The sequence below is a fragment of the Chiroxiphia lanceolata genome, chromosome 3 (genome assembly GCF_009829145.1).
Source record: "Chiroxiphia lanceolata isolate bChiLan1 chromosome 3, bChiLan1.pri, whole genome shotgun sequence".
NCBI classification, from domain to species: domain Eukaryota; kingdom Metazoa; phylum Chordata; class Aves; order Passeriformes; family Pipridae; genus Chiroxiphia; species Chiroxiphia lanceolata.
This window is the reverse complement of record NC_045639.1, coordinates 23685654-23797701: the sequence shown is the minus strand read 5'-3', so window position 1 is coordinate 23797701 and position 112048 is coordinate 23685654. Positions and strand designations below refer to the sequence as shown.

Below are 112048 nucleotides of genomic sequence, written 5' to 3'. Positions count from 1 at the left end.
AAATCCTAGCAATAAGGCTAAGGGTTTGCTAACGATGTAGCGAGATATAGAAATGTTCTGCTTTTTTCTCAGAAACCCATTCTGTGTGGAGGTTGTGCAGTTTCCAGGCTCAGACTTGGCTGCCAACTTGAGATGTGTCAGTAACTTGCTGGTTTTTAAAAAATAAAATTTAAAAGTCTAAAAATAATACTGGGGGGGAGCCCCATGAGTGAAAGATTGCAAAATTCACATATGAGATTAAATTTAACTTAAAACCCACTAGATATTTAAATTAAAGGAAAATATTAGTTAAGGTACCCGGACAGAGCTCTGAAAACAGCAGAAACTTGTTTGCTGTTAAATCTCCCACAAAAAATGTGCTCTCTTGGTTTATGAGTGACCTCCAGCTGCAGGTGGTAATTTCCTGCTCCAGGTGAAAGAGAGAGAAGATGTGTTTAAGGAGCAGAGAGCTCTCCCTAGTCCACCCATGTGGGTGGTGGGGCTGTAAGGGGTGGGCAGCTGTTGGTGCTCCTACTGGATGCCTCTCTGCAGCCCAAGGAGCAAAGCCAAAGGTGACTCTCATTTAGTCTCTGGTGACCCTCTTGATGCTCAGCCAGTAGCCAGGGCTTCTTGTGACTTGTGGACTCCATAAACCCCAAGTTTTAGAAAACATATTCTTTGAAATACATTCGTAGGCTTCTGTCCCCAGAATGATCCTCTGGTGTCTATTCCTTCTGTCTTTCTAGAGCAGATCATGAACTCTCACTCGGTAATTTCTGTAGTGAGTGCATAATTTCTCTTGTTACTTTACAGAGATGTCTGCTCCTGACTATACATGGTGGAAGGAGACATGTCCCCTTTTTGTTTATCCATGGAGGGATGTAATATGTAGTGCATGGATGTAGTACGGTGCATAGTGTTTTTGTTGAATACAAGTTACTGTGAGTTGAAAAGTAGAGAGAAGATATGGATATCATAAACTTTGGTGCTCAGATCTGCCATTTCCATGCTTGGAAATCACTTCACGTTCCTTGTTTATCCACATAAAATTTTGAATCTCTAGCACCAATTAACGTTAGGTAGAGTAGCAGAATGGTAGATTGCAGTCTGTCTTGGAGTTTTGGGAAAAGCCTTGAATACCCAGAACTGAGGCCATGAAGCACTTTGAAGACAAATGAATTTTGATTTTAATATTCTGATGGTGCCTAGGGAGCAGCCTGTGCTTCTGAAGAGTTGTGCTCCAAGAGCCATACTAGTTGGAGTTACCCAAATGCAGAGGTCTGTATTTCTGAATGGATAGCACTGCTGCAAAGTGAGGAAGATGTAAATGCCAGAGGAACTGCACAAGATTTTAGTCAGCTGGATAAGACTGAAAGTGGATCTTGGGGAAATCTTATTTAGCAAGCTTGCTGCTGATGAGTTTCTGAGCATACCACACATCAACTGTAATTATGTACACTCAGGCAGAGGAGTTGAATTCCAAACTCCTCAAAACTTTTTCATCTGACCAGAAGCAGCTTTTGTGGTACTAGTTTTGGCTAATGTATTCGTTATCTTCTGAGTAAATTTTGGTAGAGACATTTAGCCACTTTGTTGGTAAGTCACTGATAACCGTTATCCTCTTTGATAAGCCAAATATGCAGACCATTTAAACTCTCCATATAAGATATATTCTCTGAATCTTTTCTGAAGGGAATAGACCAGAAATGCATGTTGCCCTTGTTGTTACTGTTTTTTAGATAATACTCTCCCTCCCTGCCTTACCTTATACGAAATAACATTCTTGTCCATCCAGAGGTTACGTTTCCTTCTTTAGCTGCAGATTTGTGCAGGAAATTTAGTGTCTAGATAGTGCCTGCTCTGACCCCCAGTCATTTACAGGATTGTTGCCTTCCCAAATACAGTTCCCCAAGGGTATCTCTCAGGGTTATTCTTTTTTGTTTTTTATTCCCAGTAGTTTGTAACTTTATATTACTGCTGTAGTAAAACCAGCTGCTGTTCAGAGAAACTATACCTAGCAAAATATACACTTTATTAGAAAGTTACTTGATTGGTTTTTTGCTTACCATTGTTACCAGGTTTCATATTCTGTGCAGATGATGAGAATTGATTCCATATTTTCTTTCTGGTAATGGCAAAGAACAGCATCCCATCAGGCCCCCAAAACACCAGTGAAAAAATATGAGAAGAAGTGGGGTACATGGTGTCATTACAGATAACACTTACAGAATTTTGTATCATTGTACTTCTTGTACTCTACAGTTTAGGTTTGTGTGAACATAATTACAGCTTTGAATTCTTTCTTTTAAATATTGCATGTATGTGGGGGAGTAGTTGTTTTGTTTTTGCTAAGTAGCATTTTTCCAGACAATTGCATTCATACCACTTGTGTTCTTTTTTGAAGGTTAAATTTAATGTTGATAGGGGTTTTTTTGGTCTAGTTTTTATGAGAGTAAATACTAGACAGTTGCACGTTTACCATCAACTGATAGTCAAAAGGTGCAGTCTCATGAAGAGTTGGCTAAAACTAAATGAATAGGTCTTGATTTCCTGTGGGTGTGGGGTTTTGTGTATGTGTGTGCACTGCTTACCAATAAAGAATACAGCAACTTGCTTCTGAGATAGCTATGTTGCCAACTTTTATACTGTTGAAGTAATTTTGTTAAACAGGAGAAAGAAAAAATTTCATAAATCATCAAAAGGAATTTGTCTGCAAAGTGTGCCAACAGGGTTGGGTCTGTTTTTCCTCCTCTCTTTTATCAGGAGGAAAGCTCATTGCTTTTGTACTGTATCGGCCTTTTGCTTTCACATGGTGAGCCTTAACAGTATACTGCTTTCATGATTTATTCTAACAGTTGCCTGTGAGTGTAGTGTTTGAACACACCTCTCGGAGATTAAAAAGGTCAAGACTTTTACTTCCATAGGGATGTCGTACACAGCCTCATTTTAGGCATGTCACTCTGAAGTCACTCAAGTAATTTCCCTAGGGTGGTGTGGGTAGGCTGTGCAGATTTGGGCAACAAAGCCATCTTCTGCTGGTCAGGGAATACTTTCTTTGGTTTGTCTGTTACAGGCTGAGATGAATTTTACCTCTAATATATCCTAGTGGTGTCACTTTGATCCTGTACATTGCTAGTTTGAAAACTTGTTATTTTAACGATGCCATGCTTTTTCTTTTACAAGGAAAAAGTGTACACTCTCTGGCCCTTATCCTAGTCTGTGCTATTAAAAACAGGCAAATGATTAGACCTGACTGTGTCCACTTAAACTTCGTTTGGATTTCTTGAGTAGACAACTTGAAAGAACAAATCATATCTTGTCCTTTTTCTCTCTAGTTTCTTCTGATGTGGAGCTTATAACACCATCTCCTTTTGTAGCCTTAAGAGAGGGAGATAGAATTATAAAACAGAATCATAGAATCAACCAGGTTGGAAAAGAACTCTGAGACCATCAAGTCCAGCCCTTGATCCAACACCACCATGGTTACTAGACCATGGCACTAAGTGCCACATTCAGTCTCATCTTAAAAACCTCCAGGGACAGTGAATCCACCACTTGCCTGGGCAGCCCATTCCAATGTCTGATTACTCTCTCCATAAAAAATTTCTTCCTAATATCCGACCTAAACTTCCCCTGGCAGAGATGATGAAGTCTTTACTAGAAATATTCTCTGAAGCTGGACTAGTTACACCATCAATCCCACTAACAAAACTCAGCTGAAGAAGCACTTTTTTGACACCATGCTGGGAAGATCTCCAACAAACTTTTAAAAAAGCTTATTGGAAAAGGTGGAAAATGTGCTTGGGGTGTACCTGTGCAGCTTGCTCTGTAACTTTTTCCTTTTATGATATTTTGGATGGACCATACTGCCTTAAAAACTTAGCATTTCTACCAAGAGAGGTTGCTGTAGAGCCCTTAAGGGGTGCCTGCATTATCTCTCTTGCAATTGCTAAATGTGTGCTTCCTGTGTCACCAACTCAGAGACCAGCTGTTGTTCCTCAGTTCTTATTTGAGAGTCAGAGCCAGATGAGGGTGTGTTCTTGCTTCTTCAGTTTCTAGACATGGTGCAAGGGAAAGAAAGCAATGTCCTGACATGCTCTGATGAAGAGTGGAGTCTTGAGATGATTTGTGGCTCTGACAAAAAGGTGCAAACTACTGTTTAATCTAGACTTTACCGGGTACTTAAGGGTCATCTGTAGAATGATCTGAAGTTCTGACATTGTTTTCTGGTGGGATGTGTTACTGCATGAGGTTTGAGTGAAAGTAGCAATGGCCAATGTTCAGTAAAACTGTAGCTGACAGTGGTTTAGACAAGATATTCTCTTACAGTATTAAAGTACTTTTATTAAAGCAAGAAAGATGGCTGTGTGTCCAGATGTCACCTTGAAGGATCCCGATACAAGAATCAGAGCAAGTAATGCTGTTTAGACTCTGGTGAGTCACATACACTTAGGAGATCGTGTGCTGTCTATCATGCAAGACAAGTTCATATTTGCTTAGGCTACCTTCTTGTCATACATGGGTTTGGCTTTCACTACTGATTAAATTTTAAATTATTTCCCTGTGTTTTCAGATGTTGATGTAATATTAAAGTGTCCTTTTTTAGTTGCTTGTCCTCTTCCATATATGTGTATATTTATTTCTTATTAAAGAAATACACTTTTATGTAATTGTGTAATACTATCTGAAGAATAGTTGAAGGGGAGGGACTGGTCTTTTATGTTCTTTTTCTCCTGTTTAAAACAGAGACTGATGTGATATTTACTGGCAGTCTCTTGCTAGTCTCTTGGGCATTATTTTTAAAGAACAGGCCCTGAGATTATTCTTTTCATTTGGAAGGAGTTGACATCAGCTTTTCATGTTCAGCCGATGTAGATGGGACATATGAAACACAGCCATACAGGTTGCTGTTGATGAGAATGTGGTTTGTATAAGTAGTTTCCTTAGAAGGTGATGAACTTGTTCCTTAATAATTTAATTACTTAATTTTGGGAAATCAAGCAGGACATGAGGATTTCTGGTGGTTAGCCCAACAGCAAATCACTTTAGCCTGAGTGTGCCTCAGAAGTACTGTGAAGGTACCAAATTAATGCTTTCAGTGGAATCATAGGATGCTTTGAATAAAGCTTTATAGAAGTGCACCATGTTCTTATACACAAACTATTTGGTATTAATAGTATCTCTTAAATGACAAGAAAAATGAAATGTGCCAGATTTGTGAAGCTGGAGAAACGTTTGCTCGTTATTTTGAAAGAGCTGGAAAGTGCAGATGGAGAAGGGAGGATGGAAATCTAGGTTTGGAGGAAAAAATCCCATGGGTTGTCATCATGGATGTGGTTTTAAAATCCTTCATTTTGTTACCTTGTGTCTGTAAATTGTATTTGTAGGTGGCTGGGCGTTTCTGAGCAGGGTGAGAGGGAAGAGAGAGTTCACCAATGCAGAGCAGAGGAAGCTACTGTGCAAACTCTCTATTTGAAGATGTGACAAACCAGGAACTGTTGTAGTCCTTTTATTAAATAGGAAATACATGCAACCACAAAAGACAAGTGCCTGGCTGGAACATGTATTAGAAATCTGAAATTGCAAAGGACAGTCTTTCAACCTACTTTACTGTTTGGATAATACTTCAAAAGCTGAAAAAAAAAGACCAGTGTGCAATGTGTCTGCAGAATAACAATTAGCAGCATTTTAACCTGCTTGTCCACAGTAGGGTTTTTTCATAAAATCATAGAATGGTTTGGGTTGGAAGGAACCTTAAAGATCATCTTGTTCCAACACCCCTGCCATGGATAGGGATATCTCCCACTAGACCAGGTTGATCAAAGTCCCATCCAACCTGGCCTTGAACACTGCCAAGGTTGGGGCATCCACAGATTCTCTGGGCAACCTATTCCAGTGGCTCACCACCCTCACAGTAAAGAATTTCTTCCTAAAGTAAGGAATTTCTTCCTAAAGGATAGTGATGCCTTTATCTGTGCTGCTGTAACTGAGATGCAGGTGCTCTTCATAGTGTCTGGGGATCTTTGCCATCCTGTCCAAGCTTCGGAGCGTCTCTGTCTGTCCTTCCTTCCTAGGCTCCAGTTCTCCTCTGCCACAGTCTCTAATGTGGCCTTATGAAAATGGTTTAGTTTGCTTGAAGCCAGCTCACAGAGAATGAGGAAGAGTCACTCATCTCGGGTGGCTGGAGCTTCTTGCTGTATTTTAGTTATTTTAATTGGTAACAGTGAGGTGTGAACTTTCTGTGAGAGGTGAGAAGTGAAAGTCCTGCCTCTCCATTGCTTGGGATACTAGCATGCTCAAAATGAGGAAATAGCTACCCTTTAACTTTGTGATGGAGGCCAAAACACTAAAAAAAAACCCCAGATTCATTTATTCAGGGAATGAGCTTGATTATTTGGGAACAGCTACATGATGATCAGGGTGTTTTTCCAATGGGCAAGTTGTCCATCCTTTGTTAGGTTGGACCGATTAAACATTTAATTTTTAAATGAGCTGTGGTAGGTATGTTCATAGCTACTCTGTTCAATGTCCTAGGGAAAGCTTTGTGGCTAGTAATTAATTCTGGTAATTAATTCTGCTTTTGAGCTAGGGTTCAGCAATTGGCTGCACAGGTTTTATTTAGGCAATGCTAACCTGAGGAGATGCGTTGAAACTTCTTTGACCTTTGTTAAAAAGTTAAAGCTCTATTAAACTTTAGCCTAGGAAAAGAACACCTTTAGGTCTACATTATGGTGTTCCTGTTCTGCAAATAAATCCATGTGGGCAAAAAGCAGTGAGCCCTTGGGTCTGGTATCTAGACCCTTGCTTTTAAAGGGAATCTTCTCATACAGGCTCTAACATCTTGTGTGACATCTTCACATGTGCTACTTTTCCAGCACGCCCTTGCAATGCTTGTGCCATTTGTCTGAAAGATAAAGTTTCTTACTCTAAAAAAGCAAAAGTACTACAACTAAATTGGTGCTTTTGCCTATAAATATTACTGTTATTTAATAATGATAGGAATTCTCCTTTTTGAGCTGAAAGCAGAAGCAGGACAAGTTGTTCTGACTCAACTTCAACCATAACTTTTTAATAGTCACTAAATGCCTTATTGTATTTAAAAAACAAAACAAATATTTTTGTTTTGTAAGAACCAATATCTGATATGACAGCATAAAGCAAAAGTTTATTATGCATATACAGTTGAAATAAGTTAACTTATTTAAACTGTATTGTAGACACAATGCTTCTGCATTTGAAAAAGTTTCATGACTCCATATAACCATATCAACATATTTCCATAGTTAATTTCCAGCCTACAATTGTATTATCCCTTGTCTAATGGAACATCATAATATTAAGTAAACTAATAACGCTAATGTTAATGTTGCTGATGCTTTATTAGATACTACATGAAGAAAAAAAAAGCAAAGCACTGAAAAAACAACACAACAAATCCTACACTCACTTAGCCAGGATATGTTTTAATTCGTGAAGTTTTTCTGGGGGGGGGGGGAAAGTGAAGGGCAGATCTCAAATTATTGTATCCAGTGCTCAAAATGGACCAGTATGCAACTGCATGCTGAACTGTTGTGTACTGTTGTTTATGAGGGCATCAAATATGCACCGAGTGCTCTTCAGCACTTTTCTGCAGAAATGGTCACATTTTCTGCTGGGACTCCTGTCACGTTTACGTATGTCTACATATATGCAGCAAATAGAGTATTAATGTAGTGAGCATAAATGGGTGATGAGACAATGTGATTATTCAGAAAGGGAAGGGAGAAGTAACTAAAAGCCTTTAGTTGGTAGAACTGAGATAGGTTTTTTTCAGGATCACTGGTGATTATACTGAACAAAGCTACTGCTTACTAAATTTGAAAATGCCACCAAAAATCAGGGTATGGCAAAGACATCCTTTGTCACACAGGGTTAATTTCCTTTTGGTGTGGGCTTATTTGATTAGTATGAATGTTAGCACAGGCCAGTTCAACTCTATGCAGGGGAGGGCTCTCTACATTCTGGAGAGCAGTTTACATTGGAAGGGAAGCTGGGGTGATGGTAAAAAGCTAACAAAATACAGAAGCCTTGCAGCACTAATAAAATAATGGATATGACCTTGGAATGCAAAAGCCAAGCAAAGGAGTGTATAGTGTTTTACCAGTTTATGATGGCACAGGATTATTACTGGAATAGAGTCCAATTCTTATGTGCCTAGAGAAAACTGCGAGATTGATTACAGTTGGAAAACCTGTTTTGCTGTTAGATTTTTAATTTTTTTTTTAATAAAAAGCTTTGCATGCTTACTTCAGGTGAAATGGCTGAGTTGTATTTTGCAAATATCTATAGAGGAAAGAAAGTACAAAGCTTTTCAGTTTAGTAGGAGGAGATATAATGAGACTGAATAGCTGAAAGTTGAGACCAGATGAATCTGGGCTGCTTGTAACACACAAATTATTAAACAGAATAAATTGCTCGCTAAAACAACTCCCTTTGGATGTGATGGATTCTTGATCACTTGCTTATGAATTAGGACTGCATGGTTTTATTGCTGCTGTATATATGTATATAGCAAGAAATGTATCTGCACGTGGGTCTGTGGCATGCTTTGAATGGAAGGTCAGACAGGTGATCTCAATGGTCTGTTCTGCTTTCCAGGTCTGTGGGAGGCAGGTAGAGATCACTCGACCCTGTGAAATGTTGTACCAGCCAAGTCTGGTGTTTGTGCTCATATTTATTCTCAATACCATCTCTAGGAGGCCAGTGAGGTTTTCTGGTTTGTTGTTTCTTTTCTCTCTTTGGCAAATCTGGGTTTTGTTTCATGACTCAGAAGGGAGAAAATAGAATTTAAGTCCTGCCTACCCATCCATGTGGAGAGTGGCTTCTGTAGCTAAAGCAGGGGGGCTTTGGGTTTTTTATTCAATAGTTGGGAGGTGGGGTTTTTCGTTTTGGTTTGGTTTGGGTTTTTTTGAGGAAGATGAAAGGAGTCAGATAAATCAAATTTTGCATCTGTGAGGATATCTTCCTGAAGAAAAGAACGGTACAAGTAGAATAGACAGGAAAATGAACATATGATCATGGGTTTTATTCAGTTTTTGCTTGATCTTTTGGGAAATAGGTGAATTTGCACAGGTCATGGAAAATGAAAAGCTAACTCACTAGGAACCCTCCACTGTTACTTCGGTTTTCCAGATTCATTCCGTATCAGTAATAACTGGACTTATTTTTCTTTTCCTGGTGACTGTTTAACCCATATAAAATGAAGTTTGTCTTAATCCAATTTCAAATAGAGACACGTTTCCATCACCGTGTCAAACTTCTGGCACACTTTTTGCAGTGTGTTACCCTGTGTTCTACAGAGAGATGGAGATCACACTAGTCGAGTTTCTTGCCTGCCTCTGGATTTGCCTTTTCGGGTTGGAGCAGAAGTCACAAGGTAGATCTGTGCAACACTGCTGCACCTGAGCAGTGGACCCAACTTGGCAATTCTATATTATTTACATGGGTCAAAATAAAATTCATATATGCAATTTAGCGTCTTAAAAAAAACCCACCAGAATTGCACTTCTTGTCCCTACAGTAGCAATGCTTGTGTAGAAGTCTTTGTCTGGACACTGCTGGTCAGAAAGCCTTTTGTGGGGAATGAAGTTTTGTGTTTTAATGAAAATCCAGTGTTCTCGTTGCATTTACAATGTTATGGCAGAGCTCTGTTTCACTGAGTATGAGAAACTCCATGAGAATGGCAGAGAAAATGACACTGCCTTCACTTCTGACACGTATTACATGTGAATTATTTATGGTACTTCATTGCAAATGGAGTGTTCTGTAGTATATTTGTAAATAATGAATTCTTTATGACAGGACATCTGTATCTGTGGATCCTGTCTCACAGAACTGATTTTCTAAATACACTTCATGATAAGATGTCTATCCCTTTTCCCAGGCTGCCCTGTAATAAAGTACTTTTGTATTTCTGATGTATCTGTTATCCATTTTGACTCTGACTCATAAATGATCTGTAGAATTTTGTGTTGTTTGTGAGTTGATATGTTAAGTTCATTTCATAATTAGGTATATGTAAGCATTCTGATTTTTGTACTGTGTAAAATCAGTTTAATGGAACACTTACATGCCACTTAAGTTTGCTTCTTCTAACTTTCCTGAAGAGAACATATTTTGTAAGACAGTACTTAACTTTTTTAATTCATGAGAAGTAGTTTCTGGTTATGCCAGTAGTTTGTGGGGTGCAGTGTGCTAAGTGCAGTGCAGTGTGCAGTTCACAGTGGTGATGCAAGAAATGGGGAACGAATACCTTTTTGGCCCAGAATGTGACTTTGGGGCTAACATCTTCCCTTGCTTATCTGTGCAGTTTGATAATACTCACTTGAAGGCTTACTTTGTCTAGGTCACTCCTACAGTTCGTTCCCTAACAGGATTCTAGCAAAACTTCTCCAGCTGTTTAGAATAGTCACTGGCAATGCTAGCTATAAACTATATTCTCTGCAAAATGTTTAAGCATTCAGCCTAGTTACTTCTTGCCACAGGTTTGTGGAAGAGGCTACTTTACCCCCTCCTGCCTGAAATCTTCCACGTGAGCATGGGGGAGAATTTTGGTGGTGCGGGAGAAGCAGACACCTTGGAGGGCTTCAGATTCTTGGCCCACCAGTGGGTGGCTGAAGGGGTTGATGTTGCCTGTGTTGACCTTCTGACTTGTGCAGCTGTCTGATGAACCAAGCCACTAAAAAGATCCAAGGTGGAAAAACAATTTTCCACAAGGAAAGGGCTAGTTTGTCACCAAGCCCATTTTGGTAACTTATTTTTCCATGTGGTCCACAGCGGGATTCACCTATCTCGGTGAGGGGGCAGCTGATTGAGCTCAAGGCTGGGAGCTCTGCAGGCAGATTGGCAGCAGATCCCTGGACCAGGTGGGAGGATGGCTGTGCAAGTTACTGGACAGCAAGATATGGAAGCATGTTTGGAGGGATGTGGATGAAACACTACCATTACCATCTTACCCACATTTGCTGAGGCAATGGGATACGTTAGTTATGGTGCCACATGGCTGAGAAATGTGCCAAGAGGGAAAAATGCTTTAGTTTAGGTATGCTAAAAAACCCCTACTGTATTTTCGATTTTTAAAAAGGATGGGGAGTCATCTGTGAAATTATCTCGTGCATACCCTCCCTCATTAGTCCATGGTGCCCAGGCAGCAGTGAGCCTGGTCCCCTGCCATCCTCTCCTCTTCCCCCCATCACCTGTCTTCCCTTTTTCCTCCCTGTCCCATAATTACTCTTAAGAACCTAGTACCAGTGACCAATTTCAAAGCTAATGTACTAGTAATCCTTTAGAATTCCCTCAGAAAGGAAAAGAAGTTAATGCTGGGTGCCCGCTTGCCCCTGTGTGGCTGCCGCAGTTGCTTAGCAGCCAGCGGAGGCACTGGAGAGGAGCAACTCTCCCCTCCCTGAATCATCTCTGGAGAGAAATGAGAAGACAGTTATTACTGGTCAGCTTCATTAGCATCTTGTTTTCTCTCCATCTCTCCTGCACACATATACACACACACCCTTACCTCCCTCTGCTCAGCACTTTCTCACGAGCTGTGGAATGGCGTCTCCCGCATTCAAGCAACCCTCACTGCTCACAGGCTCAGAGAAATAAGGCAGCAACCATCCCAGGCAACTGTGAGGCCTTAGTCTGCAGGATCCCGAATGCGCTGTGTAGATGTTTTACTGTCTCTTTCAAGAGTGGGGTTGTTAGGCGCTTCACCTGACAAGGTTGTGGTTTTGCACATAGGCCTCTTACTTAAGTTTTCCATTTTTAGTTGTAGGGTGCTCATCACTTTTCACCACTTTTCCTTGCAGGCTCTGACAGAGTAGCTCTCCTCAGTCTTCCTGCAATATCTTGAAGACATCTCCAGCTTCTGGCCAAAAGCTGTGGCCTGTTCTGTTACCACAAGTGGTAGTAAAGGATGCCAGCCCCTGCCTTGATTGCCCTGGTGCAGGGTGGTTGAGATCTTGGATGGAGGGTGGGCTGTGACCAGGGAGGCTGAGGGGTGTTGGATTACTCTGAGGCTGCCCCACGGAGCAAAAACACCCTGAAAACACAGCAGATGGCCTAGAATGATGATGTCTGTTCAACTGCCAGAGCAGCTTTGTTACACATGAGGGCTGAAGACAAAGGTCTTTGAAAAAGGATGGGTACCAAGATGTCATTTATAGAAGTTCAGCTTTGTTTCAGAGGGGTTTCTGTAAACCTGACCTGAGAAGAAGCAATTAAGAGTCCCTCTAACCCCTGGTATATCCAGTTAACCAAATCACTACATATCTAGCTGTGGTTGTACATGACACTGTAATACACTGTTTTGGAGCAGAAACTGTCTCAAAGTGATATAGCTGCAAAGTGTCCAGTCAAGTGGGATCATTCCTTGCTTATTTGTTCTTTAAGAACACTCCTTCTGATAGGCACCTCTGATTTCAGTAGAAGTGAGTGATGTGAACAGAGAATCAGCCAGTTTGATGTGTCATTATACTTTTCATTTTAATGCAGATTCCTAGATAGCCACAAATTTAGAGTTGGAGGAACGAGCACATGATTGATATGAAGAAATATAGCGGGAAGTGCTTGGATTTTCTTTTTATAAGGCTAATTGTGTTAATTTGCTTGAGACACAATTATCTCAATGGGATTGATTTGTTTAATTAACTCGGGTTGCCTGCAGGTGAAATAGTGAATATAAATAGAAGGACAGTGGGGAATGCATCACTAATGTTTGTATTGCAGAAGGATTGACTCATATGTAAATGAAGTGCTGCAAGCCTGCCAGGCTAACCTAGTTCTGTGGTGGTTTCTAGATATATAAAAAAAATATCTCATGCTGTCATGCATAACACAGGACTCGTGCACTCAGGAATAAGTTAGGGAAGAGTGTACACCGTAGTACTAAGGACAAATATACCTTTCTCCTGCTGTAAATACCGTGCATATGAGCACTTCTTTGAGCACTGCAAAAAGATAGTGTCCAAAGGATACAGTTTGTGCGAGACCACTGTGGTAGCACTGCCCTGATGCAACACAGCACGTCAGTCCTCTGGTGAGAAATCACTGCAGTTTCTTGTTCCAAACACTGCAAAGGCCACTTCTAAACAGAGAGCACGAGTAACCTGTGTCTGCATTCCTGGACTGAAGCCCTGTAGCATTACATGTTCTTGTTCCCAACTCCCTCTGCTTTACTGTGTGGACATACCACGCTACAGAGGATTAGGTGTCTTAATAGACCAGTTCTGCAACCTGTGTTTGTGTCCTTCGCCTGCTGTTTGCAAGTGCCGTATCCGATACTATAACGTGTCCTTTGTCCTAAGGTGGATGGTTACGTTCAAGGCCCAGAGAGGAAATTCTGAGCCTCTTCTGTTAGTTTGGTCCTGTGCCATACAAAATCTTATATCCTACATATATGGAGGACAGGTGGATATTTCTGATCTTTCCCCTACCTAAAGTAAATTACTTATTTTTAAGTAAAATGAAACTGTAGTCTTTCTCTGAATCTTTCGGAAATCTTCCTCATAGCTTGTGGCAAAATACTGTGCAAACTGAGCGCTGATTATAAACAAAACCAGATCAGCAGAGCACTGCCACAGAACCAAACCAACTAAACAAACACACATTTCGTTTTAGCAGCTTCAGGTGTATTGCTGTTTCAAAAATGCCCTTGCTTCTGCACGATGAGAGTGTATAGGAACCCTGTCGTCTTTTCCACAATTCTTTTTTTTTTAATATCCTTGATAGTTTATCCCTCCCGCGTTAGTGTGGGTGCTTCAAGCTTCTCCATCTCTTTCTGTACAGAAATCCATCTTTGTCCTGAATTATTCTTGTCCCCATTTTCTGAGGCTTTTACTACATTTGCTATCTCAAGAAGAGATCAGATGATAAGAGCCAAACACAGCAGTCTGATGGAGAACACGCTTCTGATTTATGCCGTGGCTGTTGTAGGTCTTATCCTTTAGATAATCATGTGAATGCTTTCGTCTTGAAAACGGAAAGAAAGAATATTTCTAAGTTCTATCTTTGCATATCTAGCAGTATGTTTCATTTATTTGCTGAACACTTGATTCAAATATTGAGTTACTCCAGAACTGTTAAACCCAGCAATCAGTTTTGAGTGCTTCGCATTTTTCATTTAAATGCACTTTACTTTTTATTGATCTGCAGTGGATTTAATTTGCCCCTTGGCCTGGCCTTGTGTGGTTCATCTGGAATTCTTTCCAGTCTTCTCTGGCTTTGACAAACTGTAAATGGTTTTGTCATCTGTGGGATTTTAGCTGTTCGGGTTTTTAATGGGGAGGGGAGAGGAGGTGTTGCCTTCATATGTTTCAGTTCATTCAAGTATATATGATACACTGCTATCCCAGTGTAGAGATGAGGGCATTCCTCCCTTTCTTTTCCTCATTGAAAGCTGTTTGTTTTGTTCTCATATGTTTTCGATGTCTCTGCTGCTTTCTAATCTGCATGGATGGTCTCCCTAATAAACTTCAATTTTCTTAGTAGCATAAAAGGATTTTGTCAAATATTGTTTGCAAGTGCAATTCCCAGCCTTTTTTAATCCATACTGGTGTTAACAAGCCAAAAGTATTCATTAACAGTAAAGAGAAAAATATGGAAGTGTGTATCTGTTGGAGAAACCAGACTTGGAAAAATGTATCTTGTCAGAAATATTTGGATTATGCTTACCAAATGTATAGGTCTTCCACCTTCAAGAAGGACACTGTTGCTCCAGCCTTTGCTTGCTTTGGTTTTTGTTATATCCTAAACCTTCATGTAGGCTCAGTTTGTTTTGAATGGAGAGGACTCTTTCTGTCCTGCTGTCACTAGAAATAGTTTGAAATTGTCCTGCCTTACTGTTTGTCTGCCTAAAGGAAAACTGTGGTTTGGGTTTATTGGGTAATGGTGGGGGGTGGGTGTGTTTGGTTTTTGTAGCAGGTCCCTCAGCTTTTCCTCCCCTGCTTTGTGCTGAAAAGAATCCCTTTCCATACATGTCACTTGAAGCCAGGGCATTCATGTATGTTTTAGATGTCTTATGAAAATATTGGAACCCTCAAGAAACTGTCACACTTCTTCCATCTTTCCACCAGCCCATTGAGTGATGTTAACTCTGCTGTCAAGGTAAAGACCTTGATCCTTCTGGTGTTTAACACAGATGCTATTTTGCCCTGACTCACAAATGTGTTTTCTGTCCTGCCTGTAAAGTGGGGTTTACCAGGCTTTTGACTAGAACTGAGTTTACCCAGTAATGCCAGTTTATCTTTTTCAAGTAAATACTACAAAGGCAAGTGGTAGGCAGCCTTTGTAACTTGCATCACTGATCTCCCAGTGTCTGTGGTTGTGAGGAGGTGTTTGATTCCCTTTTACTTGTTCTCTTTGGTTTAGGGTAAAATGGCAATATCTGAGGAGGATTTGAGGTCTGTTGAAGGAAACATTATAAAGAAACATACTTAAAGTTTCTTTGAAGCTCAGGAGTTAAGGAATAATAACTCTTCTCCCCAGGACACAATTTCTGACCCAGTTATGTAGATTTCAATTAGAGGGTTTCATTGACATTAACAAGTTTTGGTTCTGCCTTAAAACCACTGCAGGAAAAGGTCTTTATGTAAGTTTTGGTTTACGTTTGTGTTTTTTTTCTTCTGTTACACTATTGAAGTATTAAATAACTTCATACTGCAGGAACTTATTCTTTCCAGTCCATGGCTTTCCCTGAGGAAAAAGTGAATACGCCTTCTCAGAGGCACTTTGAAAATGATGCTACACAGACATGCAGGGATACGCATACACGTGTGTACAGCCTGGGGTGGTAAGGGGGTAAGATTGTGAAGGAGGCATAGTAAGCTGCTCTGATGGGAAACTAAGACTGTGAATTTCATTTCAGAAATCATGAAGTATCATGCTTTTACTATGTACTTAGGTGTTCAAATGCATACTCAGAGATATTAAAAAAATATTTTTCCAGTGTGTGTTATTTCTAAATTGCAAATTACTTGCATGTAAAAGATGCAGTGTGCTTTCTACAAAATTACAAGAAATTTTCTTCCACATTCTGCAGAGTAGTTAACTAAAGCAGCTCTAGGCATTTTGTTCCTGTCTATAACTTGAATTAGGAAAACACATCGCTGTGATTGGTGCATTTAATGGCCTCTCACGTTTCGTAAAGGTAGGTTCAGAAATTTGTACCGTGGATTATGGTAGATCACTGTAGGCCAGGTAAAGAAAATTGATTGCAAAAGACACATCGGCACTTCAGAGGAAGTTAAATTAAAGTGGAAATCATTATTTCTCTCGGAGTGGACCCTTACAGGAATACAAACTGAGTAATGCAGCTGGATGGAGAGGGAAGATTGCATCTACTGCAGGAACTGCTTGGGACAAGGTAGTACTGATATGATAAACAGCAAAGGGGCCTGGACATGGACTAAGGAGTATGTTGATTCATATTCTGGGTTTATTTTTAAAAAATCCTCAAGGATGGTGCTGTGAAACTGTGAAGAACCATCAGGAATGTGAATGAAAAACTAGGAAAGACGTCAGGCAGGAAAAAAAGTCAGAGAACAAGGATGATTTGGAAACGGTTTGAGGTTTTTGATATAACAAAGGCTATATATTGCTGCTCTTGAAGTATGCCGTGCAAAGCCCCAACTCTCCCTTTACTGCAGGAAGGTTTTTTTTCTCTGTGGTATTTTAGAAAGCCACATCTTCAAGTAAAATTGAATTTGACTTGTTTTTTTCTTGATAATTGTTGACACCTGCTGATTGGATATATACTTGTCTTGCAGGCCATCTGAGATGCCACTAAGGGTTGGTATTCCTGAAGGACATTTTCCATGTGGTTTTAAAAATAATACATTCTGAAATGAAAAATGCCTTTCTCTATATTATTTCATAAGATTTAAATATTTTTCCCCTGTTGCCCTCACTGGAGTGGAGAAAATGGGTTGACTGAAAAGCTGACTATCAAATTAAATTTGTGCATGTTTTAAATAACTTTTCACATTGAATCTCTAGACGTTTTTTTCTCTGTATCTGCAGAAATGTCATCTGAAATTTTTCTTAGTCCAAGATTTTACCAGGGCAAAATCTCAAATACGTATGTATTCATTTCCTTTGCCCTCTTTTTTTCCACTTCTACACCAAGTTGTGCCTCTTTTCCCTTCCCTTGTGTGTCCTTTCCTAGTGTTTGCTCACCCAGATGAGTTTAGGCTTGGGATACATAAGCATACCTGCTTCCATGAGGCAGCTGTTATACTCCACTGCATGTGTATGGATTTCTGTTTGCCATAAACCAACTTGTTTATACATACCATGCAAAACATGGCTGGTTTGTCGGGACTGGAGAAGCTTTTTAGCACTACATAATATTCTGTGTGAGGGGAGGTGGTTAGAGTTAGGAATAACTAGTTCATAAAGTAGGACGGAGCTGTTTTTACAGGAAAACTTGCTCTATTTTGCATCTGTTTCTTTTGAGTGGCAAGTTGGGAAAAAATCATGATTTTTGCTTTTAATTCTGTGAATTCCTGTAATGTTTAGAAAAAATGTGAATAGAATTTACAAGATTATTGAAGATTATGCAATGGTCCCATATCTGTGAGCAGTTCAGGGAAAAAAAGTCACTGCTACTTGTACTGTCACTTAAATATGATATGAGAGAGACACTTCCCTCCCCTGCTTCCTGCCTCCTTTTATGTTCTTTGCAATGTGAATATACCAACATCTATTTGAAAGTTATTTTCGTCACCTAGGCCTTCTCTTTCACATCTACCTCAGAAGCAACGCGTGCATCCTGGCGGCATGTTTGTTTAATCTAAGGAAGAGCAAAACTTGTTCAGATGACCGCAAAAGCAGAAACAATTGTTTGCCTGAAGAGGATGGTGTGCATGTGTTTACCTCACCTTTAGTTTTGTAATGACTTTTTCCCGGGTCCAAAAGATAATTTCCTAGGTGGTAATAGCTAAGAGAATGCAAATACTGTGTGAATTATACTTGCACCTACGTGCATCACTCACCTTGTGCCACAACAAAGGAAGAGAAAGAAAACAGATAGTGGTCCTTGTTCTGCAGTGTGTTGAGGGCCCTTGACTTGTCCTGAGGCAAACAAAAAAATGGATAGATACAATAGAGTAGAAATTATTTTTTTCCCTTCTCAGCTCTTCACCACTTCTGGTTCTGTGTAGATGTGATGGAACTGTTGTTCGAGTGTTAAATAATATACATACTTACATAAGAACAAGTTCTATCCCTTTTTTTGTGGGAGTGGTACTGCGTGTTAGGATTTTTTTTTTTTTTCAAATTCACGACAGCAGCGTCAAGGGCTGCTGAGATTCTCATAGTATTTCTTCCTTACAGTGCTGTCCAGTGGGAAAGGCTGGCTGCTTGGTGGCTTGTATGTGGCGCACCTCGGGCATTTGCTACGTGCCATTCAGCTTTTGTGCCGCAGTGGTCTAATGGCACACGCAGCACTTTGGTACGTCTCGTGGTCATTTTGATTTAGGTGGTTCTTGTGGTGGGTTGGTGTGGGTGGGCAGCTGTACGTGTTTGGAGGTGGTTTCAGCTGGGTGGGGGAGGTTTTGGTGTGTTTTAGTGTTAAACACAATTCCAGAGGTGGCTCTCTTGTGGTTCTCTAGCATAACAGTGGGAAAGTATTGGATCTTTGATGTTTGCCTTGCAGAAAGTTTTCCCTCCTCTGTGTTCTGTACCATTTGCACCTGCCTCATCACAGCCTGCTTTCCTGCAACCTTGTCTTCATTAATAACGCACTGTAGCCCATCTACAGACCAAGTGACATCTGGTCCCTAATAAGCTGATACTGGTTAGCTGTAAAAAAGGTTTAACTGAACTTACTGCTGTTGTGGTTTATGTAAAAAGACAGAAGTATCAATAGTATCAGTAACGGGATGTTCTAAGTTGTCCTAAGTTTAAGCTTCTGACTGGATCAGCTAATTTCCTTAGGCGCCTGACTTGTCCTTGCAGTCAGTAGAGATAAAGGGTCTTTTCTTTAGGGCAGCTCAGCAGGAACTGAATTTCAGTGCTCTGATCACATTATCTTCTAGAAACTTTTTATTTTCTCTTTTCCCCCCCCCTCCTTTTTTTATATAACCTATATAGAAAACCTGTAGACATGAGCCAACCACGTTGGTCGTGGTATCAGCTGCACAATTGTGCCCACAGTTACCAGGTTGGACATCTTTGGAGGGTAATGAAGGCATTGGTCAGAAATCCTGTTTAAATAGTTTGCCCAGTGCAGAGTGCTTTTTACAGACTTGGAGTGCTTACATCTTAATGAAATATATATCTGCATTTCTTGCTCTTCTGAATGCAGTAGGCCTTTATGAATGATAGAGATACAAGATAAGCTCCAGAATCTTCTCACTGTTAAGAGCACAATACAAATTGAAACTACCCAGACTCAAATGGGCTGCAGTAAGTAACACACATCACTTAGTCTTTTCAGTGAAGTGCTCACTAGCATATGAGCATCTGTATATAGGCAGGTCCCTCCTGAGCCACTAACAGCTGTTGATAGGCATTTTCTGTGATATTAGGAGCTGCTTCAAAGCATTCTGCTGAATGGAAGCCCAAAATGTAGGTGTTTCTTTCCTAAGTGAACTGACAAGCCAGAGAGGGGAATAGCATTGAGAGAGCACGCAAGTGTTTGACGCAACCTCGTGAATTTGAAAAGATGAAGAATTCTGTACTTAGCACAATCTGGAAAAGTGCTGTTAAACCAGACAAAATTTATTTTGTTTCCATTTTAAAAGTGAAATGAAAAGTAGCTCTAGGAGTTTTTCCCTATGATGTTACATTTTTGAAAAAAAGCATAACAACTTAGACAAGGTTGGTGGCAGCTTGGTCCATGTGAGGCCATCCTCCTAGGGAAACTGTTAGAGAAATAGTGTGGTCTGAGCCTCTGCGAGCCCTTTGACTGAACAAGCAGGTCTGCTGTTCATTACTGGAGTTGGTTGTTTATGGCTGTAAACTGTAAACTGGGCGGAGGAGGATGCAGGTGGTGTAACTCCAGCCTGGGCTTTTGTGAGGAGTGAGTAGTGCCATCTGCAAGGGGCTGTGCCTCAGCCCTGTCACCAAACTGAATATGGTGGCAAAGTTGAGGGCATGAACATGCAAGGTCAGTCCTTGGTGAACCTCCCCTGGTTTCAGGGAGACAGCCATTTTGGGGAGACTTAAATTGCATGTTGCCTGCTTGTGTGCACAAAATGCTTATGTGGGAGAAACCACTTGGTTTCTCCATACCTCCTTTCACCTCCTCTGCTGCTGTATCTGCAAGTAGTGGAAAAGAGCTCCTGGGCAGACCTCAGTGTTGCCTCTTACGGCTTCTCTTCACTCTGATCAAAATGACTAAATGTGGACTTTCTGAGCAGAAAAGTCAGATACCTATGTCTAGTGGTCACTTTTTGGTTTTGAGGGTGGAGAGAATGGATTTAACTTCATATTTTGATGGAACATAGATTTAAATTATTATTAAAATGAGATCTTAGGAAAAGCATTTATGGGAAAAAAGAGCTATTTTAGATAGTTCTTTGAGGTAAATGTACTTGTCAAAGAATTTGTTATTTGAGTCCTGTGGTCTTTCTGAATGCATTTGACATGGTCATTATTCATTTGTACCTTTTGTTTCCTGTCTCATTATATAAGTTAGCAAACCACTCTGGGGTTGCCTTTACTTTTATTTGCATTAGAAACTGCACCATGAAAAACGTTCTCATTGGGTTGCCTGCTGCTGGGCCAAGAGCTGTAAATAAAGTGGTTTCTAATTGAAATCCAGAGGAACCACAGAACCATTATAATTGATGTACCCTTCAGGTTTTTATTTCTTTTTTTATTATTATTACTGTGTATCTTTTTTATAAAGTGAAGCAAGTTTCTCTTCATCCTAGTTACCCTCAGCTTGAAATAGTCACTTCTTCCTGTTAATGTTTCCTTACACTTTTCTGGATAATTGAACAGTGCTGGGAAGAATACCTGAGGCTGGGGTTTTTCTTTTTTTTTTTCCCTTTTTTCTTTTTTTTCCTTTTTTTTTTTTTAGTTACAGAATTTACTTATCGATAAGAATGCTTTTAGACAGGAGTAAGAAAAAGGTATTTTGTGGGAAAGTTCTGTGTGAGCATCTTGTGATCTGCAGGCAGATGTTACTGAGAAGTGGTTTGCTTCTTTTGATTGGGAGGGTGTGCACATGTTGCCACTCATGTTTTAATGGAATACTCCTCCATCTGCTGTTGAGCGGGTCTCTTTCTGAACGTGAAAGTTTTGTGCCAAATGTGACATTAATCCAGATAAAAGTGGTGGGATGTTTTCTTTAGTACTCTATAAATGTTAAAAGCCAACATATCTGAGAGGGTGGGCAAATCCAGATCATCTTGTGAATCTGGTTCTTTGCTTATTTTAAAACGGCACATACTTGTAATTCTAGTTGGTTGTTAGTTTGAAATGCATAGGCAAGTATTCTTTTTGATCTGTAAATGGCTGTGTTTTTGGGTTTTTTTTAGTTAACTAATTTGGTATTATCTGCTTTATTCATAGAGTTCTCATCACAGATTACCTAATGTGTTGGATTCTTGTCTCTTATGATGCATGTTATTTTTACCCTTTTTGCAAAGGCTGGTGCTATGCCACCAAATAGATTTTTTTTTTCCTCCCAATGTTAGGATGGAGCAAGTATGTCATCCATTCTTACGGTTCAGAATTCATAATACTCAAGAACTTTAATCTGCAGTATAATTTTTAATTTTTTTTTATTCTGTGTATTGACATGGTAATTTTTTGTTCAGATATGACAGCTGTGAATCATTTGGCAATTTATTTGATTCACGTGGATAATTCTTCTTTTATTTTTTTAAGCACCTGGTAGGAAGGGCGAGAACTCTTTTCTTACTATTTCTCCAGATTTAGGAGTGGGAGCTATGACAATCTTTCCTTACCTGTGCTTATTAGCAACAAAGCAGAAGCTAACAGCCCTGTGAGGCTAGAACTGGTCATCTGTGATGATTCTTAGGCATCAAAATGGAGTCAAAAGCCTGAATTGTGTCAGGATTTCCCATCTTAGCGAAAGTCTTTCAGTTTAGGACTTTCCAGAAGACATGAACTCACTGGAAACTGTGACATTCTCAAAGTCCAGGGCAACTTCCTTCTGATAATAACCAATACTCAGAAGGCAGTTTGAGGATATGGCTAAAATTAAAATGGAAATGAACCTACTGTCTTGCTGAAGATTTTATTTTTATTGAGCATGATCTTGTTGTTAAGATCCTATAAGAAGTTGAAAAATAGAAGTGAGATCTGGAGGAAATAGGTGATAGTGATTTAAAGTATCTGAAATTGTTCAGGTAATATGAACCAGAAAATCCTTGCTGATTGATTCAGTGTTCTATTATTGTGGGCATATAAAATACACCAGTCTTGCGCTTGTGGGAAATATCCGTATCTGGGACAACAGACCAGTAAAGTAACGTTTAGAGAGTTATGCTACCATTTTCCTCCCAGGTTAAATGGACTTTGTAGCCCCCTAAAGAAGTAAAAATAGTGGTCAACCCCAGATTGTAGAGTGAAACTACATGTCTGTTACCACTGGAGAGGTTGTGCAGACTACACTTGCTGTTTGTGCTTTGAAAAGTATGGAGATCTGTGAGGATTCCCAAATCTCTTCTTGCTCAACAGACTTACCAGAAGCCTCAAATTAGAGAGGTCCAAGTCCGTTCATCTCAGGATTTCATGTCTTAAGTAGTCCTCTGTAACCCAGAGAAATTTTAGAGTCACATATGTTTTACTGTAAGAAATATTTTTCAGTTCAGGACTTCATAGCTCAAGCTAGTGAATAAATCATCAGAATCTCATCTTCAGGTTTTCCTGAAAGGAACAGACGTGTCTGTTGGAAATAAGGACATAATCATTTATCAAATGGATCTCCAGGACTATGCTCTGTAGTTGTACCCTGTTTTACTGGTGAATGTAGACAGGCATCACCAGCTGCCTCAGCACTGCCTGTGCTCAAAGGCTACCAGAGAGATGTTTTTCCTCTTGCACAAACACAGAAAGGCTACCAGAGAGATGTTTTTCCTCTTGCACAAACACAGAAAGGCTACCAGAGAGATGTTTTTCCTCTTGCACAAACACAGAAAGATTGTCTCCATTCATCGTCAGTTCCTGTTGTCTTTGTGGCTTCCAACAAGTCTTGTCTGGAATGAGAGCACTTTTGGGTTGTGGCTTTTGCTGCTGCACCAGGGACAAAAAGAGAAGGCTGGAGCTGTCTGCAAGTAAGGCACACCAGACCAGTACTCCTCTGTTTTCAGCAGTTGTTTATGTTGTGCAAAACCATTGCAGTAGTTTTTGAGAAGAAAACATTTTCGGTGTGTCATAGGGTCTTTGAGAAATGATGGCTTGGACTTGCTGGGCTTCAGAGAGTGTAAAAAAATTTGATAATTCAAGGTCTCCCTGTGAAGGAAGATGACTTTATGCCATCTCTCTTTCTGAAACAAGCAGGAGATCTTGAAGGAACGGGGCATTGCAGTTAGTCCATTCAGAGCACCTCAGCCTCGCAGAACTCAGTGTCTGGAGGTAACGAGATTACAACTGAAACTTTCAGTGTGCAAAGGAATTTCAGTCCACTGTTGAATCTAGACCTGGTGTCATGGCTTAACCCCAGCCAGCAACTAAGTACTATGCAGCTGCTCATTCACTCCCCACCCTCCACTGGGATGGGGAAGAGAATCAGAAAAGAGTAAAACCCATGGGTTGAGATATGAACATTTTAATAATGGGGAAAGATAAAATAGTAACTGTGATGAAAAGGGAGATAACAAAAAGAGAGAAAGACAAGTGTTGTACTCCGCAGTTGCTACCACCCACTCTCCTATGCCCAACAAGTCCCTGAGCAGCAATTCTACACTCCCCCATCCCCTCATACTGGGCATGATGTTCTGTGGTATGGAATATCCCTTTGGCCAGTTCAGGTCAACTGTCCTTGCAGTGCCTCCCCCCCCGGCTTCTTGTGCACCTCTTCACCGGCAAAGCAGGTAAAGCTGAAAAGTCCTTGACTGAGAGTAAGCACTACTTAGCAACAATTAAAACATCACGGTGTTATCAACATTATTCTCAACCTAAATCCAAAACGCAGCACTCAACCAGCCACTAGGAAGAAAATTAAGTCTATCCCAGCTGAAACCAGATCCTTGGGTAAAACTCATGAGAGAGATGCAGGATTTGACATAGCTAGGCGTTGCTGGAAAATATATCAGTTGGGCATGAGACTGCATAGCCTTATCTGAGTCCTGCATTACCAGAGACATTAATGCAGGGGAAGATGATGTAAAGAATGCCTTAAGATTTTTATGTGAAATGGACTTCCTACAAGCCAGTACCCTGTAGGAAAACTAAAATGAAAATGAAATCTATACCAGGGGTCTCAGTATTTAAAAAATAAAAGTAAAAAAATTTAGGCTTTCTGAAACTCTTCACTTTTTAAAGATTTAGACATTCATGCTGTTACCTGCTACAGCATCTGATACACAGACATATTTTGTAGCTTGAATTTGCAGTCCAGAAATGCTAAGAACATAGAAAAAAAGAGTACTCTTGATTATCTTTTGTCTCATGCAGTTACTACTTTTCCAGAAGGCTTGTCTCTGAATCTTCCCTAAGGACAATTTGATTAAAAAAAAATAAAAAATTAGGTAGGACCATTACCTATTAAAAAAAAAAGAAAGCATTGTTTTGTACTAGCAAAAATCACATTACTGTTGTTCTGGCCTGATTCTTGGCATCTGAAGGAAAACAAATCTTTGTGCATTAGGTATTTGGAGGCAACTTTAAATCATATATGCAGTGCCTTCATTATATATTATCCATTCTTCTAATTGTCTTTTAACTGAAGCATAGTAATAAGAATTTACCATTGCAAGATAAGGGAACAAATGTAAGGTTGTAAGGGGAAGATCTTTTCATAATCTTGTAGCCCTCCCCCTGAGGTCTCTGCTGGAAATCTTTATCAGATGAGGCTGCTAATTGAACACCTACCTTATGTTCATGCCGGTTGGTACTTTCCTCTTCGGATGTAGTCTCAGGGGAAGACTGTTTTGGAATGCCCCAGTGCTATGAAAGTTTTGCAGCCTGCACCCAAGTTTAAGACCATGGGGTTTGGCGAAGAGGAATAATGGTGTTTCCTTAACATGAGTGCTGGTGTTGTGCCTCTGGAGCTGAGTGCAGGCAAACAAGAACAAGGCTTAGCATCTCTTCAAACACTTCAGGCCACACAGCGGTCTCACGAGCCTTCCCTCTAGCAGTGTACCACCATGCTTTCAGAGTGGGAATGTGTTCATTGGGGTTCTTGGAGATCTGTGCCCCTGCTAATACCATCCCTTCTGTCTGGCTATGTTGAAGCTTTGGGGAGACGCCAAAGCTGGTTACTTTGGGTGAGAGAGGTTGAAGCACTGCCTGCTGAGGTCTGGCTGGTGTTGCACAAGCTAACTTTTGCTTCTGGCTTGCCTCAGCACACTTGCAATGTCTCTCACCTTTCATTTCTGCTGAAGTTGTTTTTACCTGCTGTTCTAGTTGGTTTTTAAATCAACTCACAGTCCTTCCTCACTCCCATTATACAGCTCCGAGTTATGTTTGCTGATGTTTGCAGTGATGAGGGTTGTTAGAAATGGCATTTTTGATTACATTTTTCAGTCCACAGTCAGAACTAAAAATACCTGAGATTCATGGCATTACTTTGCAATCCTCTGGTCATACTGCTTGTAACCACCTTTCCTTGGGCAGTTCCCAAGGATGGTTCAGTGGGGAGCATCTGTACTGTTCAGAGTTACAAATTACTTTACCAGTCAGATGTCTCGAGTAGATAATCCAAAGGTTTGAATCTTCAGTAAATGAAGAGTGAACAGAAGGAAACCACGAGTGTGTCAGCACCACTTTCTTTCCAGAATCCTATGATAAATCTGATAACAGTGTTCTGAGAATTGCTTGCCTACTAATTATTGGAAAAGCATTACCTGTTCTTTTTGTCTGTAATTAGCATTTCAGCTTGAGTCTAGGGCTTGATGATAAATGAGCCTTGTATGCCATAGGTTCAGTAAATGATGAAAAACTGAAGTCTGTGTTTGCTTACTCTCTTCTTTCATAAAACAAACAAAACTGAGCTATCTCTAAGTAGAAATGGTGTCAGAAATTATGTGGTCTAAAGGAGGCAGCTGTTTTTATTTCTTCATTTCCTCATTGGGTGGCTCACAGTGCATGTAAACAATGCAATAAATAAATACTCTCAATCCAATCTTAGCTAAGATAACCATGAAAAATCTTTTTGTATGTTCCTAAATCAGAGGACAGAAATGCATCTCCAACAAATTGACAGGAGAATTACAGAGTATGTCTTTAAAAGCATGATCTGGAGCAGCCAAGATTTCCAGATAGCACACTCTGAAACTTAATATCCATACAAGACAATTGATTAAAAATGTCGATGTAAAAATATTGTGTGTTCATTTGAGATAAGTCTTTTAGGGACAGAGAATGAGCTGAAAAGCTAAGGCAAGGTCTATGAAGTGCTACTGAGGTTCTGTCTGCTGTGCTGGCTCGTGGAGTTTGAGACTCAGAACTTGATACGTGGGCATCTGAACAACACCGTGTCTGAATGCAAGACTTCTCTGAACAGAATTTGTGCTAAGGATGTTATCTAGTTTGTCTAAAGATACGAGCTTGCTCTGAAGGTGTTGGAGGTCTTTTACAGACTGTTTGGAGAGATAATTCATAGAGGCTTCTCTAGATGACAGCAGATGGGAAATCACAGAATTTATCTGAAATCTGATGTCTCAAGGAATAAAAAAACAGTGAGCAGACTGTGGAAGGTTATTCTGGAGGGAAACCTCAATGGTTCAAGTAAACAGGGTTTTAGAATATGTCCACTGCTACCTCCTAGCAACCAAAACTTTTATGAGGTTCAGTTGGCACAGATCCACTTGCTTGGAGGGTGATTATGCATAATTCATGCTAGATTCAAGTCACTGTGACCTCAGAAAAAATTGAGACTTGAAATGAGAGATGATCCTCTCTCTCCTGTTGTAGAGCCCCCAGTTCCTTCACCTTCATGCCAGGATGCCAGTTAGATCATGGGGAAATGTGGGCAGAGCCGTTTGGCTCTTGAATTATTTGGGGTAATAATTCAAGCTCTGCCTGCAACATGGCTGAAAAGGGTATGAAATGGTCAGGCATATGTTGCTTTCAATTGGATGTGTGATGCTTGGTAACATTCTAGTAATTCTGAAGGATTACTTGATTAATTGGTACATAAGAAAAAGCCATAGATGACCAGCAAGTTTGTCATAATCTTCAAAGTGTTTCCTACTTATAATTCATTCCCAAGAGAAGATGCTATGGTGGTGTACTGTGCCTGCTACAGAGAAGGTTTCTTCCCCTGGTGTTTTTTAGGCCCACTCTGGAAACTCCTTCCTGCTGTTCTGCTAAGGAACAAGATGGTAGTTTTGTCAGAAATAAAGCTTTAAAAGGCTGTTTTCTTATGGTGCTGTTTTGTTCTTCTCCCCGCATGGTCCACAACACCCCCCTCCCCCCCCCCCGAACCAACCAAACAACCAAACTGAAACAAATAACCCCCCTTACTAGCCAAATAATTATCTTTAGCCTACCCAGGAAGGGAGACATTAATCTCTTGGAGTTTTTTTATATTTCTCTCAAATAAGTGCTAAGCAGGATGAGCTTGCTTCTTGCGGAATATGTTTTTACTTTGTCACTTCTGTATCAATAAAGCAACTTTTAAATATGTTCTGTATGCTTTGTTGTAAGTTGGCAAACTGGAGGGAGTGTTGTGCTGCTGGATCTGCATTTGGTGTGGGCAATACCTTAAAAGTGAAGTTTGAGGGGCTGGGAACATGCTTGCTCCAAAACTGTGGTGGTCTTCTAAGAGAAATCGTAGAAGCCAGTACTTGAAGCTTCAGAGGCTGTTTGTCTGTACCTGTAGGGTAAATGGGCAAAACTTTCATAGCTAGCTAGGACACTTTTGAGGAACATTGCTGTTATTTTTGCAAGTATTAAATGCAAACTCTGAATTTGTAACAAAAATGTCTCCATAGGCTGTGCCTAGCCCTTCTTCCATGATTGCAAGATGAAGGCATTGACCTTTCACCTTTTCTAAGCTATTTCTGGTTACATGAAATAGTAGGAAAAGAAACTGAGGGTTGGCAAATACTATCTACCCTATAGGAAAGTCTGTATAAGGGAAAAGATTTCTACTGAGATGGCTAAGAGCTTTTAATGTAATGAACAAAAAAACAGTCAGTGAAGCTAACACTTGTGGGGAATAAATTCTTCACAGAAAGTTGAGAAATGTTCTTCTGAAAATGGTAAAAGTAATTGTAAAAGCTGAATAGCATGGCATTTAATTATGTAAGGAGCCAAAGAGGCTAAAAAAAAATAATAATCTGGTATATCAGAAAGCAATTTAAAATATAAGCTAGGGAAAATTGAATATTTCTGTCAGAATAAGATGAATTCCACCTCTGGCTGCACTGATTTCATGTCTCAAGTTTTGTTCCAAACAGATCTGTAACTATGTAGGGGAGAAAACTATGTACGGGGGGGGGGGGGAAGGCATACTTTTGTTCCCTTGGCCTCCCAAGCCAACCCATTCCCCTTCTGAGTAAGAATGGTGAGAAAAATCTGGATAAATATACAAACAGAACTTAAGAACTTAATTAGTTCTGTTGGTCATCCAATTTCCAGTTATCTGGTGTAATTGTCCCTTTCAAAGGGATCATTTGAAGCAGAGCTTCATCTGCTTTGTGAATGTCAGTAAACTAAGCTTGTTAGTGTACAGTGTGAAGGCCAAAGCTGAATTCTTGTGGGTATTCACAGCCTTTAATAAATAGTGCGGCAGTGCTGAGGAGGAATCATTCCTTACACCCACTCGCCCTTAAGATGTTTCCCTTCAGTTCAGAAATGAATATTCAGTTGAAAAGTTATACATTTTGTGTCTTTCAGAATATTCTTAGCACTGCATAGGAGTCAGTCTGCAGAAGGGTGGGATGGGTTGGTTTTTTTTTCCGCCTACCTTCTGCGGGGAAGATCTGGAGCCAAGAAGTAGCTGTTAGACTTTGAGGTTTGTCTGCTTATTTGTTTTAAGTTGGGGGTTTTTTTTGGTCTGGTAGTGCTGTTTCCTGAGCTGTGGAGCTCCTGCTCCATTTTCTCAGGGCAGGGTTGGCATGTTAGTGTGACATGAGAGGTCCAAACATTAATTCATCAGGCTGTTGACAGAAGGTTTTGCTGTGACGTGGTCCCTACTCTGCCAAACTGGAACAACTAGGGCTAAAGCTCATTATGGGGAGTGCCCACTTAAAGAAGTTTTTTTGAGTGATTGGGGAATTTCTTTTAGGAGAGTGGTTGTTTTGCAGTAATTTTGCAAAGGGAAAGAATAGTTTGAGGGTTTTTCAAGGAAGGAGGGTTGTTTATTGATGTCATTTTTGGCAATGATTTTGTTTGAATGGTTTTAGTCACCTCATAGTTTGAAGTAAGTAACTGAAATTTTGCAAGAGTGTGGGCTTGGGGCATTAAGAATAATGAAAAGAAGGGCTAGCTGAATGTGTTGCAGAACTCCTAGTACTGAATGATTGGATGATAAAATGCTGGAGGAAATTGCTTGTAGATAAACTAAAGCAGTGTGTGCAGGAGGAGGAGGGAGGTCACAATGCGGTGTATGCCCTGATGAGTGCTGCACCAGATATCAGCTGCTCTGGAAGGAGACTTTGTGGTCATCCTGTAAAAATGACAGCATAATGATTGATAAAACTAGTCAGTACTTGTTAGTGAAGGAACAGAAAACAAAACAGAAAGCATGAATGTGCTACTGTGTAGATACATCGTGCTCCCCTGTCTTCAATAACATATGTAGCTTTGGTCCTCCCTGTCTTCCATCTTGCCTCCCCCAGCCCAGAGAATGTTGTAAAGAAGAAGAAAAATCCAAAGAATAGGGTGACAAAAAGCCACCAGGAGTCCTCAGTCTGGAAAGAGGCACACAAAAATGACTGATGTCATGAAGGAGGTGCAGAATGAATGCCCGCTGTTCTTCCCAGGACATGAGTGTGAAACAAGTGCCTGAAAACTGTGAAGAGAAAGATGATGGCTTTTCAGGCAGCTCTAGGACTGTCAAGCTTGTACTGCCAACCAGGTTGCTTTCTGAATTCAATAAGGAGAGGACAAGACATAGCTATATAGTAGGAGGTATGGGAGTATTTTCTCCTGAATGGGATAAGCCAAGCCCTGCCCAAGGGAACTGGATTACATTCTTGCCAGTGCCAGAGAGCAGTCACTTGATGCAGTCACTCAAGGCAGGCATCTCCTGGATTGTGCCTGTGGTGTGATAGGTGGTCTCTGCTAGTGTGAGCACCCATTTGCTTTGTGTGACTGGGATGCATCTGACCAGTAGCTCAAGTCTAAAGCCACTTTAAACATGTCATGTTATACAGTATGTGTTGTCTGAAGCCTTGGACCCTACACATGAAAAACTAATAGATTTTGGAATTCGTAATCTATCTGCACATTAGCATCTGATCTCTAAAATGCATTTGTCTAAGACATTTCCTCTGGAAATAAATGTCGTGCAATATTCCTGAAGCATTCGAAGATGTAGAAATGAACACGTGAAAATAATTATGCATGCATGAAGAATCCTGTCCTTAGAAGAGAATTTGAAGTCCTAGAGTTTTTCTAGGAAAGTGCAAGCAGGAAGCTGAACATGGACCAGGGAAGGGCAAAAAATTCGTGAGGTTGATTATTAAGAGTGGACTTCCACCATGTGAAGAGAGACTGTGCTCTGATATAGTTGTGTTAAGTGAACTAAAGTAATGGTATATGATTGATGATGATAATTCTGGTGTTGTTAACTATTTTGTTGCTGATTTTACCAGTTGGTATTAGTCTTTGTTGGTATTGCTTAACATATGTACTCTGTTGTTCTTAATGTTTCTTATCTTAAGGTGGTTTACTTTCCCCTCTCCTGCTCCAAAAATAATTAAATGCTGTTTAATCATGACCAACCAATTTAGATAACAAGATGCTCTTGGTCACTCTTGTAATAGAAAAAATGACAAATACAGTAAAGAAAACTTGTATTTCAGTGATTTGAAGTGGCTGAGGTTTATTGATTTCATGGCAAGTTTATGAACTGGTGTTTGTGAATAGTTAGACATTAGGACCATTAGGAAGGAGAGGAGAAAATCCCAAATTACTTTTTTTCTTTTTTTTCCGATATTTTCCCAGAATTCCATTTTGGATGCTCTGATGATCTACAGGAAGTCTGAGTTCCCAATTTAACACTTCGGTTAAGTTCTTAATGTCAAATGATACAAAAGTTCATACTGTGAAAGTAAATCATAGAATCACAGAATCATAGAATGGTTTGGGTTGAAAGGGACCTTAAAATCATCTAGTTCCAACCCCTACCATGGGAAGGGACATCTTTCACTAGACCAGGTTGCTCAGAGCTCCATCCACCCTGGCCTTGAACACTTTCAGGGGTAAGGCATCCACAGCTTCTCTGGGCAACCCATTCCGGTGCCTCACTACCCTCACAGTAAAGAATTTCTTCCTAGTATCTAATCTAAACCTTTTCTCTTTCAGTTTGAAACCATTCCCCCTTGCCGTATCACTAAATTTGCTTTGTTAAGGCTCATAGAGGACTAATTCAGCCTTAATCTAGAAATCTTCTTGTGTGTTGCAGTAACATGCAAGTAGGTGGAAATTTCAATTTTTTTGAAGTGTAACATGACTGGAGAAAATCTCTGTCTTTGGTGTGTTGCCTAGTTCTACTGCCATCCTCCATTTTATCCCTGGGAAAATACCTGGTTTAACTTTCAGTGTGAAGCTCTGCTGATCAATATGTTACAAGCGTAGTAAAGTTCAAGAAATTGCCTCCATTACTATCTCAAGATGAGAAATTGATTTAGCTGCATTCTCTCTCTGTTAATTCATCTGTATTTTACCTTCCCATAAAAGGTATGTGCTCCTTATTTTCCAGCAGTGTCATCAATCCTAATGAAGAGAGAGGACTGAAAATTTATATTGTGCGTATGGGATAGCCGATCTCTGACTTAGGTCTTAATTTGTAAATGTTGCTGTAGGCTTCACTTCTCAGCTTTTCCTTACTGTGCTTTGCTTGTATGCAAAATCTAGGGGCTGGGATGGAAGCAAAACTGAAGAATATGGCAAAGGAATATAAAATTAGATTGCTTTTTAATCTAAACTTCAAAAAATGAGATGCTGATTAAAATTTAATGAAAAGAATTAAAACCTCATTTGTGAGTTTTATGTACTTTTGTAGTGTTTGGTCCTGAATTAATTATGTTGGGACTGTTTTCAGTATTTATCAGCCATCAGTTCACTACCTCTGCCTCCAAAATGCCCGAAGTTTTATTTTTTAACTGTGATATTATGTATGAGAGCTTTGCACATATCTGATAATTTATGTACACCTGCATATGGGTGTTTTTGTAGCTCTAATAATGAAGGTAGTATAGTGGGAAAAGCAGCAAAAACAAATAAGAAAGGCTGAAAAGGATTTTCCTGGGTATTCCTGTTGTTTTTCCTGGCATCCATCGGCCTGGCCTCTTGCAGGAAGCTACCAGGGATTGTTTGTCTGCAGAATATTTTGGCATTTTTAGGCTTAATACGAGCGTTTGTTGTTCAGAGCAGATGGATAATTGAAAAAGAAAGCAAACCTATATACTGTGACTTTGGTCATGGCTCATGATCACACAGAATAACACAGAATATTCTGAATTGGAAGGGACCCACAAAGATGATGGAGTCCAGCTCCTGGCCCTGTGCAGGACTATCCCCAAGGATCATACCATATGCCCAAGGGTATCATCCAAATGCTTATTGAACTCTGGCAGGCTCAGTGCTGTGACCACTTCCCTGGGAAGCCTGTTCCAGGGCATATCTAATATCCAGTCTAAATATCCAGTCTAAACCCCCTGACACAACTTCAGGACATTGCCTCGGGTTCTATCACTGGTCACCACAAAGAAGAGATCAGTGTCTGCCCCTCCTCTTCCCCTCACAAGGAAGTTGTAAGTGAGGTCTCCTCTCAGTCTCCTTCAGGCTGAACAGACCAAGTGACCTCAGCTGCTCCTTGTAGGGCTTCCCCTCAAGGCCCTTCACCATCTTCGTTGCCCTCCTTTGGACACTCTCTAACAGCTTTATATCCTTCTTATACTGCAGTGCCCAAACCTGCACACAATATTCAAGGTGGGCTGCCCCAGTGCAGAGCAGAGGGGGACAATCCCCTCCCTCGACTGGCTGCTGATGCTTTGCCTGATGCCCCCCAGGACACAGTTGGCCCTCCTGGCTGCCAGGGCACTGCTGACTCACATTCAACTTGCCATCCACCAGGACCCCCAGGTCCCTTTCGGTGGGACTGCTTTCCAGCATCTCATTCCCCAGTCTGTACGTACATCCTGGGTTGCCCCATCCCAGGATATAGCAGTTACTTTTTTAAGATTAAATTTAAACATATTGGCAAGCTCTAAAGAGTTATGTTAAACTGGGACAAAAAACCCCCAACATTTTGTCGCTTGGCTCCACTGGTGTTAACCTCGGGTTTTCTCTGTGTGTCTGAGTATTTCCTGTTACAAACAGAAATGATACACATTTGTCTGTTGTCTAGAACATTCAGTATGCCTGTTACAGACCTGGAGATGTTAATTACCAGTATAAAAACCAAGTCAGGTATGGCACTGTGTACATGTGGATTTGTTAAAACTTGTTTTATTTTGACAAAGAGGTAAATTCATGGATTTGCTTAGAAAAGTTGTAAGCAGGTGGGATGCAAACAGGTTTGTGTTTGGGGACGTTTGTAGCATTTCAGCTCATGTTTGCAGCAGGATGTGGACATGCACAGATTTTAGTTACTGGGGCTCAATGTGATAATGTTTTAAGCAAAAACTTGCTTAGATCCAAGAAACTCCATATACCCCTGGGCAATGCTACCAGCATTTGCCATCAGCTCAGGTTTTCTGTTGAAGAAGTATGTTTTAGGCAGGTCAGGCTTTGTAAGGGACTTTGCTGTCTCTCATGGTGCATGTTTTGATGGGTTGGTGTCTGGATTGTGTGGTGGACCTGTCTGTTTTCTGTGGGATTGGGCCAAGGTGAAGGGAAAACAGAGGCTGGCATTGGGCAGGACAGGGGAGCTGCTTGGATTTGTGTTGCTGGTTGACTAAGGGAGGGCACTTGTTCTGTGCTGGACTTGGGGGCCAGCTTCTTGCTGTATGTAGTAGTGTCACAGTGCTTGGGACTTACTATCAGAGATTTTAAAAGAATAATTTAAGCAAGTGAATCTAGCATGAAGGTGAGAGGAGGTAAATGCTGAGGGACCTCACTGAGGTTATATGTGGTCATTCCTACATTTTTCTTCTTAAGCCTGGAATGATTTTCCAAAACCATCAGGGCTCAGTGTGAATGAAGAGTTTTCCATTGATATCATGGAGCTGTGAATTGCACCCTAAGCTTCCAGGCTTGTTTTACAGAATTGCAGAATAGCAGGTTGGAAGGAACCTCAAGGATCATCTGGTACAATCCACAAGACGTTGCATGTTTTTGCAGTACTCTGTAAGGTTCTTGTTAGCCCACTCTTCCAGCCTACCCAGGTCTTCCTGCAGGGTGGCTCTCCCTTCCAACGCGTGTGCTTCCCTGCTTAGCTTGATATCATCAGAAAACTTTATCAGGGTACACTTATGCCATCTTCCAGATCACTTATGAAGGTATTAAACAGTGATGGGCTCAGTGTTGGTCCCTGGGGGACCTCACTTGTGCCAGGTTGCCATTTGGAAAAGGAGCTATTTACCACCATTCACTGGGGCCACCTGTGAGCCAGTTTCCAACTGACCACATGGACCACTTGTCCAGACTGTAACATAGCAGTTTCTCTAGAAAGAGGCTATGGGAAACTATATAAAAGTGTTGGAGAAATCCAGGGAGACAGCATCTACTGCTTGCCCCACATCAACAGCTTTGTTGTAGAAGGCGATCAAGTTTGTCAAGCACAATTTGCCCTTGGTGAATCCACGCTGGCTTTTCCCAGTCATGTGTTTCATTTGTTTTGTGATAACCCCCTGCAGGATTCGTTCTGTAACTTTCCCAGGGACTGAAGTATGGCTGATGGGCTTGTAATTTCTTGGATCCTCCTTTAAGCCCTCCTTGTAGATGGGAGTGACATTAGCCACCTTCCAGCCTTCTGGGATGTCCCCCAATCTCCATGACTTCTCTAAGGTTATGTAGAGTGGCCTCACAGTGATGTCAGCCAGCCTTCTTAATGCCCTCAGGTACTGAGGGCCTTTCCTAAAAGCCATCTAGGCAGCAGCATTTAGAAAAACAAATGTGTTGTTTTCATTTAAATAATTTAAGATGCCTTGTCTAGATATCTCTTCTGCGCTGGGTGACAGCCTGATTGTTATCTCCCACATCTTTGACTGTCATTAATCCCTCCCTTCCTGATTTCTATACCTTCTCTTGTTTGTGTGATACTCATCATGTAGGTTGCAAGCCCTGGGCCAGCAAATCTCCCCTCCATGAGAGAAGCCACTGGGTTCTGTCAAAGCAGCCTGGGATGCTGTGAAATCTTTATGGTCTCTGCAGTAGAGGCAAGATGTTTTATTTATTGCATCAACAAAGCCCATTCCTCATTTTGCACTAGGTGCCAAGCTGAGTAAAAAGTAAAGATCTGTTTACTTGTATTTCAGTCTTTAATTTGAAGGACTGTGGATGTATCAATGCCAGAGATTTGACAATGAAGCAGTCTCTCACTGTCAGTATGGGAAAGGGATTCTTGATGGTTCTTTAAAGGAGTTGCATGCTGCTGGATGTCCTCTGCAGTAGTGACTTAGAGAGTAACCTGGAGATACTCTTTTGAATAGAAGTTAGTATTTTGTTGTGCTACAATAGGAAGCTCATGGCCACGGGTCTGCTCCTGCTTTGGGCCAAGCTGGTGATAGAAGATAGTCATCTGTGGAGAAAAACTAATTTGCATTCTTTTGCTTTGTTTAGATACGTCACTCTGAGATCACAGAATGACAGCAGCATGAAATGTTATGGCAAAGAGAGCACAACAAGATACAAGAATCTCACAAATGCTCAACACTCAGGTAATGTCACATCATATGTCCAGTTTCTCTAAGGCTGGCTTGTTTAAAAGACTCAATGCTTTTTGGCTGTTTTCCAGAATTTGGGCTTCTGAGTCTCTGACTTTATTGATGGGCTTCTCAAATAGGATTAGTTGTGCATTGGCTGTGTATCTTGTAAAATATTATTTCACAGTATGTATGACACAGGAGATACACATATATATCTTTCTTAAAGGACTACTTTGGCTGTGTTGTCTCATACAAGCAAAAGGACATTACCTTAATTTGAAAAAAAATAAAAGCAGCAGCCACGGTGGTCAGTTCTGCATAACCATTTGACCTGGTTCCATTGCTAGATACCAGCATGCTATAGTTTAGAGGGATGGACTTTTCAGAGGGTCCTGCAGCTGCATTTCTGAAAACTCTTTTAGGGGATACACCAGGCTCAAAATAGCTGTTCCCTCCCCACTGAGAGCTTAGACATATGCTATTTTCCACATACTACTATTTCTGCTTGGTTTTTTTTTAATTATTTATCTGTCTCAGGATGTTTCCTCCTTGCCTGTTTTTGTAAATCCTAGCATATGTTCTTTGACTGTTTCAAAGCGTTTACAGTTACAGAAAAAAGAAATCACATTACACCCTACAGAGCGTAAACACTGCAGAGGTCAGGAAGAAACTGGTTAAGTGTTTTACAAGGATGCTCACCTTGAACTAAAATTGTATGTGCTTATCCTGGCTGTGGTAACAGCAATAGCTGATGCATTGATGTTTGAGTGAAAAGGCTTAAAAATCGCTCTCCCTCTCACATATCAACAGCAGGGACCAGAGATTGTAATGTAGCACATACCATAAGTGAATAAGATCTAACCTCTCTGTCCTAAGATCTTCATACCCATGGCTTCTCATGTCTGCAGAACTAGGATCTTGCTGGGGAGTAACAAGTCACTCAGTTCAGTAATAGAAGGAAACTAAAATATGAAGTTGACGGCAATTTTGCTAATAGGATATGTCTATTTTCCAAGAAGCGTTTGAGAGTACTGCCCTGAGCAGAAGGGACTATGATTTATGTCATCTAAGCAGTCAGTAAACCCAGGCTGGCTGAAGAAATTTCAGATAAAGTTTCACAGACAGCTTCAGCCTTGATCAAATATGCAGTAATGTATTGGTGAATATTAAAAAAAATAAACTACTGTGTTTATCACTTTAATTAGTGCTGTTTTCGGTACACTTTTAGTCAGTTAGTTATGGAATATGCAATTCAAGTCCCCTTCTGGCCTTAGCCAAGGCTTGTCTTTTATTTTTGTTTTTAATCAGTATTGTGAGGAGATCACATAATTTTACATTTACCGTTTTTTATGAAGTAATGTGATACCTGCTTCAGTTGCAGTTCTCCAAACCCTTCCGAGTACCTTGAAACTGTAACACCAATTCACTGACAGCAAAGATAATCAGATTTGTTGAAACAACCTTCTTCGTTTCTTTGGGACTCATGAAATTGTATCTCCCTTAAACTAAATTCAGTTAATGGCTTTATTTAGAAATCAGCCTCCTCTTCTTGAATAACCAGAATTCTGTTAGTTTGGAGGAAAAAAAGGTTTTCATTAAATTACCACTGCCTCAGAATGCATTTTCTACTTACAACTTAGATCAGAAAGAGAGGAAAATGTTTCTTCTTGTTTGTCTTCCTCTCTCCTCCCCTTTTTCTAGAGACTTTCCTGAGATGATCAACTGTTGGTTTTGCTGTTGTTTTTTGTTGTTGTTGTTGTTGCCTTTTTTTAAACTTCATTAAAGTAGAGAAATTGCTCGGTTCCTCTCCCAATGCCATCGTTGTTCTCCCCTCCCCCAAGTCCAATGTGTTCTTTATTAAACTGAATTAGGACATTCTAGTCACTCTTAAGAGTGGAAATGGGAACAGCTTAAATGAGCAGCCACATGAGACTCAGCAGCCTTTCCAACTGCACTGCAGAAGAAGCTCAGCTGCAAAGGGAATGATAATTTTTGAAGGATTTGTGCAACTGTTGAAGAATTACCAGCATTAATATTAAAAAGCAGCTAATCTGTTTTTCCCTTCCATTTTAAGCATGTATAGCTTTCTTAGTATGCTTCCTATAAAAATCAATCTGCTAAATATTTTGCTTCTTTTCAATCGTGTTCGCTTTTGTAATGCCTTTATTTGCGTACTTTCTTGTATACTGAAGTGAGGTTTTTTTGTTGGTGCTGGTTTTGCCTAAAAGTGCTAACCTTGGGGTTTGTGGACAGATATGGACATGGGTTCGAGATCTCTGCCATCCAAAACCAGCTGAAATTGAAATGCAGTAGAAACCATAGAAGAGTTGTATCCAGGATTTGGATGAAAAGGTTTTCATCCCTGTAAGCATTTGTCCTTGAGACAGCTATAGAAAACTATTGGTCCTTGAAATCCATATTGCTACTAGTTTATTCTAACTAAAATAGCCATGGTCCCGATACCTTTTGACCCTTATTTTCAGTCTCTGCTTCTCTTTATTGCTATATCAGATGTCTTTGGGGTTTCTGTAGATACTTTAAAAAAAAAAAGTAGATCTTTGAGTTATCGTCTCACCTCTCCTTCCTTTTTCCTCTCTGCTGGTTCATGCAACCACCTTCCTTGGCCTTCAAAATCATTCATTCTGTTTGAGCACTGTGCTACTTTTTTTCACATGCTTATTTTCTATGCCAAAAAAAAAAAAAAAAGAAATAGAGCTGGGGCTTGAACTCTGGCTACGTGAAAAGTTATAAGGACAAACCTGGTAACTAAACAGCCTGCAAGAGCATGGAGGTCTTTGAAATATGCCACCCTTCCTCTCCCAGTTCTGTGCTTCTCGGCCTTCCAGCCCTACTCTCGTCTGAAGATACAGGGGTAGTGCCAACCTCAGCTGGGTTTAAACAATGCAGGTGTGTCCGTTCTTGGGTAGTGCTTAGGTGTTCTTAGATGGTGCTCTCTTGGTTTTTAAAGCTGCTCTTCAGCGTGGGTTCATAGTGGTGTAGTGCTCAGCTGAAAACCATGACTGTCTGTGCTGTCCCTTAAAAGGCTGGGTTATGGTCAGCCTGTGTGACAGGGGCTGCTGGTAGCACTGGTGTTTAGCAGAATGGAGAGGAGAAGGAGCTGCTTTTTATTCCTGCGTCTATCCTAAAGGAAATCGGAGAGCAAGATGATGTGAATGATGGCTGTCTTCATTTAGGAGTAGCTTGGCAGGAGATCTGACAGTTCTGAATAACAAAACAGGTCAATAAAGACATTCTCATAAAAAAGGCTAAAAATTGAATAAGGTAAACCCTGGTTTGTTTCTGTTGAAGCTAATGGGAGGGGAACATTGAAGCAAAAGAAGGGAAGGAACAACTTGATTTTGGATTTATCTTATCTGCAGTTAAGAATGAAGCATATATTCTGATAGCAGAGAGACAGCAACTTGAGAAAGCCCTGTATCAGCTTATGTGACTGAGAGGTGGTAAGGCATGATTGAAATATGTCTGCAGTGTTGGGAGAACACACAGCAATGACACATTTCTGGAGCAAGCATGCCTTAAGTGTTACAAAACACAGTTTAGGTGGTTAAGCTTGCTTTAGCTGAAGTGTTACCATCCCAGAGGGCGGGAGGGACGCAAGAGGGGATGGTACCCCAGCACATGAGCATCTGCTTGATGCTTTTCTTGTCGGTATGTGCAGGTGCTCTGTCCTGAAGAAGCTAGTTGAACATGGAGGGGTGTTTTCTTTTGGATTTTTTTTGCATCTGCCAGCTTATCCAGTCTTCTTTTTTTCAGGCTAACTGGTAATTAATCTATAAAAGCATGTAGATGTTTTGCTTAAAGGAACAGCTGAAAAACTTGAAATAAGTTGGACAAACCATAGGATCCAGTTCCTTTTTGAAACACAGCCATGCAGCCTACCGAGATTGGTTAGATCAGTGCAGTGCTATAATAACTTTACAGCCTTTTAATGAGTCTGCTTCCTTCAGCATCTGCTCTTGTACAGTCTTTTGTCATCCCTCGCCATTAACTCAGTTCTGAAACTGGCTCTGGCTGGTTTTGCAGCCCACACCCACCCCAACTTTCATGCAGTGACTTATTTGGAGTGGATGCCTTGTTCTGAAATTCATGTGAATTTAGGCAGTTCGATTGCGTGACTGTGGTTTGATCTGTTATTTACTCAATTTGAAAAATTCTACAGGTTTTGGCTTCTGTGGTGTGTGATGGAGCTTGGGAGTGTTTTCTTTTATAACTACCATCTTATTGATGTTTCGCTGCCTGTTGTCTTCTCTAAGTTCATAGAATGGCCTGGGTTGGAAGGCACTTTAAGATCATCTAGTTCCAACTACTCTGCCGTGGATAGAACACCCTTCACTAGACCAGGTTGCTCAAAGCTCCATCCAACAGGGCCTTAAACGCTTCCAGGAATAGGGCATCCACAGCTTCTCTGGTCAGCCTGTTCCAGTGTCTCACCACCCTCACAGCAAAGAAGTTTTTCTTAATATCTAATGTAAACCTGCTCTCCCTCAGTTTAAAACCATTCCCCCTTGTCCTGTCACTACAAGGTCTTGTAAATAGTCTCTTTCCATAGGCTCTCTTCAAGTACTGGAAGGCCACAATTATGTCACCCCAAAGCCTTCTCTTTTCTAGACTGAACAATCCTAGTTCTCTTAGCCTTTCCTCACAGGAGAGGTGCTCCATCTCTGTCATCACCTTCTCTGGACTCACTCCAATAGTTAGTGTCCATCCTGTGCTGGGAACTCCACAGCTTCTTCTGGCTCTCCAGTGAATAGTTTACAAAGGAGAAAAATAGAATCACCTTTATTGAAGACTGATAATGTTGGAATTTTCTTCCATTTCATGTTTACCAGAATGAAGTTATTACATACTTCCAGGAGTAATTGTATTGCCCTTTAGATGCTTGTGTTTGACGCTGGAGTGTGTAAAGACATTTCAGCCATCTTGGTGTATCTGTGGCTTTTAGTTTGGAGACTGGAGTTGTACAAGTTGCAGGGGACCTTGCTGAAATGATGAGAAAAGAGTTGGAGCAAAACCTCGTCTCTGTTGAAATCAATTGAATTCCCATTAGCTTGAGTCCAGATTTCATCCATAAACTTAAGTAGGGTATTTCTCTTTCTGGGCAGTCTACAGAAATGTTTCTGTCCGTTTGCATTTGTTTTCATGTTTCTTTGTAATGATTGCATAATTGGGATATATCTGTTATGTCAGAAATGTAGTAGGTTAAGTAGCATAAATGACTGTTAGGAAGAGAAGAAACATAGAACTGCAGAACCATTGTTTCTGTAAACTTCCTGCTGCTTTTAGTTGTTTGATTTAACTATTTAGTAGACAGACTTGTGATAAATGGCAATGATGGGTGTTTAGGCACCACTGCCAAACAAAAAGGAGAAAAAGCACCCTTTTCTTCCTGTCAGTGAAAGAAATGGAAGTCAGAGTGCTGCCAATGGCTTCTCAGTTGGCCAGAGACTTTGGTGGCCCTAAAGCCTTGAAGATATTGTATGCAGCACTCATATACTCTCATGGGTATCCAAGAAGAAATGTATATTGTTAGCATTCTGTTAAAACTGATAGCAAATTCTCACTGTATACAGCATCAAGCCTGTTCGAGAACTAAAAAAATATTTGGTATCTAAGGGACTGGTTTATTACTGATTATGCTTCTATTAACATGCCTGTATGGTTTTTTTTCCTGCTTCATGAATGTAGAATAACAATGCTTTTTAAACCTTTGCATTTTCTCCTTCTAGATCAGTGATGCATTTGAAAGGAATGTTTTCATCTTTCTTTTTTCTTCTTTTTTTTTTCTTTTTTTTTTTTTAGGAGGGGGAGAATGGGTGTTTGAAAACAATGCAAATTTTTTCAAATGTGGTTCTCATAGTGACTAAACTTCCCAGTCTTTTTGTGATTTGATTGGTATTTTAATATAATATTCTATATTATTTTTCAAATTTTTACAAATGTTTCTGTATAACTGTGATGTATAACTGTAATCCACCTAACACACAGCACTATGTCCCAACTCCCAAACCAGAGCTGAGTTGCGGATGCTAGAGCTACTGGACAGGAAATTTCTTTGAGCATTTTTTTTTTTTCTTTTTTGATTCTGAGAGAGGGGAAGAGAGGTGGTGTTTGTGCTAATGAATCGGTTATAAAACTTCTTGACTGCTTTCCAGTATCCTAAGAACTGTGACAGGTAGCCCCCAGGTGAAAGGGTGCAGTAAGTGGAATTTGGTGGGTGCCCAAGGGATGGCATTTTCTGTGGTGACTACAACACTGCCTATGGCTGCTGGTACAGTCGGTAGCATCTGCCATCATGGTGCTCCTGCCTGTGGGAAGAGAACGGGCCAGGGGTCTGGTCAGCCACTTGATTAGTTTTTGTAACAAAATCTTGTTGTTTGCTCCCTTAAGAATAAGTCTCTGACTGTCCTTACTCTTGGAATTCTTGTGGTCTTTTAACTGTCTCCTGGAGACAATTAAAACCCTCACTGGTTTGTATCACTGTTATTTCTTGTCCTTTGACTAATATTTGTAACTTCAAACTTCAAGAAGAAGGGTCAAAACCAAGGACTTGGTGTAAATTACAGATCTGTTAAGAGGTAATATGGGACATAGCTCCTATACAAAAAGTCTACTACCTAGAGATCCAGTATTTATGAGAAGATGTGTTCAGACCATCTCAATTGAGCTTTCTTAACTTGGCAGGCATAAAACGAGTTGCATGTTCCCCCTCTTCCTCTAAACGTTGATGGCCTTTCAGTATGAAATATCACACAGTGTTTATTTTTATGCCTTTTTAATGTTTTGTGGAAGGTTTGTTTAGTTGCCCTTCATAATTTTTAATAGGAAGTCTTTGAAGTTGTGTTGTGGATGAAAAATCCTGTTGGCAGCCTGACTATTCGTTGTTGACTCCTATCTTCTTTAATTGTTCGTCTATAAAAATCTGGAAGGGAGTGTGTTCGGAGAAACTCTGAAGCAATGTATATTTCTGGAAAGGGGAAATAAATGTGCAGTTAATCTCAACTATTATTTGTCTCATGAAAATGTTACATACTGATGGTTGCAGATGGTTTACACAAACTGTACACATTGCAAGCCCTCCTCATTGGGAGCTATGGTTTTCTGTCATACATTATGCTAGAACGGAAAAGGTTTTTCTCTGCCTACAGCTATGCATTACCCTTATTTGCTGTTGCTAGCACAAACTCTCCTTAATATGCATCTGGCAATGGTTAAAATTTTCTCCATCAGTGACTTCACATTTATCCATCTAAATCGTGGATTCTCCTAAGTTTAAAAAGGTAAGGACGTCAGTATGCAGGAGTCTTTGGTGGAGAGCATTACATTTAGAAAATCAGATGTGAGGGAGGCAGAGTTAAGGTTTTGGTCTAATATTTTTATGCTCTTGTTAAACTTCAGAATCAGCTTTTATGTTAAAATGTATTTATGAGTGCATAAACATATTGTACTTCTGTGCATAAGTGTGATTGTAGACACAGTGATTGCATCATATTGTGGAATAGTCAAACAACCCTATAATGTGCTTATGTATTTTTTATTTATTGAAAACAGATATCTGTAAAATGTTACTTTGAGTTACAGTTTATACAGTAAAAATTATAAAAGGATGCATGTGAAAGGGTAGAACAGAAGCTGGGAGTTCAGCACTCTCAGTGTAAGAGGAGTGAAAAGATTTCCATTGACTGGTTTGGTCTTAGCATATATACTACAGGCCAGTCAGCCTCACCTCTATCTATCCCTGGACAGATGATGAAACAGCTTATCCTGGATGTCATCTCTAGGGATGTGGAGGAAAAGAAGATTATCATTATTATTACTATTAATTATATTATTACTATTATTATTAATAGTCAACATGGATTCACCAAGGGAAATACCACTTGACCAGTCTGATAGCCTCCTATGATGGAATGTCTGGCTGTGGATGGATGAGGGGAGAGCAGTGGACGTTGCCTATCCAGACTTCAGCAAGGCTTTTAACACTGTCTCTCATAACATCCTCATAGGCAAGCTCAGGAAGTGTGCGTTAGATGAGTGGACAGTGAGGTAGAAAGAGGACTGAATGGCTGATCTCAGAGCTGTGGTCAGTGATGCAGTCTGGTTGGAGGCCTATTGCTAGTGGTGTTCCCTGGGGGTCAGTACCAGGTCCAGTCTTGTTCAGCTTGCTCATCAGTGACCTGGATGAAGGGACAGAATGTACATGATGATACAAAAATGGGAGGAGTGTCTGATATGCCAGAAGCCTGTGCTGCCATTCAGCAAGACTTGGACAGGCTAGAGAGTTGGGTGGAGAGGACCTTAATGAAGTTCAGTGAAGGCAAGTGTAGGGTCCTGCACCTGGGGAGGAATAACCCTATGTATTGGTACCAGCTGGGGGCCAACCTGATGGAAAGCAGCTCTGTGGAGAAGGACCTGGGGGTCCTGGTGGACAACAAACTGTCCCTCAGGCAGCAGTGTGCCCCTGTGGACAACAAGGCCAATGATATCCTGGGGGGTGTTAGGAAGAGCATTGACAGCAGGTCAAGGGAGGTGATTCTGCCCCTCTACTCTGCCCTAGTTAGGTCTCAAATGAAGTGCTGTGCTCTTCAGTTCAAAAACGATGACCGCTGGAGAGGGTTCAGCAGAGGGCTATGAAGATGATTAGGGGATTGGAGCATCTCTTATGAGGAGAGACTGTTCAGCTCCAGTCTGTTTAGCCTGGAGAAGAGAAAACAGAGAGGGGATCTTATCAATAAATACAAATTTCTTAAGGGCAGGTGTCAAGAGGATGGAACCAGACTCTTTTCAGTGGTGGCCAGCGACAAGGGACAGCGGGCACAAACGGAAACATGGGAAATTCCATCTTAGTTATGATACGTCCATCTTTACTTGGAGGGTGTCAGAGCACTGTAAAAGGCCACACAGAGAGGTTGTGGAGTCTCCTCCTCTGAAGATATGCACAGTTGAACCTGCTTTAGCAGGGCATTGAACCAGTGATCTACAGAGGTCTCTTCCAACCTCAGCCATTCTGTGAGCCTGTGACTTGGCTTGATAGTCAACTGTCTGACTAAAATTAGTCATGAGGGTGCAGGATTGTGGCAAGCTTACAATGCTTGAATGTTCATATAATTTAGGGGAGAAGACAGTTTTGAAGAGTAAGCTTTTATTGGTTTGGCAGAATGATTTTATTGGAGCACTAGAGAAGAGACCGGATAACGGGATGAGATGAAGTAGTCTAACTGCTCTGAAATAGCCCAGCTGTTACAATTTTGCATCTGATTATGGATTTCAAATTAGAAGATTTTAGAGTTTCCTCTGAGGCAATAATAATAACAGTTTATGCAGAGAGTCAGCATTTACCTTGTCTTTCATTTACTCCACAGGTGCTTGGCACACTGAACTTACTGATCTGTGTAGGATTTGTGCTGTGGTCCACTTATTGAAGATGTGAAGCAACGTCGAGTCTGAGGTTGGAATTACTGACAGACTGGAGGAGATTTTAGTCCTTGTGATGCACATGGACATGCTGAATTATAAGTAATTCTAACTTCTTCTCCCCTCCCTCCCTTCCCCTCACTCAGCTATCTCAGGGTTCATAGAGATTTCAATGGTTTGCGTGCCTGTAAGTTTGGAACAGAAGTGACCAAAAATGGGGGACCAGCAATTGTATAAAACTAACCATACTGCCAACAACAATGAGAACTTGTACTACGAACAACACCAAATGAACTCCCTTCCATCTCTAAATCATAGCTATGGGACGTCTGTTATGGATGCTCCCCAGGCATCCCCCCTTTCCCCTCAGTTTCCCCAAGATTCACGGGACAGTATAGCTTTGCCTGTAGGTTCAAAAAGCCTTGGTTCAATGCATACGTCTAGACAAACCAGCTGGACACATTCTGGCTCAGGAAACCATGTCCCAGCAAGGAACAATTTGAATAATCAAAGCGCAGTCTGGAGCCCCCTTGGGCAGGGGGACTCTCATGATGGATACCAATATTCTTACTCTCAACCCAGTGAAAATCGATCGCAAAAAATTACCAGTGGGGTCCTGCATAAATTGGACTCCTTTACGCAAGTATTTGCTAACCAAAATCTTAGAATTCAAGTCAACAACATGGCTCAGGTTTTGCACACCGAGTCTTCGATGGTGGATAATTCTGGTGACAGCGCACTCAGGCAGCTGCTGTCCCAGAAGCCAGCGGTTGAGCAGCAGCCTGTAACTTCCACTGTACAAAGATATCAACCAGTGCCACAGCAAACACAACAGAATTTTGCAAGCACACAGCAAAAGCAACAAATGCAAGTCATGCAGCACCAACAGTTGTACTACGACTACCAGCAGCACTTATCACAAATGCAGATGCATTCTGCATTTCAGCAGGGACAGACACACATTCCACAAATGCAGTCCCAGCAGCTCTTACCACAGCAGATGCAGCACTTGCAGCAGCCTCAGTACTACGCTCAGCCACAGCAGGGACACCAGCGGCTCTCGATCCAGGAGATCCAGCAGCAGCAGCCAGCTCGGCAGCAGCGGCAGTGTCCAGTGCAAATCGCTCAGTATTACCAAACACAGCCTGTCATGCAGCAGTTACAGCAACAGCAGCAGCAGATGCAATTGCCACTTCCTCCGTATCACAGAGAACCTGATCCAAAGACTATGCATGAACCACACCAGTACTCTCAGGATCCCAGTCATCCTGTGCAGCTTATCCAGTTGGGAGCAGTGCCTCAGTATTGCTTCCAAGATCCCCATGAACAGTACAGGCACTTGTACCCACAGAGTTTACTGCAGCAGCAGCAGCAGCAAGATCAGCAGAAGCAATACCAGAGCAAGAGCAGAGTGCCACCTCTGAACTCCCACGTTGGCCTCACTCCACCAGAGACCACGGAGGATCCTGCACGGCAGGAGGTAAATTCTGTAGGTAATGCCATCCCTCATCGAACACTTTTGCCACCCTTGGGAGTTCATCTGAACAACAAAAGCTCTCAACAAGACTCTCCCAGCACCACATGGCCTCAGGTAAGTAGTATTTCAGATCCATGCTCACCCAAACCTGTTTGCAGAAGAGTAGCAAGGTGTGGAAACCATATGGCTTCAGGAGAGTTAGAAGGTTAGGATGTGAGTGGTGGGCATCTCTGGGATGTTTTGGGAAACTGCATTAACAGGCTTCTGTCTACACCTCCGGGCTGACTCTGGGCCAGGCTGGCAGCAGCACAGAACTACTGCTGTGGCACTGCTGCTTTCCTTCTGAGAGGCTTTGGGAAGGTCTGCCTCAGTTTCTGGGGGGGAGGGACCCAGTGACAACAAAGCGTTCTTGCTGATTTTTTCAACACCTGCAGGCTCAGTTGTTCAGGAGCAGTTAGTAAACTCCCTGTTTATGAAAGTAGTGCTTCTGGGTCAGAACAAAGGCTTCAAACAACAGGTGAATGGAAGAAAACTTGCACTAGCTATGCTCACAGGGGCACTGATTTGATGTCAGCCTCTCAGAGGCTTTTAATATCCGTAAAATCATACACAAAATGCAAACTTAGTGCTGTAAGGCTCTTCATTTATGCATTAATATTTCCTGAAAAATTATTTTCTCCTTTTTCCCTTATTTTCCTTTCTCCTCCTTTGATAGCAGGTGCAACTGTCAGAAGGCAGACTGCAGCAGCTGTCCCCAGAACAAAGGTATTTTTAAAAATTTTTTTTGGTCTTTTTAATTTAAATATGAGAAATGCAAAGTTCTGCAGTTTAGAGGGAAAATAATGCAGTCTGGGTAGGTAATAATTGTTGCTCTCCTAGAAACGTCTTTAGTTTTGTGGTTTGTGATTTTAAGTTTGTGTGATTTCCAGTATCCCCGTTCCACAATAAAATCAAATAAATAAAAAAAAAAAAGGGGAGGTATGGGAAGGAAACTAAAAAAACCCCAAAAGCAGGGGAGCAGTTTGCTCTGTGTTGCATTTATAAGTGAAGGAATGGTGTGTGGTTTGGATTTGTAACTTTGGCAGCAGAGATCTTCTATTTTTTCCTTAAGGTCTCATCTCTGAAGGTTGAGGTTGACAATGAACATGGTTGTGTACCATAAATTAGAGGCATTGTGTCCAAGGACTTGTTAATTGGTGTCATGAGGGGGGAAAACGTAGGCCTGTCATGATAGATCTCATGGGTTCTCAGACTTTTCTGTATTGAGACCCACATTTTGATGAGCACATCCTACTCGAAACTTCCCTTCTCCCCATCTTGGGAGCAGCTCATCTAGGTTATTGGCCATGTATTCCACAGCAGTCACCACATGCTTAACTATGACTTCTTAGCCATCTAGCTGTAAAATTTCATTTAGCTCCTTTACTAAAAAAGCTTCCTCTGCAACAAAGGAAACATACCAAATTAATGTTTTTTCTTCTGCTCCATGCTTAAAAAAATGAAAACAAATGTAGTGGCCAGAACAGAGAAACACTTCCTGAGAGAGCTGATGCAAAGAACAAGCTAATGTGTTCAATATGCTTGAAGGAGTTTAAGAGTTTGCCTGCTCTAAATGGTCACATGAGGTCACACGGAGGAGTAAGAGCATCTCCTAACTTCAAACAGGTATCAGTCCATTTTACTTCAGTATTTGGCACTCTCCTTTTGTGTTTGCTTGCTTTGCCATGCTTTGCTTTGCTGTCAAAACTTGTTCTTCTCATCGCTGTTTTGTTATGTCATACCCTGTGTAAGTAGAAACGCACATAATTCTGTTAGGTTATAGGCCAGAAGTCTTGTTTTAAAGTCAGAGGCAGTGGTAGAGGATAAATCAGTGTTTGTCCTTCTCTCTTCTCTGCACATTACAGAAACACCCTACAAAGTCATGTCAGGAGTGTCTAATTTTTTTCCCCTGCATGTTTGTTTATTATATTAGAAATACCAGGAACATCAAGTCTTCCTTATTTTTATTTGAACTACTTGGATGACTAAGGGATATTTATTGGAAGCCTTCCCAGGCTTTAACTGAAGGAGCAGAATTTTTGAGTCTTTGACAGCTTTCTTCCGAAGTGTTTTAGTTCTATAGGTATCAACAAATGCCAAACCAAAAACATGTTTGAGTTGTTCTGCATAACAGTCAGTTGGTCGTTCTCTATCCTGATATTTTAGAAATTCTCTCCTAACAAGGAATACCATAGGAAGGTAAAAAGCTACCAAAGTTACAGTTTGTGTCTTTGTTTTTAGGTGAGTAATGGAGAATTCTGTGTTTGTAGTGATATAAAGAGATGTGTTTATCTGCCCTCCTGCAAGTTATCTTGTAAGGATGTTTCAGGTGATTATTTGTCACCAAGGCCGAATCCTGTGCAGGAATCATAAGTAATCTGCCAACATCATTGAAGGCAAATAAAGAGTCCCAGGAAGGAATGCTGGTGTGTGTTTTGTAACCCTGGCCACTTCTTTCCAGCCACGGTGCATACATTGTGTAGCGTATCGATCCAGAAGCAGCGCTCCCTCACTCGGGCTGAAAGCCTTTAATTGTCTGTACAGGATGAAGGAGAGAAACCACCACAGCAGCCGCTGCCTAAAGAGGTGGATAGCCTCGCGCCCATCGTCATGCCAGTGTCTGTCCCTGTAAAGCTTCTGTCACCTGAGCCCAGCACGCAGCCCTCTGCCAGCGCTGCCACAGTCACAGACAAGCCTACCAACTCTGTGTCAGATGACGAGATGCCCGTTCTCGTGAAGATGACTTACTCTCCACCATGCAGTCCAAAAGTGGCCAACCCCTGCTCATCCTCTGTGAGTGCTGTGTTTCTTGCCACTAACTGTCCTGTGCTTGTTAAATCCCTTTGCTTATAGTGCCGCTGTTTTCTAAAACATCTGTGTTTTAAAATATTTTCTGGACTCTTTCTGATTCCTAATAAACAAAAAAAAGTCTTGTAGCATCACGGCATGTCTTCCTCCATGATTTGGAAATACTTATTTTCCCTTTGCTGAGGAATCAAGATCTCAGTTGAAAATAAGTAATTTGAAATCAGAATGTGATATTATTTTATCCCACTAGAACAAAGGGATTTACTATCTTTTTACTGGTTTTGTTTTTTCCTTTTCAGGCTGCTTCATTGTTATGTTATTGCTTAAATTCAGCAGTTTTATTTCTTCCTGTTCTTTAAAGTCAGATATGTGTGCTGCTCATTTCAGCTGAAGATAGTGCAGTGCTTAGAGTGGGTGCTCCAAGCCAGTATGAAGCTTGTCGACTTGGAGTTTTGCAGTGAAGTAATTTTTCCCTTTCCCTCTGCATGCATCAGCTCGAAGGGTTAATCACTGAGAGTTCTGATACAGAAAAAATAGCTATGCTTAGTGCTTTCATTTCGCTCGTAAAACTGAAATTGTCAGGCAGCACAAGGAATTGATGAGTACTTGAATGAGATGTGAAAATGCTCTTTATTGTTTTCCTGAAAGAGTCCTGGAGCAAGCAGTATTTATTTCATATTCCAGTGTAGGAACAGATTCTGCTTGTTCCTTCAAATCCATGTTGGCAGACATGATAAGGGATTACTGGGGAGTATAAGTACTGTATGGTATTATCTGTACAATGCAGAGAAATATTCTTGTGATATTTTTTCTTTTCCTACTCCATGCGAGGCTGATGGCCAAACAAGGGGACAGCATATACCATCATAGGCGACTCCTTAAAATATTCCATGTATTTATCACCCCCCCAACCTTTCATTCAGACATTCACACTAATTTTAAATGTATATAAAATCTTTTCTCTCGTCCTTTCAAGCAGAGGTTTTACACACAAACTTCCACTTTACTGGGAAAGCCAGCATTTCACAATACTTAGTAACTCAGCAGTACAATTTTTCATTTCTATTTCTAGTTCCTCTAAAGAATAGGGACAGTCTTTTCTGAATCCTTGAGCTCTGAGTGGGAGATCTTCTCTAGAGACATCAGAGTAGGTGGCTTGGGCTTGTGTATTTCTGCAGTGTATGTAAAGTGACTGATTAAATCTGCCACTGTTTGGCTAAATGCGCATTCATTCCCTCAAAATGATGCTTGTAGTCTTTGTTATTGCCCAAGCAAACGAAATTCATGCAGTTTCCTCTCTGGACCCTATCTTTTATATAAGCAGTAGCATTGGAAACATTGAATGATCAAAAGATCTACAGTTTCCCTCTTCTTCTTTAAAAAGATTTTGTGCCATTGGAGAGGGTTTTTTTCCTAATACCAAAGAACTGAAGCTGTGTTGCATTTATTTATACCGTGCTCTGAGCTGTCCAGAAAAGCTCCCACAAAGCTGATGGAATCAAACAGCAGAAAGTACCTAAATATTCAGCAAGGCTGTAGGATGATGAGCTGAAGCTAGCAGTTAAAGGAGATCCATGAGGATCTACCCAGAGTGGATCTGTCAAGATGTGGCAGCAGGGCCCACAAGGATGCATTCTGTCTTGGATAATAGGAATCAGTTCCTCAAGCTTCAGAAAAGTAGCGGGGTGATTTTTAATCAAGAGCCCATGGACGCCACTATCTCCTTTACTATTCAGTGTGATCTTTTTTGAAAGCAGTGTTGGCGTAGCCCCACTGCAGTTAAGGTGTACTGTAGGTGAAGCCGTGGAGGTGGTGGAGGTATTTAGGACTTCTAAGATGTTGTCTTGGTTGGCTGGTTTGCTTTACACTAGTGAGAAAGGAGTACCAAATGAGCCCTTAATCAAAGACTTGGATCTGGCTCTCTAGGTATCTTTATTAGGTTTTGGGTTGTTTGGATTTTTTCTCCTTTCTCCTTTTTGAACATTAAATGTTCACCATCCTGATGGACTATATCTATTCTTTCAGGTAATTTTCACTGTCCATTATCAAGAAAATCCTCTGTAAGGCTGCATTTTCTTCCATGCAAAAGCAAAACTCTTCCAAAAGTTAATTTTTTTTCACAGAGAAAAAATGTCAACAGCTGTTGGAGAGGATACAGCCATGATCTAACAGAGAGGACAGGACCTCTGTAATCAAAAACATTTCCTCAAGCTGGAACTTATTAACATTAGGGATAAAGGGTGACAGTGCTAATGCTTGTTTAACATGATTTTTATTGGGTGAACGTGATTCACAAGAACCACCCATGGTGTAAAGATGTATGTTGTTTAAACATACACTGCAGTAATTTGCTTCATGTAGTAGTAGAATTTACCAGATGATGCAGACATTATGGAGTAACCCCGTCAGTCAGAAATTTTATTCTACTTCCCAGATTTATCCTAAAGATGACTTACAATCTGAACACCTAAGAGCAGTACATTTAATTCTGTGTTCTTAAAGCACAAACTGAGAACCTCTTTCTTCCCACCTCATCCCCACCCCACAGAAATCCAGATTCCAGATTTGCACAGATTCTGTGCCTTCTGCTTCTCTGTACTCTAAATGTTATTAAATGATTTTTAACATTCAAATTCTAGAAATCCGTGCATGTTACAGTGTGTGAATTTCCCAAATGGTCATCTACTACCCTTTTTTTTTCCAAGGAAAAAGGAGACAGTTAAGTTCAAGATTTGTTGCAGCTGGACTGTAATCAAGCCGATGGGAATGTAGTGATAAGAGGCAAAGAATTTGAATTTATTACATTTTTCTTCCTTTCCTGCTGCTGAGTACTGCAGTAATTTCACTGAGCTCATGTGTCCTTCCTGGTCAAACTAAATGCATGCATTGAAAAAGCTCTCATATAAAGTTTCTAATAAACAGTGACTCCCATGAAGTATCTCCCAACAGCCTGTGTGTGTGCTCAGTGCAAGTAGAAGTGCCCAGGGTGCCTGGGTAGAGTTGAAGAAGGGCGTGGGTGACTCGTAGTCTGGGAGAGCCGTTCCCAGCACTTTCAAAAGCTGGCAGCAGCCTTTCTGTGTCTGTCCCTGTGGCTGAGCCCTGCCTTGACCCAGAGGGCTGGCTGACAGAGGTGGAGGTTAATTTATCCTGGTTTTTCTCACTCCCTTGAGGTTTCTGTGTAGCACCAGATACTGTATTGGCCAGGGTTATTATGGTGATACCTGAATAACTGCATGCTGGTTACAGCTTTTCTGTGGCCATTGCCCAAATCTGTAGGGGATTGTGTGCAAACTACGTTTAAGCATGCCTGAACACTAAGGTTTTACATGTTTTCATTTAGGAAACTAGCAAAAAACCTCATCCAAGTGCTGTAAAATTGGAAGAAAACTTCAAACCATTACAGGATAAGAAGAAGTATCGGCACAGACCGGAACCTCTCTTCATACCTCCTCCTTCTTTCAACCTCAGCATGTCCCACTCCGGTGCCACTCTGTACCAGAGTCAGCTTCGCTCTCCCCGTGTTCTGGGAGATCATCTGCTAGACCGGACACATGAGCTCCCCCCCTACACTCCGCCACCGATGCTTAGTCCAGTTCGGCAAGGGTCTGGTCTCTTCAGCAGTGTTATCACTTCAACTCACAGCACCTCACATACTCAGCTGCCACTTACTCCCCTGACACCTACTCCACGGGTGCTCCTGTGTCGGTCTAGTAAGTATTACTTTTACAGAGCAGCAGTACAAGGGAAATGCCACTGTCCTGTCTTCCTGTGTTATCACATCGGTGATTTTTATGTGTGCTCACATGCATGGCCACTTCTGCTAAATCACAGGAAAAGCCCAGTTTTGCCTTGGATTTTGCAGAGGAAGTGTTGAGGCATGAAATGTATAGAGGAGCCTAATCAGCGAGTAAGGCTATGATCTTTCCATGTGGTCTGCCTCGAAAAAGGACCACCATGCCTCTCATTACATCTGGGCCTTCTGAAGTGGAGGAAAAAGACTTGGTTTGAGACAGGGGGTTCACTTTAAGTATTTATTCAGTGCTTCGCAAGAAAAGGTGTCTAATCACCCATGATCAGAGCAGTAGAAACCTCTGCAAGTTTGGACATTTCTGTTACCTATAACAATTTAGACTGTTTCTGTCTAAATATCAATAAAGGGTCATTTTTCCATCATAGACTGGAGTAATGTTGATGTTAATAGGGAGGTGTCAGTGCAGCCCTGGAGGTGGTGCATCAACAGCAACACAGCAATACTCAAACTCCAATCTCTGTTTCAGATAGTATTGATGGAAGTGTCATTCCAGTGACGCCTGGGCCTGGAGAACAGACTGTTGAACCGTAAGAAAAACAATTTTTTTTGTCACTGCTTTTATAGACTACCTCCAGCCTAGAGCATGTGGCCTGAAGTGTTTTGAACTGGGCAGGTGGTGTTCAACTGCGTGAAATCATGTTGAGCTGGACTCATTGAAGTTTTTTGTGGATGGCGGCTGAGGACGTTTGGAGCAAAGTGGCTATAGGAAATTTAGGTGTCATGGCTCAAAAATGCTAGGAGAGGCTTGGTGGCAGCCACTGAAAGTGAAACACCAGTGATGGCTGGGAAGAGGGCTGTGAGGAAAATGTGCTGATTCAGTACTTTAGGTTTTTAACATATATTTTTATATCTACAGTGGAGCTTTAGAAAGGTATTACGTGGTAGGTTCCCCAGGCAAATGGAAACAGGATTGTCCCTCAGCAGTAATGGCTCTTTCTGCTCTCTGCTGAAGAGTACCATTCTCTATGGAACAGAAAGTTGCTGTTTCTGACATCTAGCCTCTTTGCTAGTCATGCATATAAGATAGCTTGGGTTGTCCCTAAGGTGTGATGTCTCAGTACAGTTTAAATTGCATATTGAAATTTTTGTTTTCCCCCAAGAGATCAGTTCTCTCTAGTATTCAAAATACTTACCCCACTGGGAATAAAGCATTGCGTAAAGCAATCTGACACAATTTCCTGCCACTTGAGTGCAATAAAAGTTTTGTTGGAAATAAAGTGAACACTAAAGTGAATTCTGTTTTTTCTGCACCTCGTGTAGTTGAATACTTACGTATTTATTCATCTTTACAGGCGAATCAATATCGGGTCCAGGTTCCAGGCTGATATTCCTGAGCTGCAGGACAGATTGCTCATGGAGAAAGACGTGCACAAGGCTACTTTGGTTTGGAAACCATGGCCAGAACTGGAGAACAAAGTCTTCCAACAAAGAGGTACGATGATTTGCTGGTTTAGAAATTCCCATGTCAGCCTGTGCCTGTTGAAGAAATACACATTGATTTCTCATGTGCGTACTGTACAAAACATTCAGGAGAATATTAATTGCTGAGAATGCAGAGGAAGACCAGAACTACATGTTACAGGTTCAAAGTAATAGGATTATATAATGGCATTTAAAGTGAAGTCTGAATGAGCTGCTTTTTGGCAGCCAAGGGGGAAGGATTGTTCTGGGAAGTTGGGTACTGAACTGCCTTGTAAGGGCAGAGGTCACAGATCAGAGGCAGCTGATGGCCCCTGGGCCTGTCCTGTGACCATAGCTGAGAGGAAATGTGACAGGGTTGGTGGATTCTACCTGTCCTGAACAGAGTTCTTTCCTGCTTCCAGCACAGTTCATTTCTGTTTCTCTACCCTGGCTGTTCTTGGCGCAACAACATCACGGGCATGTGCAAGTCACTGCCTCGCAGGTAGATCTCTGGATCTGTAGTAGCTTGTCCTGTCCCAAGGATGTGCTCTGCAAATCCCATTACATCCTCTCCTCAGTGAGTTATCCTAAAACAAGGAGATGAGATGCTGGGGAGAGAGAGTAGGGAAGAAGCTGCTGCCCTGAACTATGTGGTCTTTGAGTAGCGTTACAGAATCTTTGGCTCTGGATGTTTGACTGACAGGCTACTGTATCAGCAGTAAAATGTTGACTTATTTCTGACAGTGGAAGACCTTTTAAATATGAGCTGTTCCAGTGTGTTACCTGGTGGAGGAACTAACTCAGAATACGCTTTGCACTCTCTCTTTGAAGCGAAAGGAGATATTATGGTAAGATAAGAAGCTGAAAGGGGAGATATGATCCTCTTCTGCAGATAAATTAGCATGCTTTATTAAATGGATTTAGATATGGTTGTATAAAAAAGATTTCTGATTGATTTGCAGTGATGCTTTAAACATCCTGTAACATTTTTGGGGAATGACTTTTCACTTTATTCTCTAATAAATTTAAATTTCAAAGCAGTGCCTCTCTGAAGGTTTACTGTATATTTCATATAGATAAGATTACTTAGTTTGTAGCCTTGGAGCTTTGAATGTCTTCCTGTGCTTGCTCCAGCCCTGATATTTCACAGGCTTTATACTTGGTCACAGAGAGCTTAGTCCTCCTCTAGCCCTTAAAGAAACCTTTTTTTGTAGCAGCAGTCACATCTACTTATTTGTTCAGAACTGTGAGGTAATTGCACACAGTTCTTATATAAATAATGCATTTCAAATATTTGCATTAGTTTAGTGATGGGAATGTTATTAACTAGGGCAAAACATCCATTTTGCCCAATGTTGAGAAAGACAAGGCCCTTGCACCAGTTCCTGGAAAGCCAATTTAAAACAAAATACAACAGAACACAGGGCTGGAATGATCTCACAGTATTGTCTAATACAGTGGGGTTTAGCTTGTGTCCCAGTTTCCTTAGGCTCTGTTAGCTGTATGTGAGTGATCTGAGTCAGGTGACTGAACTTACTGTCAGGATGTGGAATTTGCTTTACAAGGGGTCTGAATTGTCAGGAGAAAAATTTTAGGGATCCACAAATCATCTATTTCTCTGCTCTGAAGGAGGATTAGCTATACTGGCTGTCATTCCTGACAGATGTTGACCTAAACAGGTATTCTAAAAGACTTCATGCTATATTAATGCTGTCGAACCAACCATTAAATATTAGTGTCAATTAACACTATCAAGTCAAACACAATAAAATATTTGTATGTCGCAAGCAGAAGGCAGGGAAGAGCTGGAAGTTGCTAAGTAATAGCCAGTTTTCTGCTAATTAAGGCAAGGCAGGTGCACATTAGATGCTCTTTTATGAGGTACAGTGTTAATGGGCTGTGAGTAATTTGATGTGATTTTGTATGACAGAAAAAAGAGAGAAAATTAATTCGTATCCTTGTACAAAATAGTCTTCTAATGCAGTTTTATGCAGCAGCCGATTGCATTTGCTAATTCTGTTTTTCCCTGCTTTTTCATTTAGGTTGCTCTTGAAAAGCTGCTGTTGCGAAAGCCAGTGAGATTGAAGTGTCATCCTTTGGCAAATTACCACTACGCCGGTAGGTTTCCTTGTGATCTCTCTGTCTGCTGGTATACAGAGTCCAAGCCTGGCATGCCAGGCTGGAGCATGGGATCACACTGCACTCTCTGCTGTCTGCTGCAGGGATGGCAGCATCTAATGGAGAGGTGATGTGGACAGTGTCGAGGGGTATTTCCAGAGTCTTTTGTCACAAGTTTAGCAGTTTTTTACATGACTGAAAATAATACGGAAAATTTGCATCCATGTTGCTGTGTAAAATTCTATGGATTTAAAACTGCCTCAAGTGATTCTTTTTCTCTTAAACTGAAATGTGATCTCCTTTTAAAACTGCTGCTATTTGTAATTTATAATTTACTATCAGTAAGGTCTTAATTGTCTGGTATATAAACATCTTCCATCATCTGCCTGCCTTCTCTGAGGTGATGGTGCACAATCAATGAATACGATGATCATGAGCATCATTCCGAAGAGGCAGTGGTGTAACTCCTACTACTGTCTAAGTGCTGCTTACAGAGCCTCTCTTTGTGTGGGTCTAACCAAAATAAGTCCGGGTTGGTGACTTCTTTCACAGACATAGCAAGAACTATATTGGGATGATGAAGCAGAAGTGCCCTCCGTGAAATACACGATGTGATGTTAAGCCGTGGGGCTTAAGTCATGTCACCTGAACATAGATGGCAAATGTCTCTCCTCTGTAGCCCTCTCTTTTAGTCCTTAATGCTTTGTAGTGGCTAACAACTGCTTAGACACCAAATAGGGTTTTACATAAGACAGTTAAGACTTCATCTCCAGTTTAGGCTCAATGGGAAACAAACCTTCTGGTTTGTCTTCTGGTGGTCAGTCAATCACAGTGTCCAAGCTCATGTACTGATTTCCAGTTACAGTCATTGTGCGACATCATTATAGAAGCAAGCTACTTCCTGGCTCTAGCAGCCCACTGGAAAGGCTCACGAGTAACAGGAGATCTATTGTGAAGCAAATCCTTAACCTCTTGGCCTGAGAACAAGAACAGAAACACATTTGATAGCAGCTCATAATGATAATGAATAAATATGAACATCAGGTTTAGAGTTTCATCTGAGGGAGATGCCCAGTGCTTTTGATAACAACTCTGTTGCAGTCAAAAGGGCGGACATGTGGGTGGATGGAGGAGAACATCAGCCAGGAACTTTGACCAGGGTCTCTTGTCTGAAGAGATGATGCTAAATCATATGTGTGAGACAGTTCAAGGCATGAGAGCAGGAAGATGAGGAGATATCCAAGCAACCTCCTCCTCAGTGAACAATCTAATTAGCAAAGCAGACAAGAAATTTCTGCCTGTGTGGCAGAGGACCAACAGTCTTTACTGAAACAACTTCACAGTAGTTTCAGAAAGTGTTTTATTGGGATTCAGGGAGGAGCCAGGAGAGACTAGTTTTTTAATCTTTAACATAAGATGACGCTAATGCTTGTTAACTAGCATTGAGACCTGTGGACACCAGCATATCACCATTTCTTAAGCAGGAAAGAAAGTTTGATTGTACTTATCACAGCATGAAACAAAATATCACCAGTCTGGATTTAAGAACCATAAAATAACAAGTCAAAGCATTACTTTCTAATGCTCTTGTGTGTGATTGCAACTTATATTATATGACAGCATCACTCAAGCACCATGCAGGAGCTCTTGAATAACAGTTTATTTGGGGGTTGTAATCAGCCACTCGAGGCATTTGGGAATTTCTGACAATCTAGTGCATGAATAGCTTTAATATAACTTCAAGTGGTATGTGTTTGGGTTGACTTGTGGAAATCACAGCTCTTGGGCCTCCCACATTTAAAGTTGGAATATACTGAAACAGAGCATGGCACTAACTCATGAGAATTACTGATACCACAAACAAGAAATATCCGAACTCATCCTTACATTGCCCTCAAATGAGGGTACAAACAAATAGCTCACCTTGGAAACCTGTTGGCTTGTGAGGGAAGCAAGCTGTAAAACTTGAGGATTTTCTGTTGTGTGCCTAGAGAGCTGGTTATGCTGACCCAGGGCTGCTTGGACAGACACCCTAATCTCTCTGTCCTAACACTTGGCCATCTGTCAGGATGGTGTTTTAGGGAAGACTCAGGGAACATGTATTTAATCACTGCTGCAAACACTTGCATTGTTCTCATCTGAGCAGTGGAATTTCTCAGGTCTGAAGTTCTGCAGTGAGAACTGCAGGAGAGATGGTCTCTGAAATAAGGCACTTCAAGCAGTCTGGAAGCTTTTTGTAGGTACTGCAGTAGGGTGTGGATCAGACACCAGTGTATGCTGGATGTAGTGGATTTGAGCCACCTCTCAGTGGGGCTGCCTAGGTGTATGTGTAGCCCCCTTGAAACCCACAAGTTGAGCCCAAAGTGCACAGATTAGCAGAAGATATTTATTACCGATTAATCAGTGCAAAAACAATATGGCAGGTAAAAGAAAATACAGAATAAATGTCTAAACATAAAGATCAGCTTTAAAATTTTATCTCTATTCTGAAGCCCAAAATTCTTTTTTGCTGCATTGCAGATCTCTCTCTATGCATGTTCTCTATATCTCCCTCAAGCTAACAAGAGCAAAAGTGGTTTCCCGGCAACCAGAGTTAAAAACAGCTTTTCTTCTGTTTCTTTTCCTACACAGGATTTATTCTATTAATTAGGTTACTTCCAATTAACCCGCATAATCTTATAAGGGTCTCTGCTAATACCACAGCTATTGGGGAAAGTCTGTAAGGCCCAAATCTTCCATAAGGTGTCCAATAAAACTAGTTCACGGAAATGATTCTATGTTATTATTTTTATTGTGATTTTTTTAGGAGGGTGGGGTAGAGACAGAAGAGCAGCATGACTAGAAAAATCATGGTGTTGTTATACTTTTTAAAATTATGTTTTGGCATAATAGAGTAGCCCCCTGGATTTAATCAGTGCATTTACCCCTGTCCAAAGTGAGGGTAAATGCAAACGACTGGACAAGTGTGTAAGAAGGGAATGACACTGGTTCAGGGTGGGAAAGATGGAAAGGCAGTGTGTCAGCAGAAAGATCTTCGGATGATAATAGAATAAGTTAAACTTGTGGCTTGAAGCCAGTGCCTTTCTCAGATGCTTAAGAGAGCTTTAAGTGTAAATCTCTGTGGAAATAACTAATGCATGCTTATATCCAGTGCTGGAAAAGCCTACATAAAACAGGCTGCAGAAAAGTTAATTTTGTAGTTTTCAGCATATAAAGGAGCAGTGAGATACCTGCTCTGAACTTGTAAGCTTGGGAGCTGATGCTGAAAAGCAAATATTTGTAGTTAATAAATCTATATATTTTTTTATAGACATAAGTAACCTGTAGAGTTCAATACCATGTGTGGTGTCAAGTCCAAGTTAATGGAAATCAGTGCAGAGGCAAGCATTTCTATGGAGAATGGTAACGTTGACAGAAATATTGGGGATTTCTTTTCATAAAAGTTATAGATGTTTCAGAAACTCTCAGGCTAAAGTAGAATCTTCTCATAGTGTAAGTCATTTCAGAGGCGTCCACATTATGGCTTCTTGCATATCCTTCCTTTAATATATGTAATGCTGCCCACTCCTAACAAACAGAACACTGCTTTGATGCAGTAGAGCAATCCTGTGTTCCTTCTGTTTAATACTGAGGAAGCATAAATTCATTTCAATTTAAATGTTGATTTCACATTTTCATGGGCAGTTAGGCTGGTGGAGCAAACGCAGAATAACAATATTTAGAAATTTTATATACAGCTTCCATTAAATGATCAGAAAATACTTTTTGCATATTGCACATTGCTACAATCTCTACATACTTGTGACCCCTGTCACAGAGGTTTTAAGTGTCTTACCTCAAGCCATGCAAGTGAAGAGCTGCAAAAGGATCTTGTAAGAGTTATTGTCTAGAGAACAAAATGATAGATGAACTTCTGTGTAGTCAAATGTAAAGTGGAATATATGGGAATAAACAATACAAGCCTACACAGGAAATTATGAGTTCTGTGGTGATACTTCTCAAGTAGAATGACAGTTTGGGATTATAATGCTAGGTCTAAGAAAGTATCAGCTCTGTATTTTACAAAAGCTAAGGTCAAACATTAGGAGAATAGAGAACATGGTGCCACTGTGAAAGTCTGAAGGTTGCTCATATGTGGACTTCTGTGTGCCTTTCTGGTACTGTCATCTCTATAAGGAATGTTTTAGTACTGTAAAGGTTCAAAGAGGGACACCAGTAATGATCAAAGGTTTGGGAGTGACAAAGGGCATGGAATCTTGAATAGCATGGAGATGATGGTCAGGTTTGGATTAATTTTATCCTTCTGAAGAACAAAGGGTCATCCAGTGAAGCTACTGGGAGCCAAGAAACAAAGAAAAAGGAGATGGCTCTTCATGCAGATGATCTACATATCTGTGAAACTCTTCAGCAAAGGGTGTTTTGAGTGCAAGAATTTCAATCAGTTGAAAGGCAGAGTGGCTCAGCACTTACAAGGGTAGTTACTAAATAAGCACATTGCACCAGACTCAGGAAATCCCCTGCACCAAAAGTGGTCAGAGGTTAAGAAAAATTAGGGAGAGGCATTGTGTTTGCTTGCCCTGATCTTACTGTTTCCTAGGCAACCATCTGTGATTATTGCTGGAGACCAAATACTGGTTAGATGGACTGGAGGTCTGAGACAGTACACCCATACTTGTATTTGGGTAGCAGTTATCAGTAGCATGTGCTTGAGGCTTCCCAGTTTTTGTTTCAAATGCTACATGAGCATAAAGGTGGTGAGTTTTTATCATTTATGATGAATTAACTTTTTTTTTAAGGTTCTGACAAATGGACGCATCAAGAAAGGAGGCTGTTCAAAGAGGCATTGTCCACCTACAGCAAAGATTTCATATATGTACAGAAAATGGTAAGGTTATTTCTGTTCTGTCAGTTGTTGGTTTTTTTTTTTTCTTTTGCTGTGTTCTGTTCCTCTTTGTTTTCCCTCCAGTGTCAGACCAGCTTATTGCAGGCGTAGAGCCAGCAGTGGTTACAAGAGTGGTTTATTCATTGGACGTACCTACGCAATAAGTACCAGTAAAAACCAGTTACAAATAAATAAAAACTGTTCCTTTTGTTATTACGTGTAAAAGTTTCCACACCTGAAGTCCAAATCATGGCATTCTACGTGTGGGATAAGTGTGGTTCTCCATTATCATCTTGGTGTTCTCTGGCAGTTTGTTACAAGGTACCCGAGTCCCTGGCATGGAGCCTGGTGCCAGAAAGGGTTGAAACCTGTTAATAAAGAGAGAACATGTTTGGGCTTAATTTTCATGTTCTGCCACAAAGCAGAAAAGGCAAGGTGTATACATCTCAGGGCACAATACCCTACTTCTTAGCTCCGATGTTGAAAAACATGTGGGTTTATGCAAATCAAATCTTAATTCCTAGATTTCTCAATTGTATTGTACACTTGAGCTACAAAAGTATATTCTGAGTCATTTTCTGGCTGGAGTCTAGAGAATCCCAGAGAAATCTGCTGAAGCTGAAAAAGTCAACACAAATTTGACTGAAAAAAAAACCTGAAAAAACCTATTCTACAAGAGCATTCCTGTTGTAGCCAAACTGCCTTTTTTTTTTTTTTTTTGCTCCATTTGAATGTTTGAGTAATAAAGCCAGCCTCTTGGAATATATTCAGATAGTGTTGAATGAAAGGAAAAAATTGAGATTGGACTGTTTCTGTATTACTCAACTACAGGTTAAGTCTAAGACAGTTGCACAATGTGTGGAATACTACTATACCTGGAAGAAAATCTTGCGTTTGGGACGGAAACACAGAACGCGTTTAGAGAAAAAAAGAGATGAATGCCTGGTAAGTCTAAAAGAATATGAGAAAGTTTAACACTTGATAATTTTTGTTTGTGCTGTGTTGAGGAGGAGGAGGTTGAACTAGGTGACATAGGTGTCTTCCAGGCAAAATTATTACATAATGCTAAATTATATTCTGTATGAACATTTTGTGACCTCAGCTGCAGCAAGATCTGTGTTCCTGGACTGTAACAAGATAAAAGTCCATTATCTAAGTAGTCCAGCAGGTAAACCTCTTTAAATTATGCCTGTGCCCATGTCTGCTTCTAAAGCTGCTCTAACATTCTAGTACAAACGCCACTTGAGATGTGTGGTTTGTGAGTTAGATTTTTTTTTTTTTGGTTATTAAGTAACTTGGCTACAAGCGCAGTGTACATTGCCTTTCTAATGGCAGGAGAGTACTGCAGCCTGGCATCTGTAGATCGTTGGAGCTACAGCTCCATAATACAGATGGAGGGTGTTTTGAGCACTGCAGATAAGCTTCATGTGCTATAGCTTATTCGTTAAGTGGAGGTAGTTCCAGCAAGACCAGAAGTTCATTCAGGATGGGAGGAAATACTGAAACTGGGAAGCAGACTTGATTAAAAAGCCTGCTGTTCAGAATTGTATATTGTAGAGGACTGGCTAGCAGGGCGAGGGCATATGGACATGGCTAAGGCTATGGACGAGCTGTCAGAGTATAGAACACGGCCTGTCTAGGCCCGTGGGAAGATCTGAGACAGCAAGGCCATGCCAAGGCCCCGGTGTTTTTGTGCCTGCTAGTTGGATGGTAAACAGGAATGGAGCAACAGCAACTAAGAGCCACCTGTGTAAACATGAGAGGGGAGTGAGGGGTGAGATCAACATCTGAGCCAGAACCAATGGTGAGCTCGGCTTTTGCAATATGCATGAGCTAATTGCGAGGCCTATATTAAGTTGCTAACACTTGTCAATAAACGAAGTTTGCTGATTCTCACATTGAGGGTCCCGACAGTATATGTCCTACTATCCAGTGCTGTCTTTGACCATATTTCTAGTATGTGTTAAGTGCACTGTCTTTTTCAGACAAGTGGAGAAGAGGAAGTGTTAGAGGAAGATGAGGAGATGGAAGAAGACAGAAAGGAAGAAAGGGAAATGCAAAAGTCTCCTGACCCACCCGCTATCCCTCTTGTTGGACCCATAGATCTGCCTGCTCTTCAGGGTCTTCCACTTTCTTCATCTTCCTTCATCTGTAAATGCCAACTGTGGTGCTGTGAGTCTGTTTGGTATATTTAAGGAGGGGGGAGGGGTGGTGCGTGTAAACTAGTGAATTGTGATTTTTGAGATCATGGATTTAGACTATTCCTGGGCAGTGATATCTCCTGAATATCTCTGTATTACAAAGATATTACAAGTATTTTGACTGCTTTTAATTCTTGACTTTTAATTCCCACCTCACCAAATATAAGCAGTTTGATCTGTACAGAAAATTGAATCCTGAGATGATGCATCAGTTAGAATTACTATATGGTAACAGCTCCAATTACATTACACAACTGAATAATAGGATAGCTCACTGCTTTGTTTTATTATGACTACGTTTCTTTAGTGGGATCATGCATATTAGATGTGTACAGTTGTTGTGATATGCATTCAGCATCCTACTTTCTGCAGTTTCTGTTCCAGTATTGTCTTGTGATTTCTTGGAGTTTATTTTTTTGTTGGTTTTTTTTTTTTCTTCCCTCCACCCAACAACCCCCCATCAGGTGTTCAGTTCCCGACAAGCCCTAAATGGCCATGCTCGCGTTCATGGAGGTACGAATCAGGTGACAAAAACACAATGCACCATTCCAGGCACTAAGCAGAAATCTGGTACGCAGAGCGGATACTGCTCCATCAAGAGTTCACCTGCCCACAGCACAACAAGCGGTGAGACCGACCCAACAACAATTTTTCCTTGCAAGGAGTGTGGCAAGTAAGTGTATATGAGTGTCTGCAGTATTGCATCGCATTTGCCTGTTTAGATTCCAGGTCAGTAGTGCTGTGAACAAACCCTTTATTTCACTCTGATGGTCTCAAAAGAAGTTCTCCCCCTAGATGATCAAGTCCTCTTACCAAAACTATCAGAGATGGGTTTGCATGACATTTGGGATGTGATACCCCTGCAGTATTTACTCCTATTTTCCTGAATCCATTTATCTGCTAGAATTTGTATATCTGACAGTCCAGCTTTCTGCTTCATCACAGGCTTGGATGTGACAGTGCGCAGCTTTCTCTGTGTTGCTGTGCATTGTCCATCCTAACGTATTCCTTCACTTTTTCCATCTTGTGCAAGATTGTTGTAAAACCAATACAGGGAAGATTAGGCTGTGCATGGATGCTGAAGTAAGTGTGGGAGTTACAAACTACCTCTGGCAGAGTCAGAGCAGGCCATTTTGATACCATCAGTATGTATAAATCTGGTTGTCTGTCCCTGAAATTCGCACCATGGCATTGCAGACTTCACTGACTTCTATTTCAGGACAAGGAAGCAAATGTACTGATAGGTTGTTGAGTCTTTTTTGGCTCACTTCATCAAAAGCAATGCTTTTTTATCTGATTTCTTTTTTTCTTTTAAAATTTAGGGTATTTTTCAAAATCAAAAGCCGCAATGCTCATATGAAGACTCACAGACAACAAGAGGAACAGCAAAGGCAGAAGGCTCAGAAAGCTGCTGTGGCAGCAGAAATGGCAGCCACTATGCAAGAACTACTGGGCCAGCTGGGCATAGTTTGATCCCCCTGGATCACATGGGTTTGGTTAAACATGTTGAAAATGTTGGTGACATTGATGACGATGTTGTTCCGGATCTGGGTGATGTCATGGAAGAGAACGAAGTCATGGATGCTGACCTTTTATTGGATGATGAAGATCCAGATCTACTGCAGGATGATGCTGAGTTGTAAATAAAGTTGTTTGATAGACAGCTACTGAGCACACCCTGAATGGATCAATCAGGAAACCTGGACTGCTTGTTTATTCCCCACTGATTGTAAACTACCTGTTGAAAATGATAATTCTTTTATCCAGGTCTAGAAAAAAAATCTGCTTTTTTCCCTTTTTTTTTATTAAATTGTGTTTTGGGGGAAGAAATAAATAATTGGTACAAAATTCTTATAAGGTGTTTTATCTGAGCTCTTCTTGCTGATAACTTCCAAGGCCATAATTACAGAAGTTTGTGGTTCTGCTGTCAGTTCCCTCCAGATGGTCCAGTAGAATCTTTAGTCTTTAACTCTTCCAAGTTTCATTTTTACCCCAATTGCAAGAATAAACTTCACACACTTCTGATGAAACATTTTTTTTTGCCTATATTGGATCATTTCCAGCATCTTCTAGAGACTAAATGTCATCTCTCTTAAGATATGCTTACATTCTTTGTGCTGTCATTTTAAGGGAGATGGAGGGGGAAAAATCTGATTTAACTGTGAAATAGTTACAGGAGTGACTGCATCATCTGTAATTGCAGTACATTTTCAGTTCTGTCTTGTTTACAGAGACATTTTAGACCTTCCATTTTAGCAAGGTTTTGATCTTCTGATTTTAAATGACCTAATTCAAGGACTGAAGAAAGAAAATGATTGTACTGTGGTTCACATCATCTGATGGGAACACTGAATCAGGAACACTGCCTTGGTAATCAGATTGCACTGAAAATACTGTGCTGTGACAATAAATCACACTGTGGAATAGCCATCTCGGTGGTTTAGGGGAGTCTGTGCTTGAGCAGTGCAGGATTCTTGCCCATGGAACAGAGACTGATGGAGTATATGCCTTCAGCACGTATTTAGTTATTACTTCCAGGTATAACATGTTAATCTTGTGCCATTTTCAGTCCTCATTACAACAAATTCAAATATTGTTTATTCAGTAAAAACATACTGCAAAGGTGAGTTGATGTTGCTGTTTAATTACCATTTCTCCTCCCTTAGGTTCAGATCTACCTGGTGGATGCCTTGACAACATTTATATAAATTTAGATTTGGTTCTCTGAGTAAATAGGATATCAAAAGAACCGTACCTTGCAGAATAAAAGAATTGAGGAAGAATTGGAGTTAGGTTGAGTGGACCTTTAATAACAGAGTATAAATGCTGATTGTAGAGCTTTCACAGGTAGCAGCACTGATTTTCTTGTGAATTTTGCACAGTAGAGGAGTACTGCTAACTTTATAAAATATTTTATAAGACTGATTTCAGATCTTCCAGGTTTTAGCATTGTTTGGGGTTTTTTTTATGGGTTGGGTTTTGTTTTATTGGGTTTTTTTTGCCACATTCCTAATACCTTTAGCAGAATCTCAGAGATGGTAGGTCTATTTTCTACTGTCTTTCTTCCTTGTTTAACTATGCAAAATGAGAGCAAATTATGGCACTTTTGTAGGAGTACTGGACCACACAAGTTCAAGAACAGTGGGACCCACTGACAGAGAGAGGTACCTTCTCTGTCAGAGCCAAATATGTGAAGCCAAACGACCTCAAGTTTCTGCTTAAGGTCAAATGCTCTGATGCTAAAGAACAACTCTTAAGGAGAATGCGAATAACTTCTCAGTTTCTCGTTAATGTAAATGGTTTTTTTTAGTGTTTTGGGGGTTGTTCCAGAGGTTCTTTGAGTTGGTTTTGACCAGTGGGTGAAATTCACTCCCTCTACCACATAAGGGATGACATTCTCAGTTACTGTACCCTTGAGTTTCAGGAAATCAGGCAGCTTTTCTTTCTTCCTTGAACTGTCAGTCAGACACTCCCCAGCAGTTCTGTGCTGTGATGTGTTACTTTTGCAGGGGCCATATGCAACCCAGGCTCAGTGCACTGGGTGCTCAGCTGGGTGCCACCAGCTAGATCCACTGACAAGAAATCTCACAGGATGTAAAGTCTTCATGGTTTGCAAAGTGGAGAGTTTTGTGAGCAGTAGTAACGTGTTGGCTCTTAGGAGCCTATGTTAGAAACAGCCCAGCAGAATCTCCTCTCCCTGTCCCAAACTTGTATCATTTTGAACTTCTAAGGATCTTTCTGAGAAAGGCTGCTACACTGGAAAATGGATGTGTTTTCAGATTCTCTTGTTAATGGTGGGGAAAAAACTGCATGTTTAAGCAAAATTATATTTGAAGTCAGAATTCTGATTGAAGAACAGCGTGAAATACAGTAGAAACTTATGGCCTTGATTCTGAAGAACAGCTCTTTATAAAGTATCTACAGTGGAACAATTGGACAGGATCTGTGCTAAACTTATCTCTATATATACACACACATATATATGCCTGGTTCTGTAACATTAATCAGATGCTGTACAGCCAAAAAGATATCAGAACAATGATAACCAAAGAAGTTATTCATAAAGGGAAAAAAAAAAGAAATGTACATTTCCTAAGCAGTACATGGTTTAGGCCTCAAACATTGACTTCATCATTATTAAGTGTTGCATTGGCTGTTGTTAAACAGATGCTGTTCTGCCTATTTGTACAAGTTGGACATAGTTTTATTTCAGAAACTTGTTTTCTTGCTGATGGTTGATGATGGAAGACTGTTCAATATTGGACCTAGTCCTCTTTGATAAAACCTGTACATACAGAAAGCATATTTTATGAGAAAAATCTTATTTTCAATATTTAACTGTTATTTTATTAGAAGATGGTTGTGTAAATATTTTAGGTGCTTTAGTGTAAAAAGCCAACTGTAATTTTAGGTGGCAGAGGAAGTAACAAAATAAAAAAATATACATTTGATATAACTGTGATCTATGCTGGTTCAGGTCCCTGCTCCTGGCATTTGACTTGCGCAAAGCTAAATTTCAGGTTAATGCCCATCTGGTTGTGTGTATTTAAGGATTGTTTAGTGGAGTGAATTAGTACTTGTTTATTCCCCACTCCCTTTAAATATTTGGTACCGATCAGAACCTGTGTTATATTATAACAGAAAGGGGTTTCTGTGCCATTTCCAGTAATTTTAATACTTCGGTAAAATATAGTTAGCTGGGTTTTGCTCTAACGGGCTTGTATGCCTTTTTTAACTATTTTTAAGAGGGAGGGGGAAAGGTTGAAAACTAAGGTTCATGTAATCGGTTTTTCAAACGATTCCTGGAGAACAAGACGGGGAGTGTCTGCGAGGGGACCGGGGCCAGCGTTGGCGGGAAGCGGCTGAGGGGAAGCTGCTCCACCGCCGGTCGTGCCCTGAGGCAGCGCCTGGGGGAGGCGGGGACGGGGGCGGGGAGACGAATTAGAAGCTCGCACGGCGCCAAACGAGCTCCCAGCTCGTCTCCCCACCCTCGAGCGCTGTCCTGCCGCCAGAGCCTTTCCCTTGCGGGAAGGGGGTGGTGCTTGAGGCCGGGCTTCTCCTTCCGGGCGATGGGGGGCGGGGCGGGGCGGAGACAAGATGGCGGCCGGGTGGCTGTGGCGGCGGCTCTGTCAGGTGCGGCGTGTGGCGGGAGAGGGGACGGGAGAGCCCCGTTCTCCTCCTCCTCGTCCTTTCCCTTGGCGTCTTCATTCCTGAGGGGAGTGGGAAAAGGGGACATGGCAAATGTTATCCTTTGGGCTGCGGGAGGGTTGGGGTTGTACAGCGTGGGGCCATGTCTCTGCACGCCATCATCGCCTACTGGGTCCTCAGAACTCTTGCCTGCAGTTCTGTTTTGGTTTTTTTGGGGGTTTTTTTTGGGGTTTTTTTTCCAGCAGTTACTCTGGGTGTAAGGGATGGCGAGGAATAGATCTCTTGGTTTGGAGGTCATGTGCCAAGCCAATTTCTAGTCTTAAAAGTTTCAAATCTTGGAAGTTTAAAACGTTAAAAATAGGGCGGTGTTTTACACTGCCGATGTTTCGTGCTGGTTTTGACTTCTAAAGAGTGATTGCTTTCAAATTGAGGAAAATTCGATGTTGGGTGTTACTATCCATTTTCTGAAGCTTAAATTCACTTCTGTGTGTGCACTGTATTCTGGACTTGCTTTAGCTTGCAGGCTTCTGTCTCCCTCTGAGTACTTCAGAATCTCTCAGCCAAGCAAAATTAAGGCTATTTGCGCTAGGAGAGGTTTATTATGTTTGTGCAAGGTCTTGGTTCACACAGGAAATTGAATTCTGCCAGACTTTGAGTGTCTTTTCCACCTGCTCTGATGGCCATTAGCGAGAGCACATCAAGTGTATTTAATCAGAGAATGAAGCTGTTTAAAATGCACTTTCCTGCCTGCTGAACACCGTCTTTACTACTTGAGGTATTCAGTGTATCATTTTGTCAAAATTTGCACAGAGCACCTTTAATTTTAGATGTGATACATACCTGCATAATTAGTACAAAGGGAGATGGCACGTGGTGGGAATAACATGCATAATCATAGAATACTGGATAGGCTGGAGAGCTTAACTGGTGGGATAGGACTCTACTGCTTCATCATGTTTTGTTTGATTCATCTTATTACATGAAGACGGAAATTTTTGTATCCAAAACCATATAGCACAATATGCTTTGAGTGCACGTATCTTTGTATGCAAATAATTAATCCGTTATTACAAGGTTAAGCAGTTAGAAGTAAAAGAATACATAACAGAGACTGCATACACAAAAAAACCAAAACAGATAAAAAACTTAGTTATGATTACAGTCAGTAGTCTTACATTTGTCATCTGAGGTCAGGTTCTGTGCCATGTACTCGCACACACACTTTAAGCTCTGCACTGAGTACAATCTTCTATGCTCATAGGCCTGTCTGCTTCCTGAAGTGATGTCAGGTGATGGTTATTGTGTTTCCTATTGCTGTTGAATGGAAGGGAGGCACTATTAGGACTCAGAGATAGAGAATTGACATGCAAGTATCAACATAATTTTATCATAGAATGATCTGGGTTGAAAGGACCTGAAAGACTGTCTAGTTCCAAACCCCTGCCATGGGCAGGGACACCTTCCATTAGACCAGGTTGCTCAAAGCACATCCACCCTAGCCTTCAACACTTCCAGGGATGGGGCAGCCACAGCTCTCTGGACAACCTGTTCCAGTGTCTCACCACCCTCACAGAAAAGATATTTCTCTAATATCTAATCGACACCTACCCTCTTTCAGTCTGAAGCCATTCTCCCTTGTCCTGTCAGTACATGCTCTGTAAAGAGTCTCTCTATTTTATTAGGTGTCATTAGAGAATTATCAGATGTATTTAAGTAGTTTCAGGTATTAAGGCTCAAGTAGTTCCCAACATAAAAACTTTGAAACATTATGAATGGTTATCAACTACAGTGGCAAATATTCAGTGCTCCTGAAGTTTGCTTTATTGTGACATGCATTTAAAGAATGTAACACCAGTGGCTCTCTGTGAACATCTGGGTTTGAAAGGGGTTGCCTATGGGGAGGCATTTGTACAACAGTCACCTTTGTAAACAGGAATCTGTCCTACCTCTTCCTGCAGTCATCTTCCTTATTGGAAGCAGCACTTGTAGGATAAGTGGCGATTTGAGGCAGAATTACTTCGGGAAAACAGCTTCATTCACTGCTGATGTCTAATGAGTGTATAATGCATGCTGGAAAAGGTTAGGGACCTAGTAGCATCATGTAGTCAGTTATGCAATCCCATGAGCAACTACAGTAAGATTACCTAGAAAAGTGTAAATTCTGGCTGGTTTTCTGATGTTTGATTAGACAGTTGCCTCTATAATTCGTGGGTAGGGTATCTGTCTTCTCTCTTAAAGCTATGACCTCCAGCACCTCTTAAAAAGGAGTATCAAGGGGCAGGATAAGAAATAATTTGGCTACAGCATTCTGTTGCAGCCCTGAGGCTCTGTTGGGCAAGTGAAAAGTTCCTTCCCGCCCCCTTCCCTCCCCAGCAGTCTGTAACTTTGTCAAATGAAGAATTAGTGGAAGGAAGCTAGAAGCCACATAATGTTCAGAAGGGAACAGTTATTCTGGTATGAAAGATAATAATGTTACATCTTGATTAACAACTGCATTACCTTTTTAACACAGAAAAATCATGTATCTTTTAAATATGACTCATTACTTGATAAGAAGGATTTCTGTTTAAATGTTCTCTTCAGAAGAGCAAGTGTTCAAAATCACAAGGAGCTTTTTTCCTGCAAAAACGGAAAATTTCCAGTTAAATTCAGAAGTTGAGTTTTTGCATTTTAGAATACTGTTTTTCAATTGCTTTTACAAGTCCTACTTAGGTTGTCACTTGACAAAACTAATATATATTCTACTATGAAAGTAAAACATACACAGAAATGACATCTGACGCCACAAAAAAAATACATTCTGCTGTTGAAAATATGCTTGTGGTTGCTATTCAGGTGCCTCATTAGTAAGCACATACTATTATTGTGCCTTTAATGTGTTCCTTTTTTAGGTGCTATTGTATACTGAAATTTATTTCCATGGTCCTGTTTTCCTCTGTTTTCCTGTTTTCCTGTATTTTCCAACGGAGCAGATGTCATACTTTGCCAGATCAGTGCTTAGGAATGTGCTGTGCTTTGATGTACAAAAAAAGTAATTTTTAATAAACCTGTATTAACTGACTACTTTCTGGTTTGGGGGGAAAAACCCACAGCATGACTTATTTGTTTTATACAGGGATCAACTTTTCCTGTCAGTATGCAAGCAGAATTATGCAAAAGCAGTATTTTCTTCCGTAAGTATAAAGGACCCTCCTTCTTTCACTGCTCCTCCGTAGTCCCTAAAAAAAAAATAACTCCATCTTTAACAACTTATTTTATGCTTTTCCCCTTGTATTTCTAGAAGCTCCAACTTGATGGGAGCACGGCTGGCTGGATCCCATGTTGATACCAGGAGCCTAAGACCAATCCTTTGGTAAGTGTTTTGTAGCACAGTATTTTGTATATGTCTTAGTTATAAAGAGAACATACAGAAAAACTTGAATTCCTTTCTTAAGGTTTTTAAAGTTCTGTCTTAATGATGTTAAATTTGTCATAGAGAAAGAAATAATTTAGATTACTGGCATTTGAGATCTTTTGAGGGTTTTTTTGGCAAAATTCTTTAGCTCACAGTTCCGACTTAGTCACTTTCTGCTTTCTGTATGCAGCCATAACTCTATGAATACCAGCTTTTTGGCCACATTCAGTTCAGCACCTGTGGCAGCTTAGTAGCCTTTTGTCCAGGGCTTCAGAAACATCTGACAGGCAGCATTAGATCTGCAGTGCTGACCCCAGCCTTCCTGCCGTGTCTGGCACATGGCTGGATTTACTGTGCTAAACTGCCTAGGAGGTAAACCTGTGGGAAAATCAGTACTTCTAGATACATCACGGCTCTTCAGATGATCAGGGAGCCCAGGCCATCAGAAATTGAAGCTCTAACTGAAAATCATAACTTGTATTTGCACAAACATAAAGCGATAATACACCTTGGGAAGCCTGCTATGTTTAAAGTAGTCCTATAACTGACTTAGTAAGTGAGAATTCTGGTGTTGACATAATGTCTGGTTACTTTTAATACCCAAGCAAACTTTAAGTATTTGGGGTATTCCCTCACTGCTATTTAAAATACAAATACTGCTGCTCCAGACCATGCTGTAAATGAATTACTCCTTCTTGGCTTTGCTAGCGTTGTCTCCTATATTTGTCTGGCATTCCTTTTTGGATGAAGAAATTTTACCTAAATGTTCAGAAGTAGCTATTCTCTTCACACTTTGCTTTCCTGATAAAGAGTGAGACCTGTCAATCAAGGTAATAGAGTCAGCCTCTGTTAGATAAATAAGCAAGCTTGAACAAGTGCCGAGTGTTTTTCCTCTTTTACAAATGGGGCACACAGGTTAAGGAAACAGGCAGTGTGAGCATTAATTAAGGAGAAATACAGTGGTAACTCTTGTCCTTTTTTAAAAATGCAGTATCTGTTTCGATGAGCCAGAAACACTGTACAAGAGATTGTCCATTTTAGTTAAAGGTCACGATAAAGCTGTGTTGGCAGCTATGAATATTTGCAGTGCTTGCAGCTAAAGAACTGGCATCTCTATTGAAAAAGTGTAAGTAACTGATCTGTAGAGTGATGTTGGTGTCAGATGCTTCTTATGTCATCTACTGTAATTCAGGTTCTGTGCTTAGAAAGTATTATTTTCTCTTTTTTTTTTTTTAAGAAATGGATGTAATCTGACAGTTTTTTCTCAGATTATAAATATGACACTTCTTAGATGGCAGTACAGTGGTAAGAAAGCAGCAGCAGATCTGCACTCAGCACTGCTGTAGTGGACTACATGAAGGATATTGACAGTACTCTAAATACAGCTGTCAGTGCTGTAGCTTCCCTGAGCTAATGCTGGCTAATACCCGAGTGTTAATCATGCCCATGTGAGTTATAATAACAAACTATACCGCAGTGTTTCATATTCCCTTGAAGATCTTGTAAGTGTCAAATAAGAACAGGGAGTCCAGCGTAATCTTTGAGATAAACTTGTATTATCATCCTTTATATAACATGAAATTGTCTTTTCTTTGTTCAGAGATAAACCTCCAAAGACGATAGAACGATTTACACTTCTCAATCTGTACATATTTACAAGAAGCATCGAGTTCAGTATGAAATGAGAACACATTACATGTGTTTGGAGGTAAGAAGAAGGAAAAAAAGGGTTCTGGGTGCACGAATCAAAGATGTTACTAGATGTTAGTTCAAAGTGAAACAAATTTCCTGTTTACTTGGGTTGGGGAGGAGAGTGTAGGGGAACATCAGAAAGCAGCTGACTTAGGTACATCAAATGTAACACAAGTTATTCTGAATGCACAGCCTATGTAATTTTTGGACTAAAGGCTGGTCTTGACTATCATCTTAAGAGCTGAAAGGATGACTGAAAGAATAAGGTAGAATTGAGGGTTATCTTCATGTGTGTTATGAAAAGTCAGTGAGATGGAAGCTTTCTCAGGAAGGGAAGAAGATGCATCTAAATCATTGTTGCCAATCACTAAGGGTTCTGTTCTCTGAGAGTTGGATGTTTTTGAACAGACATACTTCTGCCCTATGCAGCATCATGTGCCAAACTAAAACTACATGGAGGAAATGCAAGAAAGGAAGCATAGACAAACCACAAGTTCTGTGGGCCAATGACACAGACATCTGTATGGTTTAGAATGCAGCTGTGGTGACTTTCTTAGAAGAAAGGTTTACTGCCAGCATTTTGTGGCTCCTGGGTGTCTTACTGTACATTGCACAGTGCTTAGCAAAATGAGACTTGAAGTCCCAGACATTAGTATAGTACAAATGGCTGCCCACAGACCATAAGCACAATGTTTGCCTTCCAGGAAAAAACTAAAACATTGGTAATTCAGTGGACCAGGAGAAACTAAAATATCAGTGGAACTCTGGAGTTGCAGGATTTACAATAGGCTTGAAATTGAGGGTAATTCTTGCATAACCTGTAATTAATTTCACCTGATACCTGCCGTGTTAGATGACCACTTCCATCATAATCAGTGCCTACGATCCCAGGCAGCATGTGCAGTTCTGTGGAGGGAAGTAACTACTTTATACTTGCGTGAGAGTTGAGTGCAGATCAACAACCAGCTCTGTTCAGTATCATGGGAACTGCCTTTCTTATGTTTGGCCCATAACAGGAGCTAAAAAGAAGCTGAGCAAACTTTTGGGTTTGTTTTTTTTTTCTGTTTGAAGTATTAGTAATAGTAGTTAATTAGAAAACATTACTTCTGTTTTAGTTAAATACCTAACAAGCAGTACTGCTGCAGTTTACTTGGAGTATGTGCAACGAAACTTACCTGAAGGGGTTGCCATGGAAGTAAAAAGGTAAGTTTCCACACCACATTATTAATTTAATAATTTATGAGACTTTAGTCCTTAGGCAAGTACCAATAACTACTGAAGTCTTTAGAAGGTCAGCCGAGGAAATGGGTGTAATTGGAAGGAACGTTTTTCAAAAGTATTACACAGTAAAAAGGCTGTATTGCTTGGAAGTGCCACTAGGTGGCATTTTTAATCTGAGTCATATCTCAAACGAGTAAATAAAGCAAGTGGTTAGATGTTAGCTAGTTGGTGTAACAAATGGTTGTTTTGCTTTCCTTTTAGACTAAGATAGAGAGAATACCTGAACACATTAAGAAACCAGTTTGGGATACACTACCTCAAGTGGAAGAAGCTGAAGTCAAGTCATGAATACACCAGGTACTTGGCTCTGTTAGTACTGGAATTCATTGCTCCTATCAGCCTAATTTACTGTTAAATAAAAGTTCTCTTATAAAGAAATTTTATAGAACTCTTTTTTCATCAAGTTATTCTCACTTATAACTCCAGTACGTGGAGACTGAACAGCTATAAAGTGAAGAAGTTGACTGTACTCTATGATCAATAACTACGGTCATTATAATAAGTTGTAGAAAGTGTGTATATGTAAATATATATAAATTCATTTTATCCTTCTGATGCTAGATGGCTTCTTAATTCTGAAATACTTGAAAATCCACTTCCCCATTTGTGTGATGTTTCATATTATGGATGCCAGATTGTTGTTGAGTTACCAACTGGATAAACTCGTTTCGATGGATAAACTATTTCCATTCTTTACTTCTTTTACCACATGTTTCTCCACTTCTGCTTTCTGCCTCCTTTCTTAGCAAGTGCCAACGCAACACTCCAACCATTGCTTTAGGTCTTGTCTCGAGTCATCTTCCTACCTATGACCATCTCCTCTCATTTCAATCAGAAAATTTTTAGTTGCATTTTAGAGGAAGTTAATAAAAACACCATGCTTCATACCATTTATAAACAGCAGTATCTGAGCATGCTGTATTATGTTTCTTATGGTCAGACATTCAAAGCTAAATGATTCCCGTCTGAAGTGCCCACCTTTGCATCCATACAGCAACCTGCCAGAATCACCTGTTTCATGCCCTGAAACAAAGGCAACATCTGCCACATAGGATGTTCTGTGCATCACAGCAAAGCATTCCTACCTTCCTAGAACTCCATTTGAATATGAAGTGTCAAACCACTGTCAGTATCTCTGTATGTGTAAACCAGCACTTCTGTCTTTAGGAGAGACGAGTGGGTTTTTTTGAACTGAACTAAATCCTTAGGATCAGTTCAATATAAATTCGATACCACTGCCTTTTTTATGAAGAAGATGGATGAAAAGACTTGGCAGCATGCAGGAGCAAATTTGACTTCCAGTATCCGGTAGCTGCAGTCTCACCTTATAATCAGGACACAGACTCTTAATACCACTGCTCTCACCCCTGGCTGATACTGCATTAGCCCTCATCTAGCTAACAAGTTTAACCCAAGTCAGTCATTCAGAGGAGATTTTTAGATGTTGGTTAAGCTAATGCCCTGTCTTTCTAGATGGAGTTTTACTGTGTATGAACTTAGGCAATAATAACCTTCAACCTAATTACCTTTGCTTTCTCTCCCTCTGTAATCTGTGTATGGCTTTCAAAGACAGACACCTCTAGTCTGAAATCCAGTCAGGATCTTCTAGCCTTTTGCACACAGCTGGTCCACCCTGCTGGTAGACTCTCACTGAGCACTTTGGAACATCTTCAGTAGAAAAGAACTGAAAATACTCAAGAACACAGACCAATAAGCAAATATTTGATTCAGTTTTCCCTAATTTAAAGGCTAAGTCAGACAACCATTAATAAGAGGAAAATGGTGTGTTCTGAATACAGTTCCTAACTGTTAGAAGACTGCTTTATGATCATCTTCAAGCTTGTACGGGTAGATGTCTCACCATTATCTGCCAGTATGAGAAAATGTTTTCCCAGGGGTAATAGAAAATAGATGCCATGTAAAGCTGTTACAGAAACCCACAGATCAGCAGCAAATACTCAGAAAAGTATCATGAAAGTGGTTGTTAGATATGACAGTGAAATTTCTTCATTCCATCATGGTTAGACTGTCTCGGTTGAATAGGAGCTGTGCTAATTATTGGCACTGAAGATAGATAAGTTTTCGAGTCCATTCAATCTTTAAAATCCTTGGTCACTGCCAGTAAACTGGAGGTGGATTTCCTTCCACAAATACTTAGTGACTAACAGCTGCCAGCCTACTTTAGGTATCAAAAATATACAGACCAATATATTATGTAAATCAGAGCAGTCACTTATGTTACTTTTCTTTGAGCCATTTAACCACTGAAAAATTGTCAGGAAAGCTCTGCTCAAAGGCAGTTGTGGCAGAATCCTAATACTTATGGATTAAGATATTTTAAAAACTGTCTAAATTAGCCTGCGTTTCCAGGATACCCGGGGTTCATTTGCCATATGTATCTTTCAGCACAAAAGCAATTTGTGAACAGTATCTTCTGTATCATTTAGTGTGATGTTTAAAGAAACAGTCTCAGTTTATTCTTGGCATTTCATCCAAGTGCTCTAGAGCATATATTTCTCTTCCTTATACGTGCCAGTAGTCATCAGTCATGTCTGGAATGTTACTTCAATTTTGGTTTCTACAGTTAGTCTTAATCATACCACTACCACAACTTAATTGTCACGTTAGCATTAATCTGTCTATACAGCAAGCTTCTTTCTTTAAAAGTCTTTCCTGCCAGTTCTGCACTTCACATGCCAGAAAATTAATTACCATCTATCTGTTATTCCAGGGAGCACTGGAAATACAGCAAATCCAAGGGAAAGTCATTTACCCAGGAAATTGTGACATAAGAAGGTTTTACTGTTTGTGTAATATAAATCCGTAGTTAAAACTCCTTCAAGGCTGCTATTCTCTTAGCTCAAACTGCACTAAAACAGGTGCAGTCTATTATTGTCCCTTCAAATTAGAAATTTGGGAATAGAACCTCACATGGTGTTCATGGCTTTTCCTAGCAAGTGCCATTAGAAAATGCCACCCTTCCTCTAGTTTCCACATTTCTGCAGCCACAAAAATGACACAACTGGCTTTCAAAAATGTCTTTCCTATCATAAAACTTGGGGTGACTTCTTGCTCCTATTCAAACATTTCATCCTCAGGTTTCCCTCTGACTGTTGTGGTCTTCTAAAGTTCAGGGTTTTCTTTCCACAAAACCACAGTATTCATCTTCGTCCATTTGTGTGGTGAAAAATGGAAGTTACGTTTCTGACAGTCATTCATATAAGCCAAGCATGATAAATCACTGAGGTCCTCAGGGGATCTGTGTGTGTAACATCATATCAGTGAACCCCTACACGACCCAGTTCCTCTAGGATACAGAAATCTGAGAGGCATTTCATTTACAGAATGAATATGAAAAACCCCAGCCTTTAATACAAACAATTTATTTGTTCAGGTAGGTGCACACAGCTCACGTAACGATTTTCTTCTGCAACACTTATGTATGGTAAGAGGACAGCATTATGGAATTTGGGGTTTTGTGTACCTCTCACTCTTTAAAATTTCTAGTTCTCTTAACAAAACATGTCTTTCTTTTGAAATGCTGTTTATTGAATTACGAGAAACATCAGTAATAAAAAGTGCAAATTTTCTTCTTTCTACTTAAATGCCAGTTGATATTATCAGAGAGCACTCAATCAATGTATCACATCTCTGAAGCAAGGTCTTCCGTACATCAGCACATTATTATCACTCATCTTTCATTCCCTCCTGCTATATAAATATTAACTCCTCTTTGCCTCAGAATATGTTTCCAGTTAAAAATAAGGGGCGCTTTTTATGTTAGCTGCTGAAAATATTCATAGGGCTTTTTCCCAAAGCCATTAAGAGTACAAATGTTTCATCTTCTGCTTAGAGAAAGTTACAATATCTACATTATGAAGACACAGTGGCATCATAAATGAGTAACACCAACAAGACTTCAAACATTTACAGCAACTTCAGATACCTACAACCAGTTAGAACTACTTTAGCCTGCAGTGGCCACGCTGCTAAGGAAGAGCATAATGCTTAGTTTGCCATCAGAAATCAAATCTGGTGATGAAACTTTCAGACCAAAACAATAATTCTGCATTATCCGAGAGGGAACATAAAAAATTATAATATAGATTAGTTCAGTAACTACTGGGAGAAAAAGAAATTCTAGTGTTTTAAATAGGATCAGTTTTAAAAGGTCCGGTTCTTCCTTTATGTTGGCATCCACCCAGAAGCAGAGAAAGTCATAATACAGATTTCTTTCCACTTTCTCCAGTACCTCATTAAAATCTATACCTTTACTTAACCTGTCCCAGTGCAGGGTATTAAGAGTTTGGAAAATCTGGCCTTCTATTCTCTCTGAGTTTTCTACGATCCCAGTGTCAATGTACTGCAGAACTAGTCTGAAAACGAAAAGAATGTATTCATTTTACTGGGTGCCCACAGACAGTTGAGGGCTATGTCTCCATCCCCTTCTTTCACATTCAGTTTTCCACTTCTGGCATACAAGCTGGTAGTTAAACTCTCCTCTGCATTATACATTCTTCCTCAGAAATGGTTGTGGGTTTGGGTTTTTTTAAGCTAATGTTGCTATAGACAACACATGGATTCAAGGCAGCTTTTGTGGTTCTTTCTAAAATGCTGGGCTCCCCTCACCCTCAACAGACTAAAATGTTAAGATGTATTATATATAATATATATATATTCTCCATGTTCCATATTTTTTCAGTGTGTGAGCTTTGTAGTTCTTTAAAGAACACTAAATTAATTGTAGTGGTTTTTACATGGACAATATGTTATAGTAACCACAGTTTAAGGAATTATAGCATCAGTAAATGTATCAGCCATTTGTCAAAAGAGTTGCAGCTTGATTTTCAACATCATTCGAAATACAGCTCACACCGGAAAAAAAAAAAAGGTAAACTTAGTTTCTATCAGCAAAATAAGAGCATTAGGCTAAATGCGGCTGTTTGAGAACAGATGCTTAATACAAAAGCCCGCAGCAGTTTGTTCTTAGCTAAATTCATGTTGCTTAAGAATAAACAAACAAGTAACTTGAATACGTAAGTAAAAAATATTTAATGCTACAGAGAGGAGGGTAAAGAAGTTACAAAATCTGTCGCCTTAAGTATGGCCGTGCTTCAAAGGGTGGCTGTGTTACCCTTCAGTTACTAGGAAAGGAGGGATGGATGGAAAGAGGTGACAAAGAAGATTAAGCAAGGATAGTCTGAGATCAGGGAAGACATGATGTCATCACTTACTTTTCCCATTGTAACCAGACAGTATCTTGTCACACATCTTTCTTTTTATTACATGCCACAGAAGTGCATTTAGTAAATAAAACAGCATTCAAGTTTATAAGCTATATGCTAAAGTCCCTGGTGTAACTTACACTGCGTAAGTAACTTAGGGCAAATTATTTAAATTTAGCTCTCCATTTTGCATTTGGATAGGAAGAGAGTATATGATCAACATACTTATTCCAATTAAAAACATACACTAAAATGAAAAAAAAGTCATTTTGCAAGGGAATGGGCAAAAGCAAAAGTAGAAAAGCAGGAATGAAGGAAAGCATGTAAGTGAGCTGCTGCACATGAAACAAAACAAAAGAATGAAGGCAATAAACTAGCAAGGAGGAATCCATTATGTTCAGATAAGCAGAGTTCTCTAAAATAAAGGAAGCAGCTTTTATAACCCATCTGTCTCTGGAACATGTCATGCAGATAAAAGTGCTGGAGATACACAGGTAGCAGCAAGAGACTTCTGCTGACAGGGTTTAATTGTGGCTGCTGACAGAATTGGGTCAGCAGAACAGATTACAAATAACGCAAGGTTTTTTACCTTCCTTTTCTTTCCTGCATTATTACTGGAATCGGACACATTGGAAATATGTTATCATGTTAGCAACTAGGAGCTCCAGTGTAACTTACATGTGATTTCACTTCTTCAGAAATACAAGTTAAGTTAGCAATTTGGTTTAAAATTTTGAAGTGGAGAGATCTAATTTAAGAAAAGGATTATCGTGCAACACGAGGTGGTTACACGCTCTCCAGTCCATGGGATACCAGTGTCAGTGCAGCTTTACTGCCAGTGCCTCACCACAGGGAAGCTGAGGTGTTAATCTTCTGGGGAGCACATCTCTTAAGACACTTGTAAATGGCACCACTGTGTTTTAAATAGTTTAATCCTGAACACCAAATGCTGCCCAAGCAGGATCCTTCTCACACAAGGTGTGGGGAGGAGGGAGGGAGGAGTTGAGCAGAAAGAAGGAAGCAATCCCTGGAGTCTCATTGGTTTCAGGGGTTAAATGGAAGTCAGGATGAAGGAAAAGGGGGTGACAGTAGACATTAAGCTACAGGCCCAAATCTTGTAAACTGCTAGAAAAACCATCTGTTATTGTCAAAACAGTTGTGACTAAATGGTCACAGCAGCAAGTGCTGGCATTCAGAGCATCACAAAAGACTGAGATTAATGCATTTTTAATTCCTGAAAAAAAAGGCGGAGCAAAACCCCACGGAATATTGTGAAATATCATCAGAGCCAGAATTTTGGAAAGAGTGTACAAAAAATGCTGAAGTCCAAGCTATAACCTTACTGCCACCAAGGTCCTGTTATTTCCCCTTTTTGTTTAAACACACAGGAATGTGGAGGTTTCCAACTGCTCACTGCCTTAGCAGCTGCACCCAGATTCAGTCCCCAAAGAGCTGCTGAGCTCTCACAATTCAGCTCTGAACAGATTCCTGCTCTTCCTACTGTCTCCCGATGCCAAATTGCAGAAGCCGATAAAAAACAATTTTGCAACATACAAATAAACCTCCTCCTGACAGAGGTAGGATTGATTGGCAGAATCTTTCCTCTTAGCATGGCTGCCAACTCCACATAAAAATCCTGGTAGTTGGAAATTGTTTATTTTAGTCAGTGTTGTTACATAACATGTTGGCTTTGACAGAGCCTGCTAAGGGAATTTCTGCTGCTGGGCACAGCCAAGTGCCACTGACGTCTCTTTGCTATGGGGAACTGGATAAAGAGGGTCAGTAGAATGGATTGGATTAAGACAATTTCCTCCACACCACAGGGGTTTATTGAAGGGGCAGACAGCAGGAGTAACAACTCCTTGAGGCTTCTGTGTAACTGAAGTGCAGTTAAATGTGTTTCCTTGCTTCAGTCACATCCATGGATGCCCTCAAGTCAAGATAGTCAAGAAGCTACAATCAGCAACTGCTAAACCATTTTCCCCTAAAATACTCTCTGCCTCCATCCTATTTAGAATTCCCTTGCTCTCACTTAGTTTTTGTACTCACAGAGACAAACTGAAACCTACTGTGTGTGCTTTGCACATAACAACACCATTTATAGTCTGTCCTTACTAAAGACCAGAGGAGTTTCTGCTAGATCATACAGAAACACAGGGATGTAAGGAACATAAAGAACTTTAAAGTCAAGAATTGAGTTCGAATTTATTTGACACAATGTAAAGTAGTTTTCTATAGGAGTGTTCATTTCCGTGCACACAAAAGTATTTTACTTCACCCTTAAGCAGTGTTCAGTAAGATTCAGCAGTAAGATATTTGAAGACCCAGAATTTAGTGTGGTTTCATTTGGAGCTTTTGATTTTACCTTTCAGAATAAAGCAGTCTGAACTTTAAGTACTTCTGTTGGGTCTCTTCCTCTAGGTTTATTGTAGAGGTTTTCCCAGAACGTTCGTAGTTTTTAGCAAAGCACTGCAGATCATGGGTCATCTGGGGAAGATGCTGGATCTCAAGTAGTGTCTACCTGAATAGGCCATTTGCAGTGTTCCTCAAGGTATGGAGAGGGTGGATCAGACTGTATTTAGTTCATCACTGCTTCTGTAGCTAGAGATTGGAAGTGACATTGCATTCATCTGTAATGCTGTGAGAATTAAAAAATTTCATCATTGCAGTAAAGCTCAGAGCATCCTCTCCGTGATTCATTGACTCATCCTCGTTAATGTGTATAAATATCTAAAGGAGGGGTGCCAAGAGAATGGATCCAGGCTCTTCTTGGTGGTGCCAAGCAATAGGACAAGAGGCAACTGGCAGAAACTGATGCTCACGAAGTTCCACCGGAACATAAGAACTTTGCTGTTCAGGTGACTGAGCACTGGAACAGATCGCCCAGAGAGATTGTGGAGTCTCCCTCCCTGGAGATATTCAAAAACAATCTGGATGCAGTCCTGTCCAATGTGTTGTAGGACGACCCCGCTTAAGCAGTCAGGTTGGACCTGTGGTCTCTTCCAACCTGGACCGTTTCTATGTCCATTTCCAGGACAAACGCCCAAGCTTATCAATCATATCCCCAGTGTACGCGGGAAAAATATACTTTAATATATAATAATATACATAAAATATATGTTATGGTAACTATACACAAAAGCTTGCAGTGCAAAGAGAAACGGAGAAGGTCTTCAACATCCCTCCGCCCACTCTCATTACAGCCTGGGCTTCATCAGCACCCGCCCCTCCGTGCGGGGCAGCCATCGCCGCTCCTTCGGCTGGAGGGAGCGTGGCGGGGGGGAGCAGCCCCGGGCACGGCGGAGCGGGGGCTGCCGGGGTGCGGGGCTGCGGTGCCGGCTGCGCTCCGCAACACGCTGCTCGGCGGCCTCAGCCCCGCTGCGGCAGCGGGAAACGCGTCACGGCCCCTACCAAACCCGGGGTCACGGGGAGCATCTTCGGGAGTGGGTCTGGGTTTGGGACACAATCTGGGACCAGTGTTCCCTGCCGGCATTTTGCCTTCCCCAGCGGGGCTCGCGGGCCCAACCACCCACGCCGCTCCCCATACGGCTCGCTGGCCGGCGGCGGGCGGGGCGAGGCGCGGCCCGGGGGGCTCACCCCCGGCCTGGGCCGCTCCTTCCAGCCGCCCCCCGGCCCCGCCTTCCCCGGGCATGAGACACCCGCCCCCGGCAGCACCGGGGCGGTGCCGGGCTGCGGGGACCGCCCCGCCGTGCGACAGAGGCGTGCCCGGGCCGCCGTACAGCGCGGGGCATCCCACGTGGAGGGAGCCGGGCCGGGATGGGGAAGCGGCGGAGCGGGCGGGAGCTGCTGCGCAACCTGAGCAAGAAACAGAAGAAGCACCTGCGGGAGTTCGGGGAGGAGCACCCGTTCTACGACAAGTGAGTGCCGGGGTGGGCGAACCCGTGGGAGCGAGGGAGGGAGGGGAGTTGCGGCTGCATGGTGCGCTGCCGCTCGTAAGCCTGGAATCTCGAGAGGAGAACGGAAGGCAGGAAGTCTGGGCTCGGATTTTCTTGTCACAAAGGTCGTAGGTTCTTGTGGTGCAGCTCGGAGGCTGCCAAGAGGAATGAGGAAGCGGAGGAGTGCGAAGTTGGGTTCCCGTTTGACTCCAGGCCCGTCCCTTGGCTTGTCAGGGCTCCAGCTTTCCCACTGTTTGTCCCATGCCCCTTTCCGATGCCGCACAGGCTGTGAAAATTTAGCACCGAAGACCTGTGTGATAAAAGCCATGCCTCCTGGGCAGGATACCCGTCTGTCAGAGAGGGCACCGTCCTTTGGTGCCCTCGTGTAAACTTCTGAAGAAAGAGTTGCTCAGTCCAGATGCTCTGTGTGACCTGGTGCTGCTGTAAAGCCTTGGAAGCCTGCGAGGAAAACACTGCTGTGTCACCAGGTTAAGATATGCCTTTAGGAGAAGGCACATAGTGTTAAGGTCCATTCTTTGTGTGTCCCCTGGGACCCTCCTGGTCTGTGTCGCTTGGGATGGAAGGCAGAGCCCTGTCCTGCTGGGAAGAGTGTCCTGCTGTACAGTGACGCTCAGTCCCACTCAAGGCTCTGCATCTTTTTGAAGTAGTTGAGGTTAGTTTAAGCCTAGCTTGTGTACAGTGTCTTGTTTACAGAATTGCAGTCCCAGCACTGGTTGATTAATGCTGTTTTCCTGTAGTTTGTCAATATTTAGTAGGTAGGTCAATATTTAGTGCTAAAGATAGGCTCTTGCTCTGGTTAACTTTGTAAAAACTATCCTTGTAGCTAGCTTCTTTTAAATTCCTTTTATCACCTCGTCTTCTGATTAAAGCTGGATTTTACTTCAGAACTTTATTGATCTGTTGTAATGCTTGAGCACTTAGGCTTCGTGTACGGGGTGTAGTATCATCTTAGAGGGTGACCCTTCAAGGTTAGTTGCAGTGTTTTTCTTAGGGACAAATATGTGATACTTTGGTTTTAAACTTTCTTTTAACTTCTTTAAACTTGTAAAACTCATCTGTTCACTCTTCCCCTCATCTCTTTCATCCTGTATATAACTTCATTGACAGAGTAAGATATTTCAGTGCTTTCTTTTCAGGGTTTCTGGAAGACCAGAAGCAACTCAAATATGTGAACTGGTAATGTATTTTTTTTTTCCTTACTTTTACCTTTGTGGAGTTCAGTGAAGTGAAAACTTTGCATTTTGTGTTACCAAGTTATTCTGACTGATTAAGTTGTTCCATTTAGAAAACAAGTATTTAGGAGAAAAAAATTAATGTGATTTTTGTGTAGCTCTGAATTGTTCTCTGCAATGTCTAACTCAAAACTGTAATACCATAAGAGGGCAGAAGCAGCAGGAAATAACAGCAGTTCCTGGATTTTTTGCATATACTTAGTTACAGTGAAAATTATATCATGCTTTAAGTTGTTTTTAATAATGTTAGTAAACTTAGTGTTGCATGAGTTAGGAGATGTTTCGTTCTCTGTTGAACAAAGAAATATGTTAATGCTCCTTCCTCTTCTTCAGATTGCCAGTGCTTTACCTTTCAGTCAGGATTTGGTAACCTTTTTTATCATCAGATGAATAAAACACTTCAGAGTCTTAGTGTGGAAAATTTATTACTCTGTTTCATTTTTTTCCTTCAGCAATTTTGTGCATTAATATAGTATGTACTGATTTTTCCTTTTGGAGTGAGAGGAATTAAGAAAGGAGTAAATGCTGTTGTGCCTATATTTCTGTTTCAGTATACATTTGTCTATAATCTGGACACTGGCTTATGCATGCTCAGGACAGAACTGGCTCTGACTGTGGCTTGTTTGAAGTGTAGGGCTGTACAACTGGGTCAAACTGACCAACGCCCTGGGGAACCATTGTCAGCTGACAGATATTTCACTTACCTTCTTGAAAGCCAGAAGCATTTCCAGTGTGCTTGTCTCTTGTAGGGGTGCCCTTCTATGATTATCAATCTCTGAGTGGTTTTCTTAGAAGAATGTAATGCTAGTTCAGTAATACCTTGTCTGTGGAGATCAATGCCCTCACTTTGTTGAGACTGAAAGAACTGGATTTTGTGATGCTCTAAGTCCAAATCGGTGCCAGAACAAGGCACTTCAGACTGTCTCTCCCAAGATGCTTTCAAATCTAAATGGAGGTGTCCAGCATAACTGATGGCCATAAAATGGTGGCTTGAAAACTTCCTTTGCATCTGCATAAGGGTTGCATGGGGAGAGGGGGGAACATAACGATGGAAGTAGAAGTAAGGGTAATTGCCTGCTGCCTAATTGTTACTGTAGTGCTGTACACTCGTTTTCCTTTCCAGTATGAGAATTCTGATAAATCGAGTGCAGAAAGCGATCAGAGACTGGAAGTGGAACAGGTGTCTGTATATCATAAGCTGCTGGCTACCCTGAAGACCTCTCCTGAGTCTGAGAGTGAGGAAGAGGAAGATGAAAGTGAATCAGAAGAAGTGGGGAAACGTGAGGCAGTAAATGGACAGTGAAGGATTCCAGGAGAGGGTAGAAGCAGATGGAGGTGAAGAAGATAAGAATGATGTACCAGAGGAGGAAGCAGGTAGTTTGTCTTTTCCATGCTTTGGTAAATGTTTGGTAACGTATGGTTTTAGCCTGGATCTGGTGTAGACTGCTTGTTGGCTGAGTGCTCTTCTGCCTTGGAGACTCTTGCTGCATTGCCTCTGTGTGGGTGGGAGCAGCAACTGCTGAAGGATTTAGCGGGGACAGGGTTAGCTGTGTCATTTTCTGTCAGACAGCCCACTGCTGCTTCCTCAGATGTTGTTTGTGCGGCAGCACAGGGGAAAACCACATGGAGCAGCCCATACCAGGGGTCTCACCCCACTCATGGGAGACACAAAGCTGTCTCTCTTGAGCAGCATCTGGCTTGGCTGCTGCCACCGAGAGGAGGGAAAGGTTTGCTCATAGCAGAGGAAAGAGCATGTAAACTGGGAGAAAACCTCACCTTTAGGATTAGGATCCCTCATTATGAGTCTGCAAAAAAACGTGGGGTGAGAGAGGAATCAAGTTTTAATTATTTCCAGTTACTTGGGTCTTTGGAAACTAAGTTTATTCATCAAAGAGATTACTTTTTTAATTTTCTCTGGGGAAACACATTTTGAATTATGTAACATTTGGCATGCTAGCCAAAAGTCATCTTTATTGTAGAATACAAAGCCTGTTTTTATCTTTTTTGATAGAGTTATTGGGAGGAAAAAGACAGTAACTCAGACTGTGAACATCATCTACAGACAGTAACTTTTCCAGGAGAAATAACCCATTCTTCCCTTGACAACTACAGGCACAGCAGAGCAGACACTCGGCCAGGAGCAGGATGATGGCGCAGATACCTCTGGTGACCCACGTCATGGAGTAATTGAGGAGTTTACTGATGTGAAACACGAATCTGAATTTAGCTTGGAAACCAATTTCAGGAAGAGGAGAGTGGAGATTGCAATGCAGATACAAGAGACAGAAGTTCTTCACAAGCTTTTCCGAAGGTAGTGTGTTTGTGTTTTAGGGATCTGCATTAGAAGAGTATCTGTAAACATGTTTAAATTATCAAACACCTTAAGGATACTCTGTATAGTTTCCAAGTTCTTCCACTGCATTATCATGCATTGCCCATGTGTGAGCTGGTTCCATAAGGAATTGTTGTAGCAGTTGTGTAGCTGAACCATTTGATTTCTGGAGCCCCTGTGGACTGGGATTCACGCATGGTTTCTGCTGTGGACGATTAAAGCTTGAAGTATGAAGATCCAGAAATGTGTGTGGAGGGTGTTATATCTTGTTCTGTTCCTTTAACAGTAGTTTTAAAAGCCAGTGTGATACGAAGGGCTCTGCAGCCTGCACTTGACTATGGAAGATATTTTTGGCACAAACAGCACAGGAGATAATCACAAAGCTGACCTGTGAGGGCATCCTTCACAACTCAGTGGAGTTAGAGGTGAGATTCTGAGAAGCTTGGTGCAACCACAGTCAATTTAGACAAATGCTCTGGGCCTCTCAGAATTTTGAAGGTTATGCAGAGGTCTGACTGCACCAGGATCAGGAAGGTATGAGCCCTCAGTGGAACATGCGTGGTGTTCTTTAGGTGTCGCACAGAATCTGGGTGCATCTGAGCTCCAGTGTGGAAGTCATCCCAGCTATGTAATACAATCAGTGCACAGGTGTGCGATCGCTCAGCGCTATCCATACACTGGCAACTTGCCGAGCTTCTGCTCGTATTTTATGCTCTGTGGCTTTAATTAAGATGGCATAGTTGAGAGAGAGAATATGTTTGTAGCATCCCTAGTGATGCTGGCTTGTCACTCTTGGAGCAGCAGCTGACATTAGATCTGGGAGGCAGCTGGTTGATACATGAAATGTGTGGAAGCATCAAAGGGCCATGTGATAGAAAAAACAGCTCGTTCTTGTTACCATAAGAATATGACTTACTTAGGCTGTTGGCATTGCATTTTAATGAGAATGGTAGTTCTCCAGCTGCATGTTAAGTATCTAAGAGCTTTGTTCCACCTATAAATGATGCACTACTTCTCAGTGGGTTCTTGTAGCTCGGAAGTGTCTTATAATCTATTACAGAAAACGAGTCACCCTAAGATAACAGAACGGGGATGAATTTCTCCTTGGCCCTGAGGTCACTAGGAGTCCTGAAAACTGCATCCATCTTTCCTCTACTTTATCTGAAACATGCTGGCAATCGGTTAAAACTCAACCGAGAAGCGAGCTGTAGTCCAATTAAATGATACTCTGTTCATTTGTGTTGCTGGGAAGATTTTCTCAACAGTGTCCTGATTAGCAAATGTCTTGACTTTTGCCTGGATAACTTGTATGTGGGCTGGATATTTGTTGGCAAGCACTCGTGTTCCTAATTCGTTTTCTTTATGCAGCAAGTGCTGCTGTGCTGCAAGCAGGACATAGGGCTGGCTTTCAAAATACGCTTTGCATGTGACTGTGTGTGTGCCAGTGTCTTTGAGTGTAATATGACTTAACAGTTATTTGCTCTCCTTTCCTTTTCAAAAATAATGCTATTAGATAAATCAGACTTCTGCTCACTTCAGGCAATTTTTTCCTCCCTTCTCATAACCCCCCCTAATATTTTCATACTTTATTACAAACTGTGTTCATCTCACTGGCCAAAGCCTGGGCAGAACTGTTTATAAATTAAGAAGGGCAGTAAGTTCCACTTGGGACTTTACTATTGACAGCCTTTTTCACCTGCAAGCGATGGATGGTTCAAGCTAAAGGCAAAAAATTGTCACAGTGTTTTCTACTACATATTGGTTTCCTGCCCCAACATTTGTTTTGTGCTTGAAAATTCTAGTACTTCCCTAACTGCTTCTTTTCTTTTTTAAAAGCAATCTGTCAATCTGTCCCTCTGTTCCTGTAGAGAGAATTTGAACATCCTTTCTCTCATCTCCAAATGCTTTGAAATAACTAGTTTTAATTGTGGTATTTCAGCGTGGAAAATGTTCATCTCATTTGCAAATCCATTCTGAAACTTGGTTCCACTATTAGCTGCAATAGTTCTCAGGCTATTTTTTTTGTTGTTATTATAAATAGATCCATTTAACAGCACATGGACAAAGAACTTGAAGAAAAGAAATAGAGAAAATGTCTACCTTCCCAAAACTTCAAGTCAAAGCCAGGTAATAGTGTTCTGTACCCTTACAGAGTTCCTAAAGATGCCTGGATTAAATAATCCTTTTTTTTATATAAAAATTAAGTAGATTCTAATTGTTATTAGTAGCTGTTGGCACTGGAAATATCAAGATTTGTTACTGTTGTTGTTGAACTGTTTCTTATGCACCTAGTGCTGTGCAACGAGTTGAAATGTGAAGTCTGCTGTTCTGTAGGCACATGGTGACAATCTGAACATACAGCTGTAGAGTTTGATCTGTAGTCCCAAAACCTTGACGTAGAGTAGAAACAGGGCTTGTTTCTGAGTTGTGACAGCATGATGCCAGGGATGTGCTCTGCAGCTGAACCTGTGAGGTGACCATGTGCTATTTATAAGTACTTGTGATGCATTTTGACATTCTTGCTTCAGGGTGGCATTGCCAAGCCGGTGAAGGGAAGTTACTACTTATATTGTTAATTCTGGCCATAATATGTGCATAATATGTGAATTACCGGTACCAGAAAGCCACCTCATTGCTTAACAGAGAATATTGGTTTTCAAAATACTCACTTTTAGACAAATCCTTGCTTCCTAACTTTTTCACATCTGATTTTGTTTTGGAGAGTTGCCTACATTCTGGTCAGCCATATGCTGGGTGACATTCATTGGAAGATATCCAATGGTAGTTAGTCCGAGAGAAAGCTGTGATTTTTTTTTAAAAAAGTTTAATTTATTTTTTTTTTTTTTTGGAATATGGTGGCCAAAATTACCAGTGCCACCTGAAGAAGTGCATGATATCCTTTTGCTTAAATTGGTGTAGCTACTTTATGAGGATAGTTGGGAAACAGCTTGCATGGCAGAAGGCTTAGAGTTTTTCCCTCTTAACTGATAGCTGTTACCCTCAAAATCAGAGAGGACACCCAGCAGATTTCATGTAGCAACCTGAATACAACTTCTGGGATAGCCCCTGGGTTGTTTTCATCTTTAAATACGTAGGGTTATAACCAGGGTGGCAATGGTAAGCATAGTGGAGTCCAGGGTTTTCATCTTTTTCTGGGTTGAGCCACTGATTTGCTGGGTGGGTTAGGCAGAAAATGCATCCTTCCTCAGTTTTCTGTAAAATGAGAAACAGTTATAGACACATCACATCCAGATCCCCGCTGAGCTCAAGTTATGTTATTTGCCCTGGCCGACCTCTATACAAAATAATTGTATATTGAAAAAAGGGTTCAACTTATATTATGAAAAGGTAATTCCTGAATTTCATGAACTTGATATAAACTGTCAGCTCTGGTGACATGCCTTTAAAGTATCACAAGTTGGGTAATCTGACTCCTCTTTGTGTTGGCTTTTTCTTTTCAGTGGCCAAGACTGGGCCGACTAACTTTTCTTCCACTTTGGAGAAACATAAAACTTTGAAAGCAGACAAAGAAGTTGATGTGAAACAGCTTTATCTCCACAAGCCTTTAGAGTCCACTTGGCCAAAAGTGAATAAACAATTTCTCTCCTCGGTGAACAAACCAAGCGATTCCCCTTTTACCCCGTTGCAAAGAGACCTCTTCTGTATCATGAATACATACCGGGACTTGTTCTATCCAGAAAGAAATGCTTTAACAAATGGAGAAGAATCCGGCATGCTTACTGCCTGCATGCCTTGAACCATGTTCTGAAGGCAAATGCCCAGGTGCTCAGCAACAATGCCAAGCGAAGAGACCGAAAGCCAGGGTCTGACACAGATGACTACAGGGATCAGGGGCCACTAGGCCTAAGGTAAGAGAGCTTCATTAACATGATTCCCCATCCCCATCCTGGCTGCCTGTACAAACATCCTGGTAGTTTATACAGAAGTATTTCTGTTGCTGCTCCCTCAGGTGACATGTTTCTGGGCATGTGGCTTTCCACATCCCTTTATCGTGCCCAAAAGTTGTCCTCTATGGCCAGGGCGAGTGCCCTGCGAGAAGCAGTGGTCATGGGGTTGATAACCAGCCTGTCTCTGTGCCAAGCCATGAGTTTGACTTACCTCTTTGTTAGTCCCCATATCGCTACAGGCTGTTACCTTTTCCTGCTTCCATATCTAAATCTACTAGCACAGACAGGTGCTTCCACATCATCTTCACCATTAGTGCAGGTAGTGTAGGCTGTCACCCAGTGTGGTTTGTGCCAGAATTTTTTTTGTCTTTATGCACTTGTAAGGACTTGCCTGCATGGAAGGATCTTTCTGTACCTGGGAGACCTCAGGGAATCCCATTGTCAAGGCCACCTCTCATAACTGGGGGAGTGGACCCCAAACCAGTCCTCCCTGGATTCACAGCATCCTCTAGTTGATAACCAGGCGGATTCAACTATGGCCAGCCTGTCACTCGTGTGCCAGCTGCCTGTTGAACAATTCCAGAGTTGGGTTTTAGTGTTTGCTGCACACCTGGCCAATGGCTTTGGTTTCTGTGTTGACTCTCCTGTTAGACATCTATATTTGTGCAGAGACTGTTGCCACTCACCCAGAAGCCAGCCATTGACCCCATCTCTGTATTGTGAGAGCTCTTGCTTGCCTGGGGGCAAGGGGGAACAGGAGAACATGCTTAGTTTTCAGTTCCCCTGTATGGTATCCTGGGTGTGAGATGGGGAACCAAACTGAGCTGCTGGCCAGTACCAGTTCATGAGCACACTGCATCCCATTGTATCCTCCTTCCCCACTGCATGTCAGATTTGTTTTGGTTGTTGGGATGCCCCCCGGTGGCATATCCAAGTAAAAAAATAATTTAACATACAGTTAACTGCGAATGTTCATATTTTATGGGTTATTCTGTTGTAACTATTGATCTGTGCAGGTGCTGATTATAGTGCCCTTCAGGGAATGTGCTCTGCGAATTGTGCATATTTTCATCAATCTTCTTGAAGTGAATGACAAAAAAAAAATAGATGTAAGTAATAAAAAGCGCTTCAAAGGGGAGTTTGGCTCTGACCCGGAAGAGAAGCCCCCCAACCTGAAAAGACCTGAAGATTATGAAGCCGTCTTTGCTGGCAACATTGATGACCACTTCAGAATTGGTAATGACTTACTGAACAGAGAGGTTTTAGCTTGGAAAGAACTGCGAAATAACAAGATCTTCTCAAATGTCTAGGAGCTATCAGGGCTGAAGTTCTGGCGACATTCTAGGCTCTTTGGTATTCCTGCTGTTTTTGCACTGGCAAGTTGGATTTTTCTGAAAATTTTTCTTGCCTTGCCAGAACTTAAAAAGGAAGAGAAATTAGAAAAGTAATTATTTTTGCATCAAGTTCAGAATCATTTAAAATGCAATGACTGCTTTATTCTAGAAAGACTGCCCACACCTCATTTTGAAGATAGCCTTGATTATGCAGCAAAGTCTTTCATGTTATAAAAAAAATCTTTGGGGTTTAATCAGCCTGTTCACAATGTCTCTTGTAATTGGTAATGGTTGGAACAAACTTAAAGCTCAATACTGAGCAAAGTTTTCTGCTTTTTTTCCCATGGTTTTCATGAAAAGCAAGGGAGGCAGCAAGTAGGAGTGTTGGACCAGCAGCAAATTTGAGACTGTTTCATAATATTGTAATCTTATGCTGTTTAGTAACTCAGTATGCAGAGAATTAGCTAGTGGCTTGGTTCCTGGAGCTGCCAAGATGAGAAGGCAGTTTTTTTAACTTAACTTGACAGATCAGAGGCTTTTGAAATATTGTGCCTCAGAAGATAAATTGGCACCCCAAGAAATGTAATGAAGATTACAAGCAGGTCACACTCGGTCTTTCTTTCTTCCTTCCCTAGTGAATATCTCTCAGGCTGAGAGCATCTTACTTTCAGTAGCATAATAATTTTCCTTTCAGTCTTCTCCCATAACGCAGTCTGCTTGTTCCACTTACTAGGTGTTAAGAAATGCTTGAACAAACTTTCAGTGCTCTTGCTTGCAGAAGCAAATCATAGAAGCAGAAAAATTTCTCTTTTCTTACTGTGCCTCACACCCTGTTACTTCTGCACAAAGATCTAATTTAAACCACATTTGTTATGCCTTACTGAAACCACTCTTTCACATTTTTAAACAGAAAAAAGACTTGATGTTGCTAAGCTGTGTATATGCTCTGACAAGTGATATCTTCTTCCTGGAAATTCAACTAAATGTACCTTACTTTTTTTCATTTTTTTTTTTTTCTTTTTTGTCATTGGGTTAAAATAGCAGTAGGGACCCCCACCAGTGTCTGTCTGTGTGAAATTCTTCAGTTGTACTTGTGATAGTTGGCTTCACACAGACAGAGAAAGAAGTTGGAGAGACTCCTTTGTTGGGCAGACTGTAGGGGTCGTTTGAATGTGGTCTGGACTAGCCAGATTTTTAAGATCAGAAAACTGGGTTCTAGCAATATTGCCAGGTAGTTATGACACAAACTCCTTTGATTCCTTCCCTTTCCTGTCTATAACATGAGATGATGCATAAGCTGCATCAGCATGTACCCTGCAGCATATGGTGTGAGAAGCAGTGGCAGGCAACGTACAGAACTGGTCATGCATTGGTCATTGTAGTATGAAGAACCTTCGTGGTTTAGTAGCAAATCTTGCAGCTCTCTCAATAAAGGCAGTTATATAGTCAAGAGGTCCGCACCAAATCTTTCATGACAGATTAAAATAACAGTAACTAAAGGCAGAGACCAAAGTTTAGGATTTAGGGTGAAAGGAGTAGTTAATAATTTCTGGCTTTTTTTTTTCTTTAAGTACTTCAGCCCTCTCATCCCCCTGTTTAGCAGAAAAAATATCACAAAAAATATGTTTCAGTCAAAAAATTTTGTCCAGGTTCTGAAAAATCTGGAAAAAAGTACTACTAAAAGACTTTGCTGAATTTCATGAAAATTTTCCAAATGCTTGACAAATGGGGGTAGAGTGGGTAAGTACTTTTTGAGGACAGAAGAGTTACCGACAGATTAGTTGTGTCCAGCTATTATCATCAGTATGTCTCAAGGGAGAGGAGGTGTAGGGAGTTACTATTACAGAGCCTGCTAGAAGAATACGGTTGATAATTGATCTTAACTAAGAATTTGCCATTGGTTGTTGTTGGACAGGGGTTGCAATTCTCCAGAAGAGTATGAGGCTGTATGCACCATTTTACTCATCAGACATCATCATTGCCTCTCCCCTGGGGATGAGGACTGTTATTGGCGCAGAGGGGGAAGAAGAGAGATTTTGATTTTCTGTCGTCAATAGAAATTCTCATAATTGATCAAGCAGATATTTACCTGATGCAGAACTGGGAACACGTTCTGGTGCGTCTTCCGTATGTATTCATTTTTGTGTTGTACTGTGTCTCGTTAGTCTGGTGTAACTCGGTTTTGGCAGTGAGCAGTATTGCTGGTTTTTATTGACTTGATTCCAGACATGTATGTTTCTTCCTTTTTCTCCCACCACCCTGACATTTTCCTTATACTAAGAATATTCTTTCTACAGATTTTGGTAGTATTCAGCACCTGTTCTTTATAAATTTTAGTGGTATATTTCGTCAGAGATATTTTTTGGACAGTTTTAATTACCTTGCAGGATGAGATAGTGATGATTCTTTTAATCACATCTAGGAGAAAATATGCCAGCTGTCTGACTGCCCAATGTCTCAGTCAGACTGCAACCATGTGAGGAATCTTTACAACCTAATTCAGGTTCCCCCAGAAAGCAATAAGAGCTGCTGCATGTCTCCATTGACTGCCAAGATACTAAACCTTAGTCAAGTCCATAGTTAAACAGTATGAATGTTTTTGTGTACATTTAATGAAAACAGAGCTTTTGGATTGTGGCTAGTATGTGGTGGTACCTGTGCTTTTTGGCTTCTGGTTAATAAAAGTTTTCAGGACAGAAAGGATGGGGATTTTCTTCCCACACAGAAACACCTTCGAAGTACCTGGACCATGCATTTTGACTGTATGATGTTACTGTGCATTTTAAATGAGTCCAGAAGCTGTCTTCTTTCCTCATGAGTCCCAGGAAGGGCATATGAGTCTACGTGATGTGCAAAGAATGAGTCCTGGAGCCTGTTTCCTGTTTTTCCCTCTAGGTGCAACTGCCTGCCATGTGGTGGTAGGGATGCCAGTCCTAGGCATCATTCCCTGAGGGAAAAATGAGGTGAATTTCTTCACACGCCCCCAAATTCTCCCTGAATGTGATGGGAGCTGAACTGCACTTGGGCTTCTTTTAGCTCAGAAACCTTGGGCCCATTGACTTTAATACAAACAAATCCATTATATTTGCCCCGAGGAGAAGATTGGAAGCAAAGGTTACTGTTACTGGTGACTAAAGAGATGGTAGCTTTCAGTTCGGTGGCAGGAAATCAAGTAAATTACTCTTGCTGTGGTAAATAAGTTCCAGACAGTCCTGTCTTGGGAGATACTGATGTTTTATATGCTCTGCTGTCTTGCTGGTCCCTGCCCTCTTTCTTGATGCAGTTCAGGCTTTTGCACGCAGGGTGCAGGGATGTCAGCAGTGATGTGTTTCCATCTGTCTGTGTAGCACCTGATGAAGCACATTAACCTGCTGCCTCTGGATTCCCACGGGGTAGACTTTTCCCGAGTGCGAATGCTGAACCTCAACAACTGGTCCAAATACTACCGGCAGACGCTGCTGTTCAGTGCCCTTCAGGACCCCCAGATCAACTCTGTCTTCAACAAACACTGCTTCAATTACGTTGGGCAGGTGAGCTCACAGATGAGCTGAAAGATTTCTTCTAATGCTGACAGAAGGGAGGGGGAGAGGAACAGAAAACCCAACACGCAGAAAAATTCCATAACTCAGTTGCTTAAAGACTGTGCCAATCATTTCACTTACCCAAGTAATGCAGTCTGATTCTCCATGACGCTACATGCTGTGCCAGAGGCATGAAGAACTACTCTTTATGCAGCCATGCTTGTTTGATCCTTTTCTTTCATGGATAACTGCTGTTTTATGTCAGAAATCAGACTTTTTTTTTTTCTTAATTTGACACACAGAAGTTATCTTGTTTTATTTATTTTGTTGTTAAATGAAGGGTTCACCTGCTTCCTTTTTTTTTTTTTTAATCTCCTACTGTATAAGCATGAATTGTTATACTTTGAAAGAAACAGGAAAAGTAAAAACCTTAGGAGATGTATCGAAATCAGGGTATTAGTAGTCATTGTGTATTTAGCAGATCCAGTATGTGTATACATGACAGTACTTTTGTATTGGAGCTTTCCTAAAAACAGCCCTGTGCACCTCTGACAGATGTGAGTTCCAAGCAGAAAGCTGGCTGCCTTTGGCATGCTGCTTCCCTTAACATCCTACTTTCTTCTCGCAGGTGGCCGTCCGCAATGTGCCGCTCGTTGGCTCCATTAGCCACGTTGTGGTCCAACTTCCGCATGTTTTTCGGAGATTAGAAGCTGAAAGTGTAACTTCTGTAATAGATGCAAGGTACTGTGTGTTTCAGACTGTTTTGCTGTGCCCTAATGACTGCAGTTTTGGGTTTAGCGGAGCATACTGTTCCCTGCAGAGCACACTGTGTTTTCACCACAAGTAGGATGCCTTTATTAGTCCTCAGGTGCAGGCTGAGCTCTGCACACATGGAGGGGAATACTGGCCTTCTCCCCCCAAAGGCACATGAGAATAAAGTCTGGGAAAGGAATATCAGTCTCTGCCATGATTGCATAGTACTGATGAAGCTTTTTATTCTCTATGCATGTAGAAATCCTATGAAGTTTAAAAAAAGGAAAAATGTGTAGAAAATCTTCTGTAGTCTGTTGTAGGATGGTATCTATGTTTGAGGTCATGTCAGTATCAGAAAGCTAAATCTTAGCTCTGGTTGCAACATACTTGTTTTCTTAACTGAGGTTTCAGTTTTTCATCGACAAAGTCTTGCCCGAGTACCGCGATGCCATCATGTCACACACGCTCATTTACGTCCCGTCATACTTTGACTACGTCCGTCTTCGAAATTACTTCAAGAAAGAGGACCTGAATTTTACTCACATTTGTGAATACACTAAAAAGGCTGCTGTCTGCAGAGCAAGGCGGTTCTTTCTCAAGGGAGAGAAGCAGTTTTTATTGTTCACTGAGCGCTTCCACTTTTACAAAAGGTAAATTGTGGACCGAGTTTTCCCTCTGAGTTGCATGTGTGCTGTTTTGAAGGCTGAGTCTGACCTTGATCATAGACGGACTGTACTGCTTTTTGAGTCTGTTGGATCTCTCTGAGGACATCTTTGACTGAAGAAAGATCTGTTGAGTTTACTTTAAAGTTTTTGCATGTTGTCAGCAGTCCCTTTGCAGAGACTTTAATACTTGGGTATGTGCAAGCTTTATTCAGGAAGGTAAGGGCTGCCAAGTTCCACTGATGTCAGGACAGGATGATATAGCCTGCAAATGGGATTCATTGGGCCTTTTATTTGTGTTCATCTGTGCCACAATAGTTGCATAAAATTTTGGAAAAGGGTGTGCAATTGATTCAATAATGCAGTAGAGCAAACTGAGGCCACTTGGAAAATTTGCTACGTCCTGACTGGAGCTGTTTACAAGTTCCTAATGGAAGAGGATTTTTTCTATTAGCAGAAGATGTTTTGGCAAGTACAAAAAGTTTCACGAGTCTTAGTCTGATCAGGCTTCACTGTCTTAAAATCCAGGCTAAAGAGGCTGACTACTACATAAGTTGGTGGTGATCAGTACTTTAGAGGAAGTCATTGTGCCTGACAGTGCTAAGATTTACCCGGTAAATTTCGATTCTCTATTTAGTCTTCAGTCCATGACAGAGGGTTTGTAGAGTTGAGTTACAACTGATGAGCACTGAAGTTGATGGAAATTGGAAGAACTGTACAAGATTGGTGGTTTAACTTTCACATTTTGTAAAAATTGGCAACAAATTTACTTCTTTGCTTTTTCCTAATACAGGTATACAATAAAAGGCATTAGGAACCTCATTTTCTATGAGCTACCAACATACTCCCACTTCTACAGTGAGATTTGTAACATGATGAAGGCCACAGACAATGGAGTGGATGCTACTTGGACTTGTACTGTGCTCTACTCCAAGTATGATGCTCAGAAATTGGCTGCAGTGGTTGGCATAGATCGCACAGCTCAGATGCTACAGTCCAAGAAAAACGTGCACCTCTTTGTTACAGGAGAAAATGAATAACTCATACTACACACTGGACAATTGGATGGGCCTGCATTTTACTCCTAATGCAGTTTTTTATATTGCTTTTTTTTAAAAGTGTTAAACTTTTTACTCCCTTTTATTAAATATTCTGTTGAAATTGTTCACATAGTATTAAATTTTGTATTTCAGTACTCTGCAACAACAAAAACGAAGGATGGAATTCAAAAAGCAGGGGCTAGGAAGTACTCTCTGTATAGAAACAAAATCAGTCCAGAACTATTCTTCTTGTATATTAAAAAACTCACTGATCAATAAAGAATCATGCTGCGATAAATAAGCTTTTGACTGTTTCACTTCATTTTCAGGTGTAGCAAACTCACCTTCTTTTATCAAAGGAAACATTTTCCTCTAATCTAGGGTAAGAAATATGCCCAAGTATTTAATGAGTCACTATTCTGTAAGCCTACACAAGGGAGGTGCAGGCAAAGCCTCTTCAACACAAGTGTGTTGCTGAATGAGAGGTGGACTTGCTTCAAGTTGACACTTTTGAGAATTCATGAATGTGTGCTTGGGTAGGAGCTCTGGTTTTGCATTTTTCTAGAGTGACCTAAATATTTCTGCCTCCTATAACAGACCTTTTGGCCTGTCAGTTCTACCAGGGTAAGTACAAAACCAGGTGGTGCAGTTGCAAATATCCATGGTCTCATGTCTCACACCATGGGTGAAGGTGGTTTGTCTGTGTTTTTTCTCTTAATAGTTGCTTATGGACAGCATGGAAGTGTCATGGTGCTGCCTGTATTTTCTTCTTCCAAGAAGCTAAGCCTAATTTAAAAGGAGCTAAAAGCAGGGAGATTAGTTCTTGTAAGCAAGTGCTAGGACAGTGGGAAAATTGTTCTCTGGAGGGGCAGGTGAGCCCTGCATCAGCCCACATGCTGGAAGGAAACAACCATCCTGTAGTAAGCTTGAGGGAGTTTTTGTCTAGGAGGCTTAAAGTAAATATAACGAAGTGAAATAAACTCCTTGAGTAAACGAGGCACATGATTTTTGCCAGTTTTTGTCATATGCTTGAGTCCTGTATTTCTCAGAGGCTAGTAATCATTTAGTAGACATGAAAATCAATGCGGTTTCTTTCTTTGCATTGTAAGTAGATGTTTATTAATTTTACATACCTCTGCTGGAGCACACAAGAATTAAGAGCCAGCCCAAGTGAAGTTTTTCTTGTGAACATCTGTACAGTACAGACGGCAGTAGCAGCAAACAAGGATTTTTCTTGTATGGCTCAGGCTGGATGGGGGAGAATTGTGGCTGTGCGTATGAAAACAAGCACATGAAATAGGATTAAGGAATTTTCTTTCTACACCGGATGTACTTAGCAGAGATGAATGGCTGACCTCTGAGGAGGCTAAAGTGGGATAGCCGCTTAGGGAGATAACGTGGTGCAGTGCAGCTACTGTTTCAAGAAGCAGCAAGAGTTTTGTGCCAAAGCCTTAACTGCAAGGATTTTTCTGCCTCCGCTGAGGTTAATAGTAAAGTGCTTTGTTAGGAGTATGGCCAAACTGAAATCAGAGGCCCTCGTGATTTTTTATATCAACTACCTGGGTTTGTTCCTAAGACAAGTATACTTGGAAATGTGAAATGTATATACCAGTGTCACATTTCTAATGATTATTAACTATAACTCACTGATTGCCAAAGCTGTGTGTAAATGCCTCTTCACTGCCTTCAGCTGGTGCTCGGAGCTGCTTGGCACAAAGTTTGTGTGTGATTGCCCTTAGAGAGCTCATATATGAGATTTTTGTGCCATGACAAATTCTTACTTACTTTAGTAAGGACCGTCATAAGCCAGCACTAGGAATCCTGTCTAGGAGGCTGTGCTAGTGGGTCAGATGGATTTGGTGATACAGGGAGCCCTTCTCTGTACTGGTGTGAGGGTGTTTCTGTTCCCAGGTGCTTCCTCCTACCCCTGTGCTGTGTTGTTCCCACACTTTGGCTGTCCTCCCGCTTGACAGTGGAATTGCGGTGAACTGGGGAAGGGATTTGGTCTAGCTTAAAATTCCTCCTTTGTCCCCTTTCTATCATTTTAAATAATTTCCTCGTGCAGTTCACAGCAGGACTTTGCAGAGGTATTTGTCCAAGAGTGGCTCCAAAGACAGTGAGTTACTGGAAGACAACAAGTGCCAAGGTCATAGTTCTGCCCATCCTGGACGCACATTCATGGGCACCAACGCTCTGCTTGCTGGGACAGCTGCTGGCTCCAAAGGAGTTACTTTAAAGCCCATCTTGTAATGCATTTTCCTGACTATTAATGTGGTTTTCAGAGAGGTGGCTGAACTTAACGCATTAGTGTGGGGACACAAAGTCAATTTTAGAAATCAGTATATCTGAAATATTAGAAATATGTATATCTGAGTCTCTTTTTTAATTGTTCAAGAGTTCAAGTTTTGACACAAATGGAATAAGAAAAGGCGTTATCAAATACAATATTTACCTCTTTTTACTTGACAGTGTGCAGTCTCTGCATGGTATTTTGCCACTTTTTCACAAGAATGCAGCAGTGATGAGTAACTACTTATCTTGAGGAAACAAATGTAAAACAAAATCCTGTTCATTTTGACCTCAGTAGGGGTCAAACCTTTAAGGGGGTGATGATGTTCTTAAGAATCCATTTTGTCTTCATTGTTTCAAGAGGATCTCGGAGTACTGAAAATTAATCCTGTATTCTCTGTGGAAGGTGCTGTAATGAAGTGAAAGCTGATGGCCTGTTCCAGGCACTGGCTGCTAATGTACAATAGTGCCAAAACTATAGCATCTAGCTTTTGTGAATTCAAACCCAAGGGTAAAAATAAACTGGGATGGAGATGTTAAACAAGAAATTCTTTTCAGTATCTTCTGTCTCAGGAAATTTCTAAGGAAAATCTACTAATGGATGACCAAGAGAAAAACATACTTGTCTCTATAAGAAGACTGTTCTTCCAGCTAATGAGCTCATGTTGTAGTGGATCATTTTTTCACTAGCAAAACCTAATCAGGATAAGAGGTTTGTTACATTTTGTTGCTCCTTTCAAAGATGACAAAAAGGCAATATTTTTTTTTCTGAAAATGTATTTGCAGGATAGGAGCCAGCCTTCTGCTGCTGCCTGTATTAACGTGGAGGAGGGAGGGAAAGGTGACTTCGGGACAGTCTGTCTCCGGCACTGGAGAGCTGCCTCCTGTGACGAGGCAGGTTGTTAGTTTTGCAGCAGTTATTGGGAAACATGGGATGAATCACATGAGAGAGAGAAACTGGAGCATTGCTGTTAACAACAGCAGAATTAACAATTACTTTACAGCTGTGCTGTCACAGACTGCCAGGGCTTCTCAGCTCCGTGTTAGTCATGCTCTGTGGCCTCAGCCCTAGGAATTACCCTCCAGGGTTTGGATTTTTTTTGGGCTTGGTATCCAAGCGTGTCTGATGAAACATTTTGCATGGGGGTTAGTTCAGAAAGCCTATCCACAAAAGCATACGGGGATGTAGGAGGACCCTGTGCAGAGAGGGAGAGGGATGAGAGCAAGTGGAGGATGCAGTCCTTACTGTCACCCAGCTGGCTGGGCTGCCCAACTGCTGTCCTGCCTGGGGACCCACCTGCACAGCAGAGAGGGCTCCTCTCTTTCATATGGATCTGATCAGAAAGCTCCCACAGGTTCTACACCAGGAAGGAAGCAGGTGCCCGAGGGAAGGTCACTGGAGTGAGCCGCCTTCATTTCCCCTCCCCAGAGATGCCAGGTGACCCTTAATCCCGTAGGGAAGGTGAAGGTTCTGCTGGTATGCTGGTGGAGCTGTGTCATGCAACAGCCTGGCGTGAGGAGGGCACAAAGCCAGAAGAAGCCTGACTGCAAAACACCACACAGGGTTTATTAGACATGTGTATTACTGTAGCCAGCTCTCATCCTGGCCAACAGGGTACTTTCGCCCACACTAGATCCAAGACGTAGTTCAGTCCCTGTGGCTTTAAATCTCATCTTCTGTGCCGACCTTGATAGTACAGGGTAATTAATTAGCCCAGGGCTGGTTGCATTTTAATTAACCATTAGCTTCAGTGGTGCTTCGGCATTGCTTGTTTTTCAGGCGGAGTGGGAGTTGTGCTGAGACCACCACCTCTGGGATGAATAAACAGCTAACAGGTATGAGCTGGTAATGAGAATTAGTTACCTGAAATGGAGATGTTGAAATGGCATAACATTGAGCGGTACTTAAGGAATAAATATTTGATTATGTAAGAGAGGTGCAGCAATCTTCAGTAAAGGACATAAGCGAGATCAAGGTAAGGTACAGAAAAACAACAACACACAGGACAAAAACAGGACAGTAAATGTGGAGCAGTTGACAACATAATTATGTCTCTGCAACTGAAAACAAATTTGGCCTTGGTCTTCCACATAAAACAGCAAAATCACACTGAAGTCTTACATGCTGTACATGACATTACATTTCCAGGGTCAAATCACTGATATTGGCATAAATCTAAATAGACTTTACCATAATTGCTAAAAGAGAGGTTTATCATAATGCTGTAAGATCTCTTATTAGCCCCTCCTTTACACTCTTACAAAGGGGGAACTTGGTAGCTGGGGCCATACCTGAAAAACAGTACCTTGATATGACTAGCTAAGAAGCAGAAATCTCCATGTTATTTACACGCCCTTAGTGTCAGGTTTCAAAAGCCCTCATTGTCATTTAATCAATAGATCAGTAATATTTAGCTTTAATAATGTATATTATTTTAATCAAAGCAGGAAAAGTTGAATTGGTTGTGTACCAAGTCATGAGCATAGATATAGCATGGATAAATAGGAACCAGTTAATACAATTTATTTGTACTTTTACAAGGTTTTTGAGAAGTTCTTTGATAGGGGTCTTCTAAAGAAAGCAAGTGCTTGGTGAGGCTAGAAGAATAATAGCAGCTCATCCCAACAAAAAGCTTCCATGTTACTTCCAAAGTTAGTTCCATGGCATATCCTCTGCTGACCATCTCTGTAGCATGAACTATTATGTTTCCCTCTCCAACATTATTCTGTGTGTTGGCCTGGGCACTTGGCCCCATTCATTAGCTTAATCACATAATTAATACTCTTTTAGTCTGGGAAGTCATTTGAAAGGAGGGCCTTTTTGGGGCTTGGTTCAACATGGAAGACCTGTTCAGAAAAGACCACTGGAGCATCAAGAAATGGATGATCAGTGAGGAGGTGCCTTGGTTTAAAGAGACCTTGTGGGTTCTTCTGGCACAACCAGTGCTGAGTAATTGGAGAATAAGCCAGATTTTCTGACAGTTCATGTTTCTTAGACATCACTGAACACAGCACCATTAAAATTATCTGCTCCTAAGCATGGTCTCACTCTTTCCCTGGTAAATTAAAGGACATGATTCACTAAAAAAATGACAATTGAGGTTGCAGGTCTGTAGCTTGGCTTACTTCTGCTCTGCTGCCTATTGCCCTCTCCCAGAGCAGGGAAAGATCCAGTGGTAATGATCGCCTCTTCTGCCATTCCAGATCTTCCAGGCTGCTTTGTGCTTCATTTCTCCCTCTCCTTCTCCTACACTGATATTGTCAGTGGAGCTCGGTAGAATGCAGTTAAATGCTGGTAAAATGCAGCTAAACCAGGAAAGAGCCCCAAAGGAATAAATTAATGTCTGAATTAATTCCTGCTACAAGCTGGAAGCTCTCCAGTAACTTCAGAAGCTGCTTGCTTGAGTCCAAAGGAAGGAGAGATCATTCAGAGATGGTGGTGCAATGCAGAAGCTCTTGGAGTGCTTTGTGAAACAGCTCACCTGAAATGTGGGCATGGGAATGATTGGTGGAATTAGTCCAAGGGAAGTGGAGAGGCTGTGGACACAAAGGCCACCTTGTCTGCATGGATGATAAGAAGTAAAGCAGAAGTCAGAAGAGCAGTAAGGCCCTGTTTCCAGAGAAGGAAGTCCAAATGATAGTGCTCAAAATTCAAGCACCTGAAAGCACCACAAAAGCTACTTTTGAGGGGTAAAACATAGCAACTTCTGCTTAAGGGAGAAAAACAGTGAAGAACCTCTCTCCTGTGAGATCTGAGGCCAGCACAGAAGGATCTGTGAAGGAGAGTGCAGACAGAGCCTCCACCAAGCAGGGGTGGAGCAAAAGAGCCACTACTCAGCTGTCACTCATTTACAATAAACAGAACTGCTGCCAATTTGGGGCGAGTTGTACCACAGTAGGTCACTGTGGGTCTGGGTTTGCACGTGTTTTGCTCTTTTGTTTGATTTCTCCCAGTCTTTCTATGCTTTTTTCTTGGAGGAGGGGCTCAAGCAGAGTTTAGCAACGCACACAGGTGTGCACAGAACTTGTGCCCACATTGTTAAAACCACAGTGGTTCTGCTCCTTCTAAAGCAGAGAGGAGGAAAGAGCAGCAGGACTTGTTTGTACATTTTACAGCAGGAATCTCAACAGCCTGTTGGAGAGAAAGGTTAGTCTTTTCCTGATATTGTGTTTTACTAAAGTTGCTGAAATAAAGAAATATACTCAGTGGATAATGGAGAAGCATTAGTGATTACATTAGCTGGGAAACTGTATCCTTAAACTTCTGGTCTCATGGTAATTTAGCAATATTTTTCCCTTGGTCAAAAGAAATGTAGTGTCTTCAGTGGGCAAAAAGCTAATATATTTCACTTGCAAGTGATGAGCAAAAGGTCAGGACTTTTCAGGAGGATATGGAGCATCTAATAAATCACTTCATTAAACAAGGTTTAGAGCAATCAAACCTAAAGAAGAGCTTTTCATCTGGGTGACCCTTCTGCATGACCTTTTCAGATGCTTGTGCACATATGTACTAGTAAATTAAACAAATACAAGGCTTCCAGGTTATAGAAACAAACAAACAAAGACGTATCTGGAATAACTTTTTTCAAATTCTTTGGCTCCGTCAGGTTTTTCAATTCTTGGATACCTGTGCTCATTGAAGGCAGGTATGGAGAGTCTCCCCTTGTGGTTTCCCTTCCCAGGTGCTCTGACTGGGAGGTTCTGGGACACTTGCTTTCTCTTAGGTGGCCAACCAAGACCTCCAATGGTGTGTAAGCTACCTTTGATGAAGGAAGGGACAAAGCAAGGGAGGGGCACTAAGAAGGGCCTCCAGTGTATTTAAGGTGTTCTTGGTCTCAGTGTGAACAGAGAGAAGGTGGTCAGTGACTGAATCTTGTTCCTCCTGCTCCCTGGGGCTGGTCAGCAGGTGTGTTACTCTGTACGTTCTCATGCTAAGAAATTACACTTCACAAAGTAGCACTGTGCTGAGGAACCCATTCTAAAGCCAAGGCAAAAGTCAAAGGACATGTCAGCCCTTGGGCATCCTCTGTTACCTGCAGAATGCTTGGCTCAGGCATTTTGCTGTGTTGTGCTCCCACCCCTTCCAGTATGAGGGTAAGTTCTTGACTGACCTGTCAAATGCGAATAATTATGAGAGGTCTCAGTGATTCACGGTGAGGACACGCGGAGCGCTCCTTTCCCTGCTCGTACTGTGAGGCAATTAATGCAATTTGTGCTGTTTGGCTGAGTGAACAGTTTGAAATGAACCATTGGGCCATCTGTTCCTCCAGCTGACATCAGGCATGTCAAGAGTAGCAGTTAGCTTTTGCTGGGAAAGAAACATCTCACTGTCATTAAGGAAAGTTCAAGAAAGGGGGGTGTGGGTTTTTTTTTTATTCCCCTTCTACTGTCTTTAAAACAAACTCTTTCTTTCATATTTTCTTGTGGCTCAGCCTATGTGTCCTGGAGACTTTTCTGGCCTCTAGTCAGTATCTTGAGAGCAGGGGAATGGCTACACTGAGCACTTTCTTCTCTCACTTCTTGCATGCATTTGGTGAGAGGGAGGTGCTCAACAGCATCAGAGTTTTACATAATTGTTTTGCTCTTCCCTTGCTCTCTTTCTCTTAGTATGCTACATTCTTGAGCTGAGGGGTTCAAGAGACAGTCTCCCTTGAAATCAGCTCACATGAAGGTTTTCATAAGGTCTTTTGGAGGTCATATTTCATCCCTTGCAATTATTAAAGGCTACCTGCTACAAGAAAAAAATCATTCTATCATTAGTCGGAGGAAGACCAGAAAAAAAGGCTTGGCCTGTTTCTCATGGAAAAGTGCTGTCTACAGATGACCCTCAGGAACTGGGTGTTTGATGCTTATTCTGCATTTGTGCTCACTGAAAGAGTTACAGCAAGCAGACAGCTCATGCAGCTAATGCTAGTGGCAAAGGCATAAGATGAGCTTAGGGCAGGGAAAATGCAAGTGAAGACTTAAGTAGAATGTTCGAAGATTAACCAGGCCTGGTGGACTGCATCTCTGAATACACAGATGTGATGCAGGATTTCTGGAAACCTGTTGTGGACAGACAAGCAGACTGGGAGAAGGCTAGGACAGTGCCAGTCTTAAAGAAGATCATCTGTGGGGAGTAGAGCAAAGTTAGGGAATTTTAAAGCCTTTGCATCAGATCAAAATTTTTAGGACAAACTCCCAAAAGTCTGACAGCACCTCCCAGATAAGTGAGTGATTAAAAAAAATCAAAACAACCAAACAAAACCAAAACTACACCACACCGAGGTCATTTAGTTCTAGAAAAGAGTATCCAGAGAAGAACACATAGATGTTCTCGATCTTGATTTGCAAGGCTATGGCAGTGTGGCACAACATTCTGGTTAGAAAAGCTAGGAAAACTGAAAGGCCTGAGGATGGGGTTTGATGCCTAGCTGGATGAGAAGTGTCCCTGGAGGGCAGCAGTGGCAGCAGACATTACATTAGAAGCTTTCCATTATCATCTGTTCTGTAGCAGGTCTTTTAATGGGTTTGTTAATAGCCACTGCTGGGCAAAGGCCTATGCTTTCTACATCTGCAAATGATAAGAAGGTTCAGGGTCTTTGAAGGGCAGGGTTTGAATTCAAGATGTTATCAACAAATAGGAAAAATGGCCTGGGAAAGAAAACAAAAAAAAGAAATTCAACTAGGAGAAGATCAAGATCATGGTGTTGGATTGGAATAAACAAATGCACAACACAAGGTAATAAAATATGCTGCTTAACGAAAAGATCTGCAAAACCACAATGTAGTATTGCCACACGTTAAACAGGCGTCCACAACATGATGATACTGGTAAAAATAAATATATTTCAGAGTTCCTTACCTTTATAGGAGTATAATCCCTTCTACTCAAAAACATCAGACCTTGTCTGACCTGGAGTATTCATCTAATCTGGAACACTGCATTCAGAGCAAGTATGGGTCAATTAGTCTAGGGAAGACTGGAAAACAAAAGAGAAGTCTGAGAGGTGAAACATTTAGGTCCTTAAATGCATAAAATCCTGTGCAGAGAGCAGCAACATCTGCCCTTTATGGTGGATTAGGTAAAATGGGAATATTAAAGTCCAAAATTAGAAGAAATGTTTTAATGGATATTGTATGAGGGCACAGGAACTGATTGCTCAAGAAAGTGCCGTTTGTGTGAACTTTGCCACCTTCTTGGTATAAATGGAAGCAAAACTGCTACTGTGCATTGCTACAGGAAGAAAAACCTGCACATCTGTGCCAGGGATGGCAGAAATGGGGAGGGGGATGTGTTTGTATCTTGATATAGGAGCCAGGGCCCCAAGTGCACCATCAGGCTCTGCTACTTCTGCCTTCCCCCATCCTGCTGCTCTCCTACATGGATGCCCCAGGGAAGGCCATGCTTTAAGGTGCTCACCAACCCACCATCCTGCTGCAGTTCCCTCAGCAGTGCTTTCCCAGTAAATGCCATCTCACATTTTTGGACTTCCCTGTTTCTAGGAAAGAAAAGACATTTTTAACAGAACAGCGTTTTCTTGGCCAAGTGAACCAGGATTCTTCCTTTACTGCAGAGAGCATTTGTGCTAAATGGACAATAATTTAACCAATTTTATGGTCCATTATCCCTTAGAGCAGAAGAAAGCAAAGAACTATCTTAAGCAAATAGATAAGAAAATAATTTATTTTTTAATGCAGAGTGAATGTTCACTAAGCCCTGTGCTGTCATTGTTTTTTCATATACTGAGAATTGCAGCCAAACCAAGTGATGTGGCTCATCTCTGTTTTATGATCATTTCATTTGTTCATAATTAATGTCCTACATCCTGCAAACCCAAGCAATAGCATCTGAGAGCTTCTTTCAGTAGTCAGTAAACAGACATCTGGCTGAGACGTGCTTGGCATTGTTTAACCAACAGACAGTTGTGTTTTATGGGAGTGTGGCACACTGGGCCAAATTCCAGTTCCACTGGAAATCCCTGGGCCTGCTCCAAGGAATTCAGGATAAGGACAACAGGGATGTCGGGGCCCAGGGTTTTATTCTGATAGGTGGATCCATCAATGCCTTATCAACAGCTCTTCACTGGTATAGGGGACATTGCTCTAAACCTCTGTTGGCTGTTCTGGTGGGTAAGGTATGGACTTATGTGCTCCATACCAAGCTGTGAGACAGAAGGGCATGAGGGAGACTCAACATCAGCCTGCTAACAGATCTGTTAAATAAATATGGTGGGACTGTTTCCAAAACCTGTTTCTAAATAGCACCTGAAGATGTTTTGGCTGCCTCTGCACTTGGTATTTCTCATAGCACATGCAATCCTTGTACCTTTGGAGTACCTTGTATTTTTGGAGTGATTATTTGGAGAGCTGGCTGGGATTCCTTAAGAGGCAGGACTTGATTGGAAAAGGATGAAGAGGCCAACTGTGCTGCATTTGCAACTTGAACGAGTCAGGATTAAGTGTTGCAATTGTCTATCTGTTTTAGTAATTAAAAATAAAATGTAACTAAATTATACTATCTTCCTTTGGCACAGGTTTTATGTTACTTGTACTTAGCAAGGTTTCATACTTAATTTTATCTGTTCAAGGTAAACAGCCCCTTAGAATCTACATTTACTAAACAACCTTTCCAAAATCCTCTCCCTAGAGTATTTTACCAGGATCTCATGGACAAAGCCAGTTGTTCCTCTGCTTGAGACAGGAATTATCTCTTTGCCTTATAAAATGCATGCCCTGAGAAGAACTGATATCCAGGTAAAAGATGAGAATTAATAAAGCCAGGGGGTCCTTTTCCCAGAGTATATGAGGCAGGTTCCCAAAGGGACCCTTCCTGGATTTGGAGAAGAGAGAACACTGGGTGCCAGCCTGAGTTCAGCCAGGGCCTATCTAGGTGGGCATCCAGGAGACCCCTGAGGGAAGTGCCACTGGAGCAGAGAGGACAAGAGGAGCTGGAGCCGCCTCCTCTCCCTCTCTTTTCCTCTCCTTCTCACTGCTGCTTCCCACGCTCCTCCAAGTAACAGAAATTTTTCATTAAAAGGAATGCTGGATTCCACAGCTTGGCTTCCTATTTGTATTCAAAGCCCTTAATGAAACTATTTCATTATTTGAAATTTAAATGGAAATCGTCCATTTCTCCGGAAGAAGGCCAAGAGATAGAAGGACATGTTTTGAATGTCCCAAAGTTCCTCAGGCTTTCTCAGGTTCAGGATTTCTAGTGCGAACATGGTGTTAGTTGCTTGCCAGCTAAATATTCTGTATGTTGCAGGAACATTTTTCTGTGAGGGCAGATGGTGTTCGATTGGTAGTCAGAATAATACATGAACAGCGGAGAAGATGTGGGTTGATTAAATAATTAGCATACTGTGACATTCTATTGCTTCACTCTAACTTAAAGCTAGGTCAAAATGCTGGTCTATATTGCAACTCCCTCCCTTCTTTCTTTCTTCTGGTTGCTTTTGTGTTCTCTCCAAAGCAAAGTTTTAAGAGAAATCAAATCATTTCTTGGTAGCACAACATACGAATTTGTTACTCAGCTCCGCATGTTACAGAATAAAAATAATAATATAAAGGAAATTAAATTTTGCTAAATGAATTTAAGTTGCCTGGCAACCCATCGTACCCAGTGTGGGATCCACTCAAGCATCGTTGCAGCTTAATATGTGGCACAGATCGGTGTTCAGGACAAAATGGATGATCTTGGGAAGTCAGGGCAATGAGGACTAGCAGGAGGACTGAAGCCTGATTTTCAGTCTCCATGTCCATCTGAACAGCTCTTTGCCTTCAGTTTGTTTGCATGTCCACCAGAAGCCTAATGAGCTAATCTTATCAACTCTACTGCTTCCTGTCCCCCTACTCTGTAATGGTACAATAACAATAGTTACAGGCAGTTTGTTGTCAGCCAAAGCATAAACATAGAAAACATGCTTCTCTCAGCAAGGATATCATTATTCCCTAACTAAATACAACCCACTGAATTACTCATCCTCTCTAAGTCCTGCTATCTATACTGGGTTTTCAGAGATTTTCTGTGAATAA

At 41.1% G+C, this 112048-nt stretch overlaps 3 protein-coding genes across 3 annotated transcripts; all 3 read left to right on the top strand.

Annotated features, from left to right (window-relative positions):
* Nucleotides 1-18387: 18387 nt before the first annotated feature.
* On the top strand, nucleotides 18388-68759 carry TRERF1 (transcriptional regulating factor 1). The gene is given in 18 exon segments (XM_032681380.1): nucleotides 18388-18460; nucleotides 36049-36146; nucleotides 45515-47157; nucleotides 47759-47808; nucleotides 48558-48708; nucleotides 49627-49875; nucleotides 53231-53600; nucleotides 54168-54228; nucleotides 54994-55133; nucleotides 55847-55950; nucleotides 57145-57220; nucleotides 62017-62105; nucleotides 62934-63047; nucleotides 64088-64257; nucleotides 64259-64274; nucleotides 64768-64976; nucleotides 65626-65741; nucleotides 65744-68759. Coding segments are annotated over 16 exon segments (3495 nt in total). The 5' UTR covers nucleotides 18388-18460; nucleotides 36049-36146; nucleotides 45515-45780; the 3' UTR covers nucleotides 65947-68759.
* A 626-nt stretch (nucleotides 68760-69385) lies between these two features.
* On the top strand, nucleotides 69386-76201 carry MRPS10 (mitochondrial ribosomal protein S10). Its single transcript, XM_032681298.1, is given in 10 exon segments — nucleotides 69386-69436; nucleotides 72567-72582; nucleotides 72585-72624; nucleotides 72732-72778; nucleotides 72781-72814; nucleotides 73837-73971; nucleotides 74446-74483; nucleotides 74486-74581; nucleotides 75632-75739; nucleotides 76018-76201. Coding segments are annotated over 10 exon segments (639 nt in total). The 5' UTR covers nucleotides 69386-69400; the 3' UTR covers nucleotides 76107-76201.
* Nucleotides 76202-84754: 8553 nt separating this feature from the next.
* On the top strand, nucleotides 84755-100044 carry UTP25 (UTP25 small subunit processor component). Its single transcript, XM_032681381.1, is given in 19 exon segments — nucleotides 84755-84921; nucleotides 86097-86136; nucleotides 87316-87483; nucleotides 87485-87569; nucleotides 88305-88433; nucleotides 88436-88503; nucleotides 90579-90619; nucleotides 90621-90651; nucleotides 91986-92004; nucleotides 92007-92249; nucleotides 92252-92377; nucleotides 92380-92393; nucleotides 93449-93668; nucleotides 95682-95787; nucleotides 95789-95882; nucleotides 97114-97296; nucleotides 97916-98028; nucleotides 98445-98690; nucleotides 99496-100044. Coding segments are annotated over 19 exon segments (2274 nt in total). The 5' UTR covers nucleotides 84755-84820; the 3' UTR covers nucleotides 99743-100044.
* The last annotated feature ends 12004 nt before the right edge of the window (nucleotides 100045-112048 follow it).